Source organism: Nyctereutes procyonoides, unplaced genomic scaffold (assembly GCF_905146905.1).
Source record: "Nyctereutes procyonoides isolate TBG_1078 unplaced genomic scaffold, NYPRO_anot_genome, whole genome shotgun sequence".
Lineage (NCBI taxonomy): Eukaryota > Metazoa > Chordata > Mammalia > Carnivora > Canidae > Nyctereutes > Nyctereutes procyonoides.
In genome coordinates this window covers 8,710,653-8,854,831 of record NW_026575130.1, presented here as the reverse complement: position 1 = coordinate 8,854,831, position 144,179 = coordinate 8,710,653, and the positions used below count along the sequence as shown (strand labels likewise).

Below are 144,179 nucleotides of genomic sequence, written 5' to 3'. Positions count from 1 at the left end.
TTTATTTTTAAGCAATCTATACCCAGTGTGTGGCTTGAACAATCCTGAGATCAAGAGTTGTATGCTCTGCCAACTGATCTAAACAGACACCTGTGTTTTGGGGATTTTTTTCTAAGTTCTTTAAATCAAGATAGCATTTTTCTGGACAGGCCAACTATATTCATTTAAAGTGGGAGACAGAGGAATTTTGATGGCTGGTGGCCAAAATACCTTCACCTCTTACCTCTTAGCCAACCAAACACCTCTTACCTCTGTGCTGGCCTTAATTTTGATCAAGACTAATTTAAGTTACTCAGATGTAAGGGTCTAGGTATAAGGATGTGGAGGCACACACTGCTAGTTGTTTACCCAATTCTCGCCAATTCTATCCTGGCTAGCAATGTACGAAGAAAGGAAGGAAAGAAGGAAGGAAGGAAGGAAGGAAGGAAGGAAGGAAGGAAGGCAGGCAAAGTAAGAAATAAAGGCGTAATTTCCTACCCTTTTTGCTGCCAAGCGTCCGTGTTACTATTCAAGACAGTGAAACAAAACAGGTTTTATTTATTTTTAAATATTTTATTTATTTATTCATGTGAGACAGACAGAGAGAGAGAGAGAGAGAGAGAGAGAGAGAGAGAGAGAGGCAGAGACATAGGCAGGGGGAGAAGCAGGTTCCATGCAGGGACCCCAATGTGGGACATGATTATGGGACTCTGGGATCATGTCCTGAGCTGAAGGCAGACGCTCAACCACTGAGTCACCCAGGCATCCCACAAAACAGATTTTAAATCCTGATATTTACTTGGGAAAACACATTTCTCTTTATCATTTCCTTCCTCTGCCATGGAAATGATGTGATGATAGTGGAAGCCATGAGATGGCAAATCTGGGACTGAAAGCTACCTGTCAAGGATGGTGAAGAGGAAAGCTAGAGGCACCTATACCATGATGGGGAGCCACTGTTCCAGCTCTGAACTGCCTGCCTCCAGACTTCTTGTTATGTGAAGGCTACAAACCCCCTTTGGGCTAAGTTACTAATGCAGAGTTCCTTTTCCATGCAGCAGAACTTATACATATACATGGATAGAAGTTGGAAAGCTGCCAGTCACCAGCCCTGAACTGGCTGCTCTTTCCATCTACCCCCTCTCCCAATTGTTACATGGTCTATTTCTCATGGTGTATTTTTTTTTTTTGCCTGAACATTTCTTTATTTTTCTTTAGCTAAATCCTTGCTTTTTTATCTGCTCACCATATCTGTTCTCTAAGCCAAATCTTTTAACTACCAGTAATTTTTCCCCTCATAACTTTAGTTTACTCAAAACCCACCATGGCTTTTGTAGAATATCTTTATATCATAACTTTGAACTCTCAGTTTCCATGCTAAATTTTCCATTCTTTATTATTCTAACTTATGGAGAGAAGGAGTATAGTTGTTTCATTTTGTTTAAGCTTCAAGCCAACCTATTGATTAGCCACCCCTGGGCTGGTGTCTACCTCCAACCCAGGCAATTGTGCTTTAGGGGATGGATGGGTAGATATATGGTAGGAAAATTGGCCCTCCAAGGCCCTTTTTGGTGGGGACTATGGCAGGAGGAGCATGGCAAGCATCAGGATAAACTTCAGGTCTGGTAAGTTGTAGCAACAGAAATCATAGCCACCCCTGCAGACCAAAGCCAATTAAAATCTCATTTTAAGTTATTCACATTTTAGAAAATAAAACATAATAAACTATGGCTGGGAAATTCCCAGTCTTGAGCCCTAATCCCAGTTTTTCTATTAACATACTATATGAAAGTTTGAAGATCTCTTTGTGCCCTACTTTCTTCATCTGTAAAAATAGGGAACTCATATCTATTACCTTTTGAGGTTGCAGAGAGGAACAATAAAATTGATTTGCAAAGTTTTTTATTGCCATAAAGTGCTATGTTGAAAATGGCCTGTATTTAAATAGCCTGATTTGTTGCAGTAGGTAATAAAAAGAGCTATTTTAAGAATATATTTGAAATAAATACATGTTTAATTTGTTTTCTTTCTGTTGTTACTTTTGTGAAAGTCATTAAAATCAAGAAAGAATGGTATGAGATGCAAATTAAAGTCTTCAATCACACTAAATTTTTCTTTACCCAATAGATAAAATAATAGTCTATATCCTTAGTTTGCTCTCTTAGAATTCATTTAGCAAACATGTCATTCCAGCTCTGTCCTGAGCTTTCTGCTTAAATGTGTAGGATCAGAATTTATAGGTGGAGCCAATACTGACTTTCCAGAGTCAACTATGCTCATCTCCTCCCTGCTTGATTTCCAGTGATGTCATGTTGGTACGTACCCTGAAATTTGCCATGGTGGGAGTACTTACACCACAGAAATTAGCAAATCCATAAATGAGACCTTGCCTTTTCGTTTTCCAGAAAGTTGGCTGTTAAAAATTTACCAGCCCATCATAGAATTGGATGTATCTAGAACAGAAATACACACTCAGATACAAATACACATCATAGTCACCAACAAAGACAACAGCAAAAATAGGCCTAATAAGCATCAGACAGATTAATTTTTAAAAGAATTTATTGTCTCTTTTTCTAAAAACTTTTCCAAGGGAATCTGTAGGAACACTTTAAATATTTGCTATTGGTGGATCCAGACATTTTTTTAGCCGAAAGCAGTAATTCTCAGACACTAGTGTGCCATCAGATTCATCCAAAGGGGGGCACCTGGGTGGCTTAGTTAAGTGTCTGCCTTTGGCTCAGGTCATGATCCCAGGGTCCTAGGATCAAGCCTTGCTTCCTCTCCCTCACATTGGGTTCCCTGCTCAGTAGGGAGCCTGCTTCTCCCTTTCTCTGCTCCTCCCCTAACCCTGCTGGTTCTCTTCTCTCTCTCTCTCTCTCTCTCTCTCTCTCTCTCTTTCTCTCTCAAATAAATGAAATATTTTTTAGAAATCACCCAGAGGGTTTATTAAAATAAATTAAGGAGCTCTAACTCCCGAGCTTCTAATTCAGTAGGTTTGGGATGGACCTTATAATTTACATTTTTAGCAAGTCCCTAGATGTCACTGATGCTATTTGTTTAAGGACAGGTGGAATAGAGCAAAATAAAACCAAAAATAAACAGAAAGATTAGAGGATGGCACTGACAAATGTGAATTGGACTAGTGCAGATTTAGTGACACAAACAGAATTTTGATGAGTCTAATAAGCTTGAAAACTATATAGTAGACCAGTTTAGGATGCTGGCAACTCTGGATTTCTTTGTTTCTGGGTTTCCTCATGGCAACTGAGGTTCCTAATGTTTGCTCTTAACAGATCTAAAATGTTGTAAGTTTAGAGTCAAGGTTTTTTCCCTCATCTGAAAAATCACTTTGCTTCCCCAGGCCTCAGGTTCCTTATTTGTCAAAAGTGACAATGTAATTCTATGTTCACATTTCTCTGTTAGCTTTAAAATGAGACTAATTCATCAAACTCCTTAATTAATGAAGGTGTGTTATAAGATGATAATAACATACAAGAAATAGGAAACCAGGATCTTAGACCCCAAAGATATCCACAAACAGGACTTCCAACAACACCGGCTTCCAGAGACCAATGGAATTTGGGAAGTGGGTGGTCCTTCAGAATCCAGCGCAACTTTTGCCACCAAGTTACCCTGGTGGGTAGCTCATCTCATCAGCAGCTATGTGGCGTGCTGGTTCCAGAGTCCTAATGTTACCATGACTGTCATTCTTCCTCTCTGCCACTATGTCTCACTTCACTTCTCTTTCCACTGCCAAATGGACATAACTCTCTTCTGCAGCTTCTGCATTTCTGTGTGATATATTCATTGTGTACCTCCCAGCTTTTGCCACCATTTTTTCTTGCCATTTCTGTAAGTGTTGCCTTCAAAGTCTAATAAAGAATGAATTTACATATACCTTGTTCATTTTGAATTATGCCCGAAATGCCTAGCATAGCAGTTGGCACATTGTAGATTCTCAGCAAGTATTTTTTTGAATGAATGAACACCTCATTTAGGTCAACTCAAAGAGTGGCCCACTCCAGATATATCCATATTTATAAGCAAGAAGGCAAGGCTACATGGCATAAAACTTGATCAATTATGCATAAAAAATTTGAAGATCTTTGCTCAGCAAGAGTTTTCAGACCATGAATATTCATCTATGGATATTCACCTGTGGAACTCCCTTATCCTGTTTGGGTCCAGCAGCAGGGGAAAGAAAAATTGGATTGATTAAGTAATGTTGGAGAATGCAGAAGCATTAATACAGAACTGGATGGCTCAGTCTGTTGAGCATCTGCCTTTGGCTCAGGTCATGATCCCAGGATCCTAGGATCAAGCCCCAATAGGGCTCCCAGCTCGGTGAAGAGTCTGCTTCTCCCTATCCTCTGCCACTCCCCAACTCATGCTCGCTCACTCTCTCTCTCTCTCTCAAATAAAATCTTTAAAAAAAAAAAGGAAGCGTTAATACAGTTACTCTTACCAACTGTCTAGGATCACCTAAAAGCTTCCATCAATTGGTCACTGTGTAGAACTCTGTGAATCAAGCCGAAGGCTATCCCACTGGAGGAATAAAGGACCGGGGGTATTTTTGCACCTACTCCCACTAGTTACTGATGGAACAAGGGGGTACGGAAGGGAGCATTAATTCTCTTGTATATTCTGCCTGCCCACACTGCCACAGAAAATTTTCAGGCTGTCAGAATTCAGCCATAGTGGTTACTACAATAGTAAGGTGGAAAGGTAACACACTAGGCACAGACAGTGGCTGTTACAGACTCTCTTCCACCTTATGGTCATGCTGAGAATCTCACTGCCCTAAGAATATCAGAATTCCATCAGTAAGCATAACACTATTTTGTTCCTTAATTTTCTGACCCTCAATACCTGAACCCAGTAACAGGTCTAGCACTTACAATCCACCTCCTCCAGAAATTTTAGTAACAGTAAGGCTACCAACCAACTGTACCCCACTGCAAAATCCACAAATAGAAAATAAAAATCATTACAGCAATTGCCATCCACTAGTGCAACTTCCTACTTATTTGCTCTCCATCCAGACCTCCCCACCCCCTCTACATACACCCCCACTGTGAGGTCATTGAGAGAAAGGCCTCTTCGTTACTCATTCTTAAATCCCCAACATCTAGATTAGCATTGAGTGGTAGTTGGACCCAAATATTTCTTGAATGAGTTAACTAAATTGACAAGCCTAGCTTGGCTCCATGGAATCACAAAGTTTAGCCTCAGAATCCCACACATGCTGTTCCAGCCATTTAGTTCCTAAGCGGAATATGTTCACTGCTTTGCCAAATTCAAGCAACAATTCTGATACTTAAGAACATTGCTACTTCTCAGACAACTTTGTCGTGTTGCATATTTTATTAGGGACTATGGAACTATGGTTTACCACTCTTAGGATAAAAGAAAAATGTACAAAGTAAATACTAATACTTTTATTTCCTGAACACCCAATGGTGTGTGTTACTAGTGACCTTGACAGAGGAGTAACACATGTATTACTAAGGTACTCTGTAGGGAATAGAGCTGGGTTTTGTCTCATCTGTTACAGGCATCTGCTTGTGTTTTCTCTGATTCTCTCATCAAATTGTATAACTCTCCCCCAAAAGCTTACTATTTATTTATTTATTTATTTATTTATTTATTTATTTATTTATTTGAGAGCATGAGTGGGGGATGAGAGAGAGAAGCTGAGCAGGGAGTCCGATGTGGGGCTCCATCCCATCCTTGAATCATGACCTGAGCTGAAGGCAGATGCTTAACTGACTGAGCCACCCAGGTGCCCCCAAAAGCTTACAGTTTTATGTGTATCTTCTACTTTCATAATCCTCCAAAGTACCTGACAGAGTGCTTGGCATATGAAAGATTGTCAATAAACCCTTGCTGATGGATAAAATCTCCCTGTAAATAGGTGGAACGACCCTAAGCGAGCATTAGTAGCTAGAATTTCTTCAGTCTTGAAAGTAGTCACTGTCTAAAACCTGGAACACAGGCCGCTCTGGCCACATCAGTACTTAGGAATGACTAAACGTTTCATTTCTGCAACCAGTGTGTTTGTGTTTTTAAAAGTCATCTCCAAAAGTAAGTAAGCATATGGTGACCTAAATCTTTCATTTTTATTACCCACTGGTATATAATAAACAGTAAGGTAGACTCAGTGTTTAGGAGTAGATGGCATAAGAGCATTCATTCTGAAGGAGGGCACTAGAAGACTCAAGCTGAGGAAAACATAGCCAAATTCTGTGAATGCCTATTAGTTAGCATAAATGAGGTTTCAGTGGAGACTTTTCCACTCAAACTCCTGAAATATTCACCTTTGCTTTTTAGGCCTTCCATGAGCAAAATCAAAAGCAAATGTATTAAGTAAAATAAAAATTAGGAACTCTAATTGTATAAGGCTAACTCCTGTGCTGTGATTTGACAGGGTCAGGAGCTAGGAGGAAGGATTCAATTTTCAGCAGCTCTGCTCTGTCCGCAAAGCCTGCCATGTGTTGCAGCTCGACCTTGATCTGTAGCCGTCCCTGTTTAATATGTGACAGACAGCTGTTCCCTCCCGGCTCTCTGCCATCGTTCCTCCACCTCGCACGCCATCCCTGAGTAAATAAGGCACTTGGAGAAACTGCAGCCCAGTGCAAGCAGTAATATTTGGCTGGAAGGCTCAATATCAGAGGAGGACTGATCAATCAAAGGGATGGATTAAAAAAAAAAAAAAGCAGACAAAAGAAAACCCTCTGATACACGAGACTACCAAGACACAAAGCTTACAATATGCCACCAAAAATCTTCTTGTAGTTTTTATCATATTCAGTTCTATTCTCAGCTGTGAAAGCTTTCCCTTCACCTGCTGGTCTCTTTTTGAAATAGAGACACCAGGAGAGGGAAGTTCAGTGAAGATCACGATTGAAAGCTCCCTGCGTGAGCTCTCAAGTCACACCTGGAGACTGAGACGCTATTGTGTCTAGCAGGAACCGCCATTTGTAAATGTCTCGTCCTCATTTTCAGGCTCAGGAGTCTCACCACCACATTTTTATTTAATGTTTTAAAAACTCTTTACCAAAATAATTTGAGGTGGCCAGGAATAAGATATTTAAATGCATGAGTTGTGTGTGTGTATAATTCTTATTGGCATATGTGTGCATATATATTTACTCAAATGTATACCATCAGAATTAAGAAAAAAATTAATGCAATAAAAAAGAAAAGCACCGTGTCAGTTCATAGGTATAGATAATTTTTAATACGGTTTACTTTCATTTTCTTTTAGATTTTCTGCTTCTGGAAGACAATGATTAAAATGAAGTAGAGGATTATGGAGCCCAAAATACAGAAATTCACGATTTTCCTCAAAATGGCTTATTTTATCATCCTGAATGATGAAGAGCATGGTTGACCATCTGTTAGAGAGACTATAGAGGGTATGGCTGCTGCAGCTGGGAGATTATATCCATGATCTCTCCTGTTCTTCCCAAATTAGCAATTCTGTGATCTTCACATGCTGGGCAAATTGCTTTTAAAACATTTTTTCCCAAGAAAATTGTCAAACTCAAAAGTAACTGATGCATACAGATAATAGCCAATGCTTTTGGCATCCTTTCTGTTCAAGCAGGAAGAGGAGAATAGGGAGGAACAATTTCATGGGATTCTATTCCACTGAAAGTAGAGAAATCCAAATCAGGCATTGATTGAGTCTGCGTCAGTTTCACATTTGCAATACTGTCATAACATGGTTGTGTTGCAGTTTCCGTTATGCATTTTCAGATTTTGTAATTCACAATTCACAACTAACTTGACATTATTGATTTTAGCCAGGGAAGAAATATTCTTATGAAAGACTCTGAAATTTATTTTATCAATTTGCTTTAGAGATAAGAAAAACAAAAAGCAAGAGATTATTTAAATTTCAAAAAAGTCTCTTTACCATGTCTAGTTGCATTAACATGCTATGGACATGGGTCATATTTTCTTTTTTTTTTTTTAAGATTTTATTTATTTATTCATGAGAGACACAGAGAGAGGCAGAGACATAAGCAAAGGGAGAAGCAGGCTTCCCTCAGGGAGCCTGATGCAGGACTCAATCCCAGGACCCCAGTATCACGACCTGAGCCAATGGCAGATGCTCAACCACAGAGTCACCCAGGTGCCCCCATATTTTCAATTAAGAAAGGAACATATAAATACAGCAACAGCCTCCCAAGGGGAGCGTAGAATAAGTCCTACAACACTGACTCCCATCTCAAAACATTTTTATGCCATTGAATCCTGTTGAAAATTAAAATCTGGGGCAACTTTGAAGAGTGAAAGGAGTTGTTTCTTTGTTTGCTTGTTTAATGAAACAGCCTCTAGAAAAGCGAAATAGAAGAGAGTAAAACTGTTGCCAACTGCTAGCCCCAAACGTAGGCAAGCAAGTTTAAAGAAAAATTGAATGTACTGTTTATGACCACCTTGAATTACATTTAGCACCAAATGGTAGAATCAGCTCCCTCTCCTTATCATGATACCCCTTAGTACCTACTAACAGCACGGGACTTGGGCAATTACCGCGTTGAAAATAATCACAACTGAGTATTTCTACATCAGACACTTTAAAACATTTTCTGTCATCCTGAAGAGTAAGTACTTACAGTACAGAAGAGTTAAATAATTGATATTATTTCTACCATTACAGAAATGAGGAATCTGAAGCTCAGAAAGATTATTTACCTCACCCAAGCCACTCTGCCAATATTGACACTACAGAATTAGACTGATTAAAGCCTATGCTCTTCCCACTATATCAGACTGCTTTTCAATCATTTTTCCCCTAAGGGAGAACTCTATAAAAAAGTTGTTACTGAGAGGAGTGAGTTTCTATTCCACTGGAGTGCATTGTTCTTAAATTAAAACCAGTAGAGGAGACTCCATTTTCTACTTAATAACTGAAACATTCTTAAAAATCTAAACATCAGAAATTAATGTATTAAACAGTTGTTCATTTGGCTATGGAGTCATTTCTATTGGCAGAATGAGTGTTTTGAGGTACAAATTAGTGCTAAATTTTAGTAAAATTTTAGATAGTAGTCCTTAAAGTGAGAATTTTCTTGGTAAATCTTCATTTGTTTTTGTTTAGTAATGAGATGACTCAAATACATTAAAAATTGGATGATCACTAAATCACAGATGGTATTCTAGATGATAACTACAGTGAGTAGCTTCGTTTTAATCACTAAGGCAGAATAGAAAAGAGCTCTCAGGCAAAGAATCAGGATTTTATAAGATCTAATCTTGGCTTTCCACTGACTACCATAGTCAAATGTCTTAAGCTCAGTAAATGTAAAGTTCTTGTTCTATTACATTCACTAAGTAACACCTAGCTCCGCTAAGCTATACATTTCTATGATATATTCAACAAACCCTCTCACTGTATGAAAGTTTTTATTAAAGACCACCTTTGAACAGTATTTTTAAAGAAAAGAGGAAGAAGAAAAGAATGATTTGAAGAATTCATCACTGAAACTTTGATTGCATCCACATATTCAAATAAATTCCAAAAATACTGCATTGTCTGACTTCCATCAAATGAATATTTTATCCCATGTTTTAGTCTATCAAGACCAGATATACTATGAAGTAGAATGAAACCCCTTCAAAGTTAATGAGCTGACTGTGAAGGCTGTCTTTGGAGCCCCTGCTCACTGCTGCCTCTCTTTCATTTTCCACTAGTTAGAGTATATTGGTCATATTGGTTACCAATACACATAAAATATATTGGTTTCATAATTGAAAGCTATTCTGGGATCCCTGGGTGGCGTAGGGGTTTAGCACCTACCTTTGGCCCAGGGCGCGATCCTGGAGACCCGGGATCGAATCCCACGTCGGGCTCCCGGTGCATGGAGCCTGCTTCTCCCTCTGCCTGTGTCTCTGCCTCTGTGTGTGTGTATGTGACTATCATAAATAAATAAAAATTTTAAAAATAATAATAATTGAAAGCTATTCTATAATACTTGGCTTATACTCTTCAAAAATACCTAGGCCACAAAAAGGCTAAAGAAACTATTGCACATTAAAGGAGAATAAAGAACTGAGTGGGAAAAATTAAATAGGGAGACAAACCATGAAAGACTCCTAACTCTGGGAAACGAACAAAGGGTTGTGGAAGGGGAGGTGGGCAGGAGGTTGGGGTAACTGGGTGACGGGCACTGAGGATGGTACTTGATGAGATGAGCACTGAGTGTTATACTATATGTTGGCAAATCGAACTTCAATAAAAACAAATGAAAAAAGTAAAGGAGAATAAAGGAACTTGACAATTAAATGCAATATATACTCTCAGATTGAATCCTAGATTGGGGAGAAACTAGCTAAAGGATAATATTGAAATAATTGATAAAATTTGAGCATGGACTATAGATTGAATAATAAAATCAATAATATATCTACTCAGGTCATGACTACCCTTAAGTTATGTAAGAGAACTCCTTGTGCTTAGCAAATACACACTGAGGTATTTAAGGGCAAAGGGGTATGATACCTCTAACACACTTTCAAATGGTTCAGGGAAAAGATATCTGAATATATATATATATGTATCTATACATATATAGAGTATGTATCTATACATATACAAATAAACATACATATCTGTGTATATATATCAAGACATATATATAAGCATGGACTTATTCTTGCATATATATATATGAGAAAGAGATATTTTATATATATAAAGAGAGAGATTTTATATATATATATCAAGACATATATATAAGTATGGGCTTATTCATATATGAGAAAGAGAGATATTTAAAAAAACAAATAAAACCAAAGGGGTGCCTGGGTGGCTCAGTCAGTTAAGCATCCAACTCTTGATTTCGGTTCAGGTCATGATCTCAGGGTCCTGGGATTGAGCTTTGTGTAGGGCTCCCCACTCAGCAGGGAGTCTGCTTGACTCTCTCTCTTTCCCTTTCTCCCTCCCCTGACAGTCCTCCCCTTGCTCCCCTCTTTCCTTCTAAAATAAATAAATATTTTTAAATAGGGCCAAATCCAAACCATTGTTAAATCTGAGCAGTAGGCATATGAGAGTTCCTTGAACGCTTCTTGCGGCTTTTTTGTGAGTTTAAAATTATTTTATTTTTTTAAATATTTTATTTATTTATTCATAAAGATGCAGAGAGAGAGAGAAGTAGCAGAGACACAGGCAGAGGGAGAAGCAGGCTCCATGCAGAGAGCCCGACGTGGGACTCGATCCAGGGTTTCCAGGATCACGCCCCGGGCTGCAGGCAGCGCCAAACCGCTGCACCACCGGGGCTGCCCTAAAATTATTTTAAAACAAAGTTGCAAAAAATGGCTCAGAACATTTTACAAAATATGTTATTAATAACTACCATATGGATAAAGACCTATTGTTTTATATACTCAACAAATTCATCATCCAACACATATCCTATCTTTTGTGAATAATATCCTTCTGTGTCTTGAACCTGCTTCTCTTATTCATTCCCTTCAGCCTTAACTCTCAGGACTTTATCCACTATTCTACCCATATGATAGCTACCATGTCTCTGGCCCCATGGCTACAACTAATTGGACCATAGGTAGGCATTTGACTCAAGATTGGTCAAGATGGACCAATCTAAGAATTTGTCCATGAGTTTTGCACTGGTTGTAAAAGACTAAATAAGTTACTCTCTGATGGTTGTCTCAGTTTTGATTCTCCCAAAAAAAGATTCTGAAAGTGGGATTTTGGTACAAATACTTTGTTTGGGAGATGATCACAGGAAGTATAGTAAGAGTATGTGGAAGTGAGATGAGGAAGAGAAGAAAGCAATAACAAAAGATGTTGAGTCCTGCTGGGGACCTTCTCAGAGGCCCATAGTAGAATTATCTTCCTGCAGAATAAGGAGAGTGGGGTATTTATGCACCAACGCCCCATCCCTCTCTGGCTGAAGCTAACTCCTGAGCATACTAACCACCTGGCACTTCTGGTGGTTACCTCTAACCACCTAAATGGTTCAGAGCCCATGGGCATGAATGGGTCATCCCAGCCCATTCCTCCAGCCAATGTTCTCAGACAGAAAAAGGCAGGTGTTTGATATAGGAAGCTTGGGACAGATAGGGGAGAAATTCTTTAGCCATAAGTGATCTCACAGATGAGCCAGGGGCATGGCCAGAGCAGCAACACTGTTGTCTAGTTGAGTGGTTATTGGTGGAAATTTAAAAAGTTGTCAGTGAGCTGTGCTTCCTGCCATGTGGAAGAGTCTAGTCTAGAGTGAAAGAACAGGAAACAGACTTGCAGAGAAAGAGGGGAGAGAGTTGAAGCAATGGAAGTAGGAGCTCCAGCCACTCTTGAGAGCCAGGTCCTGGCTTTGTCCATTCAACCTTTTCTAGGATTCAGTGAGCAATTAAAATCACCTTTATAGCTCAACAAATTTGAATTGAACATGAGCTATGTCATGTTGTTCTTTGAATATGGTGAATAATAAAAATTAATGCTTGCCTCTTATTTTATAGACAGCCAATGCAAACATGATTTTCCTTTCTGTTCTTTATTTGGTGCAAAACATTTAGATGTCTCTTTTGAAAAGCAAAAGAAATCTGAGTTTTAAACTTACTAAGTTATTATCATCTACATCCCTGTGATGAGAGCAATACTTTCCCCCTAAAACCCTACCATATAAATGTGACCAAGGTAGAATAACAACCGTGAAAACTTCAGCTGGGACCTCTGTACTTCATCTTTGCTTTGCTTTCTTTTAATTTGAGGCCATTCTTAAATTTTCTTTCTTGATCCACTGCTGCATATATCTTTGCACAACCAAAACTCTTCAGGCTTCATAAAACATTCTCCATCTATCTTGAGGATAATCTTGTGAAAAAATATCCAATGATTTCTATTTCTAGAATGGACTTTACATTTTTTGGGGAAAAAAAATCTGTTTCCTAGGTATAAATTTTACATTAACTGAAAAAATGTTTGGTGGTAAAAAAAAAAAATCTAAAAGGAAGTGAAACAATTTAGCTTAGAGAAACAACTAAAATAATTTATTTTGTGAGGCAGGAAACAAAAACATATTTATTTCCTGATCCTGAGAACACAGCGGTATTTTGAGACCTAAGAAAGATGGATGATTTTAATGTGCAGCTAAGTTGAAAAAAAAATGAGAAAGAAAAAATATCAAGATATATATGCAATACACACACACACACACTGTAAAGACAACTCATTAAAAAACATTCCTCATAACACATCTCTTAGGAGATTCTGGAATTCATACTACAAAAGCATGTACGGAGTATGTGCAAGTTTAGACACAGTCAATAGCACAGGAATGCAGATCATGGGATAACCACCATCACCCGTTTTTCCATACTCACCATGAATGCTTAACTATGAAGAGTCTATTGTTTAGGCTGTTTTCAGCCCTTCTAGGGTAATATTTCAAATCATTATGTGGATGTATAAGCGACATACCCTAAAAGTAATACTTACAGATATTAACAGCTCAAACAAGAAGCTCTTTTTCATGAGATGTTCACAAATCAGTCATCATCTTTCTTTTTTAAAAAAATATTTTATTTATTTATTCATGAGAGACAGAGAGAGAGAGAGAGAGGCAGAGACATAGGCAGAGGGAGAAGCAGGCTCCTCCTCGCCTGATGTGGGACTCGATCCCAGAACTCGGGATCACGCCCTGGGCCGAAGGCAGATGCTCAACCGCTGAGCCATCCAGGTGTCACAATCTTCTTTCTTTCTTAATTTTTATCTTATCTTATTATGGCTGTGTTTATACAAAGAGATCAAAAGTTTGTTTAATCTCAAAAATATGAAATTTTCTGTCTAGATTGCCCATATCAAAGCAAATTATCTGATTAATTGTAATTTTCTTAAAAGGCAACTCAAAAGCAGGACATTTTCCTGAATTATCTGGATAGCTCTCAACTTTATAATTCATTTTTTCAGCATGATTTTTATTTCTCTTTTTTATTTTCCATCCCCTGGTGTAGGATACCAAGATGTCTCTTTTGGAAAATAAAATAGTACAGGGTTAAACATGGGAGTTCTGGAATCACAATTAGTTACTTAGCCTTTAATATGCCACAGTTTCCACATCTGTAAAATAGGGGCATTAATAGTATCTTAACTATTGTATCTTAATAGTATCTTAACTATGACTCATAAAGCCATGTTAAGGATCAAGTGAGGTAAATCCCATAAAGCATTTAGAAAGTAACTGAAAGCAGAATCTCAAAGCGGTATTTATACCCATTGTCATAGTAGCATTATTCACAACAGTCAAAAGGTAGAAGTAATTAACTGTCCATCAATGGAGGAATGGATAACAAAGTGTATATACATACTGTGAAATATCAGTCAGGCTTAAAAGGAAGAAAACCTTTTTCTTTTTTATTTTTTTAGATAAGAGAGAGCAAGAGAGCACTTGTATGCATGGGAGGAGGGAGAGAGAGAAGGGGCAGAAGGACAGGGAAATAGAGAATCTTAAGCAGGCTCCCTACCCGGTACAGAGCCCTATGAGGGGATTGGTCTCACAACCCTGAGATCATGACCGGAGCTGAAATCAAGAGTTGGACACTTAACCAACTGAACCACCCAGGAACCCAAAAAGGAAAGAAATTCTGACACATCCTAAAACATGAATGAACCTTGAGGACATTCTGCTAAGTGAAGTAAACCAGTCACTTTCACTTATACGAGGTATCAGTAATAGTCAAAGAGTAGTCAAACTTGTAGAAACAAAGTAAAATGGTGGCTGCCAAGGAGAGTTTTTGTTTAATACGTATAGTTGTAGTTTTACAAGATGAAAAATTCTGGAGATCGATTGCACAACAATCAGCATATACTAAACACTGTGGAACTGTACACTTAAAATGTCTAAGATGGTATATTTTGTTATGTGTATTTTACCACAATGAAAAAAAATGGAAAAGAAATTTTTCTAAATAGAAGATTTTATTTTACCTTAAAAAAAAAGATAACTTAGAAAATGCATGGCATGGAGAGCTTCAATTAAAAAGGGTTATTATGGGATCCCTGGGTGGCGCAGCGGTTTAGAGGCTGCCTTTGGCCCAGGGTGCGATCCTGGAGACCTGGGATCGAATCCCATGTTGGGCTCCCAGTGCATGGAGCCTGCTTCTCCCTCTGCCTATGTCTCTGCCTCTCTCTCTCTCTCTGTGTGACTATCATAAATAAATAAGAAAAAAAATTTTTAAAAAGGGCTATTATTTTTGTTTTCTCTCTTCCTTTCTAAAATTTTCTGATTCAGGACTAGGCTCTTTTACATATTCCATAATCCTACATAGATATTTAATAAATGCTGGAGCAATTCTCTGGGTTCAAATGGAACAAGCAATTGACATTTTGTAGGGTTGTTCAGGGGGCCCGGGATGGGGATAAGCCCTGTGAGGAAGGAAGTGCCTGGAATCAGATATCCAAGCAGGGATCAGAAGCACAAGTGGTGCACTCTCTGTGGGGTAGCACTAAAAAAGCTGGCAGCCAACCAGTTAGCTATTTATGTAAATGAAGGAGCACTACTACAGATCTGGTTCTTGATCCAGCAGTGGGTCACTATAAAATCTCTACAGGCCATAAGAGAAGACTAAGGGGTGGGCAATTCAAGTATAGGAAGAATAAATAATATCCATCAGACCCCTAGCATTCAAAGCTCCTGTCAACTGCCCTGACAGCAGGGGTACTACCGGGAGCTGCAGAGATGCTGAGTGATAGAATATGAGACAAAGTCGAAAGGACACAATAAAGTAACCCAATCATTGGAGAAGGGGTTATAAATTCCAATACCTTGGAGCAAACAACAAGAAATATGCAGTGCCGACATAAAAAGAAAAAGAGTACAAAATTTTATTAGGGAATATAGAAGTGGCCTTAAATAAATGGAGTAAAATACCTTGATAAGAACTAATGTCGGAAAATTTCAAATTTAAATATCATGTATAAATTTAGTGTCATTCCATTTAAAATTCCAATTCTAAAATTATATAACAAAAGAATAAAGAATGGAATTAATTATTTTAAGCAAAATAACTAGATAGTGTAGTTCTGGCATGATACTAGACACATAGATCAATGAAACAGATACTAAATTCTGTGATACATTCAAGAATACATAAGGATTTAGAATTAGTGAAGGGATTGTGCAATCAATAGAGGAAGTCAATTTTTAATAAATGCTTGCTTTAAAAATCTTAACTTAGGAAAAATACAGTTAGATTTCTAATGTAATGCCAAATATCATCATAGTTGCATATTTCAATATAGTTTGTATTATATATCAGGGAAGGGAAATCAATGTATTGCTCATGGAATTTTTTTTAAACAGATAAAAAAGAACTCCAATGACCAATGTAACTTTGAAAATGTGTTTAAACTCATTACAATTTAGAACATGCAAGTTAAAATAATGAGATAAAAGTTTGCCCATCAAACTGGAATTTTAAAAAATGATAGCACAAGTATCAATGAAAGTTCAAGAAAACGGGCACTTCAGGGACACCTGGGTGGCTCAGTGGTTAAGCATCTGCCTTTGGCTCAGGTTGTGATCCTGGAGTCCTGGGATTAAGTCCTGCATCAGGTTCCCTGCAGGGAGCCCAATTCTCCCTCTGCCTATGTCTCTGCCTCTCTCTGTGTGTCTTTCATGAATAAATAAATAAGACCTTTAAAAAAAGAAAAGAAAAGGGGCACTTCCATTAACTGCAAGTGAGAATTTAAATTAGTATCATCTTTCAGGGAGCAATTTGGCAATATGCTTCCAAAGTGTTTAAAAATATTTAGACTTGGCTCCTTTTCTCTGCCATGGTGATCTCTGCAGTTGACAGTTCCTTGCCATGTCTTCCTACAGGGCTTTCAGAATCAAGCGATTCCTGGCCAAGAAAAAAAAGCAGAATTGTCCCATTTCCCAGTGGGACTCGGATGAAAACAGGTAATAAAATCAGGTACAACTCCAAAAGGAAGCATTGGAGAAGAGCCAAAGTGAGTCTAGGTGTCACACAAGGTCATGTGTTTATATCCTATCACTCTGTAGGCATCACTACTACTTGAAAGATAGACACGTTTTATCACAGAAATGATTTTTCTCTGTTACTTTGCTTCTGCACCAGTAGGTTGGTTCAGTAATAAATATGTGAGACCTTTTGTTTAAAAAAAAAAGTTTAGATTTTTTCACCCAGCTTCCACCTCCAAAAATATGTTAAGATATAATGAGGACTTCAATCTAGAAATATTATGAACTCCATAACCTGAAAATACAAAATATCTTTTTTGCTGCAAAACATCCTGGAATGTTGGATTAAAAATGAACTTATTTTTTTATTTTTTTTTTATTTATTTTTTTTGAACTTATTTTTTAAATGCTGGTGGAAAGAATGAGGGTTGGGAGAGGGAAAGATGAGGGAGAACTATAAAACAAAACACATTCATTTATGAGCTAAACCTTCCACAGCCCCAAGGGGTTCGTTAGTATCAGTACCAAGGGGTTTTTTTTTTAAACATAGCAAATATATTCAAATGATTCAAGATTTGAGTCTTGTTTTTAAAAATAATAAAAAGGTAAGAAAAACACTTACTCAAAACCTTTCCTCAAACCACTCCCCAGAGGCAACTATTATTAACCAGTTGCTTGTGTGCCCTTCCACACAGCCTTATGTTTATTATAGTACATATGCGTTTGTAGACTTATTTTTTTTATTTTATTTATTTGAGAGAGAGAGTGCATGATGGGGGGAGAGGCAGAAGCAGACTCCCCACTGAGCAGGGAGCCCAACCCAGGGCCAGATCCCAGGACCCCGAGATTATGACCTGAGCTGAAGACAAACCCTTAGCTGACTGAGACACCCAGGTGTCCCTGCAGATTTATTTTTAATCTATATGGTGGCATGCTATACACACTATTCTATACCTTACTTTTTTCACTTTAGTTGAGATTATTTCATTCCTACTTATAAAGAGCATTCTTGTTCTTTTTTACCAATGCACAATACTCCATTTAATGGCTAAACGATAATTATTTAACCTGTCTGCTATGGACAGGCATTTAGATTGTAGCCAATCTTTAACTATCACAATAAAGTTTCAATGAGTAACATTGAAAAAAGATCACTTATGCAAGTATGTCTGTAGAACAAAATTCCAAGAAGTAGAAGGATATAGGACACAGCCATTAGATAAATAGATACAGGGATGCCTGGGTGGCTCAGCAGTTGAGCGTCTGCCTTCAGCTCAAGGTGTGATCCGGAGTCCCAGGATCGAGTCCCACATTGGACTCCCTGTGAGGAGTCTGCTTCTCCCTTTGCCTGTGTCTCTGCCTCTCTCTCTCTCTCTCTCTCTCTCTCTCTCTCTGTGTGTGTGTGTGTGTGTCATGAATAAATAAATAAAATCTTTAAAAAAATAAAATAAAAAAGTACTTTTTCAGTTTTCATTCATTTGTCTTCTGACTCTTTTAACAGCTTTACTGATATACAATTGACATACAATATACTGCCTATAGTCAAAGTGTGCAACTTGAAAAGCTTTTAATACTTTTAATTGAAGAACAATTGACCTGCAATAAACAGTATATATTTAAAGTATACAGTATGATAAATTTTTTACCTATGTATACATTCATGAAATTGTCACCACAATCAAGATAAAGAACATATTCCTGGGACACCTGGGTGGTTCAGTCAGTTGAGCATCCAACACTTGATCTCAGCTCAGGTCTTGATACCAGGTTTTGAGTTCAAGCCCTTCATTGGGCTCCATGCTGGGTGTGAAGCCTACTAAAAAAAGAAGAAGGAGGAGAAGGAGAAGGAGAAAGAAGAAGAAGAAGAAGAAGAAGAAGAAGAAGAAGAAGAAGAAGAAGAAGAAGAAAGAAGAAAGAAGAGGAAGAAGGGTATATTCCTCACCCCAAAAAAGCTTTCTTGTGCCCCATTGCAACCCTTTTCTCTTGCTCCTCCTAGCCTTCTACCTCATCTCCTGAACAACAGTAGTTCTGTGTTGTGTCACTATTGATTGGTTTGCTTTTTCCTTCATTTTACATAAACAGAAACATACAGTATATACTCACAGTATATATTCTTGTATTTTGGTCTGGTTTCTTCCGCTCTGTGTAATTATTGTGAGATTCATTCATGTTGTGTATACCAATAGTTTATTCTTTCATTGCTGAGTAGTATTCCACAATCCCCCCTTATCTAGTATGACCTGACATCCTTATCAGTTTGACCAGACCTTACAGGTAGCTGAGTCCAGTCACTGCAAATCCAAGAAGCTCAGAACCTCTGGTGCACACTCTGGCTGCCAGAAATCCTACTGACAAGCCCACCACAGGAACAGTGGTTCACTTTTACACAAAACAGTGGTTGTAAACTTTTAAGGTTAAAAAAAAAAAAAAGACGTGGGGGACTCTTGCGGGTTAAGATGATGTGAATACATACATCTACTTTTTTCCCTCCCAAACTCCACAAAATTATAGTAAATCAGTTTTGTTTAATAGCTAAACCTACAAGTGTGGGGAAAATAGTAGAGGAAACAGCAACAAAATTTTAGAAGTTGGAAAATAGGTGATGTGTGAAAACTGCGTTAGCATCTCCAAGGAACCCAAATCCCAAGCTGGCAGGAAAAAAGGTTCAAAATCAATAGAATTTGCACCACAGTCTCAGGAGGATGAGAAATTGGCAGCATCAGAAAAATCTGAAACAGAGTATGAGAGTTCCTATGTGGGTAGTGCTCACTTTGGCAGCACATTTACTAAAATTGGAACGATACAGGAGGTGTGAGTAAAAGCTGTTTGAGAAACAGTAAGATCCCAGGTCTCTTACTCCAACCTAGAAAACAGAGAAGAGATGCCATGAGACTGTATGTCTAGTGAATTGCGGAATGTAGACACCCCTCGCCTTCTTCCCCAACACGACTCCCAACATGCTGACAGCCAGAACAGAAAAACTCTTTCCACAGCATCTGACCTTCTAAGAGCAAGACCTTAAGACACTGACCCGAAAGACTCCCCCCGTAAATGGCCCACCCAATTTCTGAGTCAATGAAATTCAAAGTTGAAAAGTTCTTTCCACTGGCTTAGTGTGTGAATCAGTCTTTTAGGCTCATGCTTTCCTGATCATGAGCAGAGAGCCAAGGGATTAGAAACCTAATGAAGAAAGTCTTTATCACAGAAAATAAAAATCAAAATAGGCAAACAGTGGAGGGCGGGGGGTTGAGAAGAAGGCAAACATAGAGGAAAGAAAAACTTAGAAAAACACAATATTAACTTACTTAAGAGAAAAAGGGGAGAGAATATATTGTATCCATGAAACAAAAATAAGATGCAAAAAAAAAAATAGAAACACAGAGAACACAGAAGAGAGAGCACAAATGAAAATGTTGATAGATGGGTAGAAAGCAAATCTCTCAGAAAGTAGAACAAAAAGTCAAAGAAACATAAAACAGAAATAAAAAAGAAAGTTATAGCACCATTCCAGGGGGGCTAGCATCTGAGTTATGAGGGAGAGAAATCATCAATGAACCAACCTAAGAACATTTCTTCGATCTGAAGAACATGAAATTACTGATAAAAATGGTCCACAGAGATGCCTGGGTAGCTCAGAGGTTGAGCGTCTGCCTTCAGCTCAGGACATGGTCCTAGTCCAGGGATAGAGTCCTATGGCAGGCTCCCCGCAAGGAGCCTGCTTCTTCCTCTCCTGTGTCTCTGCCTCTCTCTGTGTGTCTAATGAATAAATAAGTAAAATCTTTAACAGAAAGAAAGAAGCCACAGAAACAGGCACACAGTTGTAAAATTTCAGAACTCTGGGAAGAAAAGCATTTCCTAAAAAACTTTCAGTGAGAATAAAACAAATTACATATCAAGGATCAGAAATATGATCCTTTACCTCTTTTAGAGATAATTACTGGATACTCACAAGTGAAACAGTACGATGTCTGGATTTTGATTTAAAATAATTGAAAGTTGGGATGCCTTGGTGGCTCAGCAGTTGAGCATTTGCCTTTGGCTCAGGGCATGATCCTGGGGTCAGGGATCGAGTCCCACATTGGGTCCTTTGCAGGGAGCCTGCTTCTCCCCCTGCTTATGTCTCTGCCTCTCTCTCTCTCTGTTTCTGTGTGTGTGTGTTTCATGAATAAATAAATGAAATCTTTTTAAAAAATAAATAAAATAAAATAAAATAAAATAATTGAAAGTTGAGTAGAATGTGGGGAGTGAGTTATAGATGCAACATTATTGGCTAGGAATTGATCATTGTGAGAGCTGTGTGATAGGTATGGGGGGAATTATTATATTACTTCCTCTTTGTAGGTATTTAAATGAATTGTAGAAATTGTTTGGATCTCTTAGCAACACTGGAAACAAAAAAGACAATGAAGCAATGCTTTCAAAATTCTAAAAGAAATTTATTTCCAAAGTAGAATTCTCTACCTAGATAAACTATAAATCAAGTGCAATGGAAATGCCCAAGTAGATCATGGCCTTAGATGCATCAGTGGCAACCCATTCATTGTACCAGCAAGTAGGACAGAGTGTTTGGGTGCAGATACAGGTAAGTTTACAAATTTGATAATACAAGTAGGTGCTAGTTCTCTTCAGATTGCTTCTGATTACTGTACTCTGAGGAGCTCCATAGTCTAGAGGGGGGGATGTGGATATACAGATAATATTTAATGTACTAAAATAAAATATACTAAGTCCTACAATAGAGCTATATATAGGATCTTCTTGGACCTCAGCTACATTATAGCTCAAAAAAGGCTTTATGGGGTCAGGGATGCCTGAGATAAGTCTTAAGGAATAAGTAGTGGTTACACAAATGAAGAAGGAAGGGAGAACCATTCAAGGTAGAAAAATCACCATTAACAAAGGTATATACCAATAAACATGGTGTGAATACAATATAGCACAGAACCAAGCACAAGAAAGTGTGCCATAAACACTGGTATTAGTTAAATCACTTGGTGTTTTCATGGATTTGGCATATCCGGCACTACTGGAGGCCAGGGATGAAACAAGAAGTATTATGCAGCTATTACCCAAGTGTCAGGCTAATCATTATGAAAGAGCAGAGTCAAGAAACAAGGTGCCAAAAACTGTATAGGCATGCCTCATTTTATTGTGCTCTACTTTACTGCACTTAGCAAATAATTGAATCTTTTACAAAATGAAGGTTTGTGGCAACCTTACATCAAGCAAGTCTATTCGTGCCATTTTTCCAATAATATCCGCTCATTTGGGGCTCTGTGTCACACTTTGCTGATTCTCAAAATAGTTCAAACTTTTTCAGTATTATTACATTTGTTATGATGATTTATGATCAGTGATCTTTGATTTTACTATTGTAATTATTTGGGGGCATCACAAATCACACCCATATAAGACAGCGAACTTGGTAAATGTTGTATTCGTTCCAACTACTCCACAGAGCTGCATTCCCTGTCAATCTCCCTCTCCCCAGGTTTCCTTATTCTCAGAAAACAACAATCTTGAAATCAGGCCAAGTAACAACCCTACAATGCCTCAATGCCTATAACTGTTCAAATGAAAGGAAGAGTCACATGTTTCTCACTTTTTTTTTTATTATTTTAAAGATTTGATTTATTTGAGAGAGTGCACATGACCAGGGGGAGGGAGAGGGGCAGAGGGAGAGAGAATCTCAAGCAAACTCCACGCTGAGCCCGAATCCCAACATGGGGCTTGATCCCACAACCATGAGATCATGACACATCTCTCACGTTAATTCAATTAACTAGAAACAATTAAGCTTAGTGAGGAAGACATATTTGAAAGCTGAAAGAGCCTAAAAGCCTCTTGTGCCAAACAGCTAGCCAACTTGTGAATGCAAAGGAGATGTTCTTGAAGAAAATTAAAAGTGTTATTCCAGCGAACACTGAATGATAAGAAAATGAAAATTGCTGTGGTCTAAATAGAAAATCAAACCAGTTACAACATTTTCTTAAGCCAAAGCCTGATCCAGAGCAAGGCCCTAACTCTCTTCAATTCTATGAATGCTGAAAGTAGTGAGGAAGCTGCAGAAGAGAAGTTGGAAGCTAGCAAAGGTTGGCTCATGAGTTTGGATAAAATAAGCCATCTTCATAACATACAAGTGCAAGGTGAAGCAACAAGTGCTGATGTAGAAGTGGCAGCAAATTATCCAGAAGATCAAGCTAAGGTAGTTAATGAGGGTGGCTACACTAAACAACAGATTTTCAATGTAGATGAAATTCCTTTACATTGGAAAAAAAATGCAATCTTGAATTTTCAGAGCCAGAGAGGAGAAGTCAATGGCTAGCTTTAAAGCTTCAAAGGACAGGGTGACTCTCTTATTAGGGGCTAATGCAGCTGGTGACTTTAAGTTGAAGCCAATATTCATCTACCATCCTGATAATTCTAGGGCCCTTAAGAACTAGACTGAATCTACTCTGCCTATGCTCTGTAAATGGAACAACAAAGCCTGGAAGACAGCACATCTGTTTACAACATGGTTCACTAAATATTTTAAGTCCACTTTTGAGGCCTACCATCCAGACAAAAAAAAATACCTTTCAAAATATGACTGCTCGGGCAGCCCCTGTGGCGCAGCGGTTTGGCCCCCGCCTGCAGCCTGGGGTGTGATCCTGGAGACCCAGGATCGAGTCCCACGTCGGGCTCCCTGCATGGAGCCTGTTTCTCCCTCTGCCTGTCTCTCTCTCTCTGTGCGTCTCTATGAATAAATAAATAAAATCTTTAAAAAAATATATGACTGCTCATCGATGATGCACCTGGTCACTCAAGATCTCTGATGTATATGGGCAATGAGGTTAATGTTGTTTTCATGACTACTAGCACAACATCCATTCTTCAAGGAGTAATTTTGACTCTTAAGTTTAAGAAATAAATCTCATAAGGCTATAGCTGCCATAGTTAAATGATTCCTCTGATGGATCTAGACAAAGTGAATTGAAAACATTCTGGAAAGGATTCACCATTCTAGATGCCATTAAGGGGGTAACTGACTGGGTCAGTCAGTAGAACATGTGATTCTCAATCTCCGAGTTGTGAATTTAAGTCCCACATTGGGCATGGAGACAATTAAAAAAAAATTTTTTTGGGTGTTCTCTAAAATTTCTATTTTTATATATTTCTTTTGTTGTTTTACTAAAAAATGAAAATGAAATCTAAATGCCTTAAGAACATCTGTGATTCATGGGAAGAGGTAAAAAAATCAACACTTACAGGACTTTGGAAGAAGTTGACAAGCCCTCATGGATGTCTTTGAGGGGTTGAGGACCTCAGTGGAGAAAGTCACTGCAGATGTGGTGGAAACAGCAAGAGAACTAGAATTAGAGGTAGAGCCTGAATTGGGGACTGAATTACTACAAGCCCAGCATGAAACTTGAACAGAATAGGAGCTGCTTCTTATGCATGAACAAAGCAAGTGGTTCCTTGAGATGGAATCTATTCTTGGTAAAGATGCTGTGAAGATTGTTGAAATCACAACAAAGGATTTAGAATATTCTATAAACTTAGTTGATAAAGCAGCAGCAGAATTGAGAAGATTGAGTCCAATTTTGAAAGAAGTTCTACTGTGTGCACAATGCTGTTAAATAGCATTGCATGGACAGAGAAATAATCTGTGAAAGAAGTCCATCAAGGTGGCAAACTTCACCATTGTCTTATAAGAAACTGCCACAGCCACTCCAATCCTTAGCAGCCACCTGCTCAGCCAGCAGCCATCAACATCAAGGCAAGACCCTCCACCTGCAAAAAGATTACGACTTGCTGAAAGCTAAGGTGATGGTTACCATTTTTTTGGAAGGAAAATATTTTTAAATTAAGGTATGTACATTGGTTTTTTAAACATAAAGCTATTGCACACTTAATAGGCTATAGTGTAGTATAAAAATAACTTTTTAATACACCGGGGAAACCAAAAAAGTCATTTGACTTGCTTTATTGAGATATTTGCTTTATCGCAGGGGTCTGGAACTGAGCCCTCCTTGGCTAATATTTCATTTGTTTAATGCAGTAGTGTTTACCTTTGTTTATTCATTTGTAAGTTCATGCTACAAAAAAAATTTTTTTCATCCTACAAAATTTTAAGCACCTATTTATATAAACACTGTTTAAACAAAATACTTCTAGAGGTTCTTAGAGTCCAATGGAAGAGACAGATGTTAAAGAAATAAGAAATTATGTATGATTAAATATAAAATGATATTTTTATAAGACACAATAAGGTCCTTGCCTTATGGTCCTTACCATAAGGAAGAATTACAGTACCGATAAGGTCAGCTTCAGTCTTAAAAATACTTCCTGAGTACAACAGTAATTTTTAGTGCGTGTTATAAACAAAGACCAGGACAGAAACTAATTTGGTCTTTATGTTTGTTTATTTTTAGTGAAAGCACTAACCACTATTTATCTATTCATGTGAAACTCTGAATTTTTGTTCAAGATTAGTCTAGGCCGACTGGATAAACTTTGAGTTAGTAAAATTACAGACCATACTACAGGGAAAACATCAGAACATGTAGATTCACTTTCTTTTAAGTCTGAAAAAAGAAGTCATTGACTGAAATGGAACTTCTGTGTGGTGAATTAATGGGTCACTATAACCAAACGATTATAAGTCACAATTTAACTGAAACCAAGAAGGGTAAAAATAGCAAAGACTAAATATATAATATCCTTCTTTCTTCATCTTTGCTTCTAGAAGGTGTGTCTTTCTTTAACGATGAATCACTGCCACAGACTTTGCAAATTTGTTCCATAAAAGAGGAGTATCAGAGCAGCAGGAATACTCTCTATGCGGCCTGGCTGCTCAGGAAGGAAGAGGCACACACCCTGCAGGTTGGGTAATTCTCTTTCCCCAGAGCTGGCATAAAATGGAAACTAATGTTAAAAGAGAACAGCCCGGGTGGCTCAGCGGTTTAGCGCCGCCTTCAGCCCAGGGCGTGATTCCAGAGACCAAGGATCGAGTCCCATGTCAGTCAGGCTCCCTCCATGGAGCCTGCTTCTCTCTCTGCCTGTGTGTCTCTGCCTCCCTCTCTCTGTGTGTCTCTCATGAATAAATAAATAAAATCCATTAAAAAAAAGGGAAATATTCCATGTTGTTTCAACTTTACCTCTCCGAAACAACTGCAGTGATTATAATAGAAGACAAGCTCTGATGGCCAACTAGTCTTCAGTCTTCCCATAAACATCATCACCATAGAACTTTCAGCATCTTAATCCTAAAAGGGAAATGAAAGCATGCTTCATAAAATTTACAGCATATGCTTGATATTTTGGCAACTATCATTTGTTGATAAGCCTGGAAGTAAATGAAAAAGTATTGAATTTGAACCAGAATCAAAGTTAAGGTTTTCTCTTTCTAGATTCAGCTTGATTGCTTCAGAATTTTATTAAATTTCTAGATTAATAATTGTTATAGTAACCAAGTGTTTCAATATTATTAAAAGCATAGCACTGTCTAAACTCTATGTATATACTTTATCTCTGATTTTTGGGTGTTCTCTAAAATTTCTATTTTTATATATTTCTTTTGTTGTTTTACTAAAAAATGAAAATCAGTATTGACTTTTTTTTTAGCTTTTCTCCTAAGACATTTTTCTTTCCATATATGAAATACAAGTTGCAAATAACAGTGTCTTCAAAGTTATACTGAAATAAGTTCTGTACTACTTATTTTCTTATTTGCCTTTCGTGATTGCATCAACAATTACGGTAAGGATTTTGTGGGTAGAATTATTTGATATTTTGTATTTCTTTAGGCTCTTTTAGCTAATTCAGTGTACAGCAGCAGCCCCTAGTGGACATTTTTGTACTCAGAGAAGAATTATTTCATTACCTTTTAACGTATGAAATTGGCTAAGGAATGCAACCTGTATGGATATTACTGATGCTTATATTTCCTAATATTGCTCTAGTGAGCAAATATGTAAATTTATAGAGTTCACCTAATACAAAGAGTGATAACTAGCCTCACAAGTATTGAGTATTTTAAGAGAGAAGTAGTTCAAATGTGTAAAGATACACATACAGTCTGTGCTTCAAATTTAATATTATATTATTTTCTAAAATAGACTTTATAAGGAAAACAGCCAATGCCCAAATTGCCAGTTAATTCTCAGTTAACCTACTCATTCTCACTTGCATTCCTGGATATCTATGGAAAGAATGCTGTTGTGATTAAACCAAGGCCCAAGAAAATAATGTATGTTATCCCAGGTGTTGATATGTAAATGCAGTTAACAAGGGGGAAAAAAACTATGCTAATACCAACATTCTCATTTTCTTTTGTCACAGTAAGGTTGGATTTGTCAGACATTCAATTAAAACCAGCATGTGAAAAAAAAAAAAAACCAGCATGTGAGAGAGGATTTTACACATTCCTGGAGAAACATAAATAGCTGCCATTTTGATGTAATAATACAGTCTTTAACATTGTTCTAATACTCTTACCACTTTTCTCTCCAGAATAATTTAACTTCATGTGTACACCTCCCCTGCTGGATTGGAGACCCAGAGAGGCACAGAGGTCTAGAAGGACACTCACTCACCCCTGCCTCCACACTTTGGTGGCTTCATCTAACTTGTTCCTAGGATCCAACACATGAAAACAGTCAGGATTTCAAATGGTGCAGAGTAGAAGGAGCAAAATGGAGTCATGTGCAGGAGATAAAAAAGAACAGAGGCACTCCTATGGAGCTCAATCATGTCATTGCTCAGTCAATGAAACAACATTCTTCAGTTAACTTTTATATGTACAAACCACTGACATGAGTGCTGTGGACTCTTTAGCGGGGCTTAGCAAATTATGTTTTTGTATGGCCTGTGAGCAAGGGATGAATTTTGCATTTTCAAAGGTATTTTTTTAAGATTTATTTATTTATTTTAGTGAGAAAGAGAGAGAGAGCTCAAATGGGGGCGGGGGCCGAGCAGAGGGAAAGGGAAAGCAAGAAGCAGATGACCCACAGAGTGTGGAGCCTGAAATGGGGTGGGGGGGCTCAATCCCACTGCCCTGAGATCATGACCTAAGCTAAAACCAAGAGAAGGAGGCTTAACTGACTGAGCCACCCAGATGCCCCTCAAAGATTTTTTAAAAAGTAAAAAGAGGGGCGTCTGGATGACTCAGTGGGTTAAGCATGTAACTCCTGTTCTTAGCTCAGGTCTTGATCCTAGGGTTGTGAGTTCAAGCCACATATTGGGCGCCATGCTGGGCGTGTACCCTCCTTGGAAAAAATATATATATGTGTGTAATGGGAAAAAGTCATTTTCTTCTTCCAGTAAGTCTCCTTTAGTCTTACACCACAACCACATTCACAACAGATACAGAGGTAGGGAGAGTTCCCCACCAATTAAGCCTCTGGCACCAGCTGGGTGTCCTATGATGTCATGCAAGTCTGACACCGTTTACTTGGAGATAGCCTCATATCCCACAGGTTAACAGCCCATGAGACTGCCCACCACTGGAAATGCCAATTGCAAGTAATAGGTCTTCGGGTTACCCACAACCTGTGTCCAACTTGACTACACATTGGAGCCAAACCACAACCCCCTCCCTGGGTTCAATTATTTTGTTAGAGCAGTTCACAGGACTCAGGGAAATACATTTATCAGATTATTAAAGGATATGACAAAAGGATACAGATGAATAGCCAGATGAAGAGATACATAGGGCAAGGTCTGGGAGGATCCCCAGCATACGAGTTTCTGTTTCTGTGTGGTTGAGGTATGTGGATATGTTCACCAATCTGAAAGCAATCCAAACCCCATGCTATTAGGATTTTATGGAGGTTTCCTGTCATAGGCACGATCAAGTACTGATTTCATTTTCAACTCCTCTCCCCTCTCTGGAGAAAAGGAGATTGAGTTGAAAACTCCAAGCTTCTAATCATAGCTTGGTCCTTTTGGTGACCAGTCCGTATCCAGGAGACCACCCTGAGTCACCTCATTAAAACAAAACATACTCAAGTCACACAGAAAATTACAAGAGTTTCAGGAGCCCTGTGTCAGAGATTGATATCAAAGACCAAATATTAGAACAAAAGATGTTCCTAGTGCTCTTATCACTTAGGAAACTACACGGGTTTCAGTTGTTCTGTGCCAGGAATCAGGAGCAGAGACCAATATATGCTTTTTCTACTATTTCACAAAATGCGATGGGGATATATATTGCCTGCAAAGCCTAAAATATTGACTGTCTGGCCTTTTGCAGGAAAAGTTTGCTGGTCTCTGCTATACAGACAGATTTCACCTTCAATGAACTTAGAGTCTAGAAAAGAAATTAAAACAACAATAATAAATAAAATAACATAATTTTGACATTTACTATGCATCAAGCACTAAGTGTATTACTACATAGTTATAATCATTACCTCATTTAATCCTCATCAAAAAAACCTATGAAATAATTATGATTATAAATTTCCCAATGAAGAACACAAGACTTAAAAAGGCTAATAACCAAGATCACATAAGTGACCAGACCTGGAATTAAAATCTAGGTTGTCTGACTCAGAGCACTTAATCACCCAGTTTAAGCACACAAATAAGAATGACAAAAGGTAAAACATGGTAGGTATCTCAAGAAACATGAAAACACAATATGCAGTGGAAAAAACAAAGGTGGCAGATACCACTTCTTCAGGGATGTTCATGGAACATTTCATGGACAAGGCAGTTTTTATAAACTAGGTCATGAAATACGGGAAAGATCTAGATACAGGTCGTGGCAGTAAAGGATTACCAGCTATGAAACAGTTTAGAGGCAGAAGTCTTGGAGGTGACGGGGAACTATGAGTCTCATTTCATAGAAAGAACATCCAGGAAGAGTCTGGGAGATCAGAAGGACACCTCAGTTAGAAGGGGATTGTGGATGTCATGGAATGGTGAGCCAAGGAGAAAAGGGTAATTGAAATCAATGTGCTTGAACATTTACAACTAAACAAGGCACAATCAGCCCAATGCTCTGGAGACTTTAATCTGATCAGGCTACACTGAATGGATTAGACGGAGAATTAGAAGCAGAATAATAAATTAGGAGACTATTAACAATAATCCAGATCTAAGATGGTAACAGTATGATCCAGAGGGGAGACAGTGAGAACAGAGTGGTACAGAGAGAGATGTAAAGAGTACTGGTAAGGTCTCTACCTGCATTCCTTCAAAAGTCACAAAGCAAGAGGAAAGGGGTAAGTAGTCTGGCAACGACAACCCCCTCCTGCTCCCACTGGCCCTTCAGGCTAAATATTGTCCCTTTCATGACATTGCCACTCCAATTTTTTCCCAGCTTTGTGCCCCTGCCACAAATACACACACACCACCAGTTTTATTGACTAATGGTCCCCATTTTTGTTCTCTTGATAAAGTCATTCCTTGATATTTATTTTAATGGAATTTCATCTGAATAAAAATGTCAACATTTGGGGGCTGAGTGGGGAGACAGAAGGAATAATGCTTACATGGTGTGATTTATCAGGTCTATAATCCCCAGGAATTGTCTTCTAAAAGAGTGGTGACATCTGTACACAGATCAACGGCTCATACTTCCTGACATACAGGCCTTGGTTTAATGAATCTGTCAGTTTGTCACTTAAAAAATTGAGTGTCTATTCAGCAAGGGAAATAAGAGAAATGAAAATTCAGTCTCTGCCCTTAAGAAGCTGAGAGTTTAATATACATACCAAATGAGTCAAATAAATCAAATATACATCAAATAAATCAAATATACATACCAAATCAAATATACATATCAAATGAATACAGAACAGTTAAATATAACTACATGTTAGTACCAACAAATCATATTCCTTTGGAATACTTGAGGAATGAATTTTTTTAATAGCTAAAAATATGAACAGGTACGTTTACTTACCCTCTCATTCTCCTTTTACATATTTTTGGCATGTCTACTTTTATATATCTCTTTATTTCAACCACCTTGAATAGAAAAGTTCTTTTAAATATACTATCATTTTAAAAATATACCACCACTTCTTTAACATACCTGGATCACTGGAGTGAGAATGTCCCAAAGGACAGGGTATGGTTTGTCAAATCTTGAGAGTGAAGCCAAGCATGGAAGGGCATTGTTACCTGACACTGTCCGTGAATGCTTCAAGACAGAGAAGAGAGATGAAAATGCAGCCGAGGGGATAAACAAACTCAAAAGCCAAAAGAGGCTATTTAAGCATTGATCTGAAAGAGTAGAGTGAGGACCCAAACCCCAGAGATGCATCAATGTTGAAAGCCAAGAGGGTGAAAGAATGTGGAGGGGCTAGGGCTGGTGGGTCAGGCATTTGGGACAGAATGTCCTCGTACAGAGACGCCGGGTGGCTCAGTGGTTGAGCATCTGCCTTTGGCTCTGGTCGTGATCCCGGAGTCTTGGGATCAAGTCCCACTTCAGGTGCCCCAGAGGGAGCCAGCTTCTCCCTCTGCCTATGTCTCTGCCTTTCTCTTTGTGTCTCTCATGAATAAATAAATAAAATATTTTTTTTTAAAAAAGGAAGTCCTTGGGATCCCTGGGTGGCGCAGTGGTTTGGCGCCTGCCTTTGGCCCAGGGCGCGATCCTGGAGACCCGGGATCGAATCCCACATCGGGCTCCCGGTGCATAGAGCCTGCTTCTCCCTCTGCCTGTGTCTCTGCCTCTCTCTCTCTGTGACTATCATAAATAAATAAAAAATTTAAAAAAAATAAATAAAAATAAAAAAGGAAGTCCTTGTACAATAGTGCAGTGAAGTCCAGCCTCCTGGCGGTGGGGGGATCCCTTTCAGGGAATGCCAGACTGGAAGTCTACTGACTATATATGTGTTCTGGACTGGTCGGAGTCACAAGACAATAGTACTAACAAATCAATACATACATGCTGAAAGAATAACCAATAGTAAAAGCTGACATAATCAGATAAGAGTCATCAGGTATATTCTCACAGGGGTACTGTTTTGTTTTGTTTTGTTTTGTTTTTCAAATCTTATTTATTTGAGAGAAAGAGTGTGTGAGCAAGCATGAGTGGGGTGCAAGGCGGGGGCAGAGGGAGAAGGAGAAGCAGATTCCCTGCTGAGCCAGGAGCCCAACTGGATCCCAGGTCCCCAGGGATCATGACCTGAGCCAAAGACAGACACTTAAGTGACTGAGCCACCCAAATGCCCTTCATAGCGGTAAATTTTGACTCAGATTTTGAGGATGGTATTCCAGGACTTTTTTGTCCCTGTTGATCCATCTGGTCCAATATCCAATAGCAAGTTATGGCTTCCTTTCTGCCCTGTTGTGCCTTTGAATCAAGTCCCACTGCCCTCCGTGCATGAATCATCATTGAGCCTGCAAGGAAGGATTCCAGTTAAGGAAGCAACCAGGATTGTTAGAGGAGCTATTCTGGGAGCCTCATTCTTCACTGGACACTGCTTATTTCACTTTGTGGATTTACAGCACAGCAGCTGCGTTTCAATTTCTCTTGTAAAGCTAGCTGCAGAGAAATATCACGAATTAAAACAGACAAAAAGAGACCAAAAATGACTTTACCAGTTACCCCCAAGTTGACAGTCTATAGATTACAACCAAATCTGAAAGCGGTTTGCTGGTCAATTGTATTATTCTGTAGCTCAAGTGTCTATTTGAAGACCTAAAGCAGGTGATGTTTTCGGCCCAGATCCAGAGTTTAAAACTCATGTAATATAATGTAAGCCTACCTACAGTTTTATGAGAGTTTCTGTTAAGCTTTTGGGGGTTTGGACTGTATGCTGTCATCCTTCATTTTTAACAAATACATTTTTTTTATTATGGCGTTTCCCATATATACTTCCCATTGTCTGCAACAACTACCCTGAGTTATTTATAAACCGCTGTCAAAGTCTCAAAACTTTCTGCCTCACAGCATACTGAGCTGATTCTTTTCCCTCCGTCTCTCACTATGGATGAAGAAACAGATGATCACGAAGCTTTAAGAGGCCCTCAGTGGGTTTGTGTGGTAGGAGAGAGCTTGTGGAGAGAAAGGAGGGGTTGGAGTAGAGGCAAAGAAACAGTTGCACGGGAGTAATTCCACCTGAATGATGCCTCGATGCAGGCCTATAAAAAGAGAGCCCCTGTGTGCCAATGCGGAAGAAGGATGGTTCCCATGGACCGACAACAGGAGTTTGTCCTGCCCCTTCAAAAAGCAGTCTGCCAGTGAATGCATCCTTGAGCTGCTGAACAGGGCAAAAAAATCCACATGTATATCATGTATCTCATATCCGCATGTATCTCACCTCCAGGTGAGAAGCATAAGAAAAAGGTTTCCTCTCCCCTGTATTTAGGAAACCTGGGTTCTAATTCTGATTTTACTACTAGCTGTGTGGCCCAGGCTAAAATCACGTAGCATCTATAAGTTCCAGTTACATTTTGTGAATAAAGAGGGGATCTGAATAAATAACCCCCTGGCCCTAAAATCCCCTAGGCCTATAATCTATCAGTGTATCTGGTAGCCTGGACAGAAGGAAAAATCTGGCACAGCAGTTCTTCTAAAGCTTCTATTGTCTGGTCATGCCTATATTCGGGCCAAGTCCTCTAGTTTGTGGGATTAACAGGAGGCACAAAATAACTGTGTGTCATCAAAAACAAAGAGTTTGGAAAAGACATTTCCCCTAACTAAATTAAATATCACTGCTCGAAAATAATAAAACGCTATAGAAAGAAAATATCAACGCCACCACAAATCAACATCTGAAGAACAGCTCTAGAAAACATCTGGAAAATAGCATTAACAAACCACTAGATAAAATGTTTGATTTCCCAGTCACTGATGTTACTAACTGCAAAAGCAGTTAAAAGGTCTTATGAGGAATCATATCTTGGCGATGGATGAACAGCAAGAAACCCAGCTGTTTGCACTTGCTGTATAACAAGTGCCAATGTACATACTGTAATCCACACAGTTTGCTGAGGATAGAGCTGCTGCAAACTGCATGATGTGATGCAAAATCTTGATCGGGTAGGAGTGATCAGGCTACTGGGACCAAGTAACAGGCAAATGGCTCTTTTTACTCCAGCAGCCCACTTCCAGGGCAACTTCCTTGTGAAATGGTGTTTCTTGCTATATATTCATTCATTTGCTTTTACTAGAAATTTATATCAGGGCCTGGAAAGAACTTCTATTTCCAGGCAAGAGTCCCTCTAAACCATAACAGATGTTGGGAATGCTCTGAGACGGGCCAAAAAAGAAAAAAAGGAGGAGATTTCACTAGGGACCATAACAGCGACAGACACAAAAGGCCCGCAGGTGAGTGGATAAGCAGACAGAGAAGTCAATGAACACAACAAAACAAGATACATTGAATCCTTCAAACTCCTCACCTCAAAGGACAAGAGGATTATACTCATTCTGCAACTGAGATTTTGACAGAGACTAAAGTAAAATTTCAAGCAAAGGAAAAAGGAGAGAGTGTTCAGACATTCAGATGTCAGAATAGTACGATTATTTGCAATCCTATTTAAGCGCTCATTGAAATCTGCAATTCTCTGGAATTTCAAAAGAAAGGTCTGCGCTATTCTGCTATTGTTCATTCAATGATTAATTGTTACACCCCTTACTATGTATTAGGAAAGCTTCCAGGTACAGGTGGAGTGAGCAGAATAATAGTAAACAACCCATAAGATCAGTGTGGAAGACACATTATTCTGGTAATCCTATGAGTAAATAATCACCACCTGCAATCAATATTATGAAAATAAGCCAAAAAAGAGATGCATAAAAGGCGTTGATATTTTTTTCTTTAGCACAACCCTGACCAGCCCAATCATAGACCCAACATGCTTACCTTCTCCTGGCCCTGAGTCTCGGTGAAATTCTATCTCCTCCACCATCACCACCAACCCAGTGCAACCTATGGTCTTCTATCACTTGGACTGAAATAATACATAGACAAATTAGCCACAAAAATAAATATAAAATTAACACTGTAGGAATGCTGCAAAGGAAAGGCAGGCGGTTCTGAGAAAGAACAATTACAAGATTAGAATTTGTCAGAGATAAGAGGTGTCTTCCTTGAAGGAGGGGCATTTGAACTTTAATTTGAAGGATGAATGGAGTTGAATTAGGTGAAGGAAGGACTGGGATGCAGGTGCGGAAGAGTCCTCTAGGAAAAGATCAGAAGAAATGATCTGATTGGGATCCCTGGGTGGCGCAGCGGTTTGGCGCCTGCCTTTGGCCCAGGGCGCGATCCTGGAGACCCGGGATCGAATCCCACATCGGGCTACCGGTGCATGGAGCCTGCTTCTCCCTCTGCCTGTGTCTCTGCCTCCCTCTCTCTCTCTCTCTCTCTGTGACTATCATAAAAATAAAATAAAAATTAAAAAAAAAAAAGAAAATGGTCTGATCAAAGAGCTTTAAGGCCAGTGGTCAGGAATGGAGCATTCATATGGAGCAAGCTGCTGATGTAGGAACAAATTTGCCGTAGTCTACAGGTCATATTTGTCTTTATTCTCTAGGCATTAAAAGATTCTTTATGGCGGGGACACCTGGGTGGTTCAGCAGTTAAGTGTCTGCCTTTGGCTCAGGGCGTAATCCTGGAGCCCCGGGATTGAGTCCCACGCCGGGCTCCCTGCATGGAGCCTGCTTCTCCCTCTGCCTATGTCTCTGCCTCTGTGTGTGTGTGTGTCTCATGAATAAAAGAAGATTCTTTATGGGGTATACATGATCAGATTTGGTATTGAGAAGATCCCTTTGGCTGCAGTGTGTTAATGGATTATAGGAGCAGGAATGGAAACGGATAGACTAGTCAGTAGATTATTTCAGTCCAAGTGATAGAAGACCATAGTTTGCACTGGGCTGGTGCAATTTTTTTAAAAAAGTAATAAAATCACAAGGCACAGGAGGGAAATGCTATTGATAAGCATTCCCTATGGCTGAAAATGGCCTCCTACAGCTCCAGAATCTACAGCTCCTCCACTGAGACAGATTCCAAACTGAGATAACTGAGAGTGGATTATTTTTGTCAGTCCTGGGTTGCCAGGGGAAGGACTCTGACTTACCCAGTTTGTGCCCAGTTCAGTCAACTATAGAGTCATGTGGTGAAAGCTTGACTAGGAGCTACCCCTGCAACTATAGGGCAGTTAGAGAGGTTAGGAAGGAAAGGAAACCAAATGGAACCAGACAGAAGGAAACTATTACATTATTCACCACCCCAAACCACCCAGGTCAGAGTTTAAAAGGGGGAAACCATATTTGGGTGGGAGGAGCGATTCTACATGACCCACCATACGGCGGGCCCTAAATTGAATAGTCAGCAATATAATGTAGGGAGGGTAGGGTCAGGTTTGATGTGACCTGCGAGACAAGAATGCCCCTAGTCACATGAGACATGAGCACTTATGGGCTGTGGTTTTTTAGAAGTTCCCATCTTGCTCAGTAGTGGCTTGCCAGTGGGTGAAGCCTGGCCAGCAGGTAAAGGCATTGGGCTGGAGATAAATGGAGGTTACAATTTCTACTGTATTTGTGTAGAAGGCAGTATTTATTTATATAGCTAAATGTTTTTGTGAGTATGAAAAAAATAATTCTATTATATTTTATTAAATCTCATACCATTTGTCCTATATTTATTATGAGAGAAGATAATATTGAACCAGCTACAGATTTGTCTCATTTATTGATGGAAAAATAAAAAGGAAATTAACTTAAAAAAAACTAAGTTTTCTGATCTACTCTGCTATTGCGCACTGTTAACTACTTTTCTAGAATCATCAGGACTTATTTACCAGAAAGTGTTCCACAGCCAATATAACCAGCAAGACCATTGTGCTGAAAGGCAGGGTTTTGGAACAACTCAGTAACCATCGCGTCACACTGCTTTCACCCTGTCCCCCACATCTCCACCCTAATTTAAGGCTTATCTGTATTTTAACATTAAAGGAAATAGTACAATCTTATCAAAAAAGAGTAGGTCCTTAATGTTGAGATTTTTAGGTGTAAGAGAAGTGGGATTATAGAAATAAAAATGGATGTAGAAACAGAACTTGCTGTCCTCTCTAATGAGACCACTGGATAAACATCTTTAAGTTGGTCCATGGTGTCCTGGTCTTCTCAAGTCAGAGCGCATCTGTACATTGTCCACCAGATGGCGATGGAAGACCGCTGACACGTTATTCCACAAAGCAGAAGAAAAATTAGGTAAGCCCAAAAGGGAGAGATAGAACTTTCTAATTTGTTTTCAAACTTAACTGTTAAATGGAAGAGAGCTATTGCATTTTAGAGCCTCAGATTTGAGGCTTTTAAGAAAGCCCAATTAAAAAAAAAAAACTTTAGAAAGATATGCTAACAACAGAATTTTTTAATGAGCTAACTAGACTGCATTTTCCGGGATTTTTAAAGAAACAAAATGGTACCCATTACTTGGGTAAAGTTTGTTAACATATTTTTTTAAGTTCTCAATAATCTGCTTATTGAAACTTCTTGGCGGGGACGCCTGGGTGGCTCAGTGGTTGAGCGTCTGCCTTTGGCCCAGGGTGTGATCCCAGGGTCCGGAACCAAGTCCTGCATCGGGCTCCTGGCAAGGAGCCTGCTTCTCCCTCTGCCTATGACTCTGCCTCTCAATGTGTGTCTCTCATGAATGAATAAATAAAATTTTTTTAAAAAGAAACTTCTTGACTGAGGAGGAGTCAAACGTGGCATTCTTCATACTGTTTCATTCTTAATATAGCGTACAAGAGAAAATCTTCATAATGGATGTCATTAGCTACTAGAGACTGGATCAACTACCTTTCTACCTGGATTCTGGAGTCTTTCAGGCAACCCTCCTCCCTTCTTTCTCTGTGACTTCCTGCATTTCTTATCCCGCTCTCTGAATTATTAAAATAATTGTGATCTTGGTCTTAATCTCTTTGATTTTCAGATTTCTTGTTTATAGAATTCTTTTTTAAATGTCGACTATCTTGTGGAGCTAATATTATACTAGCATACCTAAAGCAATGCCCAGCACATAGTAGGTGCCCCAAAATGGCAACAATTATTTTCATCTCCAACTTTTCCCTTATTTTGAAAGTAAACATGTGGCTTACTTACCACAGTGATTTGTGTACAATTCTTATCATTTATGCCTAATGATCATGGGACAGAATTATGACTATGCCTTTTGTTTACATACATGCAGATTAACTATCAAAATGACTAAATTTTGTATCTATGAAGAACTCATGTATTTGCAGCCATTACAGTTTTTTGTTACTTTATCCCGGTTGGCTGATTACAATAACAACATAATACAGACACACACATACACAGAGAAGAAATGTTACCTAAGCCCAGTGTGTGTCTCAAAGCACATATTTTTCAAACTTCAGCTAGGAGGAAAACTAATAGATACCAGACCTGCTGACTTTCTCTGCCTTAGCTATAGACAAAGTATATGGATTATATGACTTGGTTTCAGCTCTACTGGAGTTCCATGGAGAACAAAGTAAGAACTCTTTGTCTTAGAAAGTACACAGGAAATCCCCACTTCACTCATATATCAGAAATCTCCTAGATCCAGGAAATAAGAACAGCTAGGCCTAGAGATGCCTTTTGGATGACGTTTGTGCAATCTATAATTGGGCACCATCCATCCAGTTTCTGTGGGCATAACAAGACTAATTTTGATAAATAATAAAGACCTTATTAGTAGATTTCCTTAAAGATGTAATACAGAAATCTTTCACAGAAAAAAATAGAAAGTAAAGCTTCCTATAACATCTCTGTATACGTTTCCTCACTACTCATGATAGTGAAAATTCTCCTCTTTTAATCCCTCAATCCCTCCATGTTGTTGTCTCAGTTTTGCTTCTACTTTGCTCACTACCTTCTTCCCAATGGTATAAAAGTGAGAAGGCATCAATTCTTGTGTAGCCACGTACCAACCACACAGAGCACAGTTCAGTTCGAGGCCTCTCGGTTCTCTTGGTGAGAAGCATGCAGCATCCCTTAGAATCCCTTAGAATGTATATTTCTCTCTTCCTGAATGTTTTTCTCAAAAGAAAAGTTCTCAGAGAATTTCTGGGGAATAACATTACCCACTTTGTTATACTTAAAAGGAGAATTTCTCATGGGAGAAATTCCTCTTTAAAATAACCCTCTCCCATACCAAATTTCCTGTAGCTCAACCCTCATACTATCATTTAACTATGTTAGAATGTGATAAGGACTTGTTGTAGTCTATTATTACACAGCAATAGGAATGTGTATAGGAATCTACTTATCTCTTCTCTTCATTAGTGAAGAAGAAACTTCTTACAAGAAAAAAACCTTTTTGAAAGAAATTATGAGCTAAGTAAATCTACTTTAATCCTTGAACAAAATATAGAGGAAATAAAGACCTCACAAGAAGAACATTATATTAGCTTGCTAGGGACACCATAACAAAATACCACAGACTGGGTGGCTTAAACATTAGATAATTTTGGGGGCACCTGGGTATCCAATTCTTGGTTTTGGCTCAGGTCATGATCTCAGGGTAGTGATTTTGGGGTGGTGAGACCGACCCCTATGTCGGGCTCCACACTCAATGCAGAGTCTGCTTGAGACCTCTCTCTCTCTCCCTCGGTCCCTCCTATTTGTTCTCTCTCTCTCTCTCTCAAATAAATAAATAAATAAATAAATAAATAAATAAATAAATCTTTTTAAAAAAATAGAAATTCTTTTTCTCATACTTCTGAAGTCTTGAAGTCCAAGATCAAGGACTCATCAGGTTTGGTTTCTACTGAGGACTCTCTTTGACTTGCAGATGGTTGCCTTCTCCTTTGTTCTCATGTGGTCTTTCCTCTGAACAAACAAATCTGTGTCCTAATCTCTTCTTATAAAGACACCAGTCAAATTGATTAGGGCCAATCCATATGACTGCATTTTACCTCAATTAAAATGTTCTATCTTCAAATACAATCACATTCTGAGTTATTAGTGGTTAGGACTTAAAGGGGTTCCAAAGGCCCCTTGAGAATGTGCCTCTTTGGCATGCAGATTATTTTGAGCTGGAGAGTCTGTGAGCCCAGGAGAAACTTTTGCCCCTCCTTTAACTACGTAGAAGAATCTAAACTGGAGAGTCTTTCTGGAATAAGAGTATTAGCAAAGATAAATTTCATCTGAGTGACTATCTACGTGGCAGAGCAAACATCTAATTACCAAATATCTGCTCTTCTTATCTTCCTGTGAATTATATTCCTTTCCTCTTAAGTCCCAGACCCCTATCCCCTTCTTAGTTTACAAAGACAAATTGACCTCATTTTGCTGGTCTTTGGAATTTCCATGTCTGGGTGAATTCCTTGTAAATACGCTATTAAATTTTATTTTCTCTTGTTAATTTGCTTCATGTCAATCTAATTTTTAGTTCAGCAAGACCCTTGAAGAGGACAGGAATTCTTGTTATCTGACATAAGAATTATGAGGGGACACAATTCATTCCACAACAGAAATTTAAATTTTGTTGGAATTTTAGTTGGATATGCTTTTAAAGACTTTAAGGATATTAATAAACTTTTTTTTAATTATTGAAAACATCTAGCTAAATGAAATCCAAGTGGCAAATAGAATGACGGGTTATGAAAGCCAGTATTGGGAGCAAGTGTGGGGCACATGTAATTGAACATTGTTGGGTACCTTTTCCAGAATTCTCAGAATCCTGACTGAACATAGCTCATGTATCAAAACTCAACTCATTTGTCCCTGTTCTGACATCTGAAGCAAGACTTCCTACTGTTCTGAAGAAAGTTTTCTAATATTTTAGGAAGTTTAGCATTTTCCCATGGACTCACCTCTCTAGTTCACTCCCAACCACAAATTCTTGCACATTTTTTATGTGTCAAGCTTATTTTAAAAAAGAGAGATTTATTTATTTGAGAGAGAACGTGGGAGTAGGGGGAGGGCAAATAGAGAGGGAGAGAGAGAGAACCTCAAGCTGACTTCCCTCCCTCAAGTGTAGAACCCAATGCAGGCCTGATCCCTTGACCCATGAGCTCATGACCTGAGTTAGAAGTCGAACACTTAACTAACTAAGCTACCCAGGCACCCTTATATGTCAAGCTTCTTAGAAACCTTGCCATCATAGTGATTTTTTAAAACTGTCCTCACTGAAGTAGCCTGTTTGATATTTTTAATCTGGCACTTTTTAAGAGAATTGCATTTCATACAATTGGCTTTTTTATGTAATTTAAGTTTATCCTTCCAACTAGTAAAAAAAAAATAAATCTGTAATATAGAAACACCCCTTCTCATGATGTTTTAGCTTCCATAACTTCATAAATAAAAATCTACCTTCTGGAGCAACAGTGTGTCAATTGTGCCCACTTCCAGCAGATGGCACTAAAGATTGTGCACAGTAATTTCAGTGTTGGAAGCCCTTCCCAGCTCCCTCCTGGCCTAGCCCAGCTAGAAAATAAAGAGTATTTCTGTGGGGTAAACACAATGGTGTTGCAGCCAAGGGAGACTAGGCTGGGGATTACCCACAGGCCCCCTCAGTTGTCCTACTGTCTGAGGAGGATTGATATTTGCCACATCTTTCAATGCACTGTGGACCACAAAGTACCACCAGTGTCCTGGTCCTTTGGTTGGAAAGCTCTGATCTAGGTCATCTTCTTATCAGTTTGAAACCTATAATGAGTTTACATTTTTAAAGTGTATTTTATAAATATTAATCCCTACATTGATGTCAGTGAGAGAGCAGTGAGCATAGTGAAGGTATTTTGAGTAAGGATTTGAAGATAAAGTGATTTAGGAATGGAAACTCATAATAATTAAATATACAGTGAATTGGGACAAATCACTTGAAAGTTGGGACAATTCTGAAGGGCAAACAGTGAATCATGCCCATTGTGAAAATGCCATTTGTTATGAACTGAATTGTGCCCCCACTCCCAATTTATATGTTGAAGCATTAGCCGTCACATGACTATACTAGAGACAGATCTTTAAGGAGGTGATTAAGGCTAAATGAGATCATAAGAGGGGTGCCTGGGTGGCTCAGGCGGTTAAGCATCTGCTTTCAGCTCAGATCATGATCCCAGGGTCCTTTGAGCCCCACATTGGGCTCCCTGCTCTGCAGGGAGCCTGCTTCTCCCTCTCCCCTCTCCCGGTGCTTGTTCTCTCTCTCCCTCTCTGTCATATAAATAAATAAAAATTTTAAAAAAGAATGAGATCGTAAGGATGGAGATCTGACCTGATAGAATTGATACCCTTACGCAAAAGAGTCACCAGAGAGATATCTCTCCCTGTTATGTGAGGACATAATGAGAAGGTGGGGTTCTACAAGCCAGGAAGAGAGCTCTCACCTGAGCCTCCTGGTGCTGGCACCATGAGTTTGGATTTCCAGCCTCCAGAACTGTGAGAAAATAAATTTCTGTTATTTAAGTCACCTAGTCTATGGTATTTTGTCATGGCAGCCAGAGCTAATACACCATTTTTCTTTTTTTTTTTTTTTAATTTTTTTTTTTTATTTATTTACGATAGTCATACAGAGAGAGAGAGAGGCAGAGACACAGGCAGAGGGAGAAGCAGGCTCCATGCACCAGGAGCCTGACGTGGGATTCGATCCCGGGTCTCCAGGATCGCGCCCTGGGCCAAAGGCAGGCGCCAAACCGCTGCGCCACCCAGGGATCCCTAATACACCATTTTTCCTACAACAAACAATAATCAGCAAGAAGAAAGATAACTGCCAAAACGGGAACACTGCTGAATGTGTGGCGAGATGATCAGTGTCAACACTGGGTGCCCACTAAGCCATGAGGAACTGGTTCAGTATCTTAAAGGCCTAAGAAAGTACTTCTGCTGTAGATGGCCAGGAACATGCCAGGACCAGCAGCAGCAGCAGCAGCAGCATCACCTAGGAGGTAATTAGAAATGCAGAATCTTGGGACATCCCCAAACCCACCAAATCAGAAACTGCATTTTTTAACAAGATCCTCAAATCATTCATATACCCATTAAAGTTTGAGAGGCACCATTTTACAATTTGATATCAGCAAAAAAGAGAAGAGTAAGCTTGGTTCTAAAGCTTCAAAGAGCTGGCTCACCTTTCTGTTTGGTGGACATGCATATGTGGCCTAGGAGGGTAAACTCTTCTGCTTACTCTGGACTTGTGAATATTGGAACTTATAGACAATGGGGCTTTAGGAACCTACCCTGATCCTGTGTAAAAGAGTTTCTAAGGTTTAACGTAGGTTGTATATCCCTGCTGTCTCCTGAACATGTCTGTGTGTGTCTATCTGTGGAGAGAGAGATGTCCTCCAGAGATTTCGGGTTATATTGTAGGTGGTCAGTGAATGAGAATTCCATTCATTCAATTCCCTTCAGAATACCAGGTTAGGAATTCTCAGATGGCAGGCTTGTGGGCTGTGTTTATTACCTTCCCAGAGGGATATAAAAGATTGTTCAACTTAACTAATTGCTTCAGACTACTGTACATTTTCAGTCCTTCTGTTTTACCCATTTTCTTGTCTTTCCTGTATTTATTCTGCCAATTGTGATTACCGCTCTCAATGTGCCTATATGAATAGCATCTCCTCCCCCTGCCTTGTGATTCATTGTTTCTAACTTGCAATGAGCTGGATAAGTACAGAAATTACAGTACTGTATATCTAAAATAAAGCCAAATATTCCAAGTAAGAACTTGAGAGAATTTCCTGCATGCACTTTTGTGCACAGGTTGACTATATGGTAATTATTTGCCTAATGATCCCATTTTTTTTTCTTTTAGGATCTTAGCTGTGTCTTAGATGTTCAAGAATTAAGTGATAGTTAAATGACATAAACATAAGCAATCATATAACATAAACATATAGCGATACTATAACCTTGCTACTCAAAGCGTGGGCCTACTAAAAATGCAATAAATGTATACATAAAGGAGGAGAAAGAAGGAGAAGGAGAAAGAAGAAAATTGTTTTTCATATTGGGAGAGGGACACCCAATAGGGAATGCTTCTAAAAGAGAAAAGGAGTTCCAAAAGGGCCAAACATGATTTAAAAACTAGAGATAAAAAAGCTGTCTGAGGAAAATGGGAAGCCAGCCTTTGATACAGAAAGAACTGGACTATCATTTTCTGAGATACACACAGGTGTTTAGTTCGAAATCTACAACTTCTGTTACAGAGAATATGAGTCTGAAGTTAGAGGTGGCAAAAAAATTGAAAAGATGTCCTGAAGAAAAGGAGCATCACCTCCTAACTTTAAAAAAACAAACTCAGCTTAGCTTTGCTATTGTAAAGCAGTGTTTCTCATATTTTCCCATGTGTCAGAATGACCAGGAGAGAGTGGCTATCGGGTGCAAGGTCCAGAGTTCAGTAGGTCCTGGCTGGGACCTAACAATTTGCATTTCAAACATTATGAGATCCACCATTCTAAAGAATACTGGAACAAATTTTAAATATGTAAAACTCAAAATCCTTTGACATGCAAAACAGTACATAATAATTAGCATAGCTTTATAAAGAAAAATGTAAAGGAACCCTGCCTAGTTTGTAGTGAATAGAGCAAAGATTTTAGAGCTAAATAGACCTTGGTTTGATCTCTGGTTCTGTTATTTACAGGTTCATTTTTTTTTACTAAGATTACGTAGACTCTGTCTCAGTTTCCTCTGGTAAAATGGGGATAAGAAAAATATCCCATAGGGGCGCCTGGGTGGCTCAGCGGTTGGGCGTCTGCCTTTGACTCAGGGCATGATCCTGGGATCTGTGATCAAGCCCCGCATTAGGCTCCCTGGGGAGGACCTGCTTCTCCCTCTGCCTGTGTGTGTGTGTGTGTGTGTGTGTGCGCGCGCGTGTGTCTCATGAATAGTTAGATAAATATTTAAAAAGAAAAGAAAAATACCCCATAGAGTTATTGTGAGGACTAAATGTATCAAGTGACTAGTACAGTGCCTGGTATATGATAAGTATTCATTCAATCCTTCATCCTTTCCCTCTTTTTTCTTCATTGATAGCAGTCATGGAACTTAAAGTAATGGAGCAGGGACGCCTGGGTGGCTCAGCTATTGAGCACCTGCCTTCAGCTCAGGGCATGATCCCGGAGTCCCGGGATGGAATCCCACATGGGGCTCCCTGCATGGAGCCCGCATCTCCCTCTGCCTGTGTCTCTGCCTCTCTCTCTCTCTCTCATGAATAAATAAATAAAATCTTTTTAAAAAAAGTAATGGAGCAAAATAACATATTTTCATAGAGGTTCTAGGATCTGACATGCAAAAGATTCTCATAACCATGCTAGAAAATACAATGGTCAATTAGTGGACAAGTGGAAGCCGTTTAGGTCATAAAGATTGTAGGGAAGATTTGCTGAAACATATGGTCCCAGCCCACCCCTTTAGGAGTCTCTCCCAAAGAGATAGGGCTCACCTTCATTCCATATATCTCTGATTAAAATGGACTTCTTACACTCAGGAAGATACATTCAGGGACCGAATGCCAATTGCCTACTTATTCCCTGACCGTCATAATGGTAACCTTAAGCCAGGGCTTTTTCTTACTGAGGCTTTTTTCAAAGAACTCCCAGCAAGTGCTGGAACCTGTAACCATGAAATCTCCTTGATAAAGCAGAGTGTGATCTTTTGCTCATGCATGGCTTAGGTTTCTGTGGAAAAGGTGGAAATGCTGTGGAAAAGAGCTTGCCCCTTTTGTCTATGTATCCCAGAAAATCCTAAAACTCAAAAATACAAATCCAACCACTGAAATTCTATATGTAGTCCATTCGGTGCATTAAAGCACCAAGTATCATTAATTCATGCGAACAACGAAAGACAAGCTTTGCATCATTCTAGAAGAGACCACATGATTTCCATAATTATTCTGTACGTTAGACTGATCACTCCAGAAATACCTTGTTGCTAGATCCCATTTCGAATTCAGTGATGTTTCTGAGCAATTTCACTTCTAGTACAGAATGATGGTGCCGTACTCAGGATTCCAAGAGGGCAAAACGACTTCGCTAATGTAGTCCAAGACTTGCTTGTCAATTACCATGCTGGGACAGGTCAGGGCATCAAAGATTTCAATGTAGAAAACGCAAACTGAGTTTTTGCTTCGGTTGCTATGGCTTTTTTTTTTTTTTAAGATTTTATTTGAGAGAGATAGCAAGAGAGAGCTCGAGTAGAGGGGAGAGGGAGAAGCAAGGAGCGGGGCTCCGTCCCAGGACCTAGGGATCAGGACCCCAGTCACGGGCAGAAGCTTAACTCCCTGGGCCACCCAGACGCCCCTATATAAGCTTCTTTCCTAAACACCAACAGAATGAAGCAACCCTTGGTAAAAATCATAAATAAGCTAAAGTTTGTCTTCCAGTTTCTTACTCTATTTTTTTTTTCCTTTTTCTTCCCTAGATTGCAGTCAGTGGGAAAAGTTTAGAGTGGTGCAACTCCTACTTCGATTCCGGTGTTTATCAACGCGCAATGTTTCCCTTCTTTTTCAGGGGATTTAGAATCCCCGACAGAAAGGGATCTTGGATGCCGTATTTCCTTTAGAATTAACATCAAGGGGGGAAAAATAATTCGACATTAAAATCCAACACGGGGGCCGCCCGGGTGGCTCAGCGGTTCGGCGCCGCCTTCAGCCCAGGGCCGGATCCTGGAGTCCCGGGATCGAGTCCCGCGTCGGGCTCCCTGCATGGAGCCTGCTTCTTCTCCCTCTGCCTGTGTCTCTGCCTCTCTCTCTCTCTCTCTCTCTCATGAATAAGTAAATAAAATCTTAAAACAAACAAACCAACCCAAACTGGAGGGAGGCGGTGGGTGGGGTCAGCCCGGGGCGGCGTGGCCCTGGGCTCCGGGTGTCACGCCGCGGCTGTCGGGTCCCCCCCCCCGCCCCCGCACCGCCGGCCGGCTTGGCTTCCCTTCTCCTCCCGGGCTGCCCCCCTCCCGCCTCAGGGCGACCCCGGCTGCTGCGCCGGGGCCTGAGCCGCCGCCGCCCCGGCCCCGCCTCGGGCCTGAAGTCGCCGGGCGGCGGCCTGCAGGGGGCGTGGCGGCGACGGCCCCAGGCCCGCGGCGCGAGGACCGACCCCAGGCCGGAGGCGCGCGCCCAGGGCTCGGGGCGCGCAGCAGGGCAGGGCAGGGCAGGGCAGGGCGGGGCAGGGCAGGAGCGGGCCGGGCCGGGCGCGGTGGGCCGGGGGTCGGGGGCCTGGGGCCTGGCGGCCGAGCGAGGCTCCGCGGGGCAGCGCCGGCAGCCCGACCGCAGTCCCGGGCGACTCCCTCGGTGACGCCGGGCGCGTTCCTTCCTCTTCCTTTCGCCTCTCGGGCCCCGCCTTCCCTTCCCTCCGCCCACCTCCCCGGAGCGGAGCCGCCGCCGCCGCCGCCGCCGCCGCCGCCGCCGCCGCCGCCGCCGCCGCCGCCGCCGCCGCCGCCGCCAGCAGCGCCGTCATGTCGGCCCCCGCCGAGTCCCCTCATCCGGCCGCCAGCGCCCGGATCCCGCCCAAGCTTGGCGGAGCCAGCGCCTCAGGAGCCGCGGCGCCCGCAGGCCCGGGCCCGGCGCCGCACCAGCAGAACGGTGAGGCGGGCAGCCCCGGCGCAGCGCGGCGCGGGGCCTAGCGCGGCGGGCAGCCTGGCGCTGGCGCTCGGGACCCGCCGGGCCGGGCCGGGCCGGGGGGTGGGGCGTTGGGGCGGGGGCTGCCGGGTTGGGGGGCGCCGGGCGGAGGCCGCGGGCCGAGGCCGCGCCGAGGGGGGCCGGGCTGTGAGGGGGGGCCGCGGGCCGCGGGGGGAGGGGGAGGGGCGCCCTGGCGCGGAGGCGGGGGCCGACCCGGGGAAGCCGGGGCCGGGGCTGCTTACGTAACGTGACCCTGGGCCCGAAAGCGCCCGGGGTTAGTAGGCGAGGCCGCCAAGGCGGGGCCCGGCCTCCGTGGAGAGATCCTCCAGCCCGGCCCGGGCGCCGGCGAGTTGCCCCGGGCGACCCTGTCGCCGGCGAAAAGCCGAGGCCGCGCGGAGTGCGCGGTCTGGGGAAGGCTGCTGTGGCCCTCGGGCTGCGGGGCTGCCGCCCTTCCCCGTCGCAGCAGAATTGCTTTGATTTCTGCGGCCCTGCGAGCACGTGGCCTTGAAGGGAACTTAAGTTAGCGCTCAAGTTTGTGGACAAAAGGGTGTAAATATGCAACATAAAGTGTGACCGTAACCCTGACCCAGTTCGGCCTGCGAGACGTGTCATTGCAGCTGCGGCGGCTGCTCGAGCGTTTGGAAGTTTGCTTGGTCGCGTTGCAAAGGGAGCAGGTGTCAAACGGCTTTATTTAAACGAATACCTTTAGATCTGGGTGTCTTCCCCCCACCCCCCACCCCCCACCCCCCTCAGCTTCACTTTTGAACCACAAAAGCGTGCGGGAGTTGGCCCCGCGTCGAGGGAAGAAAAGGCCTTCCTGCCGGCAGCAGCCTGTCAACTTGAAAGCCGCTTTCATGCTGAGGTCGTAGGCTTTCAGAATGCAGGAGGTTCAAGTGAAAAATGATCATTTCTAGGCCATTTATGACCTCATCTTGGGATCTGAATGTTTACGGATGGGGCCTGGGAAGGGGGAACTCACGTTATAGACTTAATAGTATCTTGGATGAGAACCCTCGCCAGTGATTGAATGCTTAAGAAAAATGCCCTGTGTGAGACAGCAGGACTACACTAGTACTTTCTTTTTTTGTTTTTTATGATAGTCACACAGAGAGAGATAGGCAGAGACACAGGCAGAGGGAGAAGCAGGCTCCATGCACCGGGAGCCCGACGTGGGACTCGATCCCGGGTCTCCAGCATCGCGCCCCGGGCCAAAGGCAGGCGCCAAACCGCTGCGCCACCCAGGGATCCCTACACTAGTACTTTCAAACAATTGTTGAACTGACCTTTTTTATCCAGTTAATGAAAATTCACTGGGCTATATAAATCAGTTCAGCCAGTATGTGGTTTTTACAGCTGATGCTTTTCAAACATGAAGTTTATCATAAGCTTATGCTGAGAATCAGAGGTTGAGTTTTTTGGGTTTTTTTCCCCCCACAAAAGTGATGTCTTAGGCATAATATACTTTGAATCAACCATAATGCTTTATTTCCAGGAGTCGTCGTTTCCTCTAATGGGTGTGAATGTGAACAGTGTTGTAGGCTTTGTGTTCCTGTCCCGAGCACACATTAAGATACTTTCTGAGCAGTTTTTGTCCTTGTAAACTTAATACAGATTGTCGTTTTCGTTTTGTTTTTAAACAGTTTTGTGAGTGAAGGAACTAGCACGTGATAATTTAAGAAGAGATTTCAAGCCTTTTGGAATATTGTGAACCCATGTTTAATACTGTTCCAAGAAGTGTCTTTTCTTGATTTTCTGGGTATGCATTATTGTGTTAGTGAATGATTTTTAAAGTGGCAGATACTGGGCAGCCCTGGTGGCTTAGCGGTTTGGCGCCGCCCTCAGCCCAGGGTATGATCCTGGAGACCGGGGATCGAGTCCCACATCGGGCTCCCTGCGTGGAGCCTGCTTCTCCCTCTGCCTGTGTCTCTGCCCCCACCCCCTCTGTGTGTGTGTGTCTCTCATGAATAAATAAATAAAATCTTAAAACAAAAAACCATGCCCTTCTTTATAAATAAAAATAAAAAAAAATAAAGTGGCAAATACTGATCTTAGCCTTACAAATTTTGTGAAGGCTCAAAAATGCCAGGATATCAGTTGTAATGAGAATATTAGATCTGTAAGAACATGAGAAGCCAAATATAGGTGATGTTTGTTTCTACCGTTTATAAACATTAACATAGTTCATTTCAGCATTTGTTGCATGTTTGCCATTCAGGTAATTAAGATTAGCCTAGTAGAAAGATAGAATTCCTGCCTTTCTCCTAAATTCACCTGTATTTTATTGACATTCCAGTTGCTTCTGACCTTGAGGGATTTGATGGGTAACAATAAGAGGACAAGAATATCTTGAGACAGATTTATAGCATGAACAAAAGTCTCAAAATTGAAAGTGCAGGCATGTTTAGAAACTAAGCTGTCAAAAAAAAAAAAGAAAGAAAGAAACTAAGCTGACAAGTGGCAAGAAGTGTGCTGGGTACTAGGGAGAACCCAAGGCACATGAGCTGTAAGGAATACTACTTAAAAAGGAGTCAGGTTGCAGAAAGGCCTTAAATGTCATTGTCAAGGAATTTGGAAATTAAGATAAAGAAATAGGCTAAGAGTAAATTTTACCAGTTCTCATCACAAGGAAAAAAAAAATCTGTAACTATGTATGGTGACAGATGTTAACTAGACTTATTATAGTGATCATTTTTGTAATTTATACAAATGAGTCATTATGTTGTATACTGGAAACTAATAGAGCATATGTCAATTATACCTCAATTAAACAAAAAGGATAAAGAACTAGGGTCAAATTTTTTGTTGTTTTTGTGGAAGGAAGTAGCTTAAGTAGAGAAGATCATATCTATTTTTTTTTTTAAGATTTTATTTATTTATTAGAGAGAGAGAGAGGCAGAGAGAGAAGCAGGCTCCATGCAGGGAGCCCGACATGGGACTCCATCCTGGGACTCCAGGATCATGCCCTGGGCTGAAGGCGGCTCTAAACCGCTAAGCGACTGGGGCTGCCCCTTTTTTGTTTTTGTTTTTTTTGCTAATCTTAGAAAAAATTATGTTTTCTACATTGTATTGGCATTTATAATAAAGATTAAGCAGCCCTTGGGTGTTGGTTTATTCTTTAGGCCTACATGAAATAGTTTGCCTTTTCATGTGTCTCAATGGAATTCCAGGCATGGCAAAAAGAAACAGGTCAGAAGTGTGCATATGTAACATTACAGGAGACAGAATTGTTAAACTGAAATGGTATCTAGAGATCACTTATTTTAGTGGTTATCCAACATTAAAAAAAAAAACAACATTTATTTTTTTCCAAAAGAAATAGTGGATAGAGCACTGATGGAGAAATCAGAAAAAAAGCAGAGCTGTTATGGTTTAAATAGAGGGTCAGGGCAGCCCCAGTGGCACAGCGGTTTAGCGCCGCCTGCAGCCCAGGGCGTGATCCTGGAGACCCTGGATCGAGTCCCACGTCAGGCTCTCTGTATGATGCCTGCTTCTCCCTCTGCCTCTCTCTCTCTCTGTCTCTATGAATAAATAAATAAAATCTTTTAAAAAAATTAAAAAAAATAGAGGTTCAGGTGTTTTTGGAGTGCAGTCTGAAAAACAGTTCACTTCTCAAATTTTATAGATCAAATCGAGATCCGGAAAGGTTAAGTGGGTATGTTTTTCACCAATTGCTGTGTAAACTTTGTGAGGATGGCAGTTTTGTCTCTTGTCACTGATGTACATTCAAGTATTCATTAAACATTTGTTAATCAAGTCCAATTCAGTGTTCCTAATTCCAAGTCCAGTCTTCTTTCTATTAAGAGACTGTATGTAGAAAGTCTTTTTAGAGACTTTTTTTTTTTTTTTTGGAAAGGGTAGGGTATAGGCTGAAAACTGAGACTTCATTATCACTTTTGGTTTTTGGGTTTAACTGCTCATATGCTTTTCCCCACTCATTTGAAGATACAGTTTGACTTCTTTGAGTCTATTACATAGTTCCCTTAAACTTCCTTTTGTGTACTTGTATTTCTCTACTTCAGTTTTTCATGAGCAGCATATGAGCTTTTAGAATTATTTGTATTTCCATATGAAGTGTTGAATATTTTTAAACTTTTACTCTACCTTTTGAGAGTCTTTCCAAAGCCCAGTCCTCAAAAAAGGGAAGATTGGATGAAATAATATCCTGGCAATATGATAATGTATTTCCAAAATTTCTCCCAATTCAAAGGGATTAATTTTAAAAGGTTTTTTTTTGGGGGGGGGCACTCTGATTTAACAGTAAACCACTGCTGCTTAATTCTACTTTTAGGAAGCTAATGGTACTCATTTTCAAATGAAAATGTATTTTTCTTCCTTCCATATGCCTTTTCCGGGAATGATACTACTGACAGTTTTATCATTTTAGTTGCCAATAATGAGAGAAAGATGAGTTAGTAATAGGAATTATTGGGATCCATTATGGAGGATAGAAACATACCATCCACTCAGCAGTACTGTCTGGTCAGTTAAAGGAAACTCTTCAACTTTGAGAGCACATGCAAAATTTAAAAGGATAAAAATCTCCTCAGTGTGTCTGAATTAAGTTCCTTTTGATCAGAGCAGCGTCTGCGTCTCAGGTTTCTGGTCTTCCTTTATAGCTGAGCAGAAGCATCAGGTCCTCTGGTGAAGATATTGCCATGGTATAATGTAACCATTTGGATGCATCATTTCCTTCTAAGCAGATTAATATCTTGAGAATCTTAAAAATCATTCCATATATAAACAAGTGTCTTTTATCTGGGCTTAAATTTTATTTTTCATTGCTGTATGTATTGTATTAGTTATTTGCAGTATCTTTTCATTCCCACTCCACCCTCCCCTCAGGTTTCTGAAATTATATGTGTAATAATTTTTGTAAACCCCATTCATTGCCATGGATTATAGTATTTCAACTAACTTCATCTTTCTAATTATCTGTAAATCCTGAAGTATTAGAATCTTAAAGACATTGAAAGAGAACAGATTTTTGAGCCGGTCTTCAATGGACTTTCCTAGAAATGAGAGCATCTTCATAGTCAGCCCTGCATGTTAGAGCAAATCATGTTATATTCAGCCTTAGGGAAGCCACTATTTCTAATAGGCTGAGCATACCCAGAACTGTCAAAAGGTGTGGGCTAGTGAAAAGGTTGTAGGCTTGGATACAGTTCTGGGTTTTGTAGAGGTAATTACTTAACATCTCTGAGCTTCAGGGAATAACAATACCTTCCTTCTAGAATTGTTGAGAGAATTATACTAAATGAGTTACTATTTTTAAAGTACCTGGTGCTTAGCAAAATGAGATATTTAACAAAGGAGAGTCCCCTTCATTCCATCTCCTTCAGAACACCAACATCTAAATTCTTCAGTTGACAGAAACTATGTGAGTTTTCTTCCTTATATTCCCCGTGGCAGCAAGCAGTAGGCACTCAACTGAGTAAGTGACCTTGGCTTCATATTGTTATTTTTGAAGACTGAACGGATCTATGTGTGGCCAGTTCTCCCGGTCCTTTCCTGTATTTAAGGCTCAATCACGGTTTCCGTCTTTTTATTATTTTCTTACACTGCCCAGCCCTTCCTCTCTCCAACAGATAGATCTACTCTTGGAAGGTTCCCTCAAATAGCTCACCTACCTCAGCTAGCCGGCTTGTGGAAAGGTGGATTTAATTAGTTTTAGGTTTTCTAAAATTGTATGGTGAAAGCTGCTTGTAATAGGAACCAAGGAAAAGCAGGATAAAATAGGGAGGTGAGAAGGAGTAGTAAAATGCCTCGCCTAGCCCGTGGCCAAGTCCTAACTTGCTTGTTTTTCCTAGTATTTCTGAGAAACAGGTATTGTGAAATGAGCTTTGGAACCTGCGATGCCTGGCTTCACTATTTACCAACTATTTGAATTTGTCTGTAAAATGAGGATAGTGATACTTCACAGGATTGTTGTGAGAATCATATAAGATTATGTAGAGAAAAGCCAAGTACCTGACTCATATAGTAGGTTAAGTGGGATCGGTTTTCTTTTGGTCCCTCTACTTGTAACACTCATTACCATGGCAGCCAGAAAGAAGAACTAATGGACTAATGTAGTGAGGTTTCATCCAAATGGCTGCACAGTCTGAATCTGTTGGCTGTAGGCTCTGTCTGACTGGGACAGTTACTTTTATAGTTATTAGCCTCCCATTACAAAATAATAATCCAGGGTATCCAGATGTGATTAGAATTCCTCTTTTTTTCTTTCTTTCTTCTTCTTCTTTTTTTTTTTTTTTTAGGATTTTTGTATTTGAGAGAGAGAATATATGTGATTGGGGGTGGGCAGAGGGAGAGGGAGAGAGAGAGAATCCTCAAGCAGACTCCCCACTGAGCAGGGAGTCTGATATAGGGCTCAATCCCAGGACCCTGAGATCATGACCTGAGCGGAAATCAAGAGTCAAGACACTCAACCAACTGAGCCGCCCAGGTGCTCTAGAAATTCCTCATTTTTAAAAACACCAGGGTTTCCAATTGTAGATTTCTTAAGGGGTGTGGTGGTCATATAGTTTTTATGCTTGTAAAAAATTTCTGTTTTTGCGACATTATTGATACTTTATTATCAGGGGTCCTATATCTAAAATAGTAATCTGTACTTTGCATACTAGTGACTGAATGGATACTAGCCTTGACATTAGAGCAGGGTTCTGTAAGCCTGTAACGTGCCAGGCATTAGTCTTTTAGTTGCTGGATCGTGAGGAGGTCTTAGAGGTCTGGAGCAAGGGAATAGCATTGTGCAGTATACCAGGGAAGCAGGGTCAGGGCTGTGTGACTATTTACCAACTGGTTCAGAAATATTTTAAAACTTTAACAAGAGTGATTGTTAAAATGCATATTGCCCTATTTCTTGGTGGTTCTGTGATGAATAAATTACATTCTTATATCTGATTCTGTCTCTCCAAGTTAGTTTGTGTCTCTGTAGAGGAGCTTGTACTTTGCTGACCTTGATGTTCTTAAGATAATAAAAAAAAAAAACCTTTAATCTGACTTTTAAAAAAATATTGATATTTGATTCAGGAAAAGACTAATGAAGCAAATATTTTTGATACTAAAAATGTTAGTTCTCTGTCAAGGGAAAGAATGAGGAAATTCATTTATTTTAAAGAGAGCTTATGATTAATTTGGTTGTAAATATATAGTGACTAAACATTCCATAAAATATTTACCTTGTAATTTGGATTTTCATGTTTGGTTTTCATACAGCAAGAATAGAATCAATTTTCCTTTGTTGGTAATTTAGTTTCTGGAAGGAGATTTATGACCCTGAGGCAGATACAGCCTTTGGGTAGACCTTGGGATAATTTAGTCTTGCCAGGAAGGGCATAGATGTTTCTAGAAAACCAGAGGTGCGGCAGCCCGGGTTGCTTGGCAGTTTAGCACCGCCTTCAGCCTGGGGCATGATCCTGGAGACCCGGGATCGAGTCCCACGTTAGGCTCCCTGTGATGAGCCTGCTTCTCCCTCTGCCTGTATCTCTGCCTCTCTCTCTCTGTCTCTCATGAACAAATAAGTACAATCTTTAAAAAAAAAAAAAGAAAAGAAAAGAAAACCAGAGGTGTATCTAGCTGATATGACATCAGTAGGCTGACCAGCTAAGCACCTCCATTGAAAGGTACATAGCCTATTTATTAAAAATATTTTGTTTACTTCTCAAGTCAGACTGGTACCAGTGAGTAGATAATGTGTTAGAATAATCTGTTTCCTATTTTTTACAGACATACCTCACTTGAAGCTAAGAATTTCGAAATGTTTCAGAGCTTGTATGTATATAGCCTGAATTTTTCTGTATTTCAGTGATTTGTTTATGCTCTTTTTATGAGTCACTACATTAAGCCACTTGGTGGATTCAGTAATCATATTACTTCATTGATTCTAAGACATTCTGTTTTTCACATTTTAATCTCTGAATTTGGTAAGATTCTGAAATTGGTTTTGCTGAAGTGGTAGAAATTATGGTATAGTTGTATGAAAACCTGCCATTGGTGGCTGATGTGGCGAGCTGAATAATGGCCCCCTAATGTGTGTCCATCCTAATCTTTGAAACCTTTGCAGCTTCGACTGACTGTTGGGGATATTATCCTCAATCTAGGTGGGCCTGATACAATCACAACAGACCTGGTTGGAGAAAGTCAGGAGGAGTCAGCCAACAAAGTAATGTGACCACAGAAGCAGAGGTGGGAGTAATGTGCTCTGAAGATGGAGAAAGGGGCTGGCCACTAGAAGCTGAAAAAAACAAGGAAGTGGATTCTCTTCTTGGAGCCTCAGAAGGAACCACCCTGCCCATGACACTTTGACCTTAGCCCGGTGAACTGATTTTGGGCTTCTGACCTACAGAACTAGAAAATAGTAAATTTGTGTTGTTTTAGGCCACTATGCTTGTGGTAATTTATTACAGTAGTAGGAGCTAATATCCCTGGTAAATTTAAAAAGCAGCAGCATTAAAACACCTTAGATGTAATGAAATACAGTATATTATTACTTTCCTTTTGTTTCAGATGATAGAGTAAAATGTGTAAAATGCCACAAAAAGTTCAGATCTCTATATTTGTTCTTATACTAGGGTATAAATTGCTTTCAGTAGTGGAAACTCTTAAAGTGTTGTTTAAGAGCTTCTTTTTACTTATCCTGTAGTCCATGTTGATACATCGTGACAAGGGAAATGCCTGATGCAGAAATATTTGATGATTATTTACTAGGCTCCTTTTTTTACCCAAAAAAACTGTGGGAATGGTTTCTATAACCCAGGCACTATGCTAAGCTTTAGGAATATATTAAAGCTGAGAGCAACCTAGACTCGTTTTTCACTTAGAGAATTTGCAATCAGACGATTACAATACCATGTGAAAAGTGCTATCATTGTGGTCCAAGATATTGTAGATGCAACATTAAGTAGGCATCACTTATAGGGTTAGCAGGTGTTTTCTAGAAGAGCTAAACTGAGATCTGAAGAATGAGTAAGATTTGATCAGATAAAGGGAAAAGAGGGAATTTTTGAAGGTTCCAGGTAGAGAAGAAGAGCTTGTGTGAAGGGTCAGAGGTGAACAAACATGGCTTGAGAAAAATTTGGTGTGGCCCAACTGTGTGTGAAATAGTGATTCTCAGCCTTTTCATACTCATGGCTACCTTTGGGCTAAAATTTTAGTTGGTGGCATTTTTGAAGGAATTAAACTTTAGACTCTAGAATTTAATTTTTTTTAAATTTAAAAAGCAGATTTCAGAAAAGTAGCATATTTATTTGATCCCCTTCAGAAGCCTTTACAAGGCAACTTAACTGCTCTCACTAACCCCTTTGATCACCTTTTGAGATAAAGCTCTAGCATATAGTCTTTCCTGATGTCGTGCTGTGGTTTCTTTGCTCTCTTCCTACAAGGTCATCATTCTGTGTCACTTTGACCTAACAATAGGCACCATTAGTTTAGCAAAATTACATTTTATTTACTGATCAGACTTAGGTAGACCCATGTGAATGGCTTGTAGTATAGCAGTATATTAAGGCACACCTGTTGAATATCGTTGTGAGGAGTGGTGAGCAGTGAAGTAAGAAGGCCATCATGAAGGGCCTTTGTGTTCATTTTTTCTTTGCTGCTGTAACAAATTTACCAGAGATTGGTGGCTTAAAATAACATGAATTCATCATCCATAGGTTAGAAGTCTAACAGGGCTGAAATCAAGGTGTCAGTAGGGCTGAATTCCCTCCTAGAGATTGTGGGAGAGTGTCCATTTCTTTGCCTTTTCCCGCTTCCAGAGGCTGCCCACATTCCTTGAGTCATGGTCCCCTCTTTATCTTCAAAGCCAGCAACCTCATCTCTGAGGATCTTGTGTAGTCACATCTCCCTGACTCTCTGCTGCCTCCCTCTTCTACTTTTAAGGACTCTTGTGATTACATTGAGCTCACTTGGATAATCAAGGCTTTTCTCCCGATTTTAGGGTCACAGATTAACAATCATAATACAATCTGCAACCTCAACTCCCTTTGCCATGTCACATGTTCTGGTGATTAGGACATGGACATTTGGGATGGGGGAGGGATTATTGTGCCTTCCATTGTTTTATAAACTATGTTAAAGCGTTTGAATTTTTTGTTGTTGGCAAGAAAAACTGTTAGAAAGCTTTAAATGAAGAAATAATCGGATTTGCTTTTTAGGAAAATCACTGTGGTTATGTGTGGTTTGGTCAATTGTCTAAAAAACAGTGTCATACAAGGGGCACCTGGGTGGCTCAGTTGGTTAAGTATCTACCTTCAGCTCAGGTCATGATCTCAGGGTCCTGGGATCGAATCTCTAGTCAATGAGCTTCCCACTCATGGGGAAGGAGTCTGCTTCCCTCATTGCCCTCTGCCCCAGCTTGTGTGTGCATGCATTCTCTCTGTCTCTCTCCCTCCCTCCCTCCTTCCCTCCCTCCCTCAAATGAATAAATAAAATCTTTTAAAAATGGTGTCATACAATTTAATACGTCATTTATTAAATGCACTTTTTTCCATTGATGTTTTAAAAACTTATTTTTAAAAGTGCATTTATTAAATGCACTTTTTTCCATTGATGTTTTAAAAACTTATTTTGCAATAATTTTAGATTTGCAGAAGTGATATAGTACATAAAATTCATTGTTCTTCACTCAGCTTCCTCTAAAGTCTTATATCTTCTTATGTCTTAACATCTTACAAAACCATGGTATGTTTATCAAAGCTAAGAAATTAACATTACTGAAATGCCATTAGCTAAACTATACCATTTCCACCATTTTATTTTTTTCTGTTCCTGGATGTAGTCCAGGATATCATGTTGCATTTAGTTGTCATGTCTCCTCTGATCTGTGACAGTTTCTTAGTCTTTCTGTTGGCTTTTTAGGACTTTGACAGGACCAGTTAGTTGTTTTGTAGACAGTTCCTCACTCTACTGATGCTTTCTCATGATTAGGCTGGGGTGGAGTCTCAATAATTTATTAATTTTTAGGAAGAATACCACAGAAGTGAAGTGCCCTTCTTATCACATCATACCAGGGATTATATGTATCACCTTGTTTATTCCTGGTCATGTTAACCTTGGGCATTTGATTTAAGGAATGTCTTAGCTCAGGCCTCTATGACAAAATACCATAGACTGGGTGGCTTAAACCATAGCCATTTATTTTCTCACAGTTTTAGGGTCCAGAAATCTTTGATCCGAGTGACAGCATGGTTGGTTCTGATGAAGACCCTGTTCCTGACTTGCAGATGACCATCTTCCTGCTATGTGCTTACATGGCTTTTTTACATGCACGAGGAGAAAGGATACTAAATTCCATCATGAGGATTTTATGCTTGTGATCTAAACTAAGCCTAATTACTTCCCAAAGGCCCCACTTTAAACCATTAAATTAAGGGATAGAGCATCAACATGAGTTTGGAGGGAGATATTCAGTCTATAACGGGCTGCCAAGTTCCTCCACTGCAAAATTAATATTCTTTTTCTACTCTATGTTAGGAGTAACTTCAGCCTGCATTTAACAGATAGGGAATTATGAATTAAATTCCACCTTCTACAGTGAGATGGATAAAGTAATTTGTAGGCATATGCTAAAATCATCACAGTAATTCATAAATATTCTTGGGAAGATAATTTAATATCCTATTGCTTCTTAAAATTTCTTCCACTACTGGTAGCATTCCTCAGCGGCTCACACCTGCAGTCTTCTACTGTGGAATTCTAATGGTAATTTTCTCTTTCCCTCAGTTATTCTACATTTCTTATTATTTGGAATTTTTCTGTGAGGAAGGCTTGCCCCTTTTTTCCCATTTTAAAATGTTTTCAGTTATTTTTATTATTGTTGACCCATGAATATTGACTTTTTTCTTTGGATTATAATCGAGTACTATCATGATTTATATTTGTTACCCAAATTGTTACAGCTTCGGCCATTGGCTGCTCTTTCAGGTTGCCTCCTGTGTCTCTTTGCCACCACCCTTTTGTCTTTTGACTGCTTCCTTACTTTCTGACACTACAGTATTTTGTCCTCTCCCTACCCCAGCACTAGAATCAGTCCTTTGTCCGAGAAGCCCTGGTTCCTTTTGTTGGGGCATGGTATTTGGAAACTGAGAACTGGGCCCTGGATGTGGTTGTAGCTACTGGAGTATCATTGCTTTTAGGCTTTCTCAGTAGACAGAAGTTAGGAGATATGTATGTATGTACTAAATTATGTATGTGAACATCTTTGTAATTGTGTCTACGTCTCTCCATCTGTGTATATGTATTACCTAAACATCCTTCAGTTAGGTTATCATGTATGTAATGCAGTTAGACTGATTTGTCAGTCTTTATTCTATCCTGGATTATCTTGACATCCTAGTTAATTTTTTCACAAAAATATAACTTGCTTTCATTCTTTGTAGTGTACAGCTCTATGGGTTTTGACAAATGGCATACAGTCAAGGATCTACCACCACAGTATCATATAGAACAGTTTTGTTACTACAAAAAGTGTCCTTAAGTAGTCCCCTTGTAACATCATCTCGTCCTCCACCAGCCCTGACAACTGTTTTGCTCTGCTTTCCATTTCTGTCAGTCTGCTTTTCCAGAATGTCATATAAACGAAACTATAAAATATGTAGTCTTTTGGATCTGGTTTCTCTCACTGAATTACATTCATCTATGCTGTTGCATGAATCAGTTTGTTCCCTCTTATTGCTCTGTACTATTTTATTGTGTGTGTGTACCAGGATTGTTTATCCTCTGTTGTTGAATATCTTGACTGTTTATTCTAGTTTTGGGTGATTGTGAATAAAGCTGCTGTAAACATTCATGTACTGGTTTTTGTGTGAACACGTTTTTTGGCTCACTTAGGTAAACGGAGTAACACTGCTGGGTCAAATGGTAAATACATTTGACTCTGAACAACACAGGTTGGATCCACTTATATGCAGATTTTTTTTTTTTCGATAAATACAGTACATTACCATAAGTGTGTTCTCTTATGATTTTCTTAGTAACATTTTCTTTTTTGATAGCTTACTTTATTGTAAGAATAAAGTGTATATACACAGAATACCGTATGTATAGTAACATAAAAAATACATGTTTGAGTTTATGTTATTGGTAAGCCTTCCGGTCAACAGTAGACTATAGTAGTTAAGTTTGGGGGCGGAGAGTCAGCTTATACTCAGATTTTCAACTGTGCAGAAGGTTTTTGCCCTTAACCTCTGGATTGTTCAAGGGTCAACTGTATATATTTAACTTTACTAGAACTTGCCAAACTTTTCCAAGGTGGCAAAATAGTACTATTTTGCATTCCCTCCAATAATGAATGAGAGTTCCTTTTGCACTACCTCTTTGCCAGCATTTGATATTTTGAGATTTTTTGTTATTTTAATCATTCTAATGAATGGTAGCAATATCTCATGGTTTAATTTGCATTCCCTAATGATTAATGATGAGCATCTTTGTGTTTGTTTATTGCCATTCCTGTATCTTCATTGCTGGTTATATTTTCAGACCTTTTACCAATTTTTTGGTTGGGTTGTCTGTTTTCTTACTGTTGGGTTTTAAGAGTTCTTAAATTCTGGATACAAATGATCGGGCATGTGATTTGCAAATATTATTTTCTTGCCTGTTGCTTGTCTTATAATTCTCTTGGTGCTTTTGGTGGAGAAAAGTTTTTAATTTGATAAAGTCTCTTCTTAGTGTTTTCTGTTCTTGATTATATTTACATACTCTTCTATATTTTCTTCTAGGTGTTTTTAAATTTTACATTTAGATTTTACAGTTTGACTTAACTTTTGCTTAAGACCTGAGACATGGGCATCCGGGGTGGCTCAGCAGTTTAGCGTTGCCTTCAGCCCAGGATGTGATCCTGGAGACCGGGGATCAAGTCCCACGTCAGGCTCCCAGTGTGGAGCCTGCTTCTCCCTCTGCCTGTGTCTCTGCCTCTCTCTGTGTGTCTCTCATGAATAAATAAATAAAAGCTTTTTAAAAAAAAAGACCTGAGACGTGTTGAGGTTCATTTTTTGAATATGGACTATGGCAGCCGCATTTGTTGAAAAGATTCTTTCCTTCATTGAATTGGCTGACATCTTTGTCAAAAATCAGTTGGCTGTATTTTTGTGGCTCTATTTCTAGACTTTTTATTATGTTCTTTGTGTCTCTCCTTTCACTGGTGCCACACTTTCTTGATTATTGTAGCAGATAAAGCAGGCCTTGAAATTGGGTAGTATAGGGACGCCTGGGTGGCTCAGCAGTTGAGCATCTGCCTTCAGCTCAGGGCGTGATCCAGGTCAGGGGATCAAGTCCCACATGGGGTTCCTTGTGGGGAGCCTGTTTCTCCCTCTGCCTGTGTCTCTCTGCCTCTCTCTGTGTCTCTCATAAATAAATAAAATCTTAGGGGGGAAAAAAAAGAAATTGGGTAGTATAAGACCCAACTGTTCTTTTTCAGAGTTTTTGTTTTTGAGATTTTGCCTTTCCATAGAAATTTTAGAATCAGCTTGTTGATACCTATAAATAAATATGAATATTGGTATTTGGTATTTGCTATTGGTATTTGTATTGGGATTGCATTACAATTTAAAGATTGAAACTGAGATAGTTTGTATCTTCATACCAAGTCTTTTAGTCCACAAATATATCATTCCATTTATTTAACGAAATCCTTCATTTCTTTCATCAGTGTTGTGTAGTTTTTAGCACTTTAAGTACTTTTTTGTGATGTTATAAATAGTATTATTCTAAAAAAAATTAAATCCTGTATGTTCATTATTGAGTTTGAAAAGTGCATTTGACTCTTACATATTGACCTTGTATCTTGTGACTGATAAACTCAATTATTAGTTCTAGGCTTTTCTTTTTTCTTCTTTTTTTTTTTTAATCCTGTCATTCTGTAAATACAGTTTTATATGATGGAAAGATATTCAAGTCAGGCTACATAAACAGATCATTTAATAATGTACATTATAATTCTATTTTTGTTTAAATTAGGTAAAACCAAAAAGAAATTATTGGGTAGCTATGCATCAGAATATTGATAGTTATCTCAGGTAATATGATTATGGATGATTTTTATCTGATAATTTCCTGTACCTCTTTTTGCAATGATTATATATAACATCTGTAATAAGAAGAATACTTAGAGTTATTTTTCAAAAATTTGACCATCCATGTCTGTAACTAGTTTCTTTCCTCCATAGCCTTTGTCTCTCTCTACTTTAGAAGCATCAAAATACCAGCAGTCTTTCCTTTTTTTTTTTTTTTAAGATTTTTTAAAAAATTTATGTATTCAGAGAGAGAGAGAGAGGCAGAGACACAGGCAGAGAGAAAAGCAGGCTTCATGCAGGGAGCCTTACCTGGGACTCATCCCTGGTCTCCAGGATCACACCCGGAGTTGCAGGCCGCACTAAACCACTGCGCCACTGGAGCTGCCCCCAGCAGTCTTTTCTTATATGCTGCAGAACCATTTGAATCCAAAGAAAGATGCGCATCTAAATTATCCCAGAAAGCCAGTTATTTTTCTTTCTTTTTTTTTTTTTAAGAAATCGATAGCATTAATAAAATGTGGTAGTACCTCAAAATACTTTTATAATTAATGTTTCTAATGTCCAACTTAAATGTTTAGGCCTAGGTTGAAAACCTTCCATACATACTGATATTCTCCTTTCTCTTTGTATTTTTCTGTCTTATAGTTGTATTCAACAGGAATTTAATGCAAGCTGCATATGTAATTTTAAATAGCAAAAAGAAGTAAAGTCAATTTCATTTTATCCAATTATCACAATATATGAAAAGTTCTCATTTTAACATGTGTTCAATATTAAAAATTACTAAAATATCTTATTTTTTATACTATTTCTTTAAAATCCAATGTATCTTAAAGCACTTCTCAGATCAAATTAACTATATTCTAGTATGTAGTAGCCATGTGTCACTAGGGACTGCCATTTGGATAGTACAGGTCTGTAGCGCATGTAAATGATTCCAGGTGTTTTTACCACTCGTGATAGACCCAGTTCTCAACCCTTAGTTGTTTTTTCTTTCATTCTTAACTGGTGTACCTGATTCAGTTTTTTTTTTATATCTTACACCTTACAGCTCTCAAATAATATATTCTAGGAAGGAACTATTTTTCTAACAGAACAACTTAGTGCATTCTGTACATATATACACATATGTTTAACTTATCTGAAGACAATGTTTTCTTTTGTAAGAATTATTGAAACTGGGGCAGGCCTGGTGGCCCAGCGGTTTAGCGCTGCCTTCAGCCCAGGGGTCTGATCCTGGAGACCCGGGATCGAGTTCCACATCGGGCTCCCTGCATGGAGCCTGCTTCTCCCTCTGCCTGTGTCTCTGCTCCCCACCCCCACCCCCTCCGTGTGTCTCTCATGAATAAATAAATAAAATCTTTAAAAAAAAAAGAATTATTGAAACTGAGATGTCTGGACTTTTAAGAATATAATGCATTTTTATGTTAAGTAAAGATGGATTTTTTCAGTTCTAGAATCTGGATTCTGAACTTTTAAAAATAGTAATTAGTTGTTATTTTCAGTTGTTATTGCTACATAACAAATTATTCCAAAACTTAATGTTTGCAAACAGCTATTTTATTAAGCTCACAGATTCTGTTGATGAAGAATTTGTACAGGGCAAGGCCAAGATAGCTTTGTGCTGTGATGTCTAGGATCTCAGCTTGGAAGACTCCAAGGTATTTTGATGGCCGAAGTTTGGAATGATCTGGAAAGTTCATTTATTCATATGTCTGGTACTTGGGCTAGAATGACTCAAACTTCAAATCTGGATGCCTAAAGGTGACCTCTCCATGTGGTTTGACTTCCAGACCTTGGCAGCTGTGAAATAATTGGCCTTCCTACATAGCTAGCTGTTCAGGGATCCATCCACATGCAGATATTCCATCAAACAACATAGAAATTGAATTGTCTCTGATTAAGCAGGGGAAGGGGGAAGGGAGGCGAAGCTTCTGCCATTCTTTATTTGTTTTTTTTTTTTTAATTTTTTTTTAAATTTTTTTTAATTTTTTTATTTATTTATGATAGTCACAGAGAGAGAAAGAGAGAGAGGCAGAGACATAGGCAGATGGAGAAGCAGGCTCCATGCACCGGGAGCCCGATGTGGGATTCGATCCCGGGTCTCCAGGATCGCGCCCTGGGCCAAAGGCAGGCGCCAAACCGCTGTGCCACCCAGGGATCCCTATTCTTTATTTGTGGAAGCTGTTATAAGCCTTCTCAAATTCAAGGGAAGTAGACAAATTTCACCCTTTTATCAGCACAGTATCAAAGAATTTGGGGACCATGTTTTAAAACTGCCACAATTGCTGAGGAAATTCTAGGAAATACGGGTAAATGAAACTGCTAATACTTATGAAATGTCCATAATTTACTCTATAGATTGTGTTGAAGATAAAAGAGTATAGGTATATGTAACCTGTGTATTTGTAGTATTCGCCAGGCTGTTTTTAATATATATATAAAAAATAAAACTTTAATGTTAGAGTTGGTATTGTACTCTAAATTTTAAAGTTGAAGAAAATGTGTTTCCTATTAGATCACAATAAGACAAAATTTTTAAAAATATTTTATTTGTCCTAGATACCATTTTCTTTTCATTTAAGCTGATCCTTATGTTTATTTTTTTTAAGTAGAGGCTTTTGAAAATTGATTTAAAATATTTGAAAGGAAATATTTTACTTCCAAAGGAGTCTTGATTCATTTATCATTTGACCAGATTATTTTCACATGTTTTTCAAACATCTAGATCTTGATATAGAATAAAAAACAGTGAATATCAACACATAATTCACATTTCCCCAAAGTAAGTACTTTCTTTGATGGACTGAGAAGTAAAAAGGTTTCCTCTGGTAGGTAGTTCACTTCTGATAAATTTTAGCATCTAGGTAAAATATTCCTGTTAGTTTTAGAAGAATGACATTTTGAGTAGCTTGGACGTACTGATGATTATTTCCCTGTTTTTAGATCATGTAGCATGGATGAACCACATTTATTAAGTGGATAGATATTTAAATAGATTTCTCTAATTCTGACCTGGCTCTTCTCTTGACTGATATAGTCTTACTAGAGTAGAGTTTTCAGAGACTGAAGTCAAAAGTAGCAAACTGGGGCAGGTGGGTGGCTCAGTGGTTGGGCGGCTGCCTTCAGCTCAGGTCATGATCCCAGGGGTCCTGGGATTGAGTCCTACATCAGGCTGCCCACTGGGAGCATGCTTCTGCCTCTGCTTGTCTCTGCCTCTTACTCTCTCTGTCTCTCATGAATGAATAAATAAAATCTTTAAAAAAAAAAGTAGCAAACCATCTTTGTGTATTTAAGGGAAGGAGAATATTCCACATTTTTCTGGCATGTTAATGAAAGTTTCCTATCAGACTCTTTTCCTTTTAAGTAAATAAATTCTTTCAGGTGAACTATGACCATGTAAAATATCCTATAAGAAAAGGAAAGTATACACCCAGTAAAACGGTGTTAGTTTGGGTTCTTTGTATATTTCTTGGAATTAAAATAGTATGGATGTCATTTTTTCTTTACAGTTTGATTACATAAGTTATCTTTTTTCTGCCATAGAATACGTATTTATGTGACCAAAATTAAGATCCCACTACATTATTGAGTAGAAATTGAAACCAGAATAAGGAAAGATAAGCCCGGGCAGCCCGGGTGGCTCAGGGTTTAAGCACCTGCCTTTGGCCCAAGGTGTGATCCTGGAGACCCGGGATCGAGTCCCACGTGGGGCTCCCTGCTTGGAGCCTGCTTCTCTCTCTGCCTCTGTCTAATGAATAAATAAAATCTTTAAAAAAAGAAAAAAGGAAAGATAAGCCCTATTCATATATCTTTTATAAAGAATGTTTTTATATTTTTATGTTTTTTTTTTTAATTTTTAAAAAATTTTTGTTTTATATTTGTATACATTATTATAACAAGGAATACAGTGCACTTCCTTTGTGCCAGAGAACTTGAAATAGCTTGTGAATATTTTTTTTTATTACACTTTCATTTGAAGTATGGCACAGATAATGAATTCCTTCCACAACATAGGAAAATTAGATTCTAGGAAAAAATTTACTCTTCATTGGACCCAAGACTGGAATTCCATTGTTTGGGAACTATTGATCATTTGCTGGGCTAAGGAAAGCCAGCCAGACTTTAGTATAGTATGGGGTAACGGGTTGTTTAAAAGCATGGATTTGAGCCAGATTACTTAATTTATCTTAGTCCTGGTATGTCCTAAATATGTGACTGTATTAAAGGACTTCTGTGCCTCATTTGCCTGATTTGTAGAGTGAATATAATGATATCATTTACTTCAAGGGACAGCGAGTGGCACATAATGTAATATGTTTAATATTTATAATAAATCTAAGATTAATGTTAATATGAATGATATTGATAAAAATCTATAGTGTTCAAAGATATGGATATATGTCAATGAAAGGATTGAAAGCATTAGAGGAAAACATGAGTGTATATTTATGTAATATTAGAATGGGGAAGGCTCTGTTAAGTATGATTTAAAACTTTATTGGTGCAACTTGGGTGGCTCAGTGGTTGAGCCTCTGCCTTTGGCTCAGGTTGTGATCTTGGGGTCCAGGGATCAAGTCCTGCATCAGGCTTCCCACAGGGAGCCTGCTTCTCCCTCTGTCTGTCTTTGCCTTTCTCTGTGTGTCTCTCATAAATAAATAAAATCTTTAAAACGAAACAGAAAACAAACATTTACCAAGCATGAAAGAAAGATTTTACTGTATAAAAAAGAGCAAAGTCAGAAAACAGTAACCCAAGCAAAAATGTATGTAGTACATAATAATAACACAAGGTTAAATTTCTTAGTACACAAGAACATTTATAAATCATTATGGAAAGCACAACTCTGTGGAAAAAGAGCAAATAATAAAGAAAGACACATTAGTAGCTAAGAAATATTTGGAAAGATTCTTAGCATTACTTAAAGTTAAGTAAGTACCTGGAATTTTTCTCCCCTATCAGATTGGCAAAGACTGAAATGCTACTCAATGTTGGAAAGATGAGGCAGTCCTAAACATTATTTATAGGAGGTATAAATTGATAGACTTTTTGAAGAGATATTTGGCAATAATTGTCAATTTCAAAACACAAACCTTTGAACTCTCAAGTTTCACTTCTAGGAACTTATCCTTCAGATTCATCACAGAGGTTAACCTCATAAATAAAAATTCACTCCTCTCATCAAAGGAAATATAGTAAATGTTACATTTCTAATGAAATGCTGTTTAGATTTTTAGAAGAATGATGAAGATTTATATATGCTAACAGAAGGATATTCAGGCACATTAAGTAAAAGAAAAGCAGGTTGCTGATTTGTGTCATGAAGGATACACAGGAAACCGTTAAGTATAGCTACATGTGGGAAGAAGGATATCAGCTACTAGGGAAAGGGGGAATTGTACATTTTACTTTATGTTCTTCACTGTTTGAATTTTTGTTTTTGCAGTAGGTATATTGTTACTTTTATATTTTTTTTAAAAAGCTAATAAAAAAGGTTTACACTTCATCTGTGCTGGGTATAGTAGTTATCTATTGCTGTATAACAAAATACCCCAAAAGTTATCGACTTATACGATAGATATTTAATCTCATAGTTTCTGAGGGACAGGAACTTAGGAGCAGCCTTGCTGGGTGGTTCTGACTTTGGATATCATGAGATTGTAGTCAAGCTATCAACTGGGGCTCTAGTTTTCTCAAGACTCTGCGGGTATGAAGGATGTACTTCCAAGCTCACTGATGTGATTGTTGGCAGGCCCCAGTTTCTTTTTGGCTGTTGGCCAGAGTTCAGTTCTTTGCCTCATGGATTTTTCCATAGGGTTCTTCACAGCTTGGCAACTTTGTTCAAACTGAGTGATCTGACAGGGAGCCAGCACCCAAGATTAGGCTAATCTTGAAAGTGATATATCATTACCTCTGTGATATGCTATTGGTCACACAAATCAGTCTTGGTATGTTGTGAGAGGTTGTAAATTTACACACAAGGTATGAATACCAGGAGGTAGGGATCACTGGGGCCCATCTTGGAGGCTATGCTACCACAGTGGGTCTGTAACAGCGTATGTCTTTTTTGACAATTTGGGGTTATGGAGAAGTAAATTAATTAGGGTAACATTTGATGGGAGCTATGCTTAAAAATTAATTTTCTCTATGCCAGTGCCTATAAATGTTTGCTTTTCTTTTTCAGGTCCAGCACAAAATCAAATGCAGATTCCATCAGGGTATGGATTGCATCCTCAAAACTATATTGCTCCCTCAGGACATTATCCTCAAGGACCTGGGAAAATGACCTCTTTGCCATTGGATAGCCAATGTGGTGATTACTACTCTGGTCTCTATACAGTACCGACACAAAATATGGTGACTCCTAATACAGCAAACCAACAACCAGGAGCACAGCAGATGTATGGCAGGGGTCCTCCTGCCCCTCATATTGTGGGATCCACTCCGGGATCTTTCCAGGGTGCCACGTCATCAACATCCCATTTGCATACGAGTGCCTCCCAGCCGTACTCCCCTTTTGTGAATCACTACAGTAGTCCAGCCATGTATCCTGCCAACTCTTCTGTTGCTTCTCAGGGATTTCCCTCTACTTGTGGTCACTATGCTATGTCAACTGTTTCTAATGCTGCATATCCCAGTGTTTCATACCCTTCTCTGCCTGCTGGTGATCCATATGGGCAGCAAATGTTTACCTCACAGAATGCTCCAACTGTTGGGCCTGTCAGAGAGGATTCCTTTCCTGGTCACAGTACAGCCATCAGTCATCCAGCACCCCTCCCACCTCCTCCGTCACACCAATACCACCAGCAGCAGGGTCTTTCAGGATGCAATACTCTTTCGTGGTCAGCTTCAGGCCTTCCATCAGCCCAAGATAATCTCACCCGAAACCACACTGGCTCCCTGGCTACACCCAACAGCAACCCAACAAATACTGGTAGGTTGAATGAAGAGTTCACCAAAGCATGGCTGAAAATCAGTGCCATTTCCAATCAGGTTTTTATTTGCATGAAGGTTTAAGATGGTATTGCCTAATAGACAAATTGAAAATTAGCTCACCTTTGTAGTTTCTTTGCTTTATTTATTGTAGTATTTTGCAACATCTGCCTGAACTGTTTCCCTTCACCTATTCAGTTAGCCACCTAACCATCTACCTTGCACAGAGCTGTGTTCCTTGTCATGACCGGGATCTCAGTCAATATTTATTGATGTATTTTATGCCACTGCAGTAGTTGTCAGTAGGAGACAGTATGCAGTAGGAGTTAGGTATGGGGCAAAATGGGAGGGTCTCTTTGGGTATATGCTTTGTTAGCCACTACTTTCTTTTTTATATTGTTTTATATTGTTCAAACTTGTTACTGTTCAGCTAGAGCCTTACTGTAGAATACCACACTGATTTCTCTTAAGTGAATCCCTATTAGTAATGCTCACAGAAGATACTGTATATGTATATAATGCATAGGAATACATACTAAAGCTTATGTTTTATCTTCCCAAATTGGTAAATTAGGATGAAGCGTGGGGAAGTGGGAGAAAGATGCATGAAGAATACTTTTGTGATTAGTCCTTCTGACCTTCCTAAAGCAAGATCTGTTAGTTTGAAAATTATGTTTGTAAGTTATAGGGTCATCTTAATGTAGGGTTTCTATATCTTACACTCATTTTTTAATTTTTTTCTTATTTTTTTTTCTTACACTCATTTTAATTCAGCTTGTGAGCTTGAACTTAACCAAATATGCTCGAATTGAATGAAAGTGTAGGTAAAGAATGGAAACTGGTCAAGCTGTTGTAGTTTTCTGAACGATGTCTTTGAATTGTCTATCAGAGTCCAAATAGCCATAAAAGTCAAGGATGCCATAGAATAGTATTCTTCCTTGAACAGTTAGATTGTTTAAAATTAGAACTTTGAAATATTATATCTGAACCATACATTTGAGATCATCTATTCTTTCACTGCTGTTATTTAGAAACACTTGGCTGCAAACAGCTAATAGTAGTTTGAACAGAAAAGGTGGTATTTTTCTCACATAACAAGTCTAGGTAGATGTAGTGGATCCCAGTGTCTTCAGTGTCTTTTTCCTCGCTACTCTACCATCCTTTGCATGTTGGTTTATAGAAACAGAATAACTTCTGTACCTGTAGACATCAAGTCAGAATTAGAAGCAGGAGGAAGGGAAAGGAAGGAAGATGGGGTAGTGGTACTGACAGACTTGCCATATCATTTGCCAAAGCTGTTTTAAAAGACAGACCCTTATTTTAGGGAAGGTTAGAAAATGAATACCTAACTTTGCAGCCTTCATGATAGAGGCAGGCAAGAAAGGAAGGGGTTGGCATTGACTGGATTTTGGGTAAATCAACTTAAAACATCTGTCACCATTCCCAAATCTGGCTGTGCATCAGAATCACTGGCACAGATTGTGATCTTCAACCTTACTTACTGAGCTAGAATAGAATCTTCAGTATGGTCTTGGGAATCTCTATTTCTGACTTGATCTTATGATGCCTAGTAAAAATTCAAATTCTGTTTCTTTTTGTTTTACAAATGAGGAAAGCTATCCAAATTGGGTTGCCTGCTTGTGGTCATTAATGTTAGAAACCAAGTTTGGGGGCACCTGGGTGGCTCAGTGGTTGAGTGGCTGCCTTTGGCTCAGGTCATGATCCTGGGATCCTGGGATTGAGTCCCTCATCGGGCTCCCTGCATGGAGCCTGCTTCTCCCTCTGCCTCTCTGTCTCTAGTGAACAAATAAATAAAATCTTTAAAAAAGCAAAACAAAAACAGGGGCACCTAAGACTCTCAGTGGTAGAGCGTCTGCCTTCAGCTCAGGTCGTGATTCCGGGGAGCCTGCTTCTCTCTCTGTCTATGTCTCTGCCTTTCTCTGTGTCTCTCATGAATAAATAAATAAATAATTTAAAAAAAAAAAAAAGAAAGAAAGAAAAGAAACCCGAGTTTGTCCTTGAGGTCTTTCTTTGACTCCCAGCCTTCCATTCTCAGAACCAGGGCTTTCTGTTCCCTAGAAATTGTTTTCTTATTCTCTTCTGCAGCAGTCTTTTTACAGATCAGCTTATCCTCAGGTCCCTCTGACTTAAGGATTTTGTGACTTTGTGACAAAAAAAAAGAAATACAAATAATTCCTCTTATTTCTGAGATGGGGATGGGACCCTGAATGGAACCAATTATACGGAGATGTAGGATCTGGGAAATATGGGGCACTTGGCTAATGAACAGAATCCCTAATTAGGAAGCGGTATCCCTGAAAAAAATATTGAATAAAGAATAAAAATAATTACAAAATTACCTTCTATTTGAATAATTAGTAATTAGTCCTTTATATAGAGAGATGGGATATATTTCCATTCTTTTAATCCTTTTGCTATACTGTGAAAGCCATAACAAATATAATTTTAGAAATTAATTCATGTTAAATAGGGGGGTGGGTTTTGCCTCTAGATTGTTAATTTTTAATTATAGTTTAGAGGTTGACTAATATATCTCAGGTTAATTTGACACTTTTTTTCACCATTTCAAAGGAAATAAAGAGGTTACTTTTAAAACATACTTTGAAATTAAATATTATAGAAGTTCCCAAATTTTCTCAGTTGAGTTGATGTGTATCAATATTTTTTTTTCATGGTGCCTCAAGGAACTTAGTAGTAATAGTTCATAAGGTATTTGCAGATATCACTGTGTTTCTCTTAGAAATTTAAAATACCCTTGGTAGTTTTTTATAATGAAAAAACTGAAAGTAAAGATTTTCAGCACTAGAAGTTTTGGCCACTGATTTCTAGAGATAATCACAGTTAGCAGTTTTTTGTGTATCCATCCCGAAATTCTCTACACGTGCAAGTGCTTACAGGTATCATAAGCGCCACATACATACCTAAGATAATCATTAAATAGTGAGGAACTATTTTGTATGATACACTAAATAACATGAAACTGTTGAAATTTATAATTTTTTGGTTAACTTCTGTTACTTTTACTAAATAAAACCCACTTAATCTTAATACATAAATGTACTATATTGGAACGTAATAAACCGAATTCATTAAAAAAATAAAACATCCCTTAGAATCCTGTGAATTTTTGCAAGGGTGACTTGGGTGCCTAGGTACAAAGTTTGGCAGCCATGGGAATATTGAATTAAATTTTCTAGAAAGACAACTTTTAATTGCTTTGGATGCCCTTAAATAATATTGTCACATTAGAATAATAATCTTAGATATTAAACATAGTTTTGTGTGAAAGTCAACCCTCGAGGAATTGACAAAAACAATTGCAGTTTTTTTTTTTTTAAGATTTTATTTGTTCATGAGAGACACAGAGAGAGGCAGAGACTCAGCAGAGGGAGAAGTAGGCTCCTCGAGGGGAACCCCATGTGGGACTCCATCCCGGGACTCCAGGATCACGCCCTGGGCCGAAGGCAGGCACCAAACCACTGAGCCACCCAGGCGTTCCTAAAAAATAACTTTTCTTTTTAAAGATTTTATTTATTCATTCATTCATTCATTCATTCATGAGAGGCAGAGGGAGAAGCAGGCTCCATGCAGGGAGCCTGACATGGGACTCGATCCTGGGTCTCCAGGATCAGGCCCTGGGCTCAAGGCGGCGCTAAACCACTGAGCTGCTGGGGCTGCCCCTAAAAGAGAACTTTAAATGGTTATTTCATTTGCTTTTTTATAAGAACACGTCAGTATAATTCAGCACTAGAACTTCAAATTTATTATTATTATTATTATTATTATTATTATTAAAAGGTCTATTCCAGGGCTCTTGGGTGGCTCAGTTGGTTAAGCATCTGCCTTCGGCTCAGGTTATGATCCCAGGGTCCCGCATCTGGTTCTCCGCTCAGGGGGATCCTGCTTCTCCTTCTCCCTTTGCCTGCCACTCCCCCTGCTTGTGCATGTTCTTTCTCAGTTTTTCTCTCTCTGTCAAGTAAGTAATTAAAATCTTTAAAAAATAAAAGGTCTGTCTCAAGTATGTATGTCTTGGGTGTTATGTTTAGTTGTTAACTTAGGGTAAAATTTTGGCTCCTGTGTAAAAAGTGTCATTTCATTAGGACCATTACTACAGATAAATCTCTGAAATTTTAGAAGTTTTTTTGTAGTTTGAGATGAAGTTAGTTGAATGTGTGACTTTGGGATATAAAGATACCCATCTTTGATAGCAAGATGAGTACTGAAATTTCATTTCAAATCATTTTATTAATTTTTTTTACTATACCTTTGCTTTGAAAAGTATTTAATTTTATAAATTAGCAAGATAAATCTTGCAAAGATGTAGAATTTTGCCAGAAAATTATTTTCATTAAAATTAATTTTACTTTTTTCCTTAATGAAAATCACATATTAATAGCATATTATGAAATAGTACTATCTGATTAATGGTGTTTTTACTCTGGGCAATCTTATAAAACAAAAAGCATTTCAAAAACTATGTATAAAAAAACCAATAATAAATATCTATATAATCCTAAATAAAAATCCACAGTATACATAACATCAAGATCTAGTTACTGGTAAGTTAATATCTGTCATCTTGGGGTACTGATGTGCCTGAGGAAAAGCAAAATTCTCAGCTTTCCCTGATATTTGATAGTTGAGCTGCAACCTGAAGAATTCTCCATGTGTAAAATACACTGCAGGCAAAATAAATATTTAAAAGGCAAAATTTAAAAAGTTTTCAGAGAAAGTATGGAAGACTACTTCTAGAAACTTGGAGTAGTGAAGGGTTTCTTAAGGACAATGCACATACAGTAAATTATAGTTATAAGGAGTAAACATGCTCAACTTGACTAATTTCTAATTAAGAACTTTTCTTCATTGAAAGACATGAAGAAAACAAAAAGACAAGCCGGGAACTAGGAGAAAAAAAATACTTTTTTTTTTTTTAAAAGATTTTATTTATTTATTCATGACACAGAGAGAGAGACAGGCAAAGGGAGAAGCAGGCTCTGCGCAGGGAAGCCCATGTGGGACTCAAACCCAAGTCTCCAGGATCACACCCTAGGCTGAAGGTGGCACTGGGGGTGCCTGAAAAAAATACTTATAGTATTTATCCTGAATATACAAATAACACATACAAATTAAGAAAAAGACCAACAACCGAAGAAGAAAACAAGATGAAAACATACTCAACTTCATGAATAATCAAGAAAAGAAAATTAAAACTAGAATGGGATATCTTTTTATACCTAGTCACAAAATGATAAACATTTGAAAGTCTGACTATACCATTGTCAAGGATGTGGAGTAACAGGAGACTCTTAGACACTTGTTGTGATAGGAGGATTTATTGGTTTAATATTTTAGGAGAATTTGGCGTTAGTGGAATTGAAGATGACCATACCCCAAAATATAGCCATTCCACTTCTAAAATTTGGTGCATGAGTCACCCAGACTCTTGCTAAAATGCTAGTCCTTATTCATCAAATATAGTGCAGCCAGGCCTAAGATTCTACATTTTCATGGTGTTTGTAAGAGATATTGCCAACCTAGGGACTACACTTGAATAGGAAGCCTCTAGAGCACTACGTCCTGTTTAGATGTATAGAACTTACAAGAAATGGTGACATTTGTTTGGGATACTGGGCCAAAAGGACTAGTCTTCTCTCTGGGCCAAAAAGAGCTTATTTCCCACAGGCTGCCCACAGACGGGATTCTGAGTCCCTTACTGCACACCTCATATCCATTTGAGCTATAGCACACACTTTGAGAAGCTCTGCCCTGAGGAAACACCTATATCTGCACCAGGGATGTGTTCATGAATATTTATAACAGCACTGTTTGTGAAAACAAAAAGTGGAAACCCAAAAGTCATTATAGTGGAATGGATAGATCAATTATATACTTGCAATGGACTGCTGAACAGAAGTGAAAATGTGATACAGGACTATACTCATTTACATGAGGGAATCCCAGAAATGTAACATAGGAAGTCATGGAAGAATGCATGAAGAATGGTATCATTACTCAGTTAAAAAACAAGCAAAAATGATGTTTAGGAATCCTTGTGTGTGTGGCTAACTATTTAAAAACAAAAGCAAGGGAATAATAAACAATCCAGGAGGGAGGACTTCTGTGAGGAGTAGTACACTGACAGCATCAGCAGTTTTGGAAGTGTTTATTTTCACAACTGGATGCTCAGTTCATGGGTATTTTATTATGGTTTTACATGTGTATGTATATACATATGCCTATATGTATCACATAAACTCTCATCTATACCAATTTTACTAAAAAAGTTTGTGACGTCAAAGCAGGGAGTGAGTGTATTCCTCTTTACTGGGAGAGAGCATGATAAGTTCAAGGGACTGGAAGATGACCAGTGAAACTAGAGGATAACAGGCTAGGATAAGGCTAGGGACTTAGAATCATTCCAGGCCTCATTAGCCGTGTTAGGAAGTGTTGAGGGGAAGTTGTTTTTGTCTTCACCCTGAAGCACTGGCAACATTTTGAAGGATTATAAGCAGGTTGGAGAGTGGCTTTAATGTTCTGGAACAGAGAGGGGCCTTGTTAAACTACTTATCTTTACCTTTATGTGTGGAATTGATTTTGAAAAAGTAACTGTGAGAATAGTTGGAGGCCTAGGATGATGGAATTGTTCTTGATTGAGGTGTTTTGTTTCTTCTGCCAAGTGCCTCTGGTACTACCAGCTTATTGCACTAATTCAAGTCCAGACTCTAGACTCACTGGACTATGAATGTTCTGAACCAAAGCCGCTGGTGTTTGTAAGGACCAGATTCCTGGTTTATCCTTACCCTGAAGTTATAACCCTGCAGAGCACTCTCTTAAAAGTGGAGGTCCAGGATGTCTTATCAGGTACCCCATCCGGTATGTCCTGGCATGTGTCTTCTGGTTCCCATACCCTGTAAAGCCACAGAAAACTGCAGATCAGGTCTGTAGCAGAAAGTGAAAGCAGCTTTGAGTGATGGCTATTTCTCTGAGTTTTCAGTTTCTTAGAGATTTTATTTTAGCTCAGAAAAATTCATTAATAGCACATTAGGTCTTTGATGGTTTTAAGAAAGTATTTTTTAAAAATAGTTTTGAAAGTTATCTTTTATATATATTTTTGTTGTTGGACAGTTCTGATTTTTTTTTAAGATTTTATTTATTTATTCATGAGAGACACAGAGAAGAGAGAGAAGAGAGAGAGGCAGAGACACAGGCAGAGGGAGAAGCAGGCTCCATGCAGGGAGCCTGACGTGGGACTCAGTCCCGGGTCTCCAGGATCAGACCCTGGACCCAAGATGGCACTAAACCACTGAGCCACCTGGGCTGCCCTGAAAGTTATCTTTAATTGGAGGTTTGGCCTTTACTTCTCGTACTTACTGTGTCTTCCACCCCCTTCCCTTTTCTCCATTGCTCAATTTTATTTTATTTATTTATTTATTTTTTAAATTTATTCATGAGAGACACAGATTGAGAGACAGGTAGAGATATAGGCAGAGGGGGAAGCAGGCTCCATGCAGGGAGCCCGACATGGGACTTGATCCCAGGCTCCAGGATCAGGCCCTGGGTAAAAGGCAGGCGCTAAACCGCTGAGCCACCCAGGCTGCCCTCTGTAGCTCAATTTTAGATGATTATATCTTTCTTAGTTTTCACTTTACCCTGTTAAATGTACTTACCACTCTGTTACGTTAGCAGTTTTAGTGAGTATATCAGTTATCTAATTGTGGTTTAAAACAAAAATGACTTCTTGGTTTTCATAGTTCTGTGAGTTGGTTGGACAGTTCCTCAGCTGGTTTTTCCTGGACTCACCCATGTGTCTTCATTTCGCTGGAGACTTGGCTGGGTTGGAATATCCTAGAACTTCACTCCTATGTCCAGCAGTTGGTGCAGATAGTGTACTGGCATACCTAGGTTTTTCAACACTTTTTTTATGTATATATTTTTTATTGAAGTTTGATTTACCAGTATATAGTATAACACCCAGTGCTCATCCTGTCAAGTGCTCCCACTCAGTGCCCGTCACCCAGTCACCCCGTCCCCCTGCCCGCCTCCCTTTCCACCACCCCTTGTTTGTTTCCCAGAGCTAGGAGTCTCTCGTGTTCTGTCACCCTCTCTAATTTTTCCCCACTAATTTTCCCTCCTTTCTCCTATAATCCCTTTCACAATTTCTTATATTCCCCGTGTGAGTGAAACCATATAATGATTGTCCTCCTCCGACTGACTTACTTCACTCAGCATAATACCCTCCAGTTCCATCCACGTTGATTAACTAACTTCCTTACATGATAGTCACAGGTAGCATTTCAAGAGCAGAAGGGCATAGTTACAAGGTTTCTTGAGATTTGAGTTCTGGAACCTGCATACCATTACTTCTGCCACATTTTGTTGAGTAAAGCTAGCCACAAGATTAGCCCTAATTCAGAGGGAGGAAAAGTAGACTCCACTTCTTAATGAGAAGAGTTGCAAAATATTGTGACCATGTTTTCAGTTCCCCACAATGATGTTTGTCCTTCCTAAAAATGATGAATAGCGATTCAGAACTACCTTCCACCTTATTCCCCCATCCCCCATATTTATATCATTTATATACTGTGGGACATATAACATGTTTGGGATTTTTTTCTTAATTTTTATTTATTTTAAGTAATCTCTATCCCCAATATGAGGCTTGAACTCATGACCCTGAGATCAAGAGTTGCATGCTCTTTAAATTGAGCCAGCTAGGCGCCCCAACATATAACGTTTTGTTTTGTCACCACATTCCTGTATTTTTTTTTTTAGTCTTAGATCTTCTAAGTTTGTCTCTCTCTATATGCACAAACATCATATGTGTTTAAACATGCATACATGTATGTACATACATATATGCATGTGTTCAGTATATCTTCATTGTTCACAAGTCTTTTGCCATAGGTTTTTTTTCTCCCTAACTTTGAGATATAATTGACATACTACACTGTAAATTTCAGATGTACAATATGATGATGGATTGATAAATGACACACATATGTGTCATAAAATGATTACCCACAGTAGGGTTAGTTAATATATCCATCATTTGACATGGTTACCTTTTCTGTGTGTGCAGTGAGAACACTTAAGATTTACTGTCTTAGCAATTTCAAGTTTATAACAGTACTGTTAACAGCAGTCACCATGCTGTATATTAGATCCCTAGAACTTATTCATCTTAAAACTGAAAGTTTATGGTGACAGATGGTAAGTACACTTATTGTGGTGAGCATTTCATCCTGTAGATAATTGTGAAATCACTATGTTCTACAACTGGAACTACTATAATACTGTATGCCAATGGGTATACATCGTTAAAAAATAAAAATTTACAGTTTATGCCCTTTGACCAACATCTTCCTATTTTCCTTTTCCTTCACCCCCTGTCAGGCCCTGGAAACTACCATTCCACATTCCTCTCTGTTTCTATAAGTTCAACTTTTTCTACATATAAATGACACTGTGGGGGGATCCCTGGGTGGCGCCGTGGTTTAGCGCCTGCCTTTGGCCCAGGGCGCGATCCTGGAGACCCGGGATCGAATCCCACGTCGGGCTCCCGGTGCATGGAGCCTGCTTCTCCCTCTGCCTATGTCTCTGCCTCTCTCTCTCTCTCTCTGTGACTATCATAAATAAATAAAAATATTAAAAAAATAAAATAAATGACACTGTGTACTATTTGTTTTTCTCTGACTTATTTTACTTAGCATCATATCCTCAAGGTCCATCCATTTTGTTGCAAGTGGCAGGATTTCCTTTTTTATGATTGAATAATATTCATGTGTGCATGTTTTTTATCCATTCACCCATCAGTGGACACTTAGGCTGTTGCCATGGGTTTTTTAGTGACCTCTTGGTTGGCTGAAGATTACCGTCTGGATCCACAGTTTGTTATGACAAAGGCCCACTACGAGTCACATGTACTTTATTTATTCCAGAAATCCAAATCTGGTACTACCATTGAGTCCTTACTTAGTTACATTTGAAATACAGCCTCTGATTAGTACAGGAAATAAGATGTGACAGTTTATAATACAAAAGTGGGTCTGAGCTAATACTAGAACCATTTGTGGAATTTATGAACTATATTACTGCAGAAGCAAAGAACCTCTATTCATTTTATCTTAGGTCCCATTGTTTAGTACCATAATGAATTAATAGTAGTGATCATTAGTAAAGAAAAATTGGGGTTCATTTTGTTTAAAAAGGTAAGGCGGCTTATGACATGTCTTAGGAAAGTTGCTGTTAAAGATTATTAAAACATTTGGTAAGTTTTCAATTTTTCTGAAAATCATTTCTGTGGACTTCCTTATTTTCTCTATTTAATACTAGATAAATGTAATACTCCTGATGTTTCTATAAGAACTTCAAATAAACCATATTTTGTTGGCTTTTAATAGATGTCAAGTTGATTGCTGTGAATGAAATAGTTTTTTGTCTTCAGTTTCAGATTCTTTATCTTGTCCTGTTATGCAAAATGTTCAGCCTCTCAAGTCCAGCCCAGTCGTATCCACTGTTTTAGGAGCCTCATCAACAAGGGTGCCTCCTGCTGCAAATCGTCCAGTTGAGCCGGTAGCCTCAGTTACACAGCCATCAGAGCTGTTACAACAGAAAGGTATTTGAAAGATTTACTGTATATAAGTGGAGAGAGAGCACATACACACTACATATACACACACACTGATTAAAATAGCAGATTTGATTTGATTTTTTAATTTTTTAAAAACTTTATTTATTTATAATCTCTGTATCCGACATGGGGCTCAAACTTATGACCGTCAGATCGAGTCGCACACTCTTCTAACTTAGCCACCCAGGTGCGCCTCAAATAGCTGATTTTTAAAAAGTCAAACTGTATAACCATAACTTATAGAAAATAAGTGTAATTTATAATCTCAATTCAAACACTATTTCCTTTTTATATATTAACTTCCAGTCTGTTTATGATTTTTTTTTGCATAATTGCAATCATAGCTTACATATCATTTTGTATATTGTTTACATTTATTAAATTATACACAACTCTTCATATATCCACAAAATCATTATAGTCATTTTCACAGCTAATACTTCATTGTGTCAGTGTATTATAATTTACCAACCCATCCCTTTGTTGTGGAACATTTGTTTTCCTGTATTTTAAAAGGTATTATAATTTTCTTTTAGGATAAAGTATCCAAGATTTTTTTATTTAATGAATCTCTATATCCTATTTGATGATTTCTCTACTTATTATTATTAATGAAAGTAACTTTTGACTCAATTTGGAGAATAAGAGGGGTGAAAATGAAACTGTAAGCCATACAGTTGAACAAACAATACAGTTTATTCATTTGCTTGTTTAATATTCTCCATGTGTTAAATAAGTGACAGGTAACTGAAATATGTTGTTTTGACCCTTTTTCCCTACTTTGCCTTTTATTTTGGCAGTATTTTGTTTTCTTTCTGACTAAAATTCCAAATCTATTGATCTTTCCATTTAAAATACTGTATTTTTCATTTCATGAGAGATAACTGAACTGTTACTAGGAATCTATAGTTTGTATTTCCAGAACAACCATTAATACTATCTAAGGAACTGTACTACTTACTATATAGTGACAGCTTCTCACCTTGAATATGAAGAATTCTCTTTCTCTCTTACATTCTGAAATTCAGAAAAAGCACTTTAAGTTGTTTTCACTACTTATTATCTGTTGACTATGTGGTCAAGAGGACTTTCTATCATTTGATCAGATTATACATTATAAATTTTCTTATTTGGCTTTATAGGAAAATCAACTGCAGCACCATGGAGTGTCCATTGATTCCCAACAAGCCAGTGGGTATATTAGGAATAAAATCTAGTTTTTTATAAGCATTTGTGTTTAAAATGAAGGACTGGTAGGAATGTTTTGCTTATCATGAGTAGAAAAAACTTAAGGGTAGGTTGAGCCCTTAACTGAATGAATGGTATTTTTCCTCTACATTGATGACTACCTTCCATTTCTTAAATATTATGCTCATTTTGACCCTTCACATTGCCCCTGCTAATATCTTTTTTCCTATTACATTCTTTTTTACCATTTTACTTTGAGTACCATTCTACCATTTTACTATAAGTAAATCATTTTGTAAACCACATTCCCACAAAATAATTGTAATACGTTTCCTTTTTGTTCTTACTAATAAGATAGATTTGAAAAGAGGAGCTACCATTTATTGAGCATTTATAATGTGCCAGATATTATCTCACTTAACCCCCATTACAACCTTATAATATTATCCCTGTTTTACACATGAGAAAAGCGAGATTCACAAAGATTAGGTAATTTCCCCAAGATTATAAATTACTCTACCCAAGTAGCAGAGTGAAATATTTTTAACGTAACCTTTTTATCTTTCTATAAAATGAGGCCGAATTGTTTTGATGGCTGCTAACAAATTTTTGATGTACTTAAGAGAAGCTCCTTGAATGAGTAACAGAAAAGAGAATACTAGAACATTTGAATTATAGCTTTTATTGTTCCGTTAAGTAGGAGATTGGCTTATTTTAGTGGCCTCTTTATCTTTGGATAGATTTGGGTTATACGACCTAATTATGTGAGGTAGGGCTACCACGTATGTTGTGTAAGTTGTGGTTTATGTGAATGGTGCCTATTGTAGTTGGGTGGTGTGGGGGCTGCATAAGCTATGCTGTGGTTCTGATATGACTACTAAAATATTAATGCTTAAAAGAGATTAATATTTTTCTCCCAGCATCAAAGACACCCTTTAGTTATTATTATTATTATTATTAGTTATTCTCAGAAGGACCCAGCATTCTCATACTGGTTTTAAGATGGGAGGCTGCAAACTTTTGCTTACATATCTACCTAAAAAAGTTTTTGAGTACACTCTGCAACTACTTGAACATTTTTTAGATTGACATCTAAAATTTTTCACCAGAAGTTTAAATAGTTGAAGGTATGTAATTTTTCGACATAATGCATATATTGACTTTTAAAATAAAAATCTTACATTATTCTTTGTATACACTAGAATAAACCTACCATCATCTTTTTTTAAAAAGGCCCAGATGAGTCCCTTCTTTAACATTTGGGAAGTTTACATTTTTCCTTTTTCTCCTTAGTGTCATACTCTTTCCCCCGAATATAACAATATATTCTTAAGCTAGAAATTCTTTTATCAATCTATCATACTTCTCTGCCATAGTAATATTATAAAAAATAAAATTTTACATTTTGCTTTATTGCCTATGACCATGAGTGTCTGAGCATTAGCATTTTTTCTTCTGGATTAAACCATCAATACAATTATTATTAGCATATAGTTGGCCAAAACAACATATAAAAATTATGAATTCGTATATTTTTTAAATGGAAAGTACGTTTTGACTGGAAATATCTTTCATTGAGATGAATGACTCTCCCCTATCCCCACAATAGCTTTGTATACCAGAGTTGTATGTGACTCATTACTAGAATAAGATAAACTTTAGATAAATTTCATTCATAGTTTTTATTTTCTCACATTTAATTAGTAAGAAACTTTGTTCAAGTAGATAGGAATGATATTGGAAGGCTTTTTTTCTTTTAAGATTTTATTTATTTATTCATGAGAGACACAGAGAGAGGCAGACACACAGGCAGAGGGAGAAGCAGGCTCCCTGCAAGGAACCTCATGTGGGACCGGATTCCAGATCCCAGATCCCTGGATCACACCCTGCCCAGCCACTGAACCACCCAGGTGTCCCTCTTTGGAGTTTTTAAATGTGTTTAACCTTCTGAGTTACATGTCAGAAATTTTAATTGTTGTTTGTTAGATTTTATTTTCCAGGTTATAGATAGATAGTAGCACTATTACTTTCATGTAGCAGTTTACAATTTTAAAATACCTTTAACTTTTATTATCTCTCTTGATCATCAGGTGAAGCAAGCATGTCATATTTCATCTTCCTTTTATAGAAGAAGAAATTGAAGTTTAAAGAGGTTAGGTATCTTCCCAAAAACACCAACTCCCTAGATGGGGTGCCAAGATCAGTATAGATCTTCTGCCTGCAAACCCAATACTTGTTTTACTGAATCAGCAATTATTCAAAATATTATGAATTTCATTGTACTATTGCCAATATAATAAATATCTTATCATATCCTTTAAATGTATTTTTATCAAAAACTTCATACTATGATGTAGGTCATTTATTTTATGTATGGTATCTGATATAACCTAATTGGCAAAAGCAGTCTTCATTTTCAAACCAGTGAGGCAAATGTTATTCTTTGTCAGAAAATCTAATTTCATTTTTTTAATCTAAGGAAATATGTTCCTAGTTTCAAAGGAGTATCATAAGCTCCAATGAGAAATAAATTATAGTGTATGTCTTCTAAGCCAAATTACTAAAAGCAGTCGAATTTAAATGTCAGAAATCTAATATGATTAATTTATCCTTTTTTATAGTAGGTTATAAAAACTAGGCAATGAGTCGATATGCTGTTTTTCATTACCAAATTTGAAATAAAGCAGTGTGACATGTACCTAATATTATGCTATTTATGCAGTGAGGATTATCTTGAAGCATTGTATTCTAGTGGTAAATATATGCATTGTGTGTATCAAATTCTGGTATTTGACTTTTTAAAAACATTTTAAAAGGAATCAAGTATAAAAATCAGAAATAACTGTTAATTTCGTCAGACATCATGATTAAAATATTGCCATGTAATTAACTGAAAAAAGAAAAACATATACCACTTAGTGATAATGGGTTCCTCTCTTAGTAAATATTGTTGTTGTTGTTGTTGTTGTTGTTAAAAGGAAATAGAATTAAATATTGTATAAAATATAAGGAGGTGAGAAGTGATTATAATCATTATAAATATTTTATGATAAAGTAGATTATAAAATACTTTATTGAACATCTCATATTGACTCTGAAAGAAAGTACGTAGAATTTTTATCTATAGTTTTCTTCAGTGTATCTTGAAAAAAATTGGTCATCCTAGAAAACATTCTACTTGTTTTAAAAGAATTTACATTGCTAAGAATACCACTTAGATTGGTGGAAGGTTCTTTTTTTAAATGACTAGCTCTATCCCCTATATTGACAAATATTAAGAATAGCTGAAAATAATTGTTTTTAATTAAATATACACAAAAATATGTTTTTTATGTTTTTGAAATTCAATAATAATAGCTAATATAATAGTATATTTCAGGCAGCCTTTTAAGCTTTGAAATAATTTGTGAAATAATAATTTATGAAATAATTCATTTAATCCTTACAACCACCATTTGAGGTAGTTATTACCCCTTTTAACAGATGATGTAAATGAAAACCACAGAGGTTAGTAACTTACCCCGGGGAAACATAGCTGGTAAGTGCTAGAACCTAAAATTGAACCCGGAGTCCCCATCTTTATTCAGTGTCTTGCTGCTAATCTGTTCAGTATTTTGTACTGTTTTTGCTTTGTTCTCATGGGACTCTTTCGAAAGCAGTCAGTTATTTGACAGTAGTAGTTTTGAGCTGCGTGTATGTAGAATTATTAAATTAATTCATTACTGGGCAGCGTGGGTGGCTTGGCGGTTTAGTGCTGCCTTCAGCCCAGGGTGTGATCCTGGAGACCTGGGATCAAGTCCCACGTCCGGCTCCCTGCGTGGAGCCTGCTTCTCTCTCTGCCTGTGTCTCTGCCTCTCCCTCTACCTGTGCCTTTCATGAATAAATAAATAAATAAAATATTTAAAATAAATAAATTCATCATTACTTCCACCAGTATACTTTTCGGTATTTCTGAATTAAGAACATTCCAGGAAGTACCAACCCCATTTCTAACATGTTTCATCTTTAACTGAAACATGTATGGCAAGGTATACCATGTATATACAGGTATACCTGTATATATATATACACACACACACATATACATATATACATATATATATATACATATACATGTAGATACAGGGTGCCTTGATTAATCATTTAAGGATGGAGGAAGCTTTCCCTTTAGTGCCATAAGGATTTTTATATCTCAGGACTGGGTATTACAGTAAGAATTAGGATAAATTAAGAATATGTGTTTCCTTTGTTCAGTGAGAGAATGGCTATTGTTAACATAGGTGCTTTTTAAGATGGGTAGGTTTTAGAAAGCGAGTACTATGGAAATTGATTCCCTTAAAACCATCATTTTGCAAAGACTTGAAAAGTCTTACAGTACGTGTTCCTAGTTTGAAAACCAGCTTAGAAAAGATAACACTCAGAAGTTTGAACTGTTCAATTTAAAAAAGCTATCAATTTTTAAAAGCTAAAGTTCTCTCTTTTTTTAAAGATTTTATTTGCCACAAAGAGAGAGAACAAAGCAGGGGGATTAGAGGGAGAAGCAGACTTCCCAATGCAGGCACCCCAATGCAAGACTCGATCCTAGGACCCTGGGATCATGACCTGAGCCAAAGGCAGATGATTAACTGAGTCACCCAGGCGCCCCAAGGATTTATTCTCTTAAGACTTTATTTATTCCCCATGTAGCTGTATCCAGGGAACAGTGAAGATGCCTTTTATTAAGCAGCTCAAAGAATATGGTCTCCTGGAGAGTTTTGCCTAAAGGTACTTTAATATGATAGGTAGGTTAAACTAAATGTCCTTTTTAAAATACTGGGGTGCAGTTGATAACAAAGCTCTTCATCATGTTAGGTTCTATCAGTGCAGTGTGTCTTAAACTTCTTGGTTTATTCGATTCACACCTTGAAAGCTCTGGTTAAAACAGAATAAGTTAGGATACAGCATTTCCGCCCCATTTGGTGGTAGTGGTAGTGGTTGGAGTAGGAGGTCTCCATGTACATTTCTACAGTGGCTTTCAAGCTAAGCTCAAGAAGATGTCATTTTCTACCACCTCATATATGCAATCTGAGTATTTCATACATAGGTCTGGCTGTTAAAGAATAAGTAGAAGCACTCAGGAAGTTTGCATAACCATTCATATATTGTAGAGTAGATGACTTGGCTGTAACTGCCCATTTGTTGCAGTTTGTATATATTGTACCCAGCGTAGAGCAGGGCATTTAAATAAGGATTGGTTGTTACTTTGGAGTCACAAACAAAAATGTCATAATCTTGTGCCATTAATATTCCCAAAGTTTACTTGGACAAGCAAAAGAAAGCTAAATTCTGAGCATAGTAAGAGTGACAGTTGGGGAAGGGCTTAAATCTTTCATTTCTAGTACTTCTCCAAAAGGATTGCATCTTTTTTCAGGAAAAGTAAAAATTTGAGTATGTTGTGTGACATTCTGTTAACATAGTACATTGACATACGTGATATCATATAAAGTGATGAATAATTTTATTCTCTTATTCATAGATTTTTCCAGTGCATTAAGTAGTTAGTTGCTCTTTAGATTTTTTTAAATGATTGTATAGCCATCTCATTTGTTCCTAATTAAGCATTGGATATTTTTCCAAAAATAAGTGAATCTGTTTTTAATTCAGTAAATTTGGAGAAAGGGAGGAAAGTGTCTTATCATACATATGGGTTTGTGCTGTACTTTGGCTCCTTTGTTTAGTTACAGAGTCAACAGAACAATTATTGATTCAGTCATGAAAAGAATGGATTTTCTTCTGATTTTTTTCCTGCTTCGTGGCCTCTCTTAGTACAGTAAATAGAGTTTCTTCTTTCTTCTTATTCTATATACATGCGTACTTTTTAAAATGCAGTGCTAATTGCATTTTGAGAAAGTACTTCATTTTTAAAGAGGTTCTTAAATTGAAGAATTTGCTCTAAAATCTTTTTACTGTTAACTTGTGTTTTATTGCAAACTTTTTAGTATATTTAACATAAGGTCTAGTATTAGTCAAATTTTCATTTTAAATAGGCTTTTGTTAGAGGACATGCCACTCTGAATTTGGTCTTTCAAGGTATCAAGTTGATTTCTTATATTGCCTGAATTTATTTTAGTTCACATTGATTTTTACTTTCTCAGACGCATTTGTGGTAACTACTATTTTATCTATATATATTTTTTAAAGATTTTATTTTATGAGAGAGAGAGCATGAGCAGGAGGAGGGTCAGATGGAGAAGGAGAAGCAGACTCCCCCACTGAGCATGGAGCCACCATAGGCTTGATCCGAGGACCACGAGATCATGATCTATGCTGAAGTCAGATGCTCAACCAACTGAGCCACCCAGACACCCTATTTTATCTATATTTAAAAGATGTTCCAGCAAAGCCAGCATATGTTTCTGTGACTTACTTGGTCCTACTGGGAAGATCAAAGCTTCACTCATTGACAGTTTAACCTTTGCTCTCTTCTGAGGTCAAAATTTTCTCTTTAATAGTATTTTTCCTATGATAGACATGAGTGATGTTTCTTAACAAAATATGCTAATTTTAAAAGGTCACCTTAAATTAAAAAAAAGAAAGCATCAGAGGACTACCATGTGATTTTGGTGAGGCAGGGCTTCATTGTGCTTCCAATATTGTGAAATGTCCTTAAAAATCTACACTATGTTTTTGGGTTTCTTCTGTTATCCTTTTTTTTTAAGTTGAACTATAGATTTTCTTTATATGGATGTTTATTCTTTTTTCTATTTTTATTTTTAATTGGGATTATTTTATTTTCCCTCTTAAAATTTATGGATATTAATTTTAGCCTAATTTTACCAGATTTATTAAAAAATAAAAATACCCAATCACTTTTCTTTTTTTGGAGAAGTGTTACACAGTTACCAGCCATACCTTTTCCACACAATCTTCCTTCTCAGTGTGTCTTACACAGAGGACCAGTCCCATCCACCTGCTTCAGACTGACATGTAGGCAATAGGTGAGATGATTGATCATCTCAGAAAATTCACTGTTTTATAATTGTCACACTTGTAGGACCACAGTTAATAATTGTCACACTTGTGGGACCACAGTTAATAAGCTCTCTTTTTTTCCTTTTTTGAGCATCTGTGAGCAGAGAACTATTCTGAATACAGTTCTTTTTCTTTAACTGTCATTCTTTTTCCGTTATGAGAACTGAGTTACCATGAAGTTGGCATCAGTAGAAGGAAGGTATCAAGTATTTGCATGTGTGTTGAATGGTGTATAAATTAATTTTAGTAGAAATGATCACTGCTTACCAAGAATGTACAGTCCCAAAGGAAGTATACCACAAGGGCCCCAAGGTCAAAGAAGGTAAACATGTATAGAGCTCAGTAAAATTTTCAGAGTATCAATGCAGTTTCCTAAATATTATCAGTGTAATACGTGGTACTTTTTTCACACTTAGACCAGTTCATATAAAAGCTTTTACTAAACTGCTTTGCAGAAATTTTCTAACGGTTCCAGTTTTGATAATAAATTTGCTAACATTAAAATGCATGCTGGGATGTTCTTTAGAATAGAGTTCTTTCTCACTTTTAATGCAATGTCAAAGTTTTATTTCTCATCTTTCCTGTTGGTTTGACTCTTGTGTTTGTGCTTTCCACTTTACAGGCATGCAGTATGGTGACTATGTTAATAATCAAGCTAGCTCCGCACCAACTCCCTTGTCATCAACTTCCGATGATGAGGAAGAGGAGGAGGAGGATGAGGAAGCAGGTCTGCTTTAGCTTTACACCAGTTCTTGATCTTTTCCTACTCAAATTTTCTTTTATGTCCACAGTCTATTAGCCTTAAAAAAAAAAGTGTCTGCAGATTTAGCTCAATAACTTGCTTGAGTTATAGAAGTTGGGTTGGGTTATAGAAGTTTGGGTCACTTGAAATGAGGTGTTTTGCTTATTTTTATTTTTCTTCCTTTGGACATCTTTTACCATTTTGTAAGTAACAATGCATCTTTCATGATGACAGAGTGCTTCTTTCAGAAATGCATTTCCTCTCATGTCACACATGCCAAAGAATGAGTCCTAACTGAAGCTTTTGGCTTATGCTTGCTTTAGCACCCTTTTAGGAATAATGTTTTATTTTCTGCTTTGCATGCTACTTTAATCAGAATGAACCACATGGATTTTATAATAGTGAAAGAGAAATTGATAATGTTTCTTTGAGGTTCTTTTTGGCCCTTCTTGTCATATATCTAAAGGCCCAAAATTTGTAGTTACTGTCCTGCTTCTTGAAGTAGTAGTGCACTTCTTGCTAAGTGAAGAAGTTGTGCTTGTGATTATGTGTTGCAGCCTGTTTAATATCTTCTTCTGGCTTTGCTGGGTAGAACATGGCTGAACATTGAGCAGTTCAGTTCCTTCATTAATTCTAATAGTTTAAGACAACCAGTAAGTGCTGAGCTTTCAAGTTACATATAACTATGGTTCTCCCTTTGTCATATTTATTACTGAATAGAAGGATTGGCTCTATAAATAATATGTTTAAACACAAGTTTATTTCTTATGTATTTTAAAAATATTCAAATCATTATACATGATTTGAGGAGGGGTAAAAATAGAGGGTTACAGATGGGGAGTAATTTTTTTTTTACTTGAAATACATATATACCCATCTATCTTTTTGGATTTTTTTGTAATTTTTAAATTTTATATGATTGCAGTCTTACAGAAAAGTTGTAAGAAGAGTAAAAGAAACTCCGATGTACACTTATATAAACTATTTTTGCCCCACTTGTTTTATAATTATACATTTTTTCTACATCATTTGAAAATAAGTTGGAGTTATGTACCTTTACCCCTCTGTACTTTAGTATGTATTTCCTCATTATAAGAATGTCTTACATAACATAACCACAGTACAGTATGTTAAACACTGATGTAATAATATCTGCTATACAGTCCATAGTCAGATCTCGAGAGTTGTCTCAGTAAGGTCTTTTATAGCTGTTTTCATGGCCCAGGATCTAATTCAAGGATCATCCATTGATATTTGTGGCTGTTTCTATATAGGTTTCTTCCATCTGAGATAATCCTTTACCCTTTCTTTCTTTTTCTTGACTGACATTTTTGAAGAATATAGGCCAGTTTTTTAGAATGTACCTCAGTTTGGGTTTATCTGATGTAGCCTTGTGATTAGATTCAGATCATGTGTTTTTGGCAGAATTGGCACTAAAGTAATGTTCTGTTCTTAGTGCGCCCTGTCCAAGGCACATGATGTCGATTTGTTCCCATATTGATGATATTAACTTTGATCACTTGATTAAAATGGTGTCGGCCAAGTTTCTCCACTGTAAAGTTACTACTTTTCCCCTTGAAATTAATAAGTAATTTGTGGGGAGATTATTTTGATAGCCTGTAAATGTTCTGTTCTTAAATGGTCATTCTGTTTTCAGCATTCATTAATGATTTTTTAATTCCAACATTCCTTCTATATTTATGAATCAAAGTTTTAGTATAAAGGAGATCTTTTTCTTCTCCCTTGTTGACTTCTTTGGGTTCATATTGACTCATGGATTCTTATTTTATTCACTTTGTAATAATCCATTATAGTCGTTAGTTATTTTGATAGCAACTTGGTCAGTGCCAGCTCCTTTAAACTGCTTTTAAAAATGTTCCCATGAATCTTTAAGCACTTACTTTAAGCACATTGAGGCCTTAGTAAGATATTCCTAGCTCATCTTACACAGCTGCAGCCATGGACTGAGCCATTTCTCCAAGGAGTCCTATTTCCTTTAGTGGACAAGGGTATTTTAGAAACCAAGGTCTGATTTTAGTGTGTGGTTTTTGCTATTAGTGGATCATTGTTCTAGACCTTGAATTAGTATTACTTAATGTATATATTATTCAGATCCTCTCATGATCCTTATTTTTATACATTTCAATAATATATTATTTTGTGTGTTGTCAGCCTAACTTGCTCTCATTTTTTTTTTTTTTTGCTATTTTTCTTTTTAATTCCAGTATTGTTAACTAAATCACTCTGACTTATTCTTCTTAGAATTAGGTATAATTGTTGAGAATTGTTTCCTTAGACGGGAAAAAAAAAATTGGGAAATCAAAAGATTAAGCATTCATGGTTTTTCTCCTCTTACCTTGTCTTGCTTAATTACTTTTTTCTTGAATATATTACGGATTAAAAATTTCTGAGTTTTTTTTTTTTTTTAAGGTTTTCTCTAAACTCTGGTGAAATACTAGTTTCAGGTGCACAATATAGTGATTCAGGGGATCCCTGGGTGGCGTAGCGGTTTGGCGCCTGCCTTTGGCCCAGGGCGCGATCCTGGAGACCAGGGATCGAATTCCACGTCAGGCTCCCGGTGCATGGAGCCTGCTTCTCCCTCTGCCTGTGTCTCTGCCTCTCTCTCTCTCTGTGTGACTATCATAAATAAATAAAAAAATTTTTTAAAAATAATTCATCTACAATATAGTGATTCAACACTTCCATACAATACCCCGGGCTAGCACAACTGCCCTCCTTAATCCCCATCACCTGTTGCACCCACTCCCCACTCATGTCCTGTCTGGTAATCATCAGTTGTTCTCCGTGGTTAAGAGTCTGTTTCTCAGTTTGCCCCTCACACTCTTTTTTTCCCTTTGCTTTTTTATTTCTTAAATTTTACATATGAATGAAATCATAACATTATTTGTCTTTCTCTGACTTACTTCATTTAGCACTGTACTCTCTAGCTCTTTCCATGTCCTTGCAAATGGCAAGATTTCATTATTTTTGTTGGCTAAGTAATAATCCAGTGTGTGTGTGTGTGTGTGTGTGTGTGTGTGTGTATACCACCTCTTTATCAATTCATCAGTCGATGGACACTTGGGCTGTTTCCATAATTTGGCTATAGTAGATAATGCTGCTATAAACATCGGGATGGGGCAGCCCCTGTGGCGTAGCAGTTTAGCGCCGCCTGCAGCCTGGGGTGTGATCCTGCAGGCTTGGGATCGAGACCCATGTCGGGCTCCCTGCGTGGAGCCTGCTTCTCCCTCTGCCTGTGTCTCTGCCCCTCTCTCTCTCTCTCTCTCGCTCTCTCTCTCTCTCTCTCTCTCTCTCTGTGTGTGTGTGTGTGTGTGTCTATGAATAAATAAAAATCTTTAAAAAATATATAGTTTAAACATCAGGATGGATGTGCCCCTTTAAGTTAGTATTTTTATATTCTTTGGGTACACTACCTAATAGTGTAATTGCTGGGTCGTAGGGTGGTTCTAATTTTAATTTTTTGAGGAACTTCCGTACTGTTCTCCAGAGTGGCTGCACCAGAAAAATTTCTAAGTTCTTAGCTCAGTGGCATTTAGATTTTAATAATTTTAATAATACCTAACATTTTTGAGCACTTACTGTGTGTTAGTCATAGCACTAAAGAGCTAATGTGTCTCCCTGGGTTTTTGGGTCAATTTTTCTAGATTCAAATCCTGACTTTGACATTTAACAGCTTTGTGACAAGTTTCTTAAACACATTGAGTCTCCATTTACTCATCTGTAAAATGGGAATAATAACAGTAACAATTACATATAATTATTTTGAGGATTGAAGGTATTCTTTATAAAGAGCTTAGAACAGTATCTGGCAAATGGTAAGCACTCAAAAAGATATACCAGTCATTAACATTGAGATTATATTCTTATTGCAGTTTATTCTTCTCAACAGTCCTGTAAGCCAGAGATAATTGGCTCCATTTTACAGATGAGTTGACTTTGATCTGAACAAGTTAAGTACCGTTTGTCTCTGGTCCTGCAACTACTAAGGAGCAGAGTGGAGGAGATTCAAACTGTCTCTTTGCATAAAGGTGTGAAAAGGAAGGAATCTCTATCTCCTACTGAGAACACAAAGTACTGCAGCAGGAGGGAACTAACCACTACTGGCATGTGGCAGTCATCACTGCTGTATTACTGACATACTGTCTTCCTCCTGCCGTTTTTTATTATGCAGCAAAATGTTAAGACTATACCATGGACATTTTTACTAGAATCCTGTGTTCTCAATTCATGGTTTGTTTGAAAAAAAATCATGCTTGTTGATTGCAAATTAAAGACATGTTTTAAATGAGAAAGAAAATGTAGCTTTTAAATGAATTTTATTTTATTTTTTAAAACCCTGCTCAGTTACAATAATTTTTTCATGTCTAGAGAGGTAAAAGGGGCTCAAATTATTCTGGAGACGACATACAAGTATTTATATAAAGTAGAGATTTAGAGTGCTCTACTTTTTAAGCATTTCAGTGGTATTCATTCTCTGTATTCATGAGACTTTTGTGTGTTTAGTTTATGTGGAATTGTTCCGATTTTGATAAAATTTATTGAATAATAATGAAATATTAATGAGCAGATTCAGAAATTAATATTCCTCTTTATCGTTATGGTATAGATTTTGTACTAGGGATAGTCTTATATTTTATTAGAAGCTACTAAAAATTTGGAATTGTTGGAGAATAAACTTAAAATTAAAGGAAACTTGAGTAAGTAGCAAGCTGTCTCTGGGTTTATTTTTATTTTTATTTATTTTAATTTTTATTTTTATTTATTTATGATAGTCACAGAGAGAGAGAGGCACAGGCAGAGGGAGAAGCAGGCTCCATGCACCAGGAGCCCGATGTGGAATTCGATCCCGGATCTCCAGGATCGCGCCCTGGGCCAAAGGCAGGTGCCAAACCGCTGCGCCACCCAGGGATCCCTGTCTCTGGGTTTATTCAGTCATGGGTATTCATCCTTCAGTTGTTGGTGCTAGAGTGGACCCTCTATTAGTTTTAGGTCTCATACTGCAGACAAATACTGTCATTCTTGTTATAGTAAGGAATACTAACATGAAAGTGGGAGAGAAAGGAAAGAAGCAGTGAAATAAGAATTGAGAAGTGAAATCATGTGAGAGGGAGGAAAAACAAACAACTAATTCAGACTTCAGGCTGTGATCAGCCCTGTTCCTGGAAAACACTTTGAATTAATGTTCTGTTCCCTGCTGTACAAACTCTCAATCACTTTTTCCCTAGGGAATTTTCAGGTTGGGACGAGGCAAGAGGGACAACAGGTAGCTTTCTCACATGGCACTGGGAATGTGACAGCTTGGTGCTATCTTTTGTAAGTGCTAGTGGAATAAAATTTGATTTTTCATAGTGAATTTTAAGGTTGTAGTCAGTTTTTGTTTGACTTTCACACAGGCTCATAGTAACTAACTAGTGTCAGGTACTACATCAGAGATACACGTTTATGGGTTGCCTGGGGTATTTTAAAAGATAATGTATTTTGACACAGAACAAGTCAAGTTGACTTCTATAGATAATAAGACAGTATGAACCTGCTTAGGTCTAAGTTCCAAAGAGAAATCACTTTTTTTTTTTTTTTTTTTTTTTTTAAGCAGAAGAGGGAGAAGCAGGCTGAGTAGGGAGCCTGATGCAGGACTCAATCGTAGGACCCCGGCATCATGACCTGAGCTGAAGGCAGATACTTAGCCAACTGAGCCACTCATGGGAATTCTTTTAATCCAAGTATATAGTACAGTATTATTAACTCTAAGACTATGCTATACGTTAGATATCTCAAACATACTCATCTTACAACTAGAAGGTTGTACTCTTTGACCAGTATCTCCCCTTCCCCCATCCCTTGTAAAAGAATCCTTAAAAGGGTTCAAATCTGTCTTTCCCTTCAATTGATGTCGTATTATATTATTTTAACAAGTAGATATCTTTCAGCTTAATTTAATACATATGTAATATATTTGTTAAATTTTACAAATTGACCACATGTCCTGTGGACCACATGTCTCTGAAGGATGTAAAAGGGCCCACGCCACAAGAAAAGTATTTGAGGGTTTTCAGTTTTCATATACATTAAAAAGAAAATATGGTACCTGTTACCTGAACATTTACCTTATCAACGTGCCATATATATATAAGATTTCTATAGCTGGGAACTCCCAACTTTCTGTATAGTGAGATGGGGCAGAGCATTAGGGCAACAGTGGAAGGAGATTTGGTTCCAGCACCTGGAGTTAGAATTCAAAGGTACTTTCAAATAGAAATAGTTTTTAAGTAGTAATTAGATGTCTAGGCTAGCCCCAAATCTAATTAACTAAACATTTGAAAATGCTTTCTTTTTTCCTCTAGCCATGGCAAATCTATAGTATTTAATCAAGAATATAGATTATGTGTTTTATAAGTACTTGCTAACTGGACCTATCTAAGTTTTAAGAATGAGGGCAAGTCCCAATGCTATTTCATTTAATTAAAGCCAACTTGTACACAGAAAGCAGTATTTTGCTTGGTGTCATGGTTCCAGAGATTAATACAGTAGCACAGCTTCCTCTGTATACTCATAATATGGTAGGGCGCTTTATGTGATTACAATATATCTTGAAAAGTACTTTAATTAAGAGTTGAGAAAATGTCCTGACATAGAGGAAATGATTTTCCATGGGTATATCAGAAAGATTTTATGGAGGATTTGACATTTGAAGGATGATTAGGAGTTTGCCATGTGAAAGAACAGAATCTAAGCTAATGAACCAATATTTATAGTGCATAAATGCAACAATAGGAGAGAAATAGAGATGAAGAGGGGAAGTGGAAGCCACATTTTGAAGTTCCTTATGCTACCACGAAGACATTTAGACTTTATTCTGCAAGATGGTAGGGGAGTAATGAAGGTGTTTTAAAATATGGTCAGAAGGAGATCCCTGGGTGGCGCAGCGGTTTGGCGCCTACCTTTGGCCCAGGGCGCGATCCTGGAGACCCGGGATCGAATCCCACGTCGGGCTCCCGGTGCATGGAGCCTGCTTCTCCCTCTGCCTGTGTCTCTGCCTCTCTCTCTCTCTCTGTGTGTGTGACTATCATAAATAAAAATTTAAAAAAATATATATGGTCAGAATATTAACTTATATAATGTACTACCTCTTAAAAAATACCACTTGTTTTGACAGTGATGGCATGACTTAATTAAAATTAAACAATAAGTTTTAGCAAAGCTTGGGATGTTTATTAGTTCAGTGGTTCATCTGGATTTAAAACTTTTATCATTGCTTTGCTATTTTTAACAAGTTGAAAATAGAGATTTGTATTGGTTCTTTTCTTCCAAAAGTGAATTTTAGAAAAAGCTAACAGGTTTCAAATTATTAAATAAAACAGATTGGGGCACCTGGGTGGCTTAGTGGTTGGGTGTCTGCCTTTGGCTCAGGGCACGATCTCGGAGTCCTGGGATCAAATCCCACATCAGGCTCCCTGCGGGGAGCCTGCTTTTCCCTTTGCCTATGTCTCTGCCTCTCTGTGTGTCTCGCATGAATAAATAAATAAAATACATTTTAAAAAATAAAACAGATTATTTCTTTTCTAAAAATTTTATTCATTTTAGGGGTAGGGGAACAGCAGCAGAGAGGGAGAGCGAGAGAGAATCTTCAGCACTTTTCACTGAGCATGGATCTCAGCATAGGGCTGGATTCCAGGACCCTGTGATCATGACCTGAGTTGAAATCAAGAATCAGGTACTCAACTTACTGAGTCACCCAGGCTCCTGAAAACAGTATTTTTACAAGACTAATGCTTTAAATCTTTAAAATAAGTTGATATGTGTAAGCAATCTTCTCTTTAATTTTTCAAGAATAATTATTTCTTGATATTAATGATTAAAAGTTCTTCTTGGGACGCCCGGGTGGCTCAGTCTATTAGGTGGCTGCCTTCAGCCCAGGTCATGATCTCAGGGTCCTGGGATTGATCCCCATGTCAGGTTCCCTGCTCAGTGGGGAGTCTGCTTCTCACTCTTCATCTCTCTCTGCCCTGGGATTCCCCCTGCCCATGTTCTCTTTCTCTCTCTGTCTCAAATAAATAAATTCTTAAAGACTTAAGTTTTTCTTAATCAGAGAATACTCTGTATTTTTTAAAATAATAGTTTTAATTGAAATACCATAACATTTACTCGGCAGTTTTTAGCATATTAACAAAGTTCTGCAACCATTGCTATGTAATACCAAAACATCTTTATTACCCCCAAGTAGAAACTTTATACCTTTTAGCAGTTACTTCCTGCTTTTGCCCTCCTCCACCCATACATATACACAGATCTAGGCAACCACTAATCTACTTTTTGCCTCTAGACTTATCTGTTTGAGTATTAAGTATAAATAGATCGTATAATATGTGGCTTTTTGTGACTGGCTTCTTTCTCTTAGCATAATGTTGTCAGGGTTCATCCACGTTGTGGCATGCATCAGTACTAAGTTCTTTGTTATTGCTGAATAATGTTCGGTTGTGTAGATATATCACATCTTACTTATTCATTCATGAGTTGATGGATATTTAGGTTGTTTCCACTTTTTGGCCATATGAATAATGCCGCTATGAACATTCATGTACAGTTCTTTGTGGAGGTTTATGTTCTAATTTCTCTTGAGTGGAATTGCCACGTTATTAGGTAACTCTGTTGAACCTTTTGAGAAACCGTCAGAATGTTTTCCAACATGACTGCACCCTTTTTACAGTCTCATGAAGTTTCTGATTTCTCCATACTCCTGCTAAAACTTGGTATCATCCGTCTTTTCAATTATAGCTACCCTGGTGGATATGAAGTGTCATCTCAGTGGTTCTGATTCTCATTTCCTTAGTGGCTTGATGATGTTGAGCATCATTTCATGTATTTATTGGTTATTTGTTTATCTTCTTTGTAGAAATATCTTTAAGTTCTTTACCCATTTTTAATTTGGTTGTCTTTTTATTGTTGAGTTGTAAGAATTCTTTTTATATTCTGGATACTGGACCCTTATCAGATGTATGATTTGCAAATATTTTTTTTCATTCTGTGGGTTTCTCTTTTCTTTCTTGATGTTATATTTTAGAGCATAAAAGTTTTTTATTTTGATAAAATCATTTTTTTCTTGTTGCTTGTGTCTTTGATGTCATATTTAAGAAACCTTTGCCAGTCCAAGGTCATGAAGACTTACTCCTATATTGTAAGATTTTGCTTATATTTAGGTCTGTGACCCATTTGAATTAGTCTTAGGATAGGGTGTAAGGAAGGGGTCTAACTTTGTTCTATGTCACATGGCTATCTTGTTGAAAAGAATATTCTTTCCCTGTTCATGTTGTCTTAACATATGGTTTTGAGGTAAAAAATCACATAACATGAAATTAACCATTTTAAAGTCTATAATTAATTCAGTGTCCTCTAATAGTATAACCACTGCCTTTGTCTGGTTCTGTCATTTTGGTTGTTGTGCAGTCACCACTTCTATCTAGTTCTCACTTTGAGAAAGTACCGTACTAGGTAGAACTAAACATTTTCATCATCTGAAAAGGAAACTCTATTTTCATTAGGCAATTAACTTCCCATTTTCTCCTCCTCTCAGCCCCTTTTAACCACCAATCTACTTTCTGTTTCTGTAGACTTAACCCATTCTGGATATTTCATATTAATAGAATCCTAATTATGACCTTTGTGTCTGGCTTCTTTCACTTAGCGTGTTTTCAAGGATCATTCACTTTGTAGCATGTATCAGTACTTCATTCCCTTAGATAGCTGAATAATATCCCATTATATAGATATACCACATTTTGTTTATCCATTCATCTGTTGATGAGTATTTAAGTTTTGGTGTATTTTTGGGGGGAGACTTAGTAAACAAAGATTTTATTATTAAAGTATTGTTAATATACAGTGTTATATTCATTTCAGGTATGCAGCATAGTGATTTGACAGTTCTATACATCACTCAGTGCTTACCACAATAAGTGCAGTCACCATGTGTTACCATATGGTGTTATTACATTATTATCAACTATATTGCCTGTGCTGTGATTTCATCTCCATGCCTGATTTATTTTATAACTGGAAGTTTGTACCTCTTAATCCCCTTCACCGATTTTACCCTACCTGCTTCCCCTCTGGCAACCACCAGTCTGTTCTGTATAGTTGAAAGTCTGTTTTTTTTGTTTATTCATTTGTTTTGTTTTTTAGATTCCACATATAAGTGAAATAATGGTATTTATCTTTCTCTTGACTTATTTTGCGTAGCATAATAAATCTGTGTTGTAGCACATGGGAAGATGTCATTCTTTTTTATGGCTGAGTGATATTGCTCTGTATGTGTGTGTGTGTGTGTGAGAGAGAGAGAGAGAGAGAAAGAGAGAGAGACATCTTTTTTATCCATTCATCTATTAGTGGACATTTGGGTTGCTTCTATACCTTGACTATTATAAATAATGCGGAATGCACATAGGGGTGCATATATCTTCTCAAATTAGTGTTTTGGTTTGGTGTGTGTGTGGGGGGGTAAATACCCAGTAGTGGAATTTCTGGATTGTGTGGTTTTTTTGTGGGTTCTTTTTCATTTTTTGAGGAAATTCCATACTGTTTTCCATAGTGGCTATACCAGTTTACATTCCCACCAACAGTGCATGAGGGTTACCTTTCCTTCTCATTATAACCAACATTTGTTATTTCTTGTCTTTTTGATACTAGCTGGCCATTCTGACTGGTATGGTGGTCTCTCATTGTGATTTTGATTTGCATTTCTCTGATGATGAGTGATGTTGAGCATCTTTTCATGTGTCTGTTGGCCATCTGTATATCTTCTTTGGAAAGTTCTATTCAAGACCTCTGCCCATTTTTTAAATCAGACTGTTTGATGTTGAGTATTTATGAGTTCTTTATATATTTTCAGTATTAACCCTTTATCAGATACATGATTTGCACATACCATCTCCCATTCAGTGGATTGCCTTTTCGTTTTATTGATGGTTTCCTTTGCTGTGTAAAAGCTTTTTATTTTGGTAGAGTCCCAGTAGTTTATTTTTGCTTATTTTTCCCTTGCCTGAGGAGACATATCCGTAAATATATTGCTAAGGCCATGTCTGAGAGATTACTGCTTGTATTTTCTTTTAGAAGTTTGATGGTTTCAAGTTTCACATTTAGATCTTTAATGCATATTTTTGTGTATGGTGCAAGAAAGTGGTCCAGTTTCTTTCTTTTGCATGTAACTGTCCAGTTTTCCCAACATGATTTATTAAAAGTTTTTTCTTCCATTGTATATTCTTCCTTTTTTTGTTATGGATTAATTGGTCCTTTAAGCATGGGTTTATTTCTGGGCTTTCTACCTAGTTCTATTCATCTATATGTTGGTTTCTGTGCCAATACCATACTATTTTGATTACTATCACTTTGTAAAATATATTTTAAAATCTGGGATTGTGATTTTCTTTGTTAAGATTGTTCATCTTTCTTAAGATTGTTTTGGCTATTTGGTGTCTTCTGTGGTTCCATAGAAATTTAGGATTATTTGTTCAGTTCTGTGAAAAATGCTATTGACATTTTGATAGAGATTTTACTGAATCTTGCTTTGGGTATTGGTATATTGTTTTTTAATGCTTTACTTCAAGACTTTTGACTTTATATATCAGCATTTTTCTTTAATTGTATTTTTACGAACACAAGGAACAAAAAGGAAGAGCCATTACTTCCCCTTCTAAAATTAATAATGACATAGATATGCAACAATTTTGTGTTTATCACAAAGAAAGCACCTAGTAAACATTAGTGTCTTCTACCTATTACTTATTTTATAGCCCTCATATTTTCTAAGTTGCTTCTTATTTACCATCTCATTTAAGAAGCATACATGTAGGGCATTTTTTAAATCACTCTCATTTTGCAGAACAGAGTATTAGTTAGTATTGAGGATTGTCACTTACCCAAAGTTATATAGCAGGTAAAGAACAGCCTAAAGCAACTGCAGTCTTTTGTAGTTTCATGTTTTTTTGCTGATAATAAAATGTTCCTTTGCAAAAAGCTTTAACATTTATGCCCTGAGTCCAGTATACCTAATTTTCATGGTTATCCAAAATTATTCAGTGAAAGATAATTATCCATACCTGTTCTTTTTATATCACAGTTGAAAATTAACCTAAACCCCAGTTATAATATTAGTAATAAGAGCTAAGGATCACCTCTGTGCACAGAATTTTGTGTCATAATGAAAGAGACCAAGATCGCTAATGCAAGAGAGGGACCATGTGGATTATCATTTCATTCATTGGTATATACTCTACCATGTCAATGTAAGATAACTGTAGGTTCTCAATAAAATATTGAGTGAGTAGATGAATGAAAGAAATATATTGTATATTCTATCCATGTGACATATCACTAAATTTCTTCATAAATTGTCACTGATGATTCCTGTTAATCTTACAGGTTTTGAATGAACAAACATAATAAAAATTCTTAAAATCTAATACTTCATTTATATTACTTGATTAACAATAAGTACCATTTAATCTCCAGTCTGGAGATGTATAAACTGAGACATAGAAATGGTGAGCTGCTCTAGCAGCTCAAGCTAGAGACTCCTCTTTTAAGATGGTTTCATACAGCCATGCTGCCTTATAAAAGTCTAAAATTTCGTTATCTTAAAATATCTTAATATTGATTAAATATACTTAATGGCTTGAGACTTAGTAGATGGGACCTTTGGAGGTGTTATTCTAGTAACATTTCCATCAATCTAACATTCATTTTTGTGTGTTTGACTACTTTTAAAAGTTTGATACCTGTTCTCTAAGACACCTTCACATGTGTTTGATTAAATTTATTCCACTTGTCAGCTCCATGTTCTCTCCACCCTTATTTATTGAAATTTATACATGGTTTTTAAAGGTCATTAAACATCAGTCACTTTTAGTTTTTACTAGAGTCAGGAATTTTCCTAGTTCAGCAAAACATCTTTTTCAAAATTGCCAAAGGCTGCTCTAAGATACATTATTATTTTAAACTTAGTAGATATTTTGGTTTTTCCTTTCAGGTGTTGATAGCTCTTCTACCACGAGCAGTGCTTCTCCAATGCCCAACAGTTATGATGCCTTGGAAGGAGGCAGCTACCCAGGTAATTTGTTTTGTGCTTATTTGGTGCTTACTTGAAAAATTACTGATCATCAATTTTTTCCAAATATCAATATACATTATACATAATTAAGGCTGTATTTTTAACAGAAAAAGGGGACATTTTCTGGTATTTCTCAGCCTTTATAATAGTTTTAATTGTTATATAACAACTACAAATGTCGTTTCTGGGAGGCCTAAGGAAATTTATTATTTTGTTTTTGTATCATGCTCTTTATCTTTTTCCTCCTTCCAAAAGATTTTTAATAGTAAATAATTCTCCTCTTTCCCTTCTTTTTTATGCTGATAACTTCTTAAGTAAATTTTATATTTCTGTTCTCATGTTTTGGTCCTTCAATTCCTTCCAACTAGCCTCTGAATATAAATAGTCTTTGACTCTTTACTCCCGCCTATGGCTCCTGGCTGCCTCACCAGGTAAATAGATTAACCAACTTAGGGGTAAATTTTGGAGGCATTACTTTTAACTTTATCTGGAAATAACTTTGGTCATTACATAGGAATAGGAGTGGTGAATAGTATTAAAAAATATATACAAGTTTAAGTTTTATAATTAGTAGTCATTTCACTATAATATCCCAGTTTAATGGGATTTCCCTTTTTTGTCTGTCTTTTATCATGAATAACCTGACAATCTGCTCGCTTTCTCACTTTTTCTAATGATTTGAAACTTTAGGACTAACAGAACAAGTAATTTTGCCCCTTTCTTTATTTCTTACCACTTTGGTAATAATCCAGGATGGAGCTTAATTGAAGTTGGAGTATGCTGCACTTAACATACTATCTGGCTATCACTATCCTATGAATTGGTAGAAACTTTCATCTTCTCAGCTTAGTATAGAATTCCCTTTTAATATTTCAAGAATACTTCGATAAGCTACTCAGCCTTTTATGGTTAAGGATTTTTTCCCCCCTAGGGATGCGTGTATGTGTGTAAGAAATGTGGACCATTCCAAAAGCAATCACTATTATAAAAATACTTTAGAAGAGTTAATTTGTTCACTAAAAGGTGAATACTACATGTGGAATCACTATATTATACTCCTGAAACCAGTATAACACTGTGTGTTAACTATACTGGAATTTTTTAAAAAAATTTTTTATACTATGAATTTACTATAACTATATAGTATTTCATGAGCTTCAAATTAACCTAAACAACAACAGCAAATTAACCTGAAGCGAAATGCTGAATGTAGGATAGTTAAAAGATCATGGCTTTGGAGTTTGACCTTATATTGTTTGTCCGTATTCATTTCATCAACAAATCTTAGTCTTATTATGAACTGTGCTTTTACACTAAGTGAGTGACCTTGGGCAAGTTTTCTAGCTATTTATACTGTACCAAAATTAAAGATTTGAATATCTATACCAGTAAGATTAAATGAATTGAAAGTACTATGTGTCAGGGGTTAGGATAGATTTTAGGACTATAGAGCAGCCCCGGTGGCACAGAGGTTTAGCGCTGCCTGCAGCCCCCAGGGTGTGATCCTGGAGACCCGGGATCGAGTCCCACATCGGGCTCCCTACGTGGAGCCTGCTTCTCTGTCTGCCTGTGTCTCTGCCTCTTTCTCTCTCTCTATCGCTCATGAGTAAATAAAGAAAATCTTTAAAATATATATATATCTTAGGACTATAGAAATGTATGTATGGTATGTTGTCCCTTTCCTAAGGAAGGGAAGATGCTTTAGACCTTCATGTGTATGACTCCAGCTTTTTATATCTTATGCTGATGACTGTTACCATGTTAAGAGACCTTTTTTCTCCTTACATTCCCATCACTGTGAAGAATGATAAGCAGGATATGACACTGCATTGAAGCTCTTGTCCTAGTAAGAAATCTGGGAGGTTACCAGAAAGCCAGCAAGCCAGCCAGCCCTTGCCTAAGTAGCACAAGATGATAGACAAAGGAATGTCTGGGAACATATCTCCAAAATGAGAGCCAGTAGATATTGTCAGTAGAAAGAATTCTTGAAGAATCCTTAAAAAATAAATTTTATTAAGTCAGATCCTTTTAAGAGCATATCTTCTTCAGAGCCTGGTTGCTCTTAAAGAATGTAATCTTTATATGAAAAGTAGATTGGAATTCATATATGTTATACAGATTTGACTTTAAGAGTAACAGTATGGCAACGTGTTAATGGTATGTGTAGTAGAATAATTTTTAGGGTTTCTTGTTATTTTTGTGCTTGAGGATTAAATTTTATAGTTTTTTCTCCATTTTAATCAAATTTTAGTTTTTGTTTTAAATTTAAATACAGGAAGAACCTTTATTCATTGTATTTTATTTGGGATCTATTACATACCAGACATTGTTTTAGGAGCAGGACACTATTCTATACACTGTCTTCATACTCTGGCAGTTTTGCCTCTGCAAATAATACATACTTCTAACTGAGTAAAGGGGTGAAGAGTTCATGATTCTATTCTCTCTACTTTTGTGGATGTTTGTAATATCTCATAATAAAAAGTGTAAAAAAGGAAAATGCCAAAGATTATGGCTTGCCGAGGAGCCAAGTCTTTATATATAGAGTCCTGATTTTCAGTGTTAACACCATGTTTTTCCTTTTGTTAGATATGCTTTCCTCATCAGCAAGCAGTCCTGCTCCTGATCCTGCTCCTGAACCTGACCCAGCTCCAGCTCCTTCTGCTCCTCAGCCTTCAAAAATGGCTAAGCCCTTTGGGTATGGTTATCCAACTCTTCAGCCTGGTTATCAGAATGCTACAGCACCACTTAATTCTGGAGTACCGCCCAGTAGCCCAGTGTATTCTGGATTCCAGCCATATGCTCAAGTATGTGTAAAAACTTTACATTTCTAAAATTATGAAACTACTATCAATTCTAACAAATCCCTGGTGATTCAAATGGATCACAGGTGCAAACACCAGTAACCTAGGTCAAACATCATAGAATTCAGTTCCAGTTTGTGTGTGTGTATGTATAAATAGAGATAAAAGGAAATATAAGTATCAAATCTTTAAAGAGGCTAAATCTGGATCAGGATATTAGCTGTGATTTTTTTTCTGTCCTTCATTGTACTTTTATTTTTCAGAGTCTTGCAATGTGCAGGTATTAATTTTGTAATTAGGAAATTAAATGTTAAGTTTTTTAAAGGTCTGTATTATTTAGCTGGCTTTTTCCTCATGATATGACATATAACTGAAATTGGTAACGGTCTCCACACACATAAATGCTGATCAATAGTTATATTTCTTATTAACTATTGCTGTGACCCACCCATTCTGATAAGACCTTTTTTGGAGTCACCTCTTAAGTGCCATATCAATTTAATAATACAGAATAGTAAGGATCTCATATTTACATTTATTAAGAAAGTAAAATATAAGGAAACAATCGAAATGATAAAACATTGTACTTAAAATGAAAAACTGCTCTCAGTAGATTAACCTTACAGAAATTTCATCTTATGGTACACTAAGAATGAAAATTAAGGGGACATAGGAAAATCATGTTTTTGGTATTTAATCTTAGAATTAAGGCACAGACGGAGGAAAAGAAACTAGGAGAGAGAGGCACTAGAGAAATATGGTTGGTTAGAACAGATATTTCTGCCTTCCATTTTGTTAGAGTTTCTTTATGGCTTTATTGGTCCAGATGAAACAATTCTTAAGTCATTATTTTCTGACTCTTGTGCTCTAGGGAAATTGCTTTTGGGGGTCATAAAACATAATGTATTTTTACATTTTAGTGTGAGGAAAACCAAGTTCAAAGAAAGGATCTAGTACTTAGAGGAACTTTTGGGCAAGGAAAAAAAACTGTAGTGGTATTCCACAAGGACATAGAAAAGGTTCTTGGACCAGATGTGACCTGTTGCCCATTTCTACAAATAAACTTTTATTGGAATGGAGCCTCAAGCATTCTTTTATGTATTATCTATGTCAGCTTTTGCACCACAGTGTAGAGTTGAGTAGCTACAAAAGAGATGTGTGGCTCTTGAAGCTTTAAAATACTTACTACCCGACCCTGTACGGAGAAAGTTTGCTGACCCTTGAAATAGGATCAAGTATTGTTCTTTTTCCACTTTATTTGGAAGGTTATTTTGGAAAAGTTAAGAGATTGTCCTTAGAATAAAAGTAAAAATTAATTTTATTATGCTAGATTTTAAAAATAACTTCATTCGGGATCCCTGGGTGGCGCAGCGGTTTGGCGCCTGCCTTTGGCCCAGGGCACGATCCTGGAGACCCGGGATCGAATCCCACGTCGGGCTCCCGGTGCATGGAGCCTGCTTCTCCCTCTGCCTGTGTCTCTGCCTCTCTCTCTCTGTGTGTGTGACTATCATAAAAAAAAAAAAAAAAAAAAAACCTTCATTCTGTTCTTCTGTAGTATCAGTCCTTTTTATATTCTAGCTCTTGTGCAGAGATCACAGGAGTTTGAATGAAGGGGACAGAGGCAGACTAAAAAGTAACCTAGATTATTAATCATGGGAGAAATGAATATCATAAAGCAAAAGCTTTAGACTTGATACTATTAGAGATCATTTGCTTCTACCTTTCATCTTTTTACAACTTTTTATTGAAATATAATCTGTATTGAATTTATGTACAAATATATAAATCAACATCACACAGTTTGATACCTTTCCAAAATTGAACACACATAACCAATAGCCAGAGCCCTTTCTCATGCCTTTTCTAGTTACTAACACCCAAATAAGAGTTGGCAACTGTCCTGACTTCTAATACCACACATTAATACTGCCTGTCTTTATACTTTATATAAGTGGAATAATAACTGTATATTCTTGTCTAGGCTCTTAGGCCCAACATTATGTTTACTGTGTGCTTGTAGTTCATTCATTTTCATGGTTGTATATATTCCATTTTGTGAATATACTAGTTTACTTATTTGCTCTATTGTTGACAGGCATTAGGGTAAACTTCCAGTGTGGCACTATTAAAAATAGTGCTGTTGTGAATATTTCTGTTCATGTCTTTTAAACGAAATGTATGTATCGAGGAGTGGAATTGCTGGGTCATGGGGTATCCATACTTGCAGCATTTAATGCTAAACAATTTTCCAAAGCAGATGTTCCATTAGCAGTATATGAGAGTTCCAGTTACTGCACATCCTTGTCATTTTGGCTTTTTTATCATAGTTACCTTCCTGTGATTACTTAAGTGAAAAAAATGAGACTCAGATAAGTGAAGTTGTCTGTCCAAGACCAGGCTTAGTTCTGAGAGTGCAAGTCTTTTACAGTTCAGAATTAAGCACTTTTTTTCTCTCTCTTTAACTGGTAGGAACTTGGGATGCCTGGGTGACTCAGCAGTTGAGCATCTGCCTTTGGCTCAGGACGTGATCCCAGAGTCCTGGGATTGAGTCACACATAGGGCTCACAGGGAGCCTGTTTCTTTCTCCCTCTGCCTATGTTTCTGCCTCTCTCTCTCTGTGTCTCTCATGAATGAATAAATAAAATCTTAAAAAAAAAAAAACTGGTAGAGACTTGTGCAAAAGAAAACCAAAGTCAGATTTTATATATGTATATAAAAGATTATAAAGCAGCAATCTATTTTTGTTTAATCTGATTTTATTTTATTTTATTTTTTAAAGATTTTATTTATTCATGAGACACATAGAGAGAGAGGCAGAGACACAGACAGAGGAGAAGCAGGCTCCATCCAGGAAGCCCAATGTGGGACTTGATCCCAGGACTTCAGGATCACACGCCCGGGGCCGAAGGCAGGCGCCAAACTGCTGAGCCAGCCACCCAGGGATCCCCTGTTTAATCTAATTTTAAAATAATTTTTGGACACTAGATTCAGGGTCAGTGAACAATAATGATTTAAACACACAGCTAGGGGTGCCTGGGTGGTTCAGTCAATTAAGTTGTCTGCCTTTGGCTTGTCATTATTCCAGGATTCCGAGATCAAGCTCCATATTGGGCTCCCTGCTTCTCCCTTCTCCCACTCTCCCTGCTTGTGTGTGCTGCATGCGCACGTGTGCGTGTGCTCTCTGTGTGTGTGTGTGCATATATATAGATATATAGATATAAATAGCTCAATCAAATAAATAATAAAATCTTTTTAAAAAAACACAGCTAGGACATACTTTTAAATTCTTATCTATCTACTAAAAGATTGTAGTTTTTAGATTAATATTATCAAGCTAATTTTATTTTATTTTTTTAAAGATTTTATTTATTTATTCATGGGAGACACACAGAGAGAGAGGCAGAGACACAGGCAGAGAGAGAAGCAGGCTCCACGCAGAGACCCCGACATGGGACTTGATCCCCGGTCTCCAGGATCACACCCCAGGCTGCAGACCATGAGAGCTGCCCTATCAAGTTATTTTTAAAAGAAGCCATTTAAAGGTGACTTTTTATGTGCACTCTGGTCCCAACATTATGGCCAGAGGAATAGCAGAGTCACCAAGAATAATTTGGAGATTGCCAAGGACTTGTTTTAAAGTGTTTTCAAGTCTGACTGAGAACTCTGATATTGTGGGGTAAGGGGCATGGGAGAGGGGGAATTAAAAAAATAAGCCATTTATTTTTGAAGTCCTAGTTAGAATAGGAATATCTTACTTTAGCTTTAGCTACCCTTCTATAATGAAATTGAAATGCCTTTAAACGTTGTACTTAGTATAACCCAGTGGGAGGGTTCTGAGCTTTAAGGGCTTTCTTTATTCTTATTAATTTGAGATGACCTTTATTAAGAAGTAGAAAATCCCAATATTTGGCTTTTGAGGAAGAAAAAATTAAAATTTGTTTTTCAACCCTGAAAAACAAGAAGAAAAAGTTCATGTTTAGAAATGAAAATGAGGGGCACTTGGGTGACTCAGTCAGTTAAATGTCTGATTCTTGGTCTCATCTCAGGTCATGATCTCACACTCATGAGATCGAAGCCAAGATGGAGCTAGTGGCAGGCAGGGAGTTCACTTCCCCTCCTCTTTCCCCTTCTCCCTTTGCCCCTTCCTCCTCTCCTTGCACACTCTCTCAAATAAATAAGTAAATCTTTTTAAAAAATGAAAATTACAATTAGATATTTTAGTGACTATATGAAAAGCCAGATATAGTGTTATGTAGTGCTTTTTTTTTTTGAGTCAAAAGGCTTTTTAATTTTTATTACTTTTTTAAGTTTGTATTTTAATCACCAGGTGCTCTTCACAACAAGTGCGCTCGCTAATCCCCATCCCCTATTTCACCCATTTCCCTACCACCTCCTCTGTGGTAACCATCAGTTTGTTTTCTATAGTTAAGAGTCTGTTTCTTGATTTGTCTCTCTCTTCTTTTTTTCATTTGCTTTGTTTCTTAAATTCCACGTATGAGTGAAATCATGTGGCTTTTATCTTTCTCTGTCATATTTTATTTAGCATCAATGGATTCACTGCTTTCCATATTTTGGCTATTATAAATAATGTATATAGTGCTTTTTTTTTAAAACAACAACAACAAAGACATAACCAATTGTAGAAAAGTACAGATAAGCAAAAAGAGGACAATAAATACTAAGTGATATTCCCACCATCAAGATGTAAACAGCAACACTTGGGGGTCTGTCCTTCCAAATTTCTTGCTATATATTTGGGGGGAAACCCAGTAAAGAAACTGGTCATCCTAATAGCTTATTTAAACAAACAAAAGATGATGATTAGTAGGGATATTGTTTTAGAAACTTTTAATTCCTTTAATAGCATTAGATAAAACCTTTCTATATATTCTTCATCCGATAAGATCATGTTTTATGATCAAGCAGTCTACCATTGTTAGGCGTGATTGTTATAATCAACCTTCATACACACACATGTGCACACACCTTACTGCATTTGTCTCATTATTTCCTTAGAAGAAATTACTTTAGGTGAAATTACTGAATCAAAGCACCTAATCTTACAAGACTTTAGAACTGCTATTTATTCATTCAGTAAAAACTTACTGAGTTCCTACTATGTGACAGTGCTACTCTAGGTACTGAAGATACAAGAGGAAGCCAAGTGAAGAAAATAAAGTTCTTGCTGTCAGAAATTTGTTAGGAGGGCAGATTCAATGAGACAATAAATAAGTAAATCAATAAATTAATAAGATAATTTCAAATAGTTACAATTGCTGTGAGATAAGACAAATTGAAGAAATTGCTGGGGTTTGGATATAAACTAAACAGGAAATCCTTCACTGTAGAAATTATGTTTGAGTTACTATTTGAATAACAAGAAGAACCAGGAATGGGAAAATCTGGGGGAGAACATCTCAGGCTGAGGAAGCATACAGGCAAAGACTTAAAGCAGGAGCAACTTTGATGTGTTGCGAGCATAAAGTCTCAGAGTGGCTAGAACTCAGTTGGCAATGGAAAGAGTATTGCAATGAGATCAAAGAGGTAGGGAAGGACCGTAGTCAGAAGCCTTAGATTTTATACCAAGTGCAAAAGGTTTGAAACATTGGAGATTTTATGTAATGGAGTGATATCTGATTTACATGATTTAGAGAATCATTTTGGCTGCTGTGTGAAGAACAGATTAGGGATGGAAGTATTTGAAAAGACAAAAGTGGAAACCAGGGGAAAAATGGAAGCTTTGCCAGAATCCCAGAAACATATCACTGTGCTTTGTCCTAAGGTAGTATCGATGAAGGTAATGAAGAGTGGATGGAGAAGGGCTATCTTTTAACTTACAGATGGATTGGTTATGGTAGGTGAGAGAAAGGAAGTCTTCAAGGATAACTGGTAGCGGGCAGCCTGGGTGACTTAGTGGTTTAGCGCCGCCTTCAGCCCAGGGCGTGATCCTGGAGACCCGGGATCGAGTCCCATGTCAGGCTCCCTGCGTGGAGCCTGCTTCTCCCTCTGCCTGTGTCTCTGCCTCCTTTTCTCTGTGTGCCGCTCATGAATAAATAAATAAAATCTTTAAAAAAAAAAAAGGATAACTGGTACTTTTTTTGTCAGAGCAACTGGGTAGAGAGTAGTGCATTTACTTTGAAGGTGAAGAGAGACAAATAGGTCTAAAAGTGGCAATCAAATTGGCCATGTTAAGTTAATACACCTAATAGACATTTACCTGGAGATACCTAGTAGGCAGTAAGGATTCTGTTTATTTATTCATGAGAAACAGAGACAGAGACATAGACAGAGGGGGAAGCAGGCTCCCTATAGGGAGCCCAATGCAGGACTCGATCCCCGGACCCAGGATCATACCCTGAGCCAAAGGCAGACACTCAACCGCTGAGCCACCCAGGTGTCCCAGTCATTTATATTTCTTTACTGAAACCCCAGTTCATATTCTTTCACCATTATTCAGGTCCTCTGGTTTGTAAAAGCTATCTATAATAAGTATTATTAATCTTTTGTCCAATATAATTATAATTTTTCCCTCCACCTTAACATTTATTTTTATTTTTTATTTTTATTTATTTATTTATTTTTATTTATGATAGTCACAGAGAGAGAGAGAGAGGCAGAGACATAGGCAGAGGGAGAAGCAGGCTCCATGCACCGGGAGCCCGACGTGGGATTCGATCCCGGGTCTCCAGGATCGCGCCCTGGGCCAAAGGCAGGCGCTAAACTGCTGCGCCACCCAGGGATCCCTTTTTTTTAATTTTAATGGTACTTTTTGACATTGAGGAAATATCTAAATTGTATTATGATTTTTTTTTGTTTTTGCTTTTGTTTGTATCCTTTAAAAGATCTTTTCAACCTTAGATTAGGAAATATTCCAGCTATAAATTCTTTTAGTTCTTAGGTGATTTCAGTTTTGCATCATTAATCTATTTAAGGTTTTATTTTGACTCATAATGTAAATAATAAACTCATTTTCCCCCAAAAAATAACTAGCTCTAAGTTCACCTGGGATTATTTAATCATTTATTAAATAATCTGTCTTTTTTTACCAGCTAAATCTGAGTAGTTTGAGCATCAAAATAAATAACTGTATTCATTAGGTCACTTTGAGTTCCTAGAAAGCTGTGAATTCATAATACTAAAAATAAAACAAGCATAACATGGCAAAAATAAGCAAAGCAAAACTCATTGAACATCATTGTACATTTTTACGAAATCAATTCATTATTCTGAAATTTGATCATTGAAAAAACTTGGAAACAAAAGCATTTATCCTGCGTTTCCAGTATGTACTATATTTATATTCATGGAAACCAAATTCTTGATGCTGAAAAACATTCTTGCTGAAATTTGGTTGTGAAGTTTAACTGTGCTAAGATTTAAATTTATTTATTTATTATTTTGCTTTGAGTTTTTTTCAAGAATGCTTTAAATTGAACTGCCCTGTTAGAACATTCTATTTCCAAGCCAGGTTTAAATTTTTTCATCTTCTTACTTATTCCGTATGTTAAAATCCTACGTAGAGTATAATACATTGTACTTATGTTTGTTATATTGTTCTTTTATTTGTTTTGTTTTTAATTGCCTTTTCAGCAATATCCTGGTATGAACCAGCTGTCCTCCAGTCTGGGAGGACTGAGTCTGCAGAGTTCTCCACAGCCAGAAAGTCTGAGACCTGTAAACCTCACTCAGGAGAGGAATATTTTACCCATGACTCCTGTTTGGCCTCCTGTACCTAACTTGAATTTAGACCTCAAAAAATTAAACTGTAGCCCAGAGTAAGTATTTATTTTATGATCTTTAGTAAATAATAAACTTTGTCAGAAATGTTGTTTGACCTTCAAAACTAATGAAAGTGGTAGGATATTAATTCCTTGATTAGAAGTTTTGTTAATTGGGACTTTTCTATTTTACTTTGTACAGAAGTTCTAGCTGTAAAATTCCTTTAGGTCCTGTTCCTGTCTCCGCCTCTGTGTCCCATCAATCCTATTCCCTATCACCTAATACAAGGGAAATGTTTTTCTATTTGAGTGAAGAATTTCAGGTACCCAGATCTAACTGTATTTTTCTTAAATTTCTTAAAATTCTTAAAATTCACCTGGGGCACCTGGGTGGCTCAGTGGTTGAGAATCTGCCGTCAGCTCAGGTTATGATTCCAGGGTCCTGGGATCAAGTTCCTCATCAGGCTTCCCACAAGGAGCCTGCTTTTCCCTCTGCCTTGTGTCTCTGCTTCACTCTCTGTGTCTTTCAGGAATAAATAAATAAAATCTTAAAAAAAAATTCTTTTTCCTTTTCACCAGTAATAATTTCAGATAGATGTCTTTTAAATAAGGTGAAATCTTTAAAAATGTATGTCCTTTCATCTTTGCTTGAAAAGGACACAGACTTCATTTATGTAATCCCAAGAATAGGTTTAAATGTTCTTTCTTTTCTCACTTAGCATAAAATGAGAAGACCTTTATCCCCAGGCTGCTTTATCCAGCCTAAATTTAAATTTGAATTTCCTTTATTGAATATTTCCTTACCTCATAGAGAGGTTTAGCTGACAGTTTGCATCTGGTGGCCACCAAGCCCTGGGTATCCTTTGGTAGATGAGCTAGCTCTGTAGCTCTGTCATGCTCCTCATAGCACCTTCAAAACTAAGAGTTCGCCATTGTTGTTCACTTTCAGTACTTCTTTCTCCTAAGAGTACAATATTCCTCTGCACCCAGATGCTTCTTAGAAAACCTCTTTCTGCTCCTGAAATCTCTCTTCCTCATAAAGTAAACTTCAATTTACAGAACATTTGTCTTTTCCCTTGCATTAGGAGAATTGGTGTTCCTCTTTACAGCCAGTATTTTCTTTTATTAAGGCAGTAGTGTTTTAGCTTTCTAAAAAACTGTAAGCTGCCCTTTTTTAATCAAAATCTTAAGGAGATTTCCAATACAGAAAACAGAGTTGCTCCGAGGATTCCCCCTTTTCTGCCACATGCTACCGCCAGTCGCCCATTAGTACGTAAGGCAGTGTCAATATCATTGCCGTAAAAATGTACAGTCATTGATCCTAGGATGAAAACTGCTGCCCATTCCTGTGACTATAAGTTGCTGTGAGGTCTATAAGTGTGTGGATTTGGGCCTTCTATTATGAAAGATTAAGCACTCCTTAAGTAGTTGAATCTAGTGTATGTATTTGTATGAAGAGATCTCAGAGGTAGGGGACGGTGTATGTTTCTACTCAGTTTTGTGTTTTTTGTGAAAACCTCTCTCATCAAAATAGCAATGCAGATTATTTAAGAGTGTAGATAGTTGAAAAGACTCAGGTTCTTACCACATTTCCATTGATAAGTAGCTATTAGACTGCAAATTTCTTTACCAAATTTTCAATATTGTCAACTGTTAAACAAGAATAATAATTGTGACTCCATATAAAGATATATCACTTATTCAATAAATGTTTACTGAATGCCTTCTTAAGTTAAGGACCAGGCACTGTTTCTTTCTAGATGCTGGGAATAAAGCAGGAAATAAATGGAGTTCCCAATCTCTTGCAACCTTTATTCTCTTAGGGAGTACATACTATGAACAGTCAAAAGCCATAAGTTGAGGACCTTCTGTATAATGTAATGTCAGAATATTACTTTGAAGTAGGGAGCAGTAAGGGTGGAGGTTGGCTGTTTTCAATTTGAGGAATCAAGAGAGGTTTTCCCAAGGAGTTAACATTTGAGTAGAGATCTGAATGAAGAGTGAGAGCAAACCACATGACTCTGGGAAGCAAGTATACCAAGCTACATGACCAACAAACTCAGAAGTCCTGAAGCAGGTATCACCTTAGTGTGTTCAAGGAACAATACCAGCCTAGGTATCTGGATATCTCTACATACTATGAGCTGCTCTTCTTAAAATTTCTTTCCTGATTTCTATTATTTCTTCTTACGTCTTTGATTGCACCTTTATTGATTCTAATGTCTCCTGACCTTAACTTACAACTTAGTAAGTTATAAACACTTCTCTAAGAGAAGAATAGTGCTAGGATGATACAGGACAAAATGATCACTGATCTCAAGTGGAAAAGACAGACAAGGTACACAACAAACTAAAGCAAAGCAGACTAATGATGCCATAGAAGCATAAACTGATGGCAGAGCACAAAGGAAGACATTATTTCTTCCGACTTGTGATTTGAGGGAAGGGTGACTTCAGAAGAAATGATCATTTTGATGAGTCTCATAGTAAAAGACTCATCAAAGGAGTTTCAGCAGGTGAAAAATGGGTAGTAAAGCAGGAGCAGCATTATTGAAGATACAAAGGTATTCCTGTTCACTTGTGTTTTCTACTCCTTTCTATTCATGTTCTACATGCTGGTCATAGTATTTTTTTCCATATGTGTCCTACTTTTCCACTGTGAAAATGTTGAGTCCATAATTCAGGTCTTTTGACCTGTATTGCATATGCTTGCTTAGAGTAATTTGGTTCTTCCCAGTTATAGTTATATAACATACCCAAATGATTTTAATTTATGCCCTTAAATTATTTTAATTATCTACCACTATCTATAGTGTGTATATATACATATATATATATTTTTTATAGCTAATAGTCCATGTTGTCTGTATTTTTTGCAGTTCATTTCGGTGTACTTTGACAAATATTCCGCAGACACAGGCTTTACTGAATAAAGCTAAGCTTCCTTTAGGATTGTTGTTACATCCCTTCAGAGACCTGACGGTAAAGTAACATATTTTAAAATACTTATGGATACTAACATGTGTTTATGTGCAGAGTATTTTGATTGTATATTTTCTTGAAAACTTTTCAATCTTTTATTTTTTAAGTTAGAAATAATCATTTTTGTCAAATTCAACTCAGCAAACATTTTCTAACTCCCTGCTTTGTGACAGGCCCTAACTAATAAATAAGTACTGATAAATACAGGAATAACTAATCACTGACCTTGCCCCTCAGATATTTTTTTTTAATTTTTTTTTATTTATTATAGTCACACAGAGAGAGAGAGAGAGAGAGAGAGGGAGAGACACAGGCAGAGGGAGAAGCAGGCTCCATGCACCGGGAGCCCGACGTGGGGTTCAATCCCGGGTCTCCAGGATCGCGCCCTGGACCAAAGGCAGGCGCCAAACCGCTGCGCCACCCAGGGATCCCACCCCTCAGATATTGATACCTAACAGGGGACAAAGATGTAAAAACAAATAACTGTGATACAGGATAACTCCTGTATGTAACTTACCAAATTCTGCAAGGTATTTAGGCAGTGAGTACAATATAGGAAGTGATTCCCTCTGGGTGCAGAAGCAGAAGTATGCTATGAGTGATGAGGTCTGAGCTGGACTTTGAAAGGTTAGTAGTTTTGGAAGTTGGAAAGGGCATAGCAGATAAGCTCTGGGAGTCCTTTATTAAATATAAAGGTAGCACCAACAATGAAATTCAGTTTAGGGGGGGGGAATCTGTGTTGGTTCTTAACTGTATGAAACAAATGACCTTTGTAATAGTAACTCCAAATGTTTCAGGTCTATTGAATTAAAACATTACTTAAGTTTCCACAGTCTTTTTGTTTAATATTAAGCTTGCTGGCTTTTTACATATAGTTCTGGTATCTTATGCAAATAATGTTGTCTTTAAAATTTCTAAACTAAAAAATATAAAATAAAATAAAATTTCTAAACTTCAGTAATTAAATTTCTCTGAATACATTTTATTTATACACATAAGTTGAATTTCTCCCTCAACTTTTTTTCTCCCTCAAATTTTTTAACCACTATGGTTTTCTACCCTTGTTACTGCTGAGTTTTTTTGCTCTCATTTATCCAAAAAAAAAAAAATGTGTATTAAGTATCCTTTATGCTAGATGCTGAGGATACAAATACAAAGGTCAATAAGCTTCTTCATGGAGCTGACTTTCGTACTAGCTAGGATGCATAGAAAGGAGCAGAGTAGATAGAAAATAAAATGATTATAGTATGCAATAAATACCTTGAATTCATTCACTCAGTAAATACTATTTAATCACTTAAAATACTAATTCAGCCATTAGTAAACCAAGATAGCTAATTTCCCATATACGTAGGTGAGAATTTTTGTCTAAAACAGATGCCATATATGATACCTTCTGGAAGTGATATACACTAATACCTTCTGGAAGTGATATACACTAAATTGGCAACACTGACTTCCTCTGTGCTGTACAATTCTGGGTAATTCTTTACTTTCTCTTCAGTTCATTGTATTTCCTGATTCTTTTCCTAAGTGTTATGTCATTACTTTTGTAATAAAAACTATGTATGTGAAAGAAATTAAAGACAAACATAAATATTTATGTAGAGATGGGGGGGAGCCAGAAGGAAATATACTAAAATGTTATCAGGGAGATAGAATAATACGTGATTTCTTAGTGTTTTTTCATATTTTCTAAATTTCATAAAATGAAGTTCCTTTCCCAAACCTTTTCTTTCCTTTTCTTTTTTCTTATGCAGTCTGAAACAGATTTATAGGTTTATTTTTATATAACATAATTTGTAATCTTTATCCCCTCAACACTTTTGAAAAGATCACTAAAATTAATTTCAGTGGTCTCTTTTTTTTTGTTAAGTTTAGCACCATAACATTCTCACTCTCTTAAAAAATAACTCATTTAAAATTAGGTGGAGCTTCTGCCTTTCATCATCCTAAACCATGGCACACACACACAAATTTTTTTCATGTATTTCTTTTAAAAGGCACATTGTGCTTAGTTTCTTGTGGCCTTGGTCCCCATCAAGACTGCTGTGGCTGCCTAGTGAGCAGTGCCTTATGCTCTAGTGCCAGATGCTGTCAGGCAGCAAAGACAAAGACATTTTTATGTGGTATATGCTTCTTTCTCACTGGTATTTCTTGAGTCTAGCTGATGAGGTATATTCTTTTCTTGGCCAACCAGGCTTTTCTTATCAGCTAGTAACTTTTATTACATTTGGTTTGGCTTTGTTTTGGTGTTATCTTATGATTTGTAACAAAGAGGAAGAAACCTTGATAGATAGCTGCTTGAGTTGCTCAGCACATCACTAGATTTTATTAAAATACTTCAATTTCAAAACACTTTTATGATTTCTGTTCCATATATGGAGCAGAGCAGTATGTGTTCCAATTTTTCCCTGAGGTGCTTTTTCTGCTACAGCATCTTTATTTTACTTCCTAGCAATTACCAGTGATAACATCAAATACCATTGTGAGGTGCCGATCTTGTCGAACGTATATCAACCCTTTTGTATCCTTCATTGATCAACGTAGATGGAAATGCAATTTGTGCTATAGAGTTAATGACGGTGAGTTTCAGATTCTTAAAATAAGTGTGTTTAATATTTTAAACATTTTGACATTTTTTTCATTATCTGGTCTCTCTCTTCATTGCTTTATTTTTTTTTCATTGCTTTAAAAACTTTCAAAAAAAAACCCACAAAACTTTCATGCCACTTTTAATGGAGAATATATAGGCAAGGGACCCTTCATCTTGGCTGGCCAGGGTCTGATTGATAATGAGGAGAGTGACATAAGGGCAAAGTAAAAAAATATTCACAAAACAAACAATGAAGGTCATGTAAAGTAATTGTGCCATGTCTGTTATCCCCGTTAGTCATTTCTTAGGTCCTCCTAGTATAATTCCTTTCAAATTTGTGTTTCTGTCTTGATTTTTTTCCATGTCATGTGATATAATAAACAGGATGTAAGCCTAAGCTGCAAGGTTACCTGTGTCCTGGTTTCCTCACCTGATTTCACAATATATGTTTTTTTATCTTGACATATTTTTTATTTTTTTAAAGATTTTATTTATTTATTTATGAGAGACACGGAGAAAGAGAGAGAGAGAGGCAGAGACACAGGCAGAGGAAGAAGCAGGCTCCATGCAGGGAGCCCAATGTAGGACTCAATTCTGGGTCTCCAGGATCACACCCTGGGCCAAAGGCAGGCGCTAAACTGCTGAGCCACCCAGGCTGCCCATTGACATATTTTTTAAAGAGCATTTTTATTATTAGATGTTCACAGAACTGTTGTAAACCTTATGTAAATATTGCTGATAAAGGTATCATCAATATTTCTTGGTATGCATGTCTTGTTTAGTTACAAATTGTGTTACTAAATTTGTACCGGATTTCTAATTCTTACCTAGTTCCTGAAGAATTTATGTATAATCCCGTTACTCGATCTTATGGAGAGCCTCATAAACGACCAGAAGTTCAGAATTCAACTGTGGAGTTCATTGCTTCTTCAGATTACATGGTAACTACTAACTACTCAGTGTAAAAATTAGTCATGGGATATTACTGTATTGGTCATTTATAATTTGCTGTTCAGTGAATTCTTGCAAAATTTTGAATTACCCCAGTATGAATTTTTTTTAAATAATGCTGAAAGTTAATACTTAACAATTAGAAAACTCTTTATAAGGTTTGCTTGATGTCCTAGAAAAATGCTGTTTTGTCACTAAGAAACAATAGTGTTTTATGATAAACACTAACATTTACAATTTCTTGCCATTTTGATTTGATTGCTAGTATGAAGTGAGCATGAATATCCTTGTACCATTTAATATTTAAGACCTTCAAACAGAAAAGTTCATGTTTTTGCCAAAAACTGCAGTTTTCAGGCTCTCTCTTTAAGAGACATCACTGTCTTATTCATTCACCCAGTACAGATAGCAAGATAAATGGATAGTGACTTCACTTGAATTTTTCTCTTTCCAGTTCGTCATGAAATTTGGCCTTTTCTTTTAATTGTACTAATTCCAAGATCTCATTTTTCTTTCCCATATATAAAAATAAATTCTTAGCTTGAGTTCTACTCATCTTCTTTATCACATCTACTCATTTTAAATGTTTATAATAACTTACATTTCCTTAGTATCCTCATTACTAATCTTTGTTGTCTGCAAAAATGTAAGGTGTTGCTAGTGGGGAAGGGTGAACAGAGATAGCTAATGTGTATTAAATTCCTGTTGTCTGGCCTATTTCTTTCTTTCTTTTTTTTTTTTTTTTTGTAATTTTTATGGTCCTTAGTGTCCACTTTAGCATCTGCCCACTTAACTACTATTTGTTTCCATATTAACTATAGTAAACTTTCTCTTGGGTACTTTAACTCCCAACTTCTTACTTTCTTTACAACTTACATTCCCAACTCTGTTCTGGCTCCTTAGGATCTTAATCTAATTGAAGTGGTGAAAGAAGAAGTTAATCTATAATTTTTGCATATGACCCATGTGATCCTTGGTTCGCATATTAAGAAAAAAAAGGTTTTATATATTCTTTCAACTTTCTATAACAGTAATTTTCCAGCTTACTTCAAAAAAGAGATAATAGTATAGTGAGCTATTATTTACCCATCACTGAACTTCAAGAGTTGTCAACATTTTTCTAAATATATTTCATCTATTCCCAGTCCACTCCAGGGCCTCCTCCCCTTTCCCACCCTGGAGTTTATTAAATGCTGATTACAGCATATCATATCATTTAACCTATAAATACTTCAGTATACTTCTCTAGCAGATAATGACTTAACATACTTAGAATACCATCATGAGGATTTTCTTTATACCTAGCACTTAACCCTTGGGATTTATCCATCACCAGGCAACCCAACAGCTAGTACTAATAGCTAATACTATTAGTTGTCAGATTTTAAAAAATAAATATAAAATATAATGTTTTTTGGAGTAGGGAAAGGATATAGAGGTTTATGTTAAATAACAAATAAGTTCATTTTTTCTTTGAAAGATATCTCAACACTCTTATCAGGAAAACGTTTAGCCCATCTATTTAACCATTACTGTGTAACGACTGCCCTTTTTTTTTTTTTTTTTTTTTTGAGAGAGAGAGAGAGAGCATGCACATGAGCAGGGGTGGGTGGGAGGTTGGGGGATGGAGGGCAGACAGAGAGCAAGAGAAGATAATTTTAAATAGGCTCCATGCCCAGCACAGAGCTTGATGCTGGGCTGGATCTCATAACCTGAGCCAAAATCAGGAGTGGACGCTTAACCAACTGAGCCACCTAAGCACCCCTAACAACTGCCTTATTATATTTAATTCATAACCAACTGAATAAGAAAAAAAGTTAAAGTAATGTCATTTTAATTAACACATAAGATCTTATAAAATGTCGATTCTCAATTTGTGTATTTTGTGTGTCATCTACTCAGTAAATACCCAGCAGTAATAATGTTATAAAGAGAGTAAATTGTGCCTGCTAAATAAATTGCATTATTTTCATTCCTTTCAGCTTCGTCCTCCTCAACCTGCAGTTTACTTGTTTGTTTTAGATGTGTCTCATAATGCAGTGGAAGCTGGATATTTGACAATTTTGTGCCAGTCATTATTAGAAAATCTAGACAAGTAAGAGATCTTTTTTATTCATTGTGTGTATGTGTACAAATAATAAATGTGAAATGTTCATTAACAATTTATGGAGTTAGTTTTGATTATAGTTTGACTTTACTTATCTCTCACTGCAAGAGTACTTCTTGTCCACCTCAGACTAAGGATCCTGCTACTTCGATTACTACGATTTATGACTTAGTATCTGATTCGTAAGACTGTAAGTGTTTAATATTTGCTAAGGGATTTAGATCTTTTTTTTTTTCTTTTTAAATTTTTATTTATTTATGATAGTCACAGAGAGAGAGAGAGAGGCAGAGACATAGGCAGAGGGAGAAGCAGGCTCCATGCACCGGGAGCCCGACGTGGGATTCGATCCCGGGTCTCCAGGATCGTGCCCTGGGCCAAAGGCAGGCGCTAAACCGCTGCGCCACCCAAGGATCCCGGGATTTAGATCTTATCTAACTCTTACTCTGACTTAGCAGATCTGAGCACTAGCCAGGGCATCAAGGATCTGGATAAGAGAAATCTAGCTGAAATATATGCCTGAGCAAGGAGTTTTTCCAATTAGTTTTGAATGTCCTAATGGGATAATGAGCCAGATAAAGGGAAAGAAGGAATTGATTTTGTGCTGAATATTTCAGGAAGCCAGAAACTGAACTCTTCGTTTTGACACATTGGTAATGAGCTGTATTGTGAAAGTGCAAATAGGATATAGGATAGATTGCTTATACTTGGCTCTAATTCCTCCCTAGTATTAGTCATGAAGGAGACCCTCAACTAGCTTTAAAAATGAGCCTTCCAAATCTCTGGAAAACAGAGTTGCTTGTATACTTCTTTTTTCTTTCTTTCTTTTTTTATTTCCAACACCCACAGAGATAAGACTTAAGGTTATTAATAAGATTGGCTCATACCTGCATTGGTTCTTGACATGCGTAGAAGAATAGGAGTGGTTATATATATAAATACTTTGTCTGAAGTACTCTTGCTGATTCCAAAAGGTTCTTTCCTATCTCCCATTTGAGTTTGAGAGTCCTTCGTCTCTTAAGTGCTATGCTAGCTTTCATCACAGTAGTCTGCATGTCTCTGATCTGAGCCTATAATAAGTGGATAACATTGAGATAAAAATATCCAGAGACATTAACTGATTTGCTTTTTGTTTCTGTTAGTAACTTAGAGTTTTCATATTTATATTCTTGATTTAAGCATTTTCCCTGTTTTTAGCCACAGATGCTTAATTCAGATATATCTTTAGCAGTGAGTAGCAATGGAAGACTCTGCAAAGAAATAGTTTTAAAACTGAAGAGACAACTTGCTGAAAAAGTATGAGGCTATAACCCTAGAAATAGGAGCCAGACCAATGAGTAACTACTTGTGAGATAAATAGACTATGCAAAACCAAAAGGATAAAATTAGGAATGGAGAGTCATTTAAAACATTGTACATGTATTTGATTAAGCAGAAAAGAGAAGCATTAGGAAGGTAAAATGTTTTTGGAAAGGGCTATAGATACAATGTTGAGAAATGGGAATTTGATGTAGAGCAATTCCAGCTCAACTCTGAATTTTAAGCTTGGAGTAGAGGAGATAAGTAGTTGCTGTTCCAATTAGAAACAAATGACCCTAATATTCATTGACCTTAGACATTTCAAAGGAGCAAAGAATTATCTGTAGAAACATCATAAATCTTGACCAGTATTGGTAAGCTAAATACCTGTGTAACTTGGTGCATTCTGTTTTCTGAAATATTTTTTTTACTTGTTTGTAGACTGACTAGCCTTATCAGTCATGCGTAAAAATAATAATGCTTCTTTTGATGCACACTATTTTGACATCCTATAATATTTAAAAATGTTTTTAAAACATTGCTAAAGTAATATTATATATGTAAAATCATATTAACAGTAGTTAATAGAGTTGGTGGTACTTAGAAAAATACTTTTGTAAGATGAGGCATCCACTTTATCAATAAGGAGAACCCCATGGGCAATGAAATGACAATTTAATTAATTCTTTTTTGCCAAGGCATTGACTTTTGAATACTGAGTTTTAGCAGAAAACTTATAAAAGGTTGATGATAGATAAAATGTCTTAATGTTCTTAAATGTAATTTTTATTTAAACCTTCTACATTAAAATCTGATTTACATTACATTGTCTTTTCTTGGAGAATACTCATTTGTCATTCTGCCTTTTACTGTTTAAACTAGATACACCATATTTGTAATACTGGACTAAAAATATGAGTAAACTCTTAGTTAAAGGAGTATGTTTTAAAAGAAGGGTAGCAAGAAATCTTTGAGATTTGTTTGTTCTGTTTTGAGAGAGAGAGAGAGGATGGAGGGGCAGAGAGAGAGAGAATGTGAAGGGGGTAGGGTGGAGGGGCAGAGGGAGTGAAAGAGAATCCCCAGGCAGGCTCTACATGTCTAGTGCAGAGCCCAACTCAGGGCTGGATCTCATGACTTTGAGATCATTGACCTGAGCCAAAATCAAGTGTCAGATGCCTAATTGAGCTACCCAGGCCCCAGAAATCTTTGATTATTTGATCATTTCCTTTTTGGTTTTGATTTTTTTTTTCTTGAAGCTTTTATTTATTTATTCATGAGAGACACAGAGAGGCAGAGACATAGGCAGAAAGAGAAGCAGGCTCCCTGCAGGGAGCCAGATGTGGGACTTGATCCCAGGACCCCGGGATCACGAGCCAAAGTCAGACGCTCAGCCACTGAGCCACCCAGGTGCCTCAGTTTTGGCTCATTATTTGAACATGGTTGGTTCATTGTTCTGAAATATTAGCTCTAGGGCAGTCCCAGTGGCTCAGCGGTTTAGCGCCGCCTTCAGCCCAGGGCATGATCTTGGAGACCCAGGATCGAGTCCCACGTCAGGCTCCTTGCATGGAGCCTGCTTCTCCCTCTGCCTGTGTCTCTGCCTTTCTCTGTGTGTCTCTCATGAATAAATGAATAAAATCTTTTATATATATATATATATATATATATATATATATATATATATATATATAAATTCTAAACATGTTGGTTTCATCTGAAAATGGGATGTTTTATCCTTGGTCTTCTCTGATGTATGTTGGTTTAGGGAAGAATAACTTTCTGTCCTCTATGAAAAAGCACGTGTAATTATTCTTAGACTTAGTTTACTATCTCATTATTTTTTTAAATAAAATATGTTACTGAACACTTTGAATTTGAAATTGTCCTTTTTATCCTTAGGCTTCCTGGAGATTCACGAACAAGAATAGGATTCATGACCTTCGATAGCACTATTCATTTCTACAATTTACAAGAAGGATTATCACAGCCTCAAATGTTGATTGTGTCTGATATAGATGGTAAGCAGTAAATAAAGTCTTTCTAAGTATAGATTTTGGAATTGAGGCTACTTTGACAGTATATCCTGTCATAATGATGTAAGGATAATTTGGTATACTTTGATATTTGTTTCAGAATACTTTCTTGGAAAAAAAAATAATAGTACCTGGAAAATACTTCATTCTACGTTTTCTGTGCCTTTGTGTGTACTTACACATGTACACACACATGTGAAATATATGCAGAGTGTACATATGTATATGTACACATATACATATATATTTAATAAAGCAGTATTGTGGTACCCATCATACATATGGCCTGATAGAAACTAAGATTTTTAAATTGATGATATTCTTTTGACTTGATTTATCTGTTCATTAAAATATGTTTTCCCTTTAGATGTTTTTCTACCTACACCGGATAGCTTACTTGTGAATCTGTATGAAAGTAAAGAGGTGAGAGAGGTTTTTTCTTAAAGTATGAAAATATTTCTGTATCTCAAATGTTTACTAAAATCTTTAACATTTGTTTACTTGGTATATAAATACCAGATAGACAATGTACATAGCATATCTGTGGACTCGTTGGTTTACGGTCCCCCAAGATAGAGTGATATATATTATACTCCAGAATGTTTTAAAGAAGAAAATTGCCTTACATTCTCAGTAATTCACCTTTTAATCTTTGTTTCCCCAGCTTATAAAAGACTTATTGACTGCATTACCAAACATGTTCACCAATACGAGAGAAACACACAGTGCCCTTGGTCCTGCGCTTCAGGCTGCCTTTAAACTAATGTCTCCAACAGGTGGCCGTGTGTCTGTATTTCAGACACAATTACCTTCCTTGGGTGCAGGACTTCTGCAGTCCAGAGAAGATCCCAATCAGAGATCAAGCACAAAGGTATTGTATATTTGCTTTCTCTGTCATATTTAAAGATGGTGTTTTGTACCTTCATAGACTGTGATTCATTCTACGAATCTGTTCATTCTTCTATTTTTCTACTCTCATTAGTAGTAAAAAATCTGTTGAGAAAGTTTAATTGAATTAGCATTTTAGGGGGATCCCTGGGTGACTCAGTGGTTTGGTGCCTGCCTTCGCCCCAGGGCGTGATCCTGGAGACCCAGGATTGAGTCCCACATTGGGCTTCCTGCATGGAGCCTGCTTTCTCCCTCTGCTTGTGTCTCTGCCTCTCTCTTTCTCTCCCTTTCTCTCTCTTCTCTCTCTCTGTCTCTCATACATAAATAAAATCTTTAAAAAAATGAATTAGCGTTTTGGGTTGTTTTATGACTCAGTTTGCAAGTCGAATCCTTTCATTTTACAGATGAGGAAAACAGATTAAATTTGCCAAGGGTTAAATAACTAATTGTAAAAGATATGACTTGATTTTTCTGGCTGCAGTGCTCTTTTTTTTTTTTTCTTAAAGATTTATTTATTTATTCATGAGAGACACAGACTGAGAGAGAGAAACAGACATAGGCAGAGAGAGAAGCAGGCTCATCACAGGGAGCCTGAGGCAGGACTCCATCCTGGATCCCTGGATCAGGACCTGATCTGAAGGCAGGCACCCAACTGCTGAGCCACCCAGGTGTCCCAAATAAGCTTTCAAAAATAAAAATAAAAAACATGTTTTAGTAGATATCAAAGTACTTGATTTATTAATTGCCTTCTAGCTACTGAGTAGTTGTCTCCAGTATTTTCTCTGAGGCTGAATATTACTTGGGTTTTACATGAAGATTTTCTCAGAATATTTTAATCCCTTATTTCAAATAATAAATGAACTAGAATAATCATTTTTGTGTGTGTATAAGTTTTGTCTGACCTCAAGGAAATACTATCACAACTAATTATAATTATGAGTATGAATTAAATAGTTTTAATAGTGCCATAAATATTTAGCCACATAATCAGTTTTTCCTTAGGAAAAATTCCTAGAAGTGAAATTATTGTGTTAAAGAGTATAAGCTTTATTTAAGTTATTAATGTATTTTACTTGGGTTTTTTATCAACTGTACTCTTAAGGACTCTCAAATCTTCTAGCCATCATTAAGTATTACTGCTTTTTTTATTGTTTACCAATTTGTTAGAGAAAAATATTTTACTTTTTATAGAAACTGCATTTTTACGTTACATATCAGAAAAAAAATCTAATTTTAAAATAAATTGGGGCAAGTGTGTGTTTTAAATTCATCAGGTACAGCTAGCATGCAGTTCATTAAGCCATTGCAGTCCATTATAAAATACTGATGGGTTTTAAACATAGGAAGGTAGTTATGTGAGGAAGCTAGTTATGTGTTACTGAAGTCTTTGATGCAGTTTTGTTTTGTTTTTCTCATTTAACTTTTAGAACTATTCTTTATCAGCCTGGGACTCAAAAAGTTAAATACCTGTTCTGATTTACATATTCATATCTGTGTGAACTCTAATGTACTAAACATACGCTATGGTGTATGGAAGATTGAAACATTTTATTATGCAATGTAGCCTAGTAATTAAGAACTTGGAGCCTGGCTCTTGCATTTTTAACTCTTCTTGGTGCCACCTTCTCAGTTCAAGTGTCCTTATACCAATAGAAAAAAACCTTCCTTAATCTATGACTCTTTCTCACATGTTACAAACAGTATACAATAATGGTTAACATCACTCACTCTGGAGCCAGACATGTCAGGTTTATAGTCTAGCACCACTCAGTAAATATGTAAGTGGTTGTTACTTAGTGTTTTTTGCTTCAGTTTCCTCATTTGTAAGATATAGGTAACTTTAAGTTATATAAAACATTTCAAACAGTGCTTTGTAAGTGCTTTATAAATGTTAGCAATGATTATTATTCTTTAAAGATCTGTGCCAACTACCTAGACATTTAAAAAGCTTCCTTAGTTTGATGGGTGGCCCCGGGTGGCTCAGCAGTTTAGCACCACCTTCAGCGCAGGGCTTGATCCTGGAGACCCGGGAGCGAGTCCCACGTCAGGCTTCCTGCATGGAACCTGTTTCTCTCTCTGCCTGTGTCTCTCTGCCTCTGTGTGTGTCTCTCAGTAATAAAATAAATAAAATCTTAAAAAAAAAAAAAAGCTTTCTTAGTTCGAGAGGAGGGCAATGCTTATCCTCTTCATTATTATAAGAGATGTAGAAATATGTGCATAGTGGAAGGTTTCTAGCTCTTACTTTATGACCTGTTGACTTAGGTTGTACAACATCTTGGCCCTGCAACTGATTTTTATAAGAAACTGGCTTTAGATTGCTCAGGGCAGCAGACTGCAGTGGATCTGTTCCTTTTAAGTTCACAGTATTCTGATCTTGCTTCTCTAGGTAAGGAGATATCCTCATGTTTATCCGTTTACATAAATGTTTTTAGTATACAGTCAAATCTAAACTCTTTATTAAGAGTTCTCAATATTTTGGGGGTAAAAAGCATGTGAATTATATAGGTAATATATGTGAAAATGACCAGTAAATCGTAAAGCACTATACACATCTAAAATGCTATTAGTATTTAAGTCTAATTCCTTTATCATTCTGCTTAATAATAAACCTTACCATATATTTTACAAGTATATGTGTTTTCTCAGATTTCTATATTATCCTTATTTTGACAGCTTAGATTTTCTCATTGTGACAGTTTTTTTCATGACATACACTCTACTTTTGTTGGACAAGTAAGATATTACTGGATGTTATTACAAGACATTATAGAATATTGTTTCTGTAGCTAATATTTTTTCTATTTCTCTCTGAAGCTTGCATGTCCAAGTACTCTGCAGGATGCATTTATTATTATCCGTCTTTCCACTTTACTCACAATCCTTCACAAGCAGAAAAGTTACAAAAAGACCTCAAACGGTATCTCACAAGAAAAATTGGATTTGAAGCTGTTATGAGAATAAGGTGTACTAAAGGTATGAAATTATAAAGATTATGCTTTATATTATATAATATATAACATTATATATATGTAAGCTGTTTTTAAAATATATAGTTATTGAATAATCATTGCCCAATTCTTTAAGTAATTTAAATTAATGAGCAAAAGTAATGTTTGCTTTATTAGGAAGAACCTAAGACAAAGCCATACTGGAGGTGATTTTAGAAGGGTAGGGAAGATAGTAAAGGAAAATTGTCTGATAAATGAACTTTGCCTCATAATCATTCAGTTAGTCTTCAGTTTACTTCAGTTCTATGTGAATGTTTGCTGGAGGGAATTTCCTCCCTAATTTTAAGTCTTAAGCGAGTTGTACAGTACCCGTCATTTGTTTCATTTTATATATTAGATCTTCGTATGACTTCAGATCACACAGAGAAAATATAAGATCAGTTATCAATACAAGCTAAATGTCTGCTTTCTCTTTTATATAACCTGCATTGTTTTTTCTGAATTGGTATTTTAGAACCTCTCTTAACATCCCAGTTTACTCCCCAGTTATCCTTTTGATTCAAAATCATAGAAAGTTTTTACCTTAAAAAGTAGCTTTAGCCTGAGGTAAAGATACTTTCATCTTTTATAACAAATTTTCTCTTCCAAGGTCTTTCAATGCACACTTTTCATGGAAACTTCTTTGTCCGTTCCACTGATTTGTTATCCCTTGCCAACATCAATCCTGATGCTGGATTTGCAGTACAATTGTCAATCGAAGAAAATTTGACAGATACTTCCTTAGTGTGCTTTCAGACAGCCCTATTATATACATCAAGCAAAGGTAATATTTAATAGATATGAAATGTGATTAGCAATAGTTTTCCCTTCCTTTTATATGCTAGGGGAAATGGGGAGAAAGAATGAACCAAAATAGTGGGAGATAAATGGAATTTGCATTAGTTAATCAAATATATGTTCTGTTTTTTTTGTTTTGTTTTGTTTTTCTTAACTCATTTTTTAATCTTTAATACCGTTTTTGGCTCGTTGAAGTCCTGTATTCTCAGGATCATATGTGTCTGGTAAACTTATGCTAAATCCAGCTATGCCATCCTTAGCATTTTTTTTTTTTTTTGCCCCATGAAATAAAAAAATTTTACATAGCATATAAGGCTCACATTAGTTATTTGACAGCCAGGTTTTCTGACATTTTACTCTGTTGAATATAATTTAGAATGATTGATATTAAAATAAAAACCAGAACCTAATGTTCAACATATATAAAATATAGTATATGTTCATGGTCTACAGATTTGGAAAGTGTTTTGATTTTCTTTAAAACATGTTACTTGTAAAGCATTTGTTTTTACATTTCAGAGTCCTCCTAGTGATTTAATCCAATCAAAATAGTAATTTGAATAATGTTTTGACCTGTTTGCTTTATTTCTTCCTTGGCCCAATGTGTTTTGCAATGACGTTGACTCATCATTTCATATAGGTGAGCGAAGAATTAGAGTGCACACGCTCTGTTTGCCAGTAGTGAGTTCACTGGCAGATGTATATGCAGGAGTGGATGTACAGGCTGCCATCTGCCTTCTGGCAAACATGGGTGAGTAAAACTGTGAAAGAACAGGTGAAATATATTTTTCTGTCCTAAAAACTGAAACCAGGGCATTTCTTAACCCTAGAAATTCCTTACTTAGAAAGTATATATGTTTTACATTTTCATTTACAGCAGTGTGAATTGGACTATTCTTATATTTCTTACTAATTCATTAGTTTAAAAGTCTTCTGGGGGATTCATAATCAGTAAAAACCGGTAACAACCCAAATGTCCTTCAGCTGGTAAATGTATGAACAAACTTTGGTATATCCATATGATGGAAATGAAACTCACTAATAAAAAGAAATGAATTATTGAGATATGAATAGATATGGATGACTCTCAAAGACATGCTAAATGAAAGGAGCTAAGCTTCAGAAAGACAAATACATACATTCATATGACATTCTGGACAAGGGAAAATTATAGGGATGAAAAACAAACAGATCATTGATTATGAGGGTTAAAGATAGTGGGAAAATATTACCATAAAGGGGCAACACCAGTGGATATTTTGGGGGTAATGGAACTGTTGTGTATTTTGATTGTGTTAGTGATTATATGGCTGTGTGTTTGACATATGATCACTGTACAGTGATACCCCAAAACATAAATTCTATTGTATGTAAGCTAAAAAAAAGAATCTCTAGGGGAATCAATGTAACACTGACTATTTTGTTTTCAATGAATTTTCCTTTGGGGCATGAAATGAGCCTTATTTTTCATGTAGTCTTAGAGAAAAATGGTCCTTATTACTCATTTTGGGAAAAATTATTATAGCATTTACTAAATTATCCTAGTTTTTTATTATTTTATATCTGTATTTCAAATTCAGTATATTATAGCATTTTTTTCAATATAACTTTATTTTTTAATACTTGGGCACATCTGTAGGTTATCGCTAGTTTAATAAAATATGTACTTAGAAGAAAATAAGTGTCACACTGATAGCCGGCTCTTCAGTGTCTGTGTGAGAACCTATGCTCAATTGCCCTCTTTTTTTTGTTGTTGTTGACCTAGAAATGCTTTGACAAAGATTTCAGAGCATCACAGGGATAACTCAGATTGCAGAACTTAAATTGTTTATGAAAAAAAATGATACTTTATACATGTGACTTCTACTGGAGCTTTCTCAGATGTAAATGGTTGATATACACTCTCTAATATCAGTAGCAATTCTTTTTAGAGTTAGAGAGACCAAGACAAAAAAGATCCAAAACAGCCTAAATCTATTCTGATTGTGAGAATTATTCAGGTTTATTTCACAAAAATTGTATAATCAGCAGACACTTGCAAAATGAAGGGGCAGGTGAAATGTATTTTTCTATCCTAAAAACAGAATTTTTGTTGGTTTCTTAAATAATGCATGTAAATTTTACCCCTTATCACATTCATTGGAATCTAGTAATTAAAACACATTTTCATTTTGATTGCTTTCTAGCTGTTGATCGATCCATCTCATCAAGCTTATCAGATGCAAGAGATGCCTTAGTGAATGCTGTGGTGGATTCATTATCTGCATATGGCTCAACAGTCTCAAATTTACAGCACTCTGCACTGATAGCACCCAGCTCCCTCAAGCTCTTTCCTCTCTATGTCTTGGCCCTTCTCAAACAGGTAGCTCTCTGTACACTGTCAAATTTCATAAAGTCTTCTAAAACTCAAGGCATAGATGAAGAAATGAAATCCAAGTTCCCTGGGATTTTTAATATTTAACTAGATAATTTTGCAGCTGAGCATTGGAAAAGTTCTGAAAAAAGATCAGTGGAAAATTAAAGTATATAAAAACATGACTCTCATGAAGCCATATGTTCTCACTCTTTAATATGTGGGAGCAGCTTGAATAATGTGCTTATAGCACACTTTTAGTTTATATGTGCTTCTGGAAAGAGACTCTAAGGAAAGGATTTTTTGTCCATCAGATATCTTTCCAAGTCTCAGGCACTGTAATAGTTGTTATATATGCATTGTCTTATTTAATCCTTACAGCAGCCTAGAGAAGCATTTTTTTCTCTGTTTTTCTTGTAATGATAATAAAGCTTTCAGAAGCTAAGTAACTAGTTCCCATATCTATGTATTGAATGTCAGAGCTAAGAATTTAATCCAAGTCTGTTTTGAAGGCCATGGTTTTTCCATGACTGTGGTGGTATATGTATTTGTTTTGATGTTTATCTATATTTATGTTTTTATTTTAAAAATATGTGGGGTTTTTTTTCTTTGTAGAAAGCATTCAGAACCGGTACAAGCACACGGCTGGATGATCGTGTATATGCCATGTGTCAGATAAAGTGTCAGCCACTTGTTCATCTAATGAAAATGATTCATCCCAACTTGTACAGGATAGACAGATTGACAGATGAGGTATAATTTTTTGTGTGTGTTTGAAATGTTTAAATTTAAATGTATTTGAATGTCTTAATTCTATAGCTAAGGTGCTAATATATTAGTAACAATTTTTTTTATATTTAATTTATTTATCATGAGAGACAGAGAGAGAGGCAGAAACATAGAGAGACAAACAGGTTCCATGCAAGGAGTCTGATGCGAGACTCGATCCTGGGACCCCAGGATCACGCACTGGGCCAAAAGCAGGTGCTTAACCGCAGAGCCACCCAGGCATCCCCCTAGTAACAATTTTTTACATCTGCTTTTCCCTTATGGTAGTAATACATTAAATAAGGATACTACCTATGAATTTGGTTGAACAATAAGGCTATCAGATAACTATTTATGATCATTTACTGAGTTTTCAAAAATATGGGAAGTAATTCACGTTGCGGGTTTGGTTGTAATATTACAAAGCTAAGTTGTAGAATGGCCATTTCCATGTATATTTTATAGAGATTGTTCTTTATATGATTGAAGTACAATTTTTTTGTTTTGTTTTTAAAGATTTTATTTATTTATTTGAGAAAGCATGAGTCAGGGGAAAGGGAGGGAGGCAGACTTGCCCCTGAGTAGGGACCCCAACACAGGCCTTGATCCAGAACTTAAGAATCACGGCCTGAATCATAGGCTGATGCTTAACCAACCGAGCCACTCAGGCGCCCTGGTTTTTTGTTTGTTTGTTTTTCTTTTCAATTCCAGTGTAATTAATGTATAGTGTTATATGTTAGTTTCAGCTGTATAATAAGGTGGCTCAGTAAATCTATGCATTACTCAGTGCTCATCGTGATAAATATACTCTTGATCCCCTTCACCCACTCCTAACTCACATCCCCTCTGGTAACCACCAGTTCTCTTTAGTTTAGAGTCTGGGTTTTTTTAGTTTTTTTCTTTTCTTTTCTTTTCTTTTCTTTTCTTTTCTTTTCTTTCTTTTTGTTCATTTGTTTCTTAAATTCCACATATGAGTGAAATCATACAGTATTAATCTTTCTCTGACTTACCTCACTTAGAATTATACCATTTATTTATTTATTTTTGTTTTTAGAATTATACCATTTAGATCCATCCATGATGTGGCAAGGTTTCATTCTTTCTTATGATTGAGTAATATCCCATTTTGTGTGTGTGTGTGTGTGTGTGTGTATACACACACCACTTTTTCTTTATCCATTCATCTATTGATGGATATTTGGATGGCTTCCATACTTTGGCTATTTTAAATAATACTCCAATAAACATAGGGATGCATATATATTTTTGAATTTGTGTTTTTGTATTCTTTGGGTAAATACACAATAGTGGAATTATTAGATCATATGGTAATTCTATTTTTAAATTTTTGAGGAAATCTCCATATCGTTTTCCCCAATGGCTGTACCAGTTTGCATTCCCACCAAGTGTAAGAGGGTTCCATTTTTCTCCATATTCTTGCCAACATTTGTTGTTTCTTATGTTTTTTATTTTAGCCATACTGACAGGTATGAGGTGATACCTCATTGTGGTTTTGATTTGCATTTCCCTGATGACAAGTGCTGTTGAGCATCTTTTCATGTGTCAGTTAGCCATCTGGGTATCTTTGAAGAAATGTCTGTTCATATCCTCTGCCCATTTTTAAATTGAATTATTTGGGTTTTTTGTTGTTGAATTATATAAGTTCTTTATATATATTTTGGATATTAAACTTTATTGTATATATCATTTGCAAATATCTTTTCCCATTCAGTAGGTTATTTTTTTGTTTTGTTGATTGTCTCTTTTGCTGTGCAGAAGATTTTTATTTTGATGTAGCCCCAATGGTTTACTTATGCTTTCATTTCCCTCACCCTATGAGACCTATCTAGAAAACTGTTGCTATGGCCATTGTCAGAGAAATTACTGCCTGTGCTCTCTTCTAGGATTTTTACAGTTTCAAATCACACATTTAGGTTCTTAATCCATTCTGAGTTTATTTTTGTGTACAGTATATGAAAGTAGTTCAGTTTCATTCTTTTACATGTTGCTGTCCAGTTTTCTCAACACCATTTGTTAAGGAGCCTATCCTTTTCCCATTGCATGTTCTTATCTCCTTTGTCAAAGATTAATTGACCAAATAATTATGAGTTTATTTCTGGGCTATCTATTCCTTTCCAATGATATATGTGTCTATTTTGTGCCAGTACCATAATGTTTTTTATTACTGTGTCTTTGTAGTATATCTCAAATCTGGGATTGTGATACCTCCAGTTTTGTTCTTTTTTTCAAGATTGCTTTGGCTTTTGGGGGTCTTTTGTAGTTCATATACATTTTAAGATTATCTGTTCTATTTCTGTGAAAAATACTGTTGCTATTTTGATAGGGATTGCATCAAATCTGCAGATCGCTTTGGGTAGTATGGACATTTTAACAATTTGTTCTCCCAATCCAGGAGTATGGAATATCTTCTATTTGTGTCATTTTCAGTTGATTTCATCAGTCTTTTATAGTTTTCAGAGTACTGGTCTTTTACAGCCTTAGTTAAGTTGTTCCTAGGTATTTTATTATTTTGTGTGTAATTATAAATGGAATTGTTTTCTTAATTTCTCTTTCTGTTACTTCATTATTAGTGTATAGAAATGCAACGGGTTTCTGCATATTGATTTTGTGTCCTGCAAGCTTACTAAATTCGTTTATCAGTTCTAGAATTTTTTGATGGAATCTCCAATGTTTTCTATGGAGAGTATCATGTCATCTGCAAATAGTGAAAGTTTTACTTCTTCCTTACCAATTTGGGTGCCTTTTATTTTTGTTATTGCCATCTGATTGCTGTGGCTAGGACTTCCAGTACTATGTTTTGTTTTGTTTTTTAATATTTTATTTACTTATTCATGAGAGACAGAGAGAGAGAGAGAGAGAGAGAGAGAGAGAGAGAGAGAGAGGCAGAGACACAGGCAAGGGGAGAAGCAGGCTCCATGCAGGGAGCCCGATGTGGGACTCGATCCGGGTCTCCAGATCACGCCCTGGGCCGAAGGCGGCGCTAAACCGCTGAGCCACCCGGGCTGCCCTCCTAGTACTATGTTGAATAAAAGTGGTGACAGTGGACATCCTTGTCTTGTTCCTGATCTTAGGGGAAAAACTCTCAGTTTTTCACTATTAAGTATGTGTTAGTTGTGAATTTTTCATATATGGCCTTTATTATGTTGAGGTATGTTCCTTCTGATCCAAGTGCAATTTAAAAAAAAAATATATATATATATATATTTTTAAGATTTTGTTTATTTATTCATAGAGACACAGAGAGAGAGGCAGAGGAACAGGCAGAGGGAGAAGCAGGCCCCCTACAGGAAGCCCGACGTGGGACTCGATCCCGGGTCTCCAGGATCACACCCCAGGCTGCTGGCGCCGCTAAACCGCCACGCCACCAGGGCTGCCCCCAAGTGCAATTTTGATTGTACTATAAACCAAATCTGGTGTCCAACAGTTATTTTTAATATGCAAATATGTTGTGTCTTCTCTTCCTTGCATTAAAACTCTTTGGAATCTTCTGTATTTTGTTACTCGAGAAATGTAAAAATGGAGCTTGCTTTGCAGCAGATTTAATAATCATACTTTTAACATATCAGATCCCAGAAAGGAAGGAAGTGGACAGATCATTTTACATATTCATGGTTTTATCTTTGTTTTTTAAAGATTTCATTTATTTATTCTAGAGAGAGAGAGTGGGGGGAGGGCAGAGGGAGAGAGAGAGAGAATCTCGAGCAGAGGCCCCATCATGTTTTTATCTTTGTGATTTGAATACATTTGAGTGTCTTGATGCTACAGCCAACGTGGTAAAGTATTACAATTAATTTTTTGCATCTTACAAAATTCTCAAGTGCCATTTTTCAGTATTTCATAAAGAGCTTGTAGCCTTTGTGTTCCAGACTATGATGATAGTTTCACAAACTCATTCCATCTCTCTCTCTCTTTTTGTTTTTTTCAGGGTGCAATACACGTTAATGACAGGGTTGTACCTCAGCCACCTCTTCAAAAATTGTCCGCAGAAAAACTGACAAGAGAAGGTGCTTTCCTTATGGACTGTGGCTCTGTAAGCACCCTCTACTGTTAAAGTTCAACACTGTTCCAGCTGGCAAAAGGAGCAACACGTACAGGGTCCAGCTTTATTATCATAGATCAGGCAGTGAAAGGTAGAATTAGGAATTGAGAGGCAGTAAACTGGTACCTGGCACAAGAGGTCAATTTATTTTAGACTTTTCTAGTTGGATATACTTTTATTATCATAGTTATTTATTATCATAGTTATTTATTATCATGGATTACGTATGCTTGATAGAAAAGTAAAGAGATAAATTCTGTCTTTAAGGATTTTATCATCTAGAATCATAAAATTCAAAGGCACCACAGGAGTCCATCAATTTCAACTTCTATGCATTTTCTGAAATGGCCATTAATGATTAGGAGTTCAGGCAAAGTCACTGGGCGGGATCATGGTGAAGGGTATCACAGTGGTCAAGATGGCTTCAGAAATGCTACCTATGAGCAAGTAAAGGGCGGGTGAGGGGTGCCTATTAGTTAAAATACACAGACAGCAATCAAACAAGTGGATAGGAGATAGAGCAAGTCAGTCAGTTATCCTGGCTAATGTACTACCTTCCTATTGGGGAAAAAAGTAAGGAAGGAAGGTGGTAAAATGTATTTTGTGGGAAGTCTTGAAATTAAGCTAAGAAGATGTGAACCACTTTAGATTCCTGGATACAGATTCCAAATGTACCAATTAGGGTTTCCTAGTTGGAAATTAGTGATAGCCCCCTTCCTACTTGAGATAGTATACTTTACCTCTTTTATGCTTGATAATTTTGAGAAAATTAGCTGTAATAGGTTCCTGATTAGGGAGTCTTAATATTTTATTGTTTTCTTTTTTTCATTTTAGGTTTTTTATATTTGGATTGGAAAAAGCTGTGATAATAACTTCATAGAGGATGTACTTGGGTATCCTAATTTTGCATCAATACCACAGAAAATGGTCAGTGGCTCTTATAGTTTTAAGGTTTTGTATGCTAAAATTTTTAGTGAGATAAAATTCACATATATTTCACCACTTTAATTATCATAAAGTGTATGTAAAACTGATTAGTTTTTACTGTATTCACAATTGATACAATAATCACCAGTATCTTAATTTCAGAGCATTTCTATCACCCCAAAAAGAAATTTGTATTCCAAATTCTCCCCGCCTGCTTTCCCTTAGCAACCACTAATCTACCTTCTATCTCTATGGATTTGCCTGTTCTGGACATTTCATATAAATGGAATCACATGTGGCCTTTTGTGTTTGCTTTCTTTCACTTCTCACAATGTTTTCAAAGTTCATCCATATTGTTGTATGTATGAATACTTCATTCTTTTTTTATGACTAAATAATAATTGTACCATTATGCTACATTTTTTTAAAAGATTTTATTTATTCATGAGAGACAGAGAGAGAGAGAGAGGCAGAGACACAGGCAGAGAGAGAAAGAGAAGCAGGCTCCACGCAAGGAGCCCCATGTGGGACTCGATCCCGGGACTCCAGGATCATCCCCTGGGCCAAAGGCAGGCACTCAACAGCTGTGGCACCCAGGCATCCCTATGCTACATTTTTTTTTTCCTATGCTACATTTTTAAATCCAGTCCTTCATTCATGGACATTTGGATTGCTTTCACTTTGGGGCTATTATAAATAGTACTAGTATGAACAGTTTATGTGCAGGTGTTTGTGTGAACTTATGTTTTCAGTTCTCTTGGGTGTAAACCTAGGAGTAGAATTGTTACGTCATATGGTAAACTCGGTTTAATTTTTTGAGGAACTGCCAGCCTGTTTTCCAACAACTTTAACTTCTGATTTAAATTATTTTGCTAAAAAATAAAAAATAAAAAATAAAAATAAAAATAAATTATTTTGCTGATAACGAACATAATTTTTTCAGTGGACCTTTATTGTATGTATATTAACCAATATCAAAGAAACAGGATTCTGAAAATAATTCTATATTTCATTAATAGGAACAGCCTACATTAACCAATACCAAAGAAATAGGATTCTGAAAATAATTCTATATTTCATTACTAGGAAAGGCCAAATTTATCACTGGATATTGTTAAATATGTCCTTCCTCTTGAAATAATTTAAAGTCAGTATAACTTTTATCACATTCTGCTATTGTTTATTTTTTTAATTTTACATATTAATTCCAGAGTTCACTTTTCAGATTCAGCAAATGAAGTTAATAAGGAAAAGTTTGAAAAGAGGCAAGAATGTGAGCAAACGGGAAAAAAACATATGAAAAATAAGTTCTAGGGCAGCCCCGATGGCCCAGGGGTTTAGCGTTGCCTTCAGCCCGGGGTGTGATCCTGGAGACCTGGAATCGAGTCCCATGTCGGGCTCCCTGTGTGAAGCCTGCTTCTCCCTCTGCCTGTGTCTCTGCCTCTCTCTTTCTCTGTGTCTGTCATGAGTAAATAAAATCTTAAAAAAAAATAAGTTCTAAATAAAATAGTAAACTTTATTTTAGAAGCTGTAGTTATTAACATTTCTATGTAGTAAAATAAATAAAGCCAAAAGACACAACAAAATCAGGAGGTTATCTGAAGCTCAGAAATGAAAAAGGGCTAATTTTTCTAGTATAAAAAGTTGTCTTACAAATCTTTAAGAAAAAGACACCCTGGTCCCCTCAGAAAAAAAAGGAAAAGAAAACTGGGCAAAGGATTTGAATAGGCAATTTGCAGAAGAGAAGTATAGTAGTAGCTATATGAAACAATGTTCAGCCTCACTCACAATTAAGAAAACAAAATAACAGTAAATAAAGCTTTTCTGCTCAAATTTTTTTTTTGCATACTCTATGTAGTTTACTATTAATTTGGCTTTGGAAACTTCATTGTAAATAAATATACAAAAATATGTATTTATATTATATAACATATTTATTAAATTTACAAAGTATAGGGATCCCTGGGTGGCGCAGTGGTTTGGTGCCAGCCTTTGGCCCGGGGCGCGATCCTGGAGACCTGGGATCGAATCCCACGTCGGGCTCCTGGTGCATGGAGCCTGCTTCTCCCTCTGCCTGTGTCTCTGCCTCTCTCTCTCTCTCTCTCTCTCTCTCTCTCTCTCTCTCTCTCTGTGACTATCATAAATAAATAAAAATTAAAAAAATTACAAAGTATATTTATAAAAATATATAAGAAAAGGCTTTTTTAGGGCAGCCCCGGTGGCGCAGCGGTTTAGCGCTGCCTGCAGCCCAGGGCGTGATCTGGAGACCCTGGATCGAGTCCCACGTCGGGCTCTCTGCATGGAGCCTGCTTCTCCCTCTGCCTGTGTCTCTGCCTCTCTCTCTCTCTCTGCATCTCTATGAATAAATAAATAAAATCTTTAAAAAAAAAAAAAGAAAAGGCTTTTTTAGATCTTTTAAAAATAATCTCCCATATAATTTTTAAATATATTTATACATGTTCTTTAAAATTCCTCACCTTTGGGATCCCTGGGTGGCGCAGCGGTTTGGTGCCTGCCTTTGGCCCAGGGCACGATCCTGGAGACCCGGGATCGAATCCCACGTCAGGCTCCTGGTGCATGGAGCCTGCTTCTCCCTCTGCCTGTGTCTCTGCCTCTCTCTCTCTCTGTGTGACTATCATAAATAAATAAAGAAAAAAATATTTAAAAAAAAAGTCCTCGAGGAAAAAATAAATAAATAAATAAAATTCCTCACCTTTAAATTTTTTTTTAAGTTTTTATTTTGATTCCAGGTAATTAACATACAGTGTTATATTAGTTTCAAGTATACAGTATAATGATTCAACACTTCCATACATCACCTGGTGCTCACCGTGACAGGTACACTCCTTCATCCCCGTCACCTATTTAACCCAACCCCCCACTGTCCTCCCCTCTGGTAACCATTAGATTGTTCTCTGTAGTTGAGTCTCTTTCTTGATTTGTCTCTGTCTCTCTTTTTCACTTTGCTCATTTGTTTTGTTTCTTAAATTCTACATATGAGTGAAATCATGTGGTATTTGTCTTTCTCTGACTGACTTATTTTCTTAGCAGTATACTCTAGCTCCAGCCATGTCATTGCAAATGGCAAGATTTCATTCTTTTGGTGGCTGAGTAATATTCTACACACCATCTCTTCTTTATCCATTCAGCAGTCAGTGAACACTTGGACTGTTTCCATATTTTGGCTATTGTAGATAATGCTGCTATAAACATCAGGGTGCATGTATCCCTTTGAATTAGTATTTTTGTATTCTTTGGATTAAATATTCAGTAGTGTAATTGCAGGGTCATGGGATAATATTATCTATTTTTAACTTTTTGAGGAATCTCCATACTGTTTTCCATAGTAGCTACACCAGTTTGCATTCCCACTGACAGTGTAAGTTCCCCTTTCTCCACATCCTGGCCAACATCTGTTGTTTCTTGTGTTGATTTTAGCCAGCCATTCTGATAGGTGTGAGGTATTATCTCATGGTAGCTTTGATTTGCGTTTCCCTCATGGTAAATGATGATGATGAACATCCTTTCATGTGTCTTGTTGGCCACATGGATGTCCTTTGAAACAGAGAATTCTCTGAGAATGGCTGTTACTAAAAGAGGATGGAATCTATAACTGTTGAGTAAATTTGGAAATTAATGATAGCCACCTTCATTTGCATGTTTTCGTTAGATGGAACTAAAAGTGCAACATAATACTAGTGACCTACTAATCATTGTATATGTTTTATTGACTTACTCAGAAAAACTATAATATGCAGGTAAAATATCTGTGACATACTTATCATTAAACATGTGTTGGAGCACCCAGGTGGCTCCGTTGGTTAATCATCTGATTCTTGATTTAAGTTCAGTCATCATTTCTGGATTGTGAGATGGAGCCCTGCACTGGGCTCTGCATTGGATGTGGAGCCTACGTAAGATTCTCTCTCTCCCTCTCTCCTCTGCCCCTGCTTGCGCATGCACGCACACACTCTCATTCTCACAATCAGTCATCAATAAACACATGTTTTGTTAACTTATCCAGAAAGATATAAACATATGTGAACAATTTAAATTTTACTCATTTGGTTGCTGCTTTAGGTCTGGAAATCGAGTGCTGGCAGGTAGTGGGAATGAATCATGATTCAGTTCTAATATTGCTACAGTCTGTGAGAAAGGAAGTAATTTCCTAATTATATTACTTTTACCAGACACATCTTCCAGAGCTAGATACCCTTTCATCAGAAAGAGCGAGATCCTTTATAACTTGGCTGAGAGACAACAGACCATTAAGCCCAATTCTTCACGTGGTAAAGTAAGTACTTCTGTAACTTAATTATCAAATTGTCTTATCCCGTGCAGTCTGTGTGAAACTGTTTGTCTTCAGAGCAAATTTTAAATAATATTATGAAAATATATTCTAATAAGAGAATGCTGTTAATTGATTAATATCCCCTATGTTCCATTTTCCTAAAGCCCCCGTGTATTAGTAATTTTTTAATGTATAATTATTCTTTATAAGAATGTGCATTTTTAAACACTTTTTCTTTTTCAGAGATGAGAGTCCTGCCAAAACGGAATTTTTTCAACATTTGATTGAAGACCGAACAGAAGCTGCGTTCTCTTACTATGAATTTTTGCTTCACATTCAGCAGCAGATTTGTAAGTGAAGTGGAATAAAATTGAATGAGAAGAAAAAGATCCATAGCCTAGGTAAAGCATAATCTGTCAGAGAAGCACGTAGGATATTTGAAATGAAAGCATTTGTTGTTCCAAGACAGAGTGCAAAGCATAGCACCCTGAGGCTTTGGCAAAAGGGAAAGGGGAAGAAAAAACCTGGCAGATTTTCTTCAGCCTGAATTCATGGTAATGATGATGCTGTTTCATCAAGTATATTTTGAATTGATTTCTTCACATTTCCAGTAATGCAGCAGCACAGTGCTCTGTTCATTGCAGGCCGGCACATCTATGTAGCTGTGTGGAATGATGTGTCATAATGGCAAAGTAGATGAATTCCTTTTTCTTAGAATTAATATAACATTTCTGGACTCGAACTCTGACAAGAGATGCCAAAAGGCAGTGGTACCGTGTTACTTGTTTATATGAATTACTTTTTAACAAGGAATGATTTGTATTCATGAATTCAATATTTTCCCTGTAAAAACAATAGCATTTCAGAACATGAACTATAGAAAAATATATATAATGTACATAAATGTTACATTTGTAAAGAAAATGTAAAAATGTAACTACAAAATATGAATTGCTTAAACTGTGCTGCATTGTTGGATGACAACTCTTTTTGTCACAGTTAGAGAATGAGGTTGACTAATGCATATTATGAATTGAGTCCACAAAAGAAATACAAAACTCTTTGTAATTCTGTTAAATCTTTTATGTGGATTTATTTATGATCAGCCTACTAATTAAAAATATTTTGCTTGACAATATTTGGTGGTTTTTTTGTGTGGGGGGAGAGTGGGTGTTACTTTTACATATAGGATATATTGAATTTACTACTTGCATTTGGTAGTATTTGAATCCATTCGTTTTTATAAGTTTGTGGACATTACCAAGTACTTATTCTGTTTGTATTCTAAAAAACCAGTGTCACTTTTAAAATACATATGATTATTAACTAGGTAAAATTTTAATTTGTCTCTCTCAGTTAAATTAGGCATTTTTTTCTGTACATTCATAGCAAGAAAATTTTCACACCACATATGACCATTTTATTCAGTCGACTATTAAGATTACCATCTTGGGGGATCCCTGGGTGGCTCAGCGGTTTAGTGCCTGCCTTTGGTCCAGGGCACGATCCTGGAGTCCCGGGATCGAGTCCCGCGTCGGGCTTCTGGCATGGAGCCTGCTTCTCCCTCCTCCTGTGTCTCTGCGCCTCTCTCTCTGTGTGTGTCTATCACGATTATATACAAATAAATAAATCTTTTAAAAAAAAGATTACCACCTTGAATTTTGAGAGTGATTTTATTCTAATGAAAAAAATCTTTCATTTACTAACAGCTTATTTGCTATAAAAACAATTAAAGATATATTAGATCTGTTTTATAACTATGAAAGTCCCACCAATTAACTTTGAAAGGAAAAAGGTTCTTGGTATGTGCGGTGAGGGATTTTACCAGTTTTATGTTTGGTGGCTCTTTTCTTTAGATAAAAATAAAAGTACTCTCTCACATTCCCTGATGGAAATGAGAGGTTAAATGACTCACTCTAAATGACATTACTAATTAATGACAGAGCTAATAGTAAATCCGAAATGTTCTTCCCACCCACCACCTACTCTTCATCCCACCCTCACTCCCCAGGACTGTACTTGTCTCTGTACCATGCTGCCTACAGCAAGAGTGAATCCTATTGAACATTAGGAAAAACTACAATACTCTTAAGGACAACTGAATACTGTAATTTTATAACAAAAAAGTATCATGTTTCTATTTTAGGAAAGGCAAAAATCTTTTGTCTGGATATTTTGTTTTTCATTCAATAGATATTTTTAAGCACTTAATACTTGTCAGAGTTTGTTCTAGGCACAAAACATAAAATCCCCATTTTCACAGAGCTTATAGTTTAGAGTACTGGTATGGAGGACTGGGGAAAAGATAATACATGTCAGGCATAATGAATGCTACAAAGAAAAATAAAGCTATATAAGGGAATCAAGAATGCTGTTTTTGATAGTAACCAGGGAAGGCCCCTCTGGAAAGGTGAGAGCTGAGCAGAGACATAAACTCACATGGATATCTGGAAGAAGAGCCATCCCAAGTGGTAGGTGAATGTGGAAATTACCTTAAAAGGAAAGGTGCACAAAATGGGAGATGGATAAAGAA

The 144,179-nt window shown here is 37.2% G+C and overlaps 1 protein-coding gene across 2 annotated transcripts; it reads left to right on the top strand.

The window, feature by feature from the left end:
• The first annotated feature begins 47,238 nt into the window (after positions 1-47,238).
• SEC24B (SEC24 homolog B, COPII coat complex component) lies at positions 47,239-142,782 on the top strand. 2 transcript variants are annotated; one of them, XM_055342463.1, is made up of 24 exons: positions 47,239-47,401; positions 68,630-69,379; positions 79,844-80,014; positions 88,851-88,955; positions 102,010-102,090; positions 104,680-104,897; positions 112,485-112,669; positions 115,492-115,594; positions 118,053-118,179; positions 119,022-119,131; positions 121,124-121,236; positions 124,441-124,559; positions 124,942-124,997; positions 125,239-125,445; positions 127,725-127,848; positions 128,277-128,435; positions 129,060-129,233; positions 129,888-129,998; positions 131,434-131,609; positions 132,216-132,353; positions 136,315-136,419; positions 137,263-137,355; positions 141,546-141,649; positions 141,890-142,782. In XM_055342463.1, exons 1-24 carry the CDS (start codon positions 47,275-47,277, stop codon positions 142,002-142,004), a joined length of 3,771 nt encoding a protein of 1,256 aa, XP_055198438.1. In that variant the 5' UTR covers positions 47,239-47,274; the 3' UTR covers positions 142,005-142,782. The 2 variants fall into 2 exon arrangements, with proteins under 2 accessions (XP_055198438.1, XP_055198439.1); XM_055342464.1 differs by lacking the exon at positions 88,851-88,955.
• Positions 142,783-144,179: the final 1,397 nt, after the last annotated feature.

What these genes read in the sequence shown, in the direction of transcription:
- SEC24B (XM_055342463.1), top strand. Translation starts at nt 47,275, where the DNA reads ATGTCGGCCCCCGCCGAGTCCCCTCATCCGGCCGCCAGCGCCCGGATC. An exon ending in ATCCCTTCAGAGACCTGACG is followed by an intron (nt 115,595 to 118,052) that starts GTAAAGTAACAT and finishes TTTACTTCCTAG; the next exon opens with CAATTACCAGTGATAACATC. An exon ending in CATCAATACCACAGAAAATG is followed by an intron (nt 137,356 to 141,545) that starts GTCAGTGGCTCT and finishes TACTTTTACCAG; the next exon opens with ACACATCTTCCAGAGCTAGA.